This window comes from Antechinus flavipes, chromosome 3 (assembly GCF_016432865.1).
Source record: "Antechinus flavipes isolate AdamAnt ecotype Samford, QLD, Australia chromosome 3, AdamAnt_v2, whole genome shotgun sequence".
NCBI classification, from domain to species: Eukaryota; Metazoa; Chordata; class Mammalia; order Dasyuromorphia; family Dasyuridae; genus Antechinus; species Antechinus flavipes.
In genome coordinates, this window is record NC_067400.1 from 563,908,947 (window position 1) to 564,031,356 (window position 122,410).

A 122,410-nucleotide genomic window follows, 5' to 3' on the forward strand; every position below is an offset into this window, starting at 1 on the left:
CCACCCCCCCTCATCATCAGTAGCTGGAGCTGTTCCCATTCCCAGGCCACTGAATTCTCCCTTCTGTGTTGGAGGTACAAGCCCCTAGTCTAAGAGGTGGGGGACACTTACTATTCAGTCTCCAATCTGAAACAGCTTGGTTGTTAAGTGCTCCTGATGTCTCCCAGACAAAGGCAAGTTTTACTTCGCAGATACCTTTAAACTTTCAACAGTGTGACTGAGGTAGGATATGGAAGACAATATCACTTAAGTGAAAAAATGCCACTGACACTATCAAATTTAAATAAGCATTTAATTAGGATTTCATTAGTATTTAATATTGCTTTTTTTTTTCAGTTCCAAAAAGTTAAATTTCCACTTCTTAGCAGATTTGTAAAGTACAATATTAACTTTATACAAAATGAGCAATTAAGCAAACACCATTATTTCACATTCTTCAAAAATACAAATTCATATGTACTCGTTTTTTGGGTTTGGAGGGTTCTTCCTTTGGAAGTACTGAACCTGTAACTAACATTTTCACATTGCTCAGTGGAAGTCAGTTGTTCCCATGTTTCATATTTAAATAAATTCCTTTGATATAGACATTTACATAATCCTAATAAAACTGATATCCAGGATTTTAAAAACCATGATGGAAAGCTTGGGCCTATGATAAGTGTGTCAGAAGTGAAAACAATAGAGTGTCAGCGCCTGGTTAGATGATGTAGGCTTGATCACAGCAGGCCTCCTCCTGACTTCCTCCCAAACAGAGCTAGGAGTCCTCACCCCCCACCTCCAAGAACCTGCTACTCTTTCCAGGATACTACAACACTGGATGTGAGTGGTTGAGTCAGGCAGAAAGAGCTGCAGGCACAAGGACAGAAAAGGAAAGAGGTCAAGAGAAGGTGGTGACTTTGGACCACAGTTGGGGATAACAAGGATATTGAGAAAACAAAAAACATCCACATCATCCCACCTCCTGCCCCCAAGCCCAGTCTGATTCTGCCAAAAAATGTCCCATGAAAAAGTTCCTTGTAACAACAGCATAAGCTGCGTTGAGTTTAAAGGACTAGAAGTAGAATACGTCCAGCAGACTGCTGGGGAATACAACAGATCAGGCTTAGAAATCTGGAGACAAGAACAAGAGCTTAGACTTCATACATTCTGACATCAATATCCAGTTTAATTTGCATTTTCAGTGCAGACAGAATCCAACTGTAGAACAGGAGATACAGTGAGATAAAATACTAAAAATTAGGATTAGCCCAGCCCACAATCATCACCTTAAAAACTATGGATCACACTGGGAAAAATTTCCCTTCAAATATGTCAAAGGGAACATTCCAAAAGAAGACTTAACCAATCAGAAATATAGGTATCATTCCTCTTGCTCTCTCTCCCTCCCTTCCTCAAATCAAGGAAGGGTTAGCTCCTTAGCTTACTCATAGCAGAAGTCACTTGGATATTTGCTTTACAGGGAACAGTCCATTTTGTTTGGAATTTTACTTTAAAACTTTTCATTTGAGTGACTTTTCAATAAGATGAAATCGAGGGATTAAGGGCTATTCTCTATCTTGGACAAATCACCTTATAGGCCTGAGGTTAATACTACAGCTCAGTTTACTGGAGCCAATGAATGCTGAGGGAGTTTCTTTTTGTGGACTAAGAGGAGGGAAGAGGATAACTATACTTCCTAGAGCTGGGAATGGTTCCTTCTTCCTCAATACAAATATTTGTGATTGGAAGTCCAGTAAGACATTTAACAGTGCTGCTGCAGTTACAAAAACTCATTAATTCCCTGACTCGATAGGAGTCTTTATAACAAGACAATGGCCCTGACTGCCAGTATAAAAGTCTAGAAGGTGCAAAGTTTCTGCCCCAAGACCAACTTGTCCCTTCCCTTTAGGCTTTTCTCACTGCCCTTCCAGGGCAGGAGAAAGACAATGAACTGCAGCTGAAAAGAGGATGTGTCTGTGTAAGGGGATGATCTCCAAACAGGCCAAGGGAAAAGTGATGAGCAGCAGCTCTTCAGAGGAGAGCCCCTCTCCCCCCTTTCAGCCCAGGGAACAGGGAGAGGGTTTGCATAGATTTTGTAGTTAGTTGCTAGGAATGCATAATAGTGTTTCCTTACAGACAGGGCACCATGAATTGTGGAACTGAACAACACCGAGCTTGGGCCAGGCCAAGGCAAGGTCTGCATGGGGTAACATCCACCAAACAACAAGTATTGCACCAAGGTAAGTGCTTTTCTCTTCACGCCTCCATTTTCTCAGAGAAAAAAAAAAATAAAACTTTGTGGAAAATATATATACAAAAGAAATTGCAGCAATCGGGTTAAGGATAACATAACCTAAAGTGCTTTTTAATTTTTATTATTTCTTTACTATACCAGTATGAGGTTCTGCAAACTCATCTCTCTGGAAACATTCAGCATTGTACCAAGTCTCTCCAATGAAACCTTAGCCTCCGTTATTCCAAACCAGTCTGTAGGTCCTCACTCTGACCCTCCAAGCCATAGGCACACCTAGAGGTTCCTATGCTGGAGTCCTCTGACCCCTTGAGGATTCTACACTTCCTATTTCCTTTCTTATAGTACCATGAACTCCTTCTGGAAAAGGCAGAACTGAATAAATACCCCCAACCCTAGTGACCAAACCAGTGGTTTCCCAGGAGGTAAGTGGCTGTGAAGCTATACAGGGAGGAGCCAGGAAGCCTCTCCTCATCATATCCCCTCCCCCTCTTTTGCTTATTCCAGAAGGAGACTCTTCATGGATGGGCACAAGCACACAAGCTTGCACACATATGCGCGCGCTCACACACACACACACACACACACACACACACCCAGACACACACCCTCTGAGAACCAGCTGTCCTCTGGACTGGAATTTGGAGCACAGTCCAACTTGAGAACACAGTTTAAGGCAGCTTGGTGGTGCCCGCCAAGGCCAACTTTCCTTGCCAACCATCTCAGCCCATCAACTCTAATTTGTGGCATTAAACAATTACCAAAGAAGCAGTGAGATAAGGCATGCCTAAATTACCCTTGCAGGCCAGAAGACCCACAGTACCTCTGCAGTCTCCATAGGGACCCCAGTCTCACCAATTTAAGAAACCAAACCCCCAACAAAGGCTCTTTCTGGTCCCAATCCAACTCTGAGCTTGCTACCCTACCCTTGTTAGGAGCCTTGGAGAGGATGCCCAGCCCAGAGTTCATGTAGACAAGGAAGTAAGTTTCTTTTACATCCACAGGAAGCTGAAGAGACTGGAACGGAAGACCACCCTCCCAGAGGAATGGCCCTGCCTCATGATTCTGCTCATCCTCACTACCATTTTAAGGGAATTCCTGATTTATCAAAAGCTGAATGGATCTCAGAGCTCTGATCGCTGTAATCTGGACAATCTCTTGTTGTTTAATGATCATGAGGTTTCCATACATACTTGCTAGACCAAAACTTAAGGTGTCACCAAGAGACAAAATCCTTAATTTGTTCAACTAGAAAGGTCTGTTCATTGGAACCACAGCATGTGGCTTTTTTTACCCTCTTCCTCTGCTCAGATGGTCCCGTCTGACAGTTACAGGAGCTGGCATCTAGAAACCATCGATAGAATCATGCTGTGACTATCAAAAGAGGCAGTTCCAAATATGCCTCAACCTTCCTGGGTCCAAGCCTGAAACCTCAATGAGCCAGAGTCTTATTGGAAAAGGAGCTAGGTCTGTTCAGATGCAGAGGAGATGGGAAGGTGAGCCCAGTACATTGCAGCTCCTCCCCCACCCTTCTGGACCTGAACAGGATGTTTCCAATTGTAAAAGGAGTTTGTGTGTTTGTGTGTGTAGAGTGAGAGGATCTTTGAGCTGTCAATAAAACACCATGGACAGTTGCAAAGATAGCATAGGTTCAGCTCCTTCAAGGAAGCCTCTCTACTACAATCAAGTTATTGATCCTTCTATACACAAAATATTACTGAATGTACCACACTGCAATAAAAGGCAGCCCCTCTCTTCTAGAAGATAAGACTTCTTCTACCCCTTTCAACAACTTTTGAGCAGCCTTAGCTTCCTTGCTCAAGAAAGGCAAATAATTCCCACTGATTAAACCTATCTTGCTCCTCAGAACAGTAACAACCTTTTCTGGGGTGGAGTAGATAGGGGAAAGGGCAGGGAATCTCCCGAACATCCTGATAAAGATGCCTGAAGCTCAGAGATAAAACTGACAATCTCAGGCATCTGCATGACTGTCCCTGAATGCTGGCTTGGGAAATGAAAGAGGCAAATATGTTTTTGTGGTCATTGATGGCTAGGGATCAATGAGGAATTCGAGCCCTTGGAAGAAGGAAGAAGATAAAACTCTTAGCTATCCTTGGCTTAAATATGTGGGGTCTGCATCTGGCTCATGGGACATCCTATTCCCTTCAAATAGGAAACAGGAAGGAAAAGGACTACAGAGGAGGCAGAAGGTCCAGCCTGTTTCCTGGGTGGAACTACATTTCTGAATTCTATGGGCAAAGATGTTACTGCTCTTATGACTAAGTCATTAGAGCCCTTTGACATAAAACAACAAAAACTATAAGATACTGTTCTTAAATGAAATGACTTGGAGCCTTAGCCAGAGAGAAGTGAATAAAATTCTATAAAGATCAAATTTTTTTTTTCTTTTTTCTTTTTTTATATAATGCAACATAACAAAACATTCCAAATTGGGACGGGGGCGGGGGGAGAAACACCTTATTGCAACACTTCAGGCTTTTTGGTGGAAGGGGGATTTTTTTTTTTTTTTTTTTTTTTTTTTTTGCTTTACTTTACCCTGAGTAGGTTAGAAGATCATAGTTTTCATATCAAATTACTAAGCTATGTTGCACATGTCAACAGAGAAATTATACTCGCTTGCATTAGTAAGGACACAGGGCAAAACCAGACAGGAAGCAGCTGATTTGCTGAACTAGGATCCCAACTAGGGTAGCCTGTCCAGGCAACTTCACTCCTCTGAAGACTTCCTTCAATTTTCACCTCATTCTGACAAAGTCGACCCACCTTTGCTCTGCAAAGATGAAGTGGTCCGAGAGAGAGGGTGAAAAGTCAGCAAAGAGATTCTACACCAAACATAGTGGCCAGCTCAAAGGTACAAACAGGGATCCTTTCACTCCCTGAAAGGCACCACAACCTACAGCTCCCAATAGACAAAAGAGATCCTGGAAGAGCCAAGGAGACAAAGAAACTGTGACCACCTTGCTAATGTCCACCCTGAAAACACTACATCCTAGTGCTGGTCTTCCACTCAGCACAAACCAGTGTCCTGCCTGGGCTCCACCCCAAACAGCAGGTCCCTGTACTCTCTGCAGCCACTGGCCTCAGCCTTCCCTGAGGCTCCCTTGCTATACCAATCACTCTTGGGTCCTAACCAACACACATGGCTTCTTCCTCTACTACCACTTTTCCCCCTCTTAGGGATCACTGGCCTACATTTCAGTTTGTGGCTGAGTCTCAAATCTACCTCAGGAGCTGTAATGAGACTACATTGCCAAAACTGCAAATGCCCCAACACAAGTAATAATCTAAGATTGATGGAAACCACACCCCTTTCAATTTAGAAATTTTATGCGTACGAGTAACCTTAATTTCCATGTTCACATGACAATAAGCAAAAGTGACATACAGTGCAGCCAAAATAGTTCATTTATAACTTAGCTTTTTTTTTTGTTTGTTTTTTTTTGTTTTGTTTTTTGTTGTTGGGTTTTTTTTTTTTTTCTCCAAAGATAGGTTCCTTAAAATGGACATCCCTGGGATGGGAATAAAGAAATGATGTCTGAGAAGTATGACTTCCCAACAGCAAACCTCTTCATCCTTCAAATTCCTGGCCCCCAGATAAAGAGGCCATTTGTTCTTGTAGCCCTGCTCGTCATCCTTCTTAGAAGTGAGCGAGCCAAGGATGCTTCATTTAGCAAAGCTGCTGGTCAAGCCAATATCCTCCTCCCCCTGCAGTAGTGCTTCAATGGGAATCAGGTTGGATGGGGTGTCCGGACTCTGGAGGGACAGGAACTCTGATACGTCCATGGCACTTAATGACTCAGTCTGAGAGTCTGAGGGGTTCTCTGCCTGTCTGCTCCGGCTGCCAGAAGGGGAGGAGGATGAGGAGGATGAGGATGATGATGACAATGTGGCAGAAGAAGAGGAAAAAGTCTGGGGGGGTAAATGGAGAGATGGGCCATCAGGGACCCGAAGGCTGGGCTCTGGAGGAGGCGGTGAGGAGCAGCCCTTCCTCCTGCTGCTGCTGCTGCTGCTGCTGCTGCCAGCAACCCGGTCCTTGGCAGAGTCCCGGCACGCACACTGACACTGACAGGCCTCCTCCTGTTTGATGATGATCACAGGAACACTGAGGCCAATCTGCTGCACGGAGCTCCCTGGGAAAGAGCAAAGGGGAAGAATGGTCTCCGCTCTAGTGGGGAGGAGAGTGTGGAGCAGGGGATCTTAATCGGGGCTCCAGAAACCTCAAACATTGAAGGTCCATGAATTTGGATGGGAAAACCAAAAGGTAACCTTCTTTCTGAGAAGGGGCTATCCCAGAATTCATTAAGTTCTCAAAAAGACAAAAAGACTAAGAACTTTCTCAAGTGCTGGATTTGGAAACCTGATTTCAACCATAAGCCTGCTTCTGCTACTTGTTTTGGGGGATTTTTTTTTTTTTGACCTGTGATTTCACAGGTATTGGAAAGGAAAAACAAAGAAAACTGCCTCTATACATGTAAGACAGTCTTTTCTGCAACTAAAAAGTTAATCAGTCTCTCAAGGGGTGAGTGTTGTGGAAGCAGGTGTGGCTACGATCTTAGGATACAGCAGGGGAAGTGGGAAGAGCCCTGGCCAGGAAGAAGTCAAGAAACCCAGGTTTCAGTCAAGAATTCTACTCCTAATTCCAATATAACTTAGGCAAGCACTCCCCCTAGCTAGGGGAAATCAGGGAATGAGATGTGAATGTTACACATATCTGCTCAGACAGCTGTTAAAAGGATCAAAGGAGATAACATATAAAATGCATCTCATAATATATATAGCAAAATGCTCCATCTTTTAAGAACTAACAGTGATAATTAAGATCAAGGTCTGATGTGGGTACAATCCTTAACTAGGTTTGATGGGGAAGGGAGAACTGAGCACTAAGGTGTTAATTCCCAGGGAAACTAGAAGACAGGCAAAGGAGCTCATAGTTGCCCTTCTTTCAACAATAAAACAAGATTCATAACTTTTTTGGCTCCGACAAAGAAAGAACCTGGTTCTATCATAAACTCAAAATTACAAAGGTGAAGTCACAGACAGAAAAAGAAGTACATTTACCTTCTAATAAGCAAGAAGAATGTACTGTCAAGTTGAGTGATGCTAATAAAATATGATAAGGCTGCAAAGCTGGCTAAGCCAAGTCAACCACACATGTTCTCAAGGGTTCACTTTCTCTGGAAGGAAAGAGGCAATTCACTTACCTGCACTACCAGTGACAGGTACTGCAGTGGTAAAAAACACTTTCTCCACTTTTGAGGCCTGTTGCTGAAAAATAAAAGTAAAATCAAACTTGGGATGATTAAAACAAGGTAGATGTACAAAGAAGGCAGCCTTTTCCATACCAGCTCCTGCCACCCAGAACCTGAGCTAGCGGAATCCTCCTGACAGGAGGCCATGCTCACTTGTGTTTCTGGACTTTCATTGTGAGGGCACCAGCCTGCTAATAATACTGAAAGTCAAGCAGGATGGGGAAACCACTTATCAGGGATGTGGATTCAGGGAAAGATGGAACTAGGTGGCTTCAACAGGCCTCTCCACAGAAACATTTAATAAAAACACTTTCAGAATGGTTCTCAAAGGACCCAACAGATGCTGTTGTCTGGGTCCTTGGAATGAGTATAAGACTGGGCCTTTTCTAGCAGCCTGGCTTTGTCTCAGAGAGGAAACATTCCAGGAGAGCCATTTTGGGCTGTATGTAAAGGGAATAAACCAACGGCAGGATATTCCTTCCAATAACTAGAACCAAATTTAAAGTTGTTTGGCTTTGCAATTTTCTAATACAACATTCTCAGACATTTCCATCCTCCTAGCATAAAAACATTCGTAAGAACCAGGTAAGAAAACCTGGATTCATATCAGCTCTGATACTTATGAGTTGCAAACTAATCTGTGCCCTGCGACCTCGACTAAGTTATTTAAACCTCTCACCCCAAAATTAAATTGGACTAGCTGATCAAGCACGCAATCAATGAACACTGACCTACATACTAGGCATCATGCTAAGTTTTAAGGATACAACAACAACAGAATTTCAAGGAGCTTGTTACACAACTGGTGTAGAAGGTCTCTCTCCCCTGAGGGTTCAAGCACTCCACTGCTCCAAATACAAATCCCTCCACACGCTTTACATATCCATACAACTCAGTGTCTAGTACTCACAATTTGCTCTTGATTTTGGGGAGAGCCAGTTGCACCATTGAGTATCCACTGTAAATTCTGGTCTCCCATAACTATGCTGGACTGCAGAATAGCCGTGCTGGGAGTTGGGGTGATGGTGATGGTGGGGTTACTTGTCAGAACAGGGGTAGCCCCCAGAGGCAGAGTCTGAACCAGAGATGGCATGGCCTCAGTGGTGGTTGGGGGTGCCGCAGTTACTGGGGGAGCCCCAGATACGACAGAAAGTCCTGGCACAAGGGGCTGCGATGGCTGAGGATGCGGAAGAAACTCTTGGTGATTAGCAGCAAACTGTGTGCTGTGGGCAACTGGCCCTTCTGGAGGTTGTAAGATAGCAGGGGGGGTCCCAAATGCAGCTGGCTGGGAACCAGTTCCTATGGAGGGAGCAGTCAGAGGAGGAGGCGCAGGAGGCGCAGAGGCAGGTAGTGCAGACTGGGGAGGCTCGGAGATGCCAGGCTGCAGTACAAGTGGAAGAGATAAAGATCCTGAATCTCCCGTGGAGGGTGCAACAGCGGTGACTGACTCTGTATCACCATTAAAACTTTCAATCAAGGCAGCTGGCAAGAAAAAGAAATAGGAATGTATACACTGAGTTTCCCAAGCCTAGGCCAACCCCCAGACCCTACCCCCAACACACACAGAGCAGTCACTGATGCACCTCCAGTAGTCATGGCTCCTCAAAGCATCCCTGTCTGCAGGCAGCTTTTGTTTTTCACATCGGGAAAAGGTGACCAAAGCCACAAATTCCACTGGAACCTCAGAAATGAAATTTGAGGCTCTGTGCCACAGCAGGAAAATCTCAAGTCCTGAAGCTTTGCTTAGGAACCTCTCGGACTTCTACCTCTGGGCCTGCTCTTCTGGAGCAGGAGCAATAAGTTGACCTGCTGTCCCTGGAGAGGAGACTCTTTAAAGAACGTAGTCTAGGTCAGTAATATGGACCCATATGGGCCTCTAGTCTGTCTCTGCCTCAAAGATGAGCATGCTAAGCCCAAAGCAAATCTCCTTCATCCTTAAGTCAGTGGGACATCACAGCTACAGGGATGAAAATTTTAAAAATCCTTGGCTTTTAGAAAAAGATCAGTGAGGTCATGTGAACTGACAGACCCCCCCTTAGAGGGCCCATATTAAGCATTTGGACTACTCTCATGACAACTTCATGCTCAATTAGGGAACAAACCTGTCTGCTTGTTTTCCTGGATTATAGGATCATCGGAGTTCTGGAACATTGATTCAAAGATGATTGCTGGTGAAATTGTGCTAAGGTCTTGGCCATGTGTCTAGGAAAGGAAACATGTCAAAATGTGAGGGAGAATAAAAAGGAATGCCTCCTACTTACATGTGTCAGAGCCCCAGGAAGAACATGGCCCTCTGGAGCAAGATGGGACCTTTGCAAAAGGTAGGAAGGTACAGTGGAAAGAAAGCTGGGCTTGGAAATCTGCCTTTTAATTCTAATTTGGGACTTCTTCTTTCTCTTTCCTCCCCCTCCACTCCAAGCTGCTCTTCCTTTGTCTCTTACCACATCTCTGTGGCCTGAGGAAGTTACTCTTCCCCTGTGGGTCAGTTTCCTCCTCTGTATAATCAGCAAGTTGGACTAAATGATCTTTAATGTGCTTTCTAGCACTAAACCTATAATTCTAGGACTATAGTCATTACTGGGGAACTTGCCTATAGTTATAAAGATTAATGGCAAAGCACAGAGCAAAACAGGGTCAGCAAATTTCCAGTCCACTAGTCTTTCTCCATCTCATGAGCAAGAGTGTTTTGTCATCATGTTCTACACCTGGAGTAGGGTCCCAACTTTTCCACCATACATCCTACCCTAGGTTTCTGTAGCACTCTCATGTCTTCCAGATACATAGTGGAAATCAATCTCTCTCTTGTCTCTTTGTCAGGGATCTCCACGCACCAGGCTGGATTCATTGTTCCTATGACCTTCATTAATCAAGAAGGAGCTTATCAGTGTCAGGCGATCTAGCAGGGAAAGGTAGACCTTTTCTATCACATTATGGGAATTGTAGAAGAGGGGTGTTGCCAGTCCAGTGCCTCTTACATCCTTAAACCATAGCACCCTGCCTGGGGGCCTCAAGGCTCCAGAATATTCTTCAATAAGGCAAAGTCTTAGGGCCCCTTAAGATGATCTGAGAGATTATAAGCAGACATTGGAATCCAAGATATTCAGGTATCTCAGCATAAAGTCTAACCTCCTACCCAGTGCTGACTCCCTTTTATCACATCCCTGAGCCAAGGTCATCAAGACCATCAGTTTACTTGAATACCTTCAGTCATGTTGTTAATTCCTATTTATTCTGTACCACACCACATGTGGCAAAGCAGCACTCTGTTGGGGAACAGTGGGCTTTCCAGGATGTGCCAAGAAAGCACATATATTGACAGGTCTGACTAATAATAAGGTCTGACACAGAGGCTCACAAGTCTGGCAGCCAAAGGCAAGCCCAGCAGTGGGCTTCATCAGCAGAAGGCTCATCAATAGGAATTAATTATTTTTTGGCCCATTGTCATTCCATATGATTTCTTCAAATGGGGAAAAAAATTACCCAAAGAATCAGGTCTTCAAAAGGAAGAATGACATTGGTATAATTCTGAGAATCATACCAAACGGTCTATATAAGCAGTGACTGAAGGCATAGATTTGTCAAGCCATTCACTGGGATGGTGGGAACATTTCCTAATCCTAACAGAGTATATTAGAGCTATTAGACTGAGACAAAGAATGGTTTTCCTCTTGTGCGGTCAGGGCTTTGCTTCAACATAGCTTCACAAAAACCAACCACTGAAAAGCACCTAGTCATATAAAATACTCAGCACATAGTAAGTAGGCCCTCACAAATATCTGCTGAATAAATGTTCTAAATTATCTGGAGGAGGGTGAACCCCAAATCACAGGAGCCTCTCTTTGAAGAGACAATGCCTTGGCAACCCAAGAGCAGAACTGCATAGTAAGGCAAATAGGATGAAAGTAAGAAGATCAACCAAGTCCAGAGGAAGACCAAAACTATTGTTTTTGTTTGTTTGTTTGTTTTGTTTTTGACATTGATTTCAGTCCCACCTATCTCAATGGACACAAATTACACTTACTGTATTGGAATTTTCTCGTAGCTCAGAATCCTTGGATTTGAGGCTCAAGTCGCTCAGACAAAGGGAGTGGTTTGTGTCCTGCAGTATTAAAAAAAAAAAAAGAAATCCAAATCAGCATTTATAGATGTATTTCCCAGCAACCATCAGTCCAAAGCCTTAAGGGCTTCCTTCATTTACCAAAAAGCAAGTCACTTAATTATAAACCTGATTAACCCTTTATAAAAATAGGCTGCAGAGACAAGTTTCCAAAGCACAGCAAGAACAGCTATACTTTAGGCTAGCAGTTCTCAGATGTCTGGAGCTATGAACCACTTCAATACAGCCTATGATCCAGAAGACTCTAGCCATCACCACAAAAAACAATCTCCCGCTTTGGATGAGAGTAACTTCTCTGATTTCATCTGTGGTAACTCTGCTCTGTGGCAGGTCCTAACACTTCCACCCCTTATAAGATGCTTCCACCCTTTGTAAGACAACACACTTCATAAACTGCTGTGGTCAGAATGACTCATTACATGGAGCCAACCTTCTGGGGTTGAGCTTGATGGAACATTGAATATTAGAATTAGGAGGGACCTCTGAGGTCACCTAAACCCAGGACACAGGTCCTTTCTACAATCAAGGCTCTTCCTACTCTCCTCCACTTCTGAGAAACCCTGGCTTCCATTGGGACTTAATTCAAATACTACCTTTTGCAAGATAACTTTTTTGGTCCCCCCCAGCTTCTAGAACCTTCCACTAACTTACATTCCATCTACGCAAATGTATCTTGTGTAATTATGCAAATGTTGTCTCCTCTATAATCTTAGTCAATCAACAAATATTTAAGTTCCTGCTATGTACTAGGCACTGGGCTAAACATGGGCTAAACACTGGAGATACAAAGAAAGGGGAAAAAAAGTCCCTTCCCTCAGAGAGCTTATAAGCTCTTTGTATCTCGTAACACTTAAACCAATGCCAGGCATTTTTTAAAAAGTTTATTGATTGATAGTCATTCACTGTTGGAAAACTCCCAAAAATATGGCATTTACTTAACATTTCTGGAAACAGTCCATCTATGAATGGGTCTCTTCAGAAATCTACAGTTCCTTCTCCTGGCTCTGCCCTCTGGGAATGAACACAGCAAACTGGAGCCTTCTGAAGCTCCCTATAAATCCTTCCATATTAGAAACAGGAATATAACAAAAGAGATTCTATAGACAAGCAGGAAGACAACCAAAGACCAACAGATTTCTCTGGAAAAGCCAATGCTCAGTTGCATTCTGTATCACTGAAGGCTATAGAGGCCCTAAGAATAAGAACAGCAAAGTCCTTTTGCAGAGGGAGGAGATTACAAGCATAGAATCTACACACAATGGTGGAGGCAGCAGGAGTCCTAGTTTTGCTGAATTGTTTATTCCTCTCTTTCATTACTACAAACTCCTCTCCAGGGAGGGGAGAAATAAATTTGAAAATATATTATGACACATAAAAATAATTAAAAATATTTTTTAAAGTCAGTACATTGCAAATTGCAGAGTAAGATATGAAGGCAGCAAAGAATCAAGAGCTTCATTTTACAAAAGCCTAGAATGAGCCCCAGTCAGCCAGGGTAAGGGAGGAGTAGGGGGAATGGCAGTCCAAGATCTCTTTATTAGCAAGCAGGAATCAGGGTGAGTCAATTGACCTTTATATTATGATATAGATAGATAGATATAGATATGGTCTTAAATCTGTAAATATGTTCTTAAATCTGAAAAAGGGGATAATAATCCACTCCCTGCCTCACATGGCTATGTGACAGAGATGCTTTATAATCACAAAGCATCACACAAATGAGTCCTTGGAAACTGAATCTAGATGAATTTCAGGATTCTTTTTCCTGTCAAAAGACACATCCATCTAAATACAGTTTGCTACCTTCTAAACAATAAAAATTTAGTGAAAGAATAAACTTTAAAACATGCTTACCATATCATTACACAAAGCAGCCAAGCGGTTATCCTATATTACAGAGCTTAAAGCATAGAAATGGGAGACAGGAAAGGGAACAAAGAATCCCATACCTCAGACATGCTATTTGGAAGTACATTATATGAATGTCCTTTGTTATCATGTCCTTTCATATGACTTTTCAGACTGTATTGGGTGCTGAATGTCTTCTCACAGCCATTACTGGGGCAGAAAAAGGGTCTTTCACCTGGAGAAAGGACAAAGTTATTTTTACCCTAAGTTAGCTTTACCTTAAATGGACTTTGTTCGCTTCCCAGACCTATTTACCCAGGCACAGAGTGACAAAAGGAGAGCTTGTTACTACCTCACTCTGTCAATTCTGAATAGGCAAAACTCTGAACACAATCTGGTACTCCAAAGTTTAATTGGATGAACAATTCTTCTTGTGTTCTATGTTACAAGTACTCTTGCATTTTCCACCATTTCCTGGGGATAAGATTATTGATGAAACAGCAGGACAGAGTAGAAACAGGACTTCACCATGAAAATCAGGACTACTGTCTTCCTAGGTGAGATTGAGCAAGTGTTCTCCCTCGCTGAAATTCAGTTTCATCTTCTTTATAAATAAGGGTATCAAACAAAATGATCTCCAAGGTCTCTTTCAGTTCTAAGTTCTATGATCTGACCTTTGAAAGTCATGTATCCATGTGGGAAGCTAAGCACAATTCTGTAAACCATTAACAACTGAAAGCTTGGGATCATAAAGAGCCGGGTTCAGTCCTGACCCTGCTTCCTTTTTAGCTTTGGGACGCCAGGCAAGTCTTTGATCTTTATTTGTCGCATGGAAATAACAAAACAACTAATACACTGGGCTATTATGAGGAACAAACAAAAACACATATTTAAACAATTTGAATCATATTACCATTGCATTTATAGTAAAAGAAAACTCAAGATGGATTTAAAACAACAAACTCACCAGTGTGTGTTCGGACGTGTGTTTTAAGGTGATGGCTTGCTGCAAATGCCTTCCCACAGCCATCATGATCACACCTGAACCAGTCATTTAAAAACAAAGAAATAGCAACCATTAGCTAAGGGGGAATTCCACCACCAATGACTTATGTACACACCTACATTCAAACAACACTTCACAGAAGGCAACGGAATGAAGCCTCAGTGATCTATCAGAATTCAGAGGAATCAGGTACAGAGTTTAAAAAGAAAAAAAGCTAAACTAGCAGTGGGTAGCCCCAGTGCTGTACACTTTATGCCAGGGTGAGATCTTTCGCTCAGTACTTTTCAGAACAGCATTTTCGTCCACATAGCTGCCCAAGTGATTCTACTTATTTTGGATCTGACCATATCACTCCCCTTCTCAATAATTTCCAGTGGCTCCCTAGTATCCCTATAATAAATTAAAACTCTTCCATTTGGCTTTTACGGGTCCTTCACAGTTTAGCCTCAACCTTTTTCCAGCCTATCCCATGTTACTCCCCTCCCTTCAGACTTCCTTCTAGCTGAACCGGCCCTTCTTGCTCTTTTTCACATTCCACATTCCATATTTTTTCCCCAAACCTTTCCCCAGGGCAGGCATCCTGGGTCTGGAATACACCCCAGCCCTGAAGGAAAAATGTCAATCCATTCCAACCTAATCAAGTCAAGCTGATTAGGTTGGAATGGATTGACATTTTTCCTTCAGGGCTGGTTCTTGACTGATCATCTTGACCATAAGCTGTAGAACCGGGGACAGCTATGTGACTTCAGGCTGCAATAATACCTACTTCACAAGGTTCCTGGGAGGATTCACTGGATGTAACATATAAAGTATTTTGCAAAATCTTAAAATTACCAAGATACTGAATCATTATTGTTTCTTCAACTAGTAAATGAATAGAATTAAGTGAATACAACGCAAATGAACACTCTGACCTACTCCACAGGATTATTGTGATAGTCAAGTAAGATTATAAAAAGTGATAAATATAAAACTTGAGCTGTTTTCACAATCAGTTTGTATTTATGATCCATCCCCTGGCCTCAACAAGTACAATGTACCCTCGAGTCATTCATGGCCAGTATTGGAGGAGATGTTCTTACTGGGTAGAAAGACTAATAAGAAGTTTCCCCAACTGAAAAAAGGAGAAATATAACTATATATGAAGAAACCCAACAGAAACTTGGTTTGTGTTCAACAGCCCTGTGGATTTAAAGTGACTCAGTAACCTACCGAAATGGCTTCTCTCCTGTGTGGGTTCGAATGTGCTTTCTCAGATCACTGAGCGTGGTGAAGTACTTGCTGCAGCCTTCTGATTCACAGTTAAAGGTTTTCCCCGTATGCAACCGCTGGTGTGCTTTCAGTCTGCAAAACACCCAGGAAAATTCTCTTTAAAGTTATTTAATCTCTACTTTTCTGGGCCAGGTCAGGATATTTCCGGATTGTTTTTCAGGAATCCCAACACATCTTTATGCCTTTAATATTGTCAAGATATTAGGCGATACCCTGTTTTCTAGAGCTAAGAACTATTATTAAATCATTTTTGCTTCCTCAACTATTAAATGAACACTCTGACCTATTCCACAGGATTATTATGATAGTCAAATAAGATTATACAAAGTGATAAATAGAAAACTTGAGCTGTTTTCATAACCAGTCTGTATTTATGATCCATCTCCCCGGCCCCAGACAGTATTGTAGTACCCTTGAGTCATCATGGCCAGTATTGGAGGTGATGCAACAAGCAAATTATCCCTGACCCTGGCACAACAACAATCTTTTGCACACACCTTCTGGCTGATCTACTGCACTGCCCTGAGCAGCACCAGGTATTCTCTGAGCTTGCACAAGCACTGAACAAGAACCATGTTCTGGCTGTGAAGCTCTGCTATGTATGAAATCAAATTTGTCTCATTGTTACTGTTAGCCCTCATTGTCAGGACTCCAGTGATATACACACATATATAATTATTGAGATATCCCCACATTGCCTTGGGTCCCCCACCACAGGCTCCGGCACACACTTCCTTGCTTACAAACCATTCCCCTCACTTAAAAATTACTCCTGTTTGGTACCCAACCTCCTTGTCTCTAGCCTACTCTGCTTGGCTTTGGCCATCCACAGGTTACAGATCTGTTTGGTTCTGTTCAGTTGACAAGACACAGGACTGGAAGGGCAGCACATGCATAAAGGAGACTGGTTGTGGGCACTAACAGGGAACCAGTACCTAACTGCTTCCTGGATTCCCTTTCTTGCTGTTTTTTGATACTGACCTCCTGGGACATACTGGGTGTCTGGGTATGACACTCCTCTGCATCTGTATATTTCTATTAGTAGTTGTTTTTTTCTATTGTTCAGCCCCCTCCTTCTTTCCCCCATTTTACTTCTAACAGCAGCTGGTCCCTGATATGCTAAGCATGATCAGATTTGGAGAACAGACAAATGTGCAAACTGCTCAGGAGGGGGATGGGAAAGGAAAATAGCTCTACATTAGCAAGAAGAAAATTCAAAAGAAAGGTCATGATGTCTCACCTCCAGTCCCTTCCCCATACTATTCAGAACCAAAGCAGACAGCTCTCCGTGTGGCTGAGAGAAGCTCTCTATGCCCCACAGAGGAACAAAATTACTCAGTACAAGAAACTAAAATCTTCTGAAAAGAACTTTAGTCCATGAGACAAAAAAATTAAACATAGGTATATTCTCACCTGAAGCAAAAGACATCTGAAAATCTGGACTTACAAAAAGGATACTGGAGAAACTGCTAACTGCAGACATTTAAAATGATTAGCTAGCACTAGTACCAAACAGGCAAAATAAATGGCATAATCCTCCCTTCTAGTACCAACTGTTAAGTTTTCCAGGAAATATTTTCTATGAATTCTATAAGAAGGTTTATCTGGGAATTTGTAAGAAGTATCAACTGAGTCATAGCTAAAAGGATCAAGTTATCAAATGATTTGAGCTTATAAAGATTTCATTTACATACAATTCTAAAGTTTCATAAATGCCTCTTGTTTACTTTAGTCATTTCCCAGTATTATCTTCCACCCTGCTTCCCAACCCTCCCTTGAAACAAAGAAAATCTATTAAGCAAAATCAACCAAGGTGATCACTTTATCTGCCTCCCTCTCCCAGGAGGGAAGATGACACACAATGATTCAGAAACACATCCATCATACAAAGTGGGAGGAAGAAGGAACTGACCTGTACAATGTATTGAATGCCTTCTCGCAGCCCTGCACATCACACTCAAATGGCTTTTCCTTCGTGTGTACTCGCACATGGATCTTGAGACTGTATGAGGTGAGGAAGGCTTTGCCACAGCCCTCCTGGTTGCAGACAAAAGTATACTCGCCCCGGTGGGTCTTCTGATGGGTGCGCAGGTTGCCCGCCGTGCTGTAAGTGCGAGGGCAGCCCTCAAAGGTGCACTGGTACCGCTTCACCTAACACAAAAACTTGCCCAGTCAGTGGGGTAGAAGGGCTGATTGCAAACTAATTCCCCCCACATTCCCCACGTCCCATTCCAGAAGATGCCTAAAGGAAGCACCTACCTCCCTGCCACAGCTTACTCTGTCACTTCAAGGATCTACAATCTCTATCCACTGGCATAAATCACAGCTTATAACTGAACAGATGGCTTTTAAGAGACACCAAATAAAAAAATTCACAACCTTCAGCTAACCTAGCAATGACCCTCTCTAATCACTTAGGCTGGTTCTCACAGAACATACACATATCCCACCCAGTCTTTAGAGCTTGGCTAGAGATGATGCAGCTTTTGCTCCATTGCCATAATTCCCAAGAAATCCAAGTTACTTCCTTGCTATAAATCTGAAAATTTAGCGTTATTTCTGTGACACTTCTCCACCAAAGTCCTACTTATTGTGGTGGAGCTAGGTTCTTGAAGACTATGCCAAATAAGGTGCCAGTCCTGGAGAATGGACTTACCCAAGCTGGAAATGTTTGAGTATAGGGCTAGCAACAAACTCCTTGTGGGTCTCTTAAGGAACAGCTCAGTTCAGCTCAGAGACCCAGACACCAGAATGGCCACAGTCACTCACTCAGACCACCTAAGTAACAGCGAATATATCAACAAGCATTCCTCCTTTATAAAATGCACGTTCAAAGAAAAAAGAAAGCATGGCAATACATCAAGAATCTGTGACGCGGCTCTACAAACCACCCACACCAGTGCAGTTCAGAATCTGTCTATAATGTCAAATCAGAGACTTGAGTAGGGCTCAGATGAGCTCAATGATTTGCACATGGTCTATCTCATGGCTAAGTGTCACAGGCAGGATCTGAGCTGGTTTCCTCAATCTATTCTGTCTATCTACATCATGATATCTTAAAAATGACTTTTATATGTTTATTGTTCTTGGGAATGAGCAATGTAGGAAAACTAAGCTTTGAGCAACTGAATATTCTCAGGTAAATAAACCAAACACATATTTGTTGTCTAAGGTTGGTTATGAATCTAGTATATATTATTTTTATGATATTCTCTTCCATCAAAATTCTTATGTTATCACACCAGATTCTCCAAATATAACTTGTATCCTTCATCACAATTAGGTGACTCAAAAAACTTACAAGAACATTAACCTAAGAATAAGAAGACTTGGGTTCTAATTCCAGGTTTGACATTGATTATGTGATCGGAAACAAGCCATAATTTCTTTTGAGCTTCAGTATAATCATGCATAAAACAAGGGGATTAGGTTAGATACTCCCTGAGGTCCCTTCCTCAACATTAGTATTCTGTGATTCTAAGAATGCCTAAAAATAAATCCAAATTTATCCTGATAATTTGCTCTTTCAACAAAAATTAAAGCTTCAAATATATAAGTTCCAAATCTAAAAGAAAAGTTAATGAGCAATAAACTTAGTAGAATATTCTAAGGCAAAATATTTGCCAATCCCTGATATCTACTCCATTCCTAGCCTTGCCCTTGTCCTAGTCTCTTCTTCCTTTCTTTGGTTGCCTCAATTTCATCATCAACCATCAGCTCCTTAATTCTTTACAAACTAGCTTTCACCATGTTATTAAATTGGTATTCCTTAAAGTCCCCAAAAATGGCCTTATCGACAAATCCCATTTTCTATTTGTCAGCTTTTATTTTTCTTGACAAGTGCCAATCTTTGACTCACAGATGACAATCCCTATAGCTTTGTTCATTCAGTCGCCTTAATTAGGTTCCACTTTCTTCCCCCACCTACAGAAAAGCATGCTTTCAATCCTCTTGTTTTAGTCTTAAAAAGAGAATTTTCTTTTTAAAATTTTATTTCTGAATACTATTTTATTTTTCCAATTACATATAAAGATAGTTTTTAACATTCAATTCTGTAAGATCTTGTGTTCCAATTTTTTTTTTCTCTCTTCTCTTCCCCTTCTTCCTCCCCAAGACAGTATTCCGATATAGGCTATATATGTACAATCATTTTATACATATTTGCATATTAGTCATGTTTTGAAAGAAAAAAATCACACCAGAAAGAAAAAGGCAAACAAAAGAAGAATATTTCACCCATAGAGTCCTCCATCATATTTTGTGGCTTCAACTATTATAAGTTAGTTGCTTTCCAAATCTACATCTCTGGCCCTGACTTCTTTCTTAAACTACAGCCTCACAGTAATAGTAGACAACAAAAATTAATACTGATACAATCTCTACCATGTTTGAGATTCTAAGTACTTTGCAACTATTATTTCAACTGATCCTCACAACAACCCTGGGAAGTAGGTGCTATTATTAGTCACATTTTACAGAAGAGGAAACTGAACTTATACAAGGTCATATGACTGAGACAAGATTTGAACTCAGATCTCCCCGACTCCAGGCCTGATGTTCTAGGTGTACCATCTAGCTCCCAGATAGCTAATTATCTATTACCATCTCTACTTGAATGTCCTGGTATTTTAAACCTCTCTCACCTTTTCCTAAATTCTCCTATTCACACTTTCCTATTCCAGTCCATGGCACCATTTCCTCAATCACTCTTTATCACGTTCACTCTTTCCTGATTATGTCCTACATGTTCTTGCCTCTTCTCCTTTTCTCAGGCTTAAAATATCCTTCTCTCTCTTCTACTTATTTATAAACTACCTAACCTTAAAACACAACTCCTCTATGAAGTCTCAGTCAAGTATTCCAGATTTGGGCGATTATTTCCTTTTATGAACTTGAGTTCCAGCAAATACATTGCCACTCAATTGATGGTTAGCACACCAATTCTACTTTCTCCCTTCTTTTACCTCTCCTTTCCCCTCTCCATGTAATTACTTATGGGACAAGGACTGATGACAAACCCTTTGTGCTTCCAATAGGAAAGGGTACCTTAGATGACTGAGATTCCTTCCAATTCAAAAGGGTTTACGTTTCTTTGTACCCACAAATCTAAACACACATAGAAGGCACAATAAATATTTCTTAACTTTGACAATGTTATCACAGTTTCATTACATTATCTATTTTTGTTCTGTAATACCTAACTAGGATTTAGCATGTAGAATCACAATACCAATATGTTCACAAGTTACATATCCATCTGATGCTACTAAAGAAACCTAAAGAGTTTGAGTTTTTAAAGTCGAAAGAACTAGGCTTTGAATGGAACCAAAGTTTCCATGACCTAATGAAAAAGAGTTTATGACAAGAAAGAAGAGTATTGCCAGTCTTCAGTCTCCTCAAAAATCATATGATGAATGGGACTCTAGATCAACAAAGTATAAATTCCCCTTATTCTTTCTTTTGCTTGAATCAGTTAAGCCTAGAAGTTTAAATGGAGGGAGTGTGGCAGGGTCAGTTGCAGATTTTTCCTGCACTTCCATTTCAAAATGGAAGCTGTGATGTCTCTACTGGATCTGTAACCCAAAGAGATTGTAAAAAAGGGAAAACGATCCACACCTGCAAAAATGTTTATAGCAGCCCTTTTTGTAGTGAAAAGGAATTGGAAATGGAATGGATACCCATCAGATGGGGAATGGCTGAGTAAGTTGTGATATAGGAATGTGATGAAATATTATTGCTCTATAAGATAAGACAACAGACTGATATTAGAAAAGTCTGGAAAGACTCACACGAACAGATGTTAAGTGAAGTGAGCAGAACCAAGAAATCCTTGCACACAGCAACAAGATTATGTGAGCATCAACTATGATGGACTTTTCAACAATGAGGTGATTCAAGACAATTCCAATTGACTTATGATGGAATGAGCCATCTGCATCCATTTAATCCAGATGTGGATCAAAGCACAGTATCTTTACCTTTTTTATTTGCTTGTTTGTTTTTTTCTTTCTCATTTTCTTTTTTCCCCCTTTTTGATCTGTTTTTTTGTGCAGAATGACAAATCAAAATATGTTTAGAAGAATCACATATTTAACATATATCATTGCTTGCTATCTAGGGGAGGGAAGAGAAGGGGACGGAGGGAGAAAAATTTGGAACATAAGGTTTTGCAAAGTTGAATGCTGAAAATTATCTTTGCATATATTTGGAAATACAAGATACTATTTTTAAAAATTGGAAGCTGTTACACTACCTCATCCCAAAGAAAGCAGCTCTTTGCTATGTTTTTTAGATGCCCAAATTCTGGGGCAGGAGTTTAATACTGAAAACTCTTTCAGAACATAGATTTTACAACTGAGAGGGATCCTTAGAGAGAATTATCCAACCCCTTCATTTTATAGAGGAAATTGAGGCTAAGAGAATAGTAATTTTCCAGAGGCCAGACATACAGCCAGTTTGTGGTAAAGATGTTCAATTCTCAAAGCAACTATATCACCTTCCAAGTCTACTTAACAGATAATCTTCTTACCTCACTGCTGGGGAGAGAAAAAAATACCATACTCCTGAATTTGCAATGGTACCAAATTTTGTGGGAAGGGAAATCCATGCAATGTCCAACTACATTAAGAGTACAAAGGGCTTTTAACCCTTGAATCAGGTTGGGTGAATAAAGAATGGGTCTGTATGATCCATTTCAATAAAATCAGTCTTGTGGTATCAATTGTTATGATTATACCACCAAAAATAAACTGGTTTTAATGGATCTCGAATATTAATGTAACTAAATTAACGTTAATCTTGCACAATAAAGAGAACTGTTACTGTGAGAGGGTTGAAGAAGATGACTTTAGTTTCTATTTCAGGGAATGAGCAGAGTTGGGCCATGTTAGATTTATTTAGTATTTTTTAGATCTGAATTATCATGGAAAAATTCTAGCCTGGAAGAAGGAAACATACAAATATTCAACAAACTAATTTGGAGAAGTCCAGAATGCAATATGGATTTCTGTGTGTGTGTGTGTGTGTGTGTGTGTGTGTGTGTGTATACACGTATACATATTATAGTGAGAAATACTGAACAAAGGTGATCCACCCCAGTCAAAAGTCAGTCAGTAAATACTTTAGTACCTACTATGTACCTATGCTGTGCTAAGTGCTGGGGATACAGAAAAAGGTGAGCCAATTGAGGTCAGAGGAATTTAGAAGGAGTGATGGTCATCAGATGAGAAAAGTACTAGAAAAGCTGAAGAAAATTAGGCATTAAACACATATCAAAGAAGAAAATAGCCTTCAAAGTCTTGGGTAGAGCAAAAAAGGGTGCTAGAGCTGCACAGACAAATGAAAGATGAAAGAGAAATGAAAAGAGATCCACAGAGCAGGATATTGAGACCCATTTACAACCCCCTAGAAAGTTAAACTTGATGATCTTAGAGGTCTCCTCTAAATCTAAAATTCCACAACTCTTCTTTATTGTTTCTAATCCACAGGCTACTCAACTATTTCCACTAAGCAATCAATGAATAAAGGCATCCATGTCTATAAAGATAGTTGCCTCTACCAACTCACCCTCTTCTATCAGTATGGCTTCTGGAACTCCCCTCTTTTCCCTGTTTTTGGATTTCATCCTCACAACTTTCCCAATGCATGTGCTCCAACACCAGAGCTACTGATGCCCAAACTTTACCTACACCCTTTCTAACTACCAAAAGCTCCTGGAGTCCTGGAGCTTTCTCTCTCCTTTAACTTCTATAAAAGCTCTGCCCAAAGCTTTTCTCTCCTCCTTTTCTACAGTGAGACCCTCTCATCTACTACTCTGCCATGGATGGAATTCTTTTTTTTTTTTTTTAATTATTATTATTATTTTTTAAATAACTTTTTATTGACAGAACCCATACCAGGGTAATTTTTTACAGCATTATCCCTTGCATTTACTTCTGTTCCGATTTTTCCCCTCCTTCCCTCCACCCTCTCCCCCAGATGGCAAGCAATCCTATACATGTTAAATATGTTACAGTATATCCTAGATACAATATATGTGTGCAGGACTGAACAGTTCTCTTGTTGCACAGGGAAAATTGGATTCAGAAGGTATAAATAACCCGGGAGGAAAAACAAAAATGCAAGCAGTTTATATTCATTTCCCAGTGTTCTTTCTTTGGGTGTAGCTGCTTCTGTCCATCCTTGATCAATTGAAACTGAATTAGCTCTCTTTATCGAAGAGATCCACTTCCATCAGAAATATCCTCAAACAGTATCATTGTTGAGGTATATAATGATCTCTTGGTTCTGCTCATTTCATTCAGCATCAGTTCATGTAAGTCTCGCCAGTCCTCTCTGTATTCATCCTGCTGGTCATTCCTTACAGAACAATAATATTCCATAACATTCATATACCACAGTTTACCCAGCCATTCTCCAATTGATGGGCACATGGATGGAATTCTTGCTCCCAAACACAGGACAAGGGAACTGACAATTAGGAACCAAAGTAATATCAGACTGATGCCACAAACCTGGCAAGACATAGGAGTCTATGTCTTGTGCTACTGTAGGCCAAAACAGCAATAATCATGCCTATCTGTTTAGGACATTTTGTTTCATAAACATTTTCATTTGATCTCTGCAACTCTACTATCAGGTAGATACTGCAAGTATTTCCACTCCCATTTTACAGATGAGAAAAAAGGCTGAGAGATAAAGTGAGGAAAGTCACATGACTGGTAAAGAGGCAGGCAGGGAATCCAGGGCCTTTGGCTCCAGGTCTAGTACTCTTTCCAGATTCTATGCAGTTTTCATGTATTCCAAACTGTAGTCTTAAATACATTTTCCCACAAAAAAATAACAGATTATTTCTATAATACATAATATATATAATGTGCATGGATGCATATACATACTACATACTTGTGTATATGTAAATACATATGACCACTGTTGAGAATACAAACTCCTCAAGGCCACAAACAACCTCATTTTTAACTTTGAAATGTCAGTATTAGGCACAGGGCTTGGCACGGAAGAGTATTACCAACTTTTTCTCATTGCTTGCTAGAAATCTTGCTAGAATTCAAAAGTTTCATTCTAGTATGATCAAGTACTAGATATCAGTAACTTTGAAAGCAAAACAGATTTTTATGGAATACCTATTTATACATTATTTTTGCATAATCTTTATCAGGAAAAACTTAACAAATTCTAATAACCAACCCGTAAGTAAACTTTTGGGAGGATAGGGAGAAGGTGGAGAAAGGGTCAAGTCAATATTTTCATCAGTATAAGAAAATGCCCAAATCAACATATGTATGATTAAGTTCTATGTGCCAGGCACTTTCCTAAACACTCTGGATACAACAAAATGCAGAAATGCAGGCCCTGTTCATAAAGCACTTACACTGTAATGGGAGAGATAACACATAGATAACAAAACATACTCTCAGGGGGGAAGGCTGTAGAAGCTAGAAGGATCTACAAAGGCTTCATGTAGGTGATAGTTGAATTGAGTCTTGAAGGAAGGGAGGAAAATGAGGCAGAGAGAAGGGAGAATATTCCAGAGTAACAGCACAAAGTCAGAGATAGGAGATATGCAAGGAATAGAAAGTGAATGTGTCTGGATCAGTGCAGTTGTAAAGAGGAATAAGGCATATGAAAACTGGAGAGGTAGGAAAGGAACAAGTGGTAAGGAGCTTTAATTGCCAAAGGATTTTCATTGGATCCCGGGAGAAGTAAAAAGCCACTGGAGTTTACAACAGAGATGATATAATCCAACTTATGCTGTAGGAAAATCATATTGACAATTAAGTGGAAGAAAATCAATGAAATAGTCTAAATAAAGAGTTGGTGAAGGGCTGAAATAAGTGGCAAAGTGAATAAAATAGTTGATATATATGAGAGATTGTGAAGTTTAAAGTTCTCAAGATTAACAACAAAATGGATCTGTAGGATGAATAAGAATGAGTATTCCAAGGATATCACTGAGAGCTGAGTCACATGATAGTGCCATTGATAGGAAGAGGGGAGTTCTAGGTAAAGACAATGAGTTCTGATTTCAGAAGCATGACTTTTTGGCCACTGGAGACCTAGCTGAAGAAAGTGAGAATGTTTATAATAATTTAGTGGGAGATGGGATATTGGTCCTTAAAACTGAATGTCTATATGAAAGAGGATCCAACTTGCTCTGCTAGGCCCCAGGAAGCAGAACTAGGATCAATGGGGATTGGGAGGAGAGAGGAGGTTGATGTTTGTCCTTTCTTCTCTAAGAAGACCAAGATATCAGGGAGGTGATACTGTGACATGTGGGTGAATTGGATTTAATCTAGGTCCAGTGACCAGATATAAATCAGGACAACTGGAAATGGCCCTGGATGCAATGGCCTTTTTAAGGTCTTCAAGAGGTCTTAGTTTAACTGAGGCTATACCCATTTAGTGATTAAAGTTAAAGAATGAAATGGAACTAGGTTCTGTATAACTCAGTGAGAAAAAAAAAAAAAAAAAGCTTCCCAATAATCGAAGCAGTTCATAAATAGAACTACTATCCTGGGGAAGACCTGAGATGTTTTCATGGAAGCTGGATGAGCCCTATTTGGTGGGACTATTATACACAGCATAGATGGAAGCCGCACTAGATGCCCTGTTAAGGCTCTTTCCAATTCTAAAATTTCAGGGATTCTCAAACTTTCTTTGCTTAAGAGCACAATATTCTTTGTCATGAAGAACTGTGGCACACCAACTGTTTAAGGTGGTAACTCTATGTAGAGTCAAGAGACTAATGTATACTGCTTCCCTTCAATAAGGGCAGCCATTCTGCTGATGTTCTGAGATTAGTACATAGTGTAACAGTAATTCTGTGATAATTATACTTACCATAGGGCAAAATGCAGCCACCAACAGCTACAATGCATACCCCACTATGCATGTTGGGCCAATAAAATTTACATTAATCAAAATTATTTAAACTTTCTTTTATCTGCAATAACACTAGGTTCAAAAATTTGCAGCAAACATAACAAAATCTGTGTCACTCTAGCTTGTCACAGCACACGCTCTGAAAACAGCCATTCAATGTGGACAGCGTTCAGAAAACTCTTAACAAAATATAATGCTACCATCTCTAACAGATCTTTGTGAATAAAAATAAGACCACTATACTGGGATATTTTGTTGCATTATAATGGCATCTTTGGGTTCCCTCAACTATCAAACAAAGTCCCTTGACTTTTCCTTGCCAATTTTTGGGGTATCTGGCTTTGAACCATGGTAGATATAAGAAGAAAATGGTATGCATTTAAATACTGTTGGCAAAAATAGTTCACTTTCACAAAGCACTTTTCATATAGTTACAACATACTGTATATACATCAGCAATGATCCTATAAGGTAGGTAATACTGAATACCATTAGCTTTATTTCACAGATGTAGAAACTGAAGCTAGGAGAAGCAAAGTTCTTTGCCCAAAATCCAAAAATAGTGTGTTATAAAGTTGGAACCTGAACACATTCTCTAGAGTTTGGGCAGTGATCTTACAGGCAAACAAACAGATGTTTGGATGAGTTGGTAGATAAAGCCTCTTTATCCCTCAGTGTGCTCCAGCAAATCATAGGGAGGGCATGAACTTAAAGGATGAGAAATACTGAATGAGAACTTCAAATAGAAGGAGTAACTGAACCAAATCAAAGTTGACCTTCTAATCCAGATTTTACAATGTATTCAAGGAAGCAACCATCAACAGTACTGATAGTTTAAAAAAAAAAAAAAAGAACAAAATTATGATAGGAAAATTATTAAAGCTACAAGACCAATAAACATCAATAAAATGAATAATAAACATCAAAGAGAAAAATGCAAATACCAAAGGTAAGACAATGTGGCAAGTGGCATCTATTGTGCTATCTTTCTGCCCCAAAGTAAATATTTCCCAGAGGGATAGCTAACAGGAGCACACCATGAAGTAGTTCTACAGAAAAACTACTCACAGAGTTATTTCTATAGAATTGGCAAGAAGGAAAATCAGTCTGAAATTTTGTTATAGATAAGGAATACCCTAGAAAACAAGAGTAAACCAAGCAATCTTCACTTCAAAATGGACAATCACTGAGATAAAAGCCAGCCACAAGCCAAACTTTGCCAGAGGCCATCAGTGCCCCAAGCCTAAAACACTCTCTCTCCTCATCTGATCCTACTGGGGTCCTTAGCTCTCTTCAAAGCTCAGCTTCTCTATGGGAAGCCTCTCTAGATCCCTCCAGCTGTCAGTACTTTCTTCCTCCTCCTAGTTATAATGCATTTATTTTCTAGTTCACTCAGGTAGAAAATAAACTTTTATTTTTACATGCACAACACTCAGTAACTGCAAGGAGTATAGTCACTTAAGTGTTTGTTGCACAGAGTATAGAGCTACTTTAAAAATGTTTGTTGGGGGCAGCTAGGTGAGGCAGTGGATAGAGCACCAGCCCTGAAGTCAGGAGGACCTGATTTCAAATCTGACCTCAGACACTTAAAACTTCCTAGCAGTGCGACCCTGGGCAAGTCACTTAGCCCCCATTGCCTCAGCAGAAAAAAAAAATGCTTGTTGAATTGAGAACTTGCAGAGAGCACACAGAGACCCTGATACACTGGCCTGCTCAGTTTAGAATTCACCAATAATCCCATTTAAATTCAAAAGATAAGAAGGTGGCTCACAATGAGACCACGGCTATTAGTAAGGATTACCAGGGTTCCAATCAAGGTTTTACTTTCCCTCTCTCCTAGAAAAATACAGATTACTTCAAAAACTCTCAGGTAAAATCCAGCCTGACCTTATGGCAGTTTTCAGAACAGTGAATAAAACTTCTCAATAGACTTTACGGAGCATGAACACCATAGAGCTCGGTTCTTAAGAGCTTAAGATGAACACATCACAAAGATTGATTGACAATATAGATTGATCAATCTAGATTTGAAATTCAAAAATAGTGATTCAAATTCTAGTTCTACTACGAATTACCTGAGTGGTCTAAGTCATTTCCTCTCTGACTCTGTCTCTTCCCCCCATGCTCACCACCTAGGTCTAGCTTTCTTCAGTGGCAAAAACAGAGGGTTGGACTAAGTGATCTCTCAGGTCCTTTCCAGATTTAATCCTCTAAACCTATGAAAATAGATGTATCCACAGTCTTGTCCTTCACCCACATTTCTTCAATATGTCTGGGTGAAGATATGATAGGTTTTTCAGAGCGGCGGCTGACACCTAATATGTTGGTAAAATCAAAACTCGTAGTATTGTAGATTTAAGAGCTAGAAGGACCTTAAAGTCACCTTGCCCAATCCAGATGGCATCTTGAACCAACATAATGATGAAACAAATCAAATTTTGCATTTTGTTTTTTTAAAACTTAAATGCAGAACTCTAGGACAGCAGAAACCTGAGAGAGCTGATTGACCACAATTCTAAGGCTATGATGATCCTCTTCCTTAGTGAGTTTTTCCCAAGGGCAATAAATTCCCCAATTCTAATCCCAAATAGCAAGGAAGGAAAAAAAAAGATTTTGGCATTCTGTGCAACTGGCATCTGTCTAGTATGACTTTCTATTCAACCACAGATACTGCTGCTATTGCTAGCCCATTTTTACCTGACCTACAATAATATTTTCTAGAAAACACACATGACTATCTCCAATGCATACCCTTTTTGCTTCTAATCAAACTGTAAAGTAAAAATTTTTTCCCTCTCTTTTGGATAATTTATTTTGTCTATTATTTCCCTGATATTGTTATGAAAGATATCTAATTTTCAATTGTGAGGCATTAAAAATTTACCAATATAATTAAGTTTCAGCCAGGCTCTCAGCATTGTCCATCTTTAAAAGAAGCCATTAACATATATTCCTGGGAGGGGAAACTCTAATGTAGCCACTGTCCCTTTTCTTAGGCTTCTACACAGAAAGGAGCAATCATTTCAACAACAAGTCTGTGGAGTTAATAGTCAAGTTTCCATTTTAATACTCATGGGGAAGATGAAATGTAAAGTACTCATTTATTTATGCTTAGAATTTTTTTTTTTTTGGTGAGGCAATTGGGTTAAATGACTTGCCCAGCAGCTAAGGAGTGTTAAGTGTCTGAGGCTGGATTTGAACTCAGATTCTCCTGACTTTAAGGCTGTACTCTATCCACTATACCATTTAGCTGCCCCATGCTTAGAAACTTCAAAGTACTGACATACAAATCCAAAGAGTGTGTGTGTATGGATATGTGCATAAGCCAATAATCAAAACAAAATCACAAGACCAATATACACAAGACAATTCAGTATGAATATCTGACAAATAAAAACTTAGTAGAATACCATTCTAGGCCCTTTTCCCTGAAAGCTCTTATTTTTTTAAACTCTTCCCCCTGATAACCTTACAACATTGCATGTCCAAACAATAGATGGGTGCAGACTTTCCTTTGATGCCAAGTTAGGCTCCTGGTACAGGAGCTTACTTACTTCTTTGCGCTTCGTTTCAGGGCATTCAGACTGGAGGGTGAGAGTTGCACCTTCAATGTTTCTTGGCATTGGTGTCGAACCAGGATTTATGGTTAAATGGATCTGATCTGGAGAGATGATGTGTTGCACATAACCCTGGGACATTCCTTCATGATCTATTAAGTGATATCCCTCATCAGGACCCCCTACTAAAAAAGGCAGGTGTTCTCCACATTGCCCTTCATCATCCTCATCTTCCAGAGTGCCAGGATCCTGTTCAATGAGAACAGTTGTCCTGTCATAAATTGTTCCAGACGAAGAAGGCACCAGTCCGTTCTTATCCACAAACCTGAGTATTTTATCATGATGTGACAGTTCATCTTCCTCTGCCTCATAGCAAATGATATTGTCATCTGGACTGTTTTCCCCCATGGTTCAACAGAGCTCAGTGCAATTGTGTGATATGGGAAGATGAGGACCAGTCTGTAAAAGAGCAAAAAGAAAGTTAAAGGTCTACGACATGAAGTAAGCTGTCTTCAAAATCTAGGAGTCCTAGTAATATTATGAGGGTCCTCTTTAAAGTATTTTTAAAACCTCAAAAAGACCAAGACCAGGCAAATTACAGGTACCGTAGCCTTTGTGGCTTCAGTCGTTCTATTTTGTAAGGCTCAAGTCAATCAAAAAAAAAAAAAAAAATGAAGATACCACACAAAAATTTATGAATGTATTTTTTTAAATATCTAATGATCAAACAGTTGCCAAAAAAGAAAGTGAATGGGGTAGAGATGGTAAGCATAAGTTGATATAAATGAAAACCCTTCTTATATCCCTCAAATAAGAATAGGACTCTCCTACTATACAAGTTGCTAAACATGGGTTCTGGGACTACACCCTCAGGCAGCTCCAAAGGAGGTTGCTTCATAGTTCTCCTGGTACACCCAACCACAAGCTACTCTCTATGCAGATTTTATGTTGGGGATGGGGGGTGGAGCACGAATTAAACAGGAAGCTTTTCTTCTTTGAAACAGTGAACTGCAATTCCCCCCCCAAATCTGACGCATCAAGTTTTACAAGTGTGGGTGAGGCTAAGCAGAACACATAAACATAGGCCAATTTAGAAAGTTTCAACATGGTCATTTTTATTTTCTGCTTGAACTTTCTCTTCCAAGTTGGTGCTGGAAATCCTATCTCAGAATAGAATGGGAAAGCCAGCCTATCTCTAGACAGGGTCTTCACAAACTAGGGGGAGAAAGAGGAATGGAGGAACCAGATTAGGAAAGAACCTTTCTGACCCCTGACTCAGGCTTATGCAACTCCCAGGATGGATGCACTTCACTGCAGCTGGGAGGAGGAACAGAAAGATAAAGTACACTGGGCCCCAGCCAGCTGATACACACAACCTAGCCAGGGAAGTGGCTGGGGCGGGGGTAGAAGTGCGAAGCCCGGGCTGCCTAGGAAGGGCTGAAGCATGTCCCTGGGAAAGGAGAAAGGAAGAGAGGGAGTTCGGGCCCTCTTCCCGGCTGCTGGTGGTGTGGCACATGAACATGCTCCTTCCACGGGAGGAGCAGAATGAATGAATGAGTGAAGAGCACTCCGAAGGTAAATGCCCTCGGTAGGGCTAGTAGTAAAGATATAAGATAAGATAGGTAAAGAAGATCCTAAACTGTGGGTGGAGAAGAGGACAGTAGAACCAGAAATGTATCTGAAGCCAGGACAAGAGGAACGCAGATGATCTCTAGGAGAGAAGGAAAAACGCTGGGGTCCCTGTAGGGGGTAGTCTCAAGGTGCCCTTGAAGGGTCTAGGGCTGGAATGCTTCACACTTCGAGGAAGTGAGGGTGCCTGGGTCCCCCGCTGGAGGTAAGGCGAGAGAGGCTCTGCATCTCACCCACCTCGGCATGGTCTGAGCACCCCAGTGAGGAGAGAGCAGAGGGCTTCGGGGCCAGTCCCACGGGCAGAATAGAGGCTAGGGGATCAATCAGGGTCCCAGACCGGGAGTTGCCGTTTTACTCCTTATCCCAGGGAGGAAAAGAAGAGAAATGGGGGTCAAGTGAGGGTCCCTATCCCCGACAGGGTAAAAAAGGGACGGGCGGGCTGAGCCAGGGGTGGGGGGTAGGGGAGAAAGCAAGGAGGCCTCAGCCCCAGGCAGAATCCCGGAGGAAGCCGGGTGGGTCTCCCCGGGGGAGCAGGGAGGGGCCGGGGCATGGTCTCCATGGAGATGGGGGGAGGGGGATGGATCCCCGTCCCCATGGAGACAGAGGAGGGGGGTCCCCATGGAGACGAGAATGGGAATCTCTCCTCCAACCCCCGGAAAACGTTTCCTTTAGTCCCTAAGGGCCGCTCTCCCCGACCATACTTCCCACGTAGTCTCCACTCCCAGGTCGACGCCTGGCTCCAGCTCTTACCTTGGCGGTACCCGGCAACGACAGCGGCGGCAACAGCTCTTCCCCTCCCCAGCGGCACCATGATTGCCCCCCACCTTCCCCCCTTCCCTCAACGTCACTTCCGCTTCCGCTTTCCGGAGGAAGACGATATAGAGGGAGTTGCCACCGGGTCTCCTACGCGCGCCGCGTGCGGATTTAACCAACCACTCCCTCGAGAGCACAAACTCAGGGCGAGGGAGGGAGGAGGGTGTGAGTGCTGAGCGTCCAATAAATGATGGAGGGCGGGGCCAGTTGAGAAGGGGCGGGGCTGGCGACTGGCTACCCCCAACTGCTGGGGCTCGATCGCGGTTTTCGTCTCGATCTCCTTAGGTCGCGCTCACGTTCTCGGTCTCGGTCTAGAGTTCTCTTTCTCTCTATTTTCCTCGCTCGAGCTCTCGCGCTCTCTCTCGGTCACGGCTTCGGTCTCTTCCCTACAGCTTCTCCCAGTCTGGCCTCTGCCGGGAAAGAGAAGGAAGAGAGCCTTCCTGAGGCCGGGGCGCCCCTCCCCCTCTCGGCGGTCCTGCGCTCCTCTCCTAGCCTTGAAGCTGAAAGGACTAAGTTAGGCTTCTAAAAAAAACCGCCACGATCGCCGGGAGGGCGCTGGAAGGGGCCTCGAGGAAGGGTCAGAGAGCGCAGAGGACCCTGGACTCCCGCCCTTCGCTCCAGCTGCCCCGCCGAGTGTAATGACGTGACGCCCCTAGAGGAGCTGCACTCTTTAACCTGCGCCCTCCTTGCTGTGAGGACCGGGATAGTCCCAGGTCGCTGAACATCCATCCCGGCCGGAAAACCGGGGCGGATGATTAAACCAATGGTTCGTCAGCGCTTAGGGAATTGGCAAGCGTCCTCTGCAAACGAGACAGGCCAGGGTGTTGACTTTTTTTTGGGGGAGGGGCGGGGGAACCAGATTTTATTAACAGAGGAACTGTGGGTGAATGAATTCCCCCAAACAATTTGCAATCAATCCTTAAAGACTTAAAGATTTATGAGTTAATAGAGAGGCGTCATGATAGTGGATTTCGGGGTGGGGTGAATCTGGCTTCCATCCTGCCTCAGATTCATCGACCTTTTACTTATTTCGAACCTCAGTTCTCTTAAGAAGGGGGATGATAGTGCCCACTTCCCTGGGTTGTGGGGATTGCATGAGGTAGGTCGAGCATTTCTCTGACAAGATTATTAGGTTGATCAATAAGGCAAATTCTTGAGATGTTTTCAGATGCCTTAACTGAAATGTGTATGTTCAGAGGTATATACATATAAATACATTATGTTTAGTAGGAGTTTGGCGATTTCTCAGAATTCTCACTGAAATAAGAACCCATCTTTTAATAGCTGTGTTCTGATGTTTTATGGCATTGAGAACTGAACCACTAATCTCCAAAATATCCAATCCAAAATTGAAATAAAGTATCACTTAGAGGGAAATGAAGAAGCTTAGTGGGTGCAAATACACTGCAACACATAAGGTCTTAAAAAAACTGTAATAAAAGGTTCAATCAAAGAAATAAATGAAAGGGAAAGATACGCTGATAACATAATACCAAGAGTGAAGGATAAGCAAGAGATAACCTTTGTACTGCTTTGGTTTTCTTGACATCTCAAGATAGTGAGGAAGTTGACCTTTGACTCATTGGAGTATATGGGCCAGAATTGTACAAGATCAACTGGCAGGATGAATTGCAAAGAACTTCTGCACTGATAAGATTTCAGATCATTTTAGTGATGTGCATTAAAATCAATACTAATTCAATACTTATCAGATTTGCTTGAAGATAGCAAATAATAGAATTGTAGGCAGGAGCTAAAGAGTAAACTTTTTAACCACTGGTAGGTCCACATGCTTTCTGTATAGACCTTTATTTGGCATTTCTCTGGGAGTTAATAGAATAGCAAACCATATTGATTATTTGGCCTTTCTGAGGCCACATTGACTCTCTGGTACATGACCATCTTAAGATGAAGGTCAGTCAATTAAGGGAAGACTGACAAGAATCTTGCCAGAAATGACAGAGAGATCCTCCTCTCTTGTAATTGTCACAGGACACCCTGATTTCTTTTATTGAAATGAACAAGGTCAAAAGTACCTTTATCTAAAAGATTGTTAAATAAGTGCTCATATAGAAGTCAGAGGAAGCAGTACAAGGACACTCTCACGGTCCCTCTAAAGAACTTTAGAATTTATTTGAGACAGGATATCACAGGACCACCCAGAATGGAGTACCCACACCAAAGAAGGCCCTGAGCTTTCATGATCAAAGTACAATTTCAGTAGCATAAAGAGTTAAGGAATGTGACATTTGAAAATCTAGAATTATCTCCATCTCAAATGTTCAAATGAACTCTGTTTCCCAACCTTTCGTAGAGCCTTCCAAGCTCACATTGTATTGATCAGTCAAAGTTAAACATACTGTATCTTGACCTTATCTTCATATCAATGGTCCTCTTCAAGTATGAAGAATAACATGCCAGGTACTTATGCTAAGCACTAGGGATATAGAGAAAAGTATACATCTCTGGTGCAAAACAGCTATGTATCAACAACATAGAATTAATTGAAGCTAATTTCAGAGCTAACATTCAGATACTAGCATGAAGAGATAATTGGGCAAGTCACTCTGGTACAGAGTGATGTTAGTTCTAACTTGAAGGAAGTCAGGATTTTTGTATCATGGATCAAAGATTAGGTTGATGGAAGGGGTGGGAGATATAGGAAGAATGGGAAAGACTAGGTTATGAATGGCTCTTGAGTAATGGAGGATTTTATAATGGAGTTTCTTGAGGGGAGGCTGTGTATGAGAGAGAGAGAGAGACACAGGGTCTGTCCTGCTCTTTAGAAAAATCAACTTGATAAGTAGTGGTTCTACTACAGTGAAGAGAAATTTGAGGCAAAGGAAGAACAATCAGAAATCAACTTCAGTGGCCTACAGGCCTTCACCAGGTTGGTGGCAGTGTCAGAGGAGTGAATACATAATATTCAACAAATGTTACAAATGTAAAATTAATAGGACTTGGCAGCAGATGAGAGTGAAGAATCAAGATTGTGGCCATTCATATCTTTTGTCTTTAAAGCATAACTAAAAGCACTCTCCTTTACTTCATGTGGTTCCTCCTCCTTCTTCCCCCCCCCCCACCCCCCATCCTTTGAAAGCATCACCTCAAAATATCCCAAACTATTCCTTTATTCTTTGGCATAGCCAGCCAATCTAGATATAAGACTCTGGTCATCAGGACAACCTTTCAGAAAAACTCTCCTAGAGTATTCTGGTTAACCTTTCACCAAGGGATTTCTTGGGGAAAGAATGCCCCACAGGTCAGATTTCCTAGGCCCCCAGGTTGTATGCTGGGGAAAGCAATACTATCCTCCACACATATGCTTGCTGAGGAAGAATTTGGAAATATTGCTGGGAAAGGTTAACTCCCAAACTGTTGGGTAAATAGATGGCTCCAGGAAGTTCACTTTAAGGGTTTAGGTTAGGATAAGCCTCTTCAACATAAAACTTCTCTTGGGAAAATAAGCTAGGATAAATTCATAGTGTTTGGGAAGTTCCCTTGGGGAAATTATGGGATTTGGGAGGAGCATCCTGATGGAAAACCCCCAGATAAATTTGTTTTGGCATGAGTACAGAGAAAGAGAGTTGATGCCCCCCCCTTCAGAAAATTTTTATTGTCCTGGAAACAGGTGCAGATTCCCATATAAGAATGGAGGGAGTGACTAAAAGAACTCAAATTATGCTAAAATATAATAGAATCCAAATGGGGTTCCAAAATTGGCCTGAGGGGACTTTAAATTGCTGCAAATTTTGGGAAATTGTGCACACTAATGTTTTCTGTCATTTTGTCTGTTTTATGTCTTTATAAAGTGCTCAGAAAAATATTTTGTGTTTAGTGTTTATAGATTTTGCTACTTTGAAAGAGGTCTAAGAGGAAATGCCATAAAGACTACTGTAAAAAGTTATTTTTAAAAAGGAGGGTTATAAGGCTGTGGAAGATTAGGGAAATTTCATAGTTTCATTTTTGAAATGGTTATCCCAACTTTCTGTAATCTGATGGCAAACTGTTCCATTAATCAGAGACTCACTGCCACTTTAGGCTTTAAAAAAAAAAAAAAAGCACTTTGCAAGATATTTTCTGCTATTTCATCTGTTCAGGCTGGAATTATAGAGATAAAGTAAGATAATCAGAAAAAAAGAAAACTTTTTTCTGCTTTGTAGAAAATTGTGTCATTATAAATAAATAGGAAATTGAATTTGAAATTTGATATATCATTACTGTAAATTTCCAAGTTATGGTAATTGCTAAAAAAAAAGAAAAGTCTTAGATTTTAGAAGTTTGCAAATTAAGTTTAAGCACTTCTCTCTTTCTGGAAGGAAAGGATTTAGAATTGGGAAAGAGATCTGAAATGATTGAATTCATTGAGATAGTTTTGAGGCAAGCACTGCATATAAGAACTCAGCAGAGAACTCAGAAGCTTAACGTATATGAAATATCTTCGTTTTGAGATGCCATTCTGTAGAATTTGTTTTAAGAGTTAAATTTTGTGAAAGTTTCAGGGGTAAACAGCATTTAGGCCACTTCCCCTCCCCCTCCCCCCGAATAATGATAGAAATGTTTTAGTGTAATAAAGGAAGGCAACTAGTTTTAAAAAAAATTCCAGAGTGAAGGGGATAAGGGGGAGTATTCAGTTGCATTTTAAATTTAGCTAGAACTTTAGAGCTACCTCTTATGAAGCCTTTCTCCACCATGAAAAAAGAAAACTTGTTTAAATCAGGGAACAACTTTAAAAATGAGTAAAATTTAGACAAGGAATGGAAAAGATTATTTGAACTGAACAAATCCTTGAAAAGTATCACCTACCTCACTCCCATGTTGGCCTGGGCCTAATCCCTGGATAGAAATTGAAAATAAGGAGTATTGAGGATATGGGAATGGAGGGGGAAATACCAGGAACTAGGAATGTTCTTTTGGAAAGGTTAGTAGAACCTTTCCAAACTCTACTTTAATAGAAAGTAGAACTTTCAAAGCTTTAAATAATAGAATCAGTTATTTAGGTAAATTAGAGACAAGATCATCAAAAAAATTAGAAGTCAAATATTTATAAGCTCTTAGTAACAAAAGGGTAATCATATTACAATTAATCAGGGTTCTGTAAAAATTTGTGCAAAATTGCAAAGGAGACATTCTATGGAATAAAGATTAATTATTCTTATATAGTTTGGATATGATTAGGAAAGTGTTCTGTCCCTGAAAGATCATTCCAGGGGTATATTCCCAGTCGTTAGAATCCTGTGAGCTCCAAAGTAAGGGGATGGGAATTTGAGGCTATCATTTGGAATCTCTCTTCCTATGTTTTTACCCAGGTTAAAACTGAAACATGTCAGGGAAAAAGAGGATAAGCTTAGATTATAAACATGAAAGGAATTGATTTAGTTCTTTGGGTAAAATTTGAAAGAAAATAAATTTATGAAAATGATCTAATTGTTAACTCTGGGCTCTAAATTTCAAAGCACTAATAGCCCTGGGAAAATGAGATTTTGATTTTATAGTTGTAAATCTAAATTTGGTTTGTTTGTCCTGTAACTAAATTATGATGTGATGAAATGTGTTCTATTAATTGTGGCAACTAATGCCTTTTCCCCTCCAAACAAAAATTTAGAGAATTTAGAAGTTTACTGTATCAAAGAGTGTTTCATTTGAAAATTCTTGGCTATCACTTACTACTATTATGTATAAAATGGTTTAAAGGTGTAACTTCAGTACATTGTCAGTCAGCTTTCAAGTATTCATTGTATATCTGAAATCCCAGAATGTGATTAGTATTCATGTATAAATAAAGGATAAATGACAGCTAACTGTTAGGAAAACATAATATTAAAGGCCCAAGTTGTAGTTAGTGAAATTTTACCATTTGATGTAAATTCTCTTATTTACAAATGGGATTGTAGTCTGATATTATTTTTAGTTTAATTTCAGGAATGATTATTTGAAGTTTATAAAGCTAATAATCCACCAGTCAGGAAAAAATGGCATGTGCTGCAATCTGAGAACTGCTACAGTTCTGTCTCAAAGTTGAAGGAAGGACCTTGGTATGGCCCAAGATAAGATCCTTTGGACTTAGTTTCCCAATTGTAGTGTTTACTTTCTGAACAGGAAATTTTCCTACCTGATTAATTCTTAAAAACTCTGAATAATGTGGAGCTTTGCTACATGATTGGCTGTCAGATATGACTAATGGCTGGAATCATACAGTGTGAAAGCCAAGTTAGCACCCTGGATGCCTTGGAATCAGCTAGAGTCAGGATAAGCAAAAGTCCTTGGTCTTTAGGGATAGAAGTGAAAGGAATGGACACAAGCTCTCCGCAATCTCCCTTCTCCTCGTCTGCCACAAAAGTGACTCTGGCTTGTCCTACTCCACCCTCTAATCCCTCCTACAATTATCTGTATACACCAAAAGATCCAGCCAGCACAGAATAGTGGGAAGGGCCATTTTCCAAGCACAGGCTAATAAGAGTATTGTCCAATTGGTAATTAGCCTTAAGTGCTCAGTTGTCTGATTCCAGTATACATATTCAAAGTTTCAGATCTTTATATCCCTCACTTTCTTTTGTTTTAGAACACAGGTTGCCACACCATCCCTGACTTCTCAGGGAGGTGAGAACCAAAGGAGATGATCATGCCCTCCCTGACTTCTCAGTAAAGGAAGTGAAAACACCAAAAAGGAGATGATCACGTCCTCCCTGACTTCTCAGCAAGAAAGATGAAAAACACCAAAGGGAAGTGGGGAGTCAAGCCAGATATTGCTAGCAGATTTCTGGGCTGAAGGGTCTTACTAGAAACAGGTATACTCAAACCCATCAACATGGGAGGTATTACACAAGCCCATAGCAATAATGCACAGGCTATTAGTAATGACTCTCTCCACAGCCAGTGCAGGCTCAATGTGGTGTAACAAACATGAATTGTACATGCAAGTAGTGATATAACAAACTATATAAATCAACATGGTGTTGTAAAAGATTTCTAGAAGTCCTAAAAGGAGGGTATATAAACAATAATAAGACATATGCCTTCTTCAACAGCCAAGAGATAGTCCAAAACCAATCTATTGTCCATTGCTTCACATGTCTGGGAATCCAATGATCCTCACAAATTTTTGAAGGTCCTGCAACAGTCTTTTTATATGTTAGGGAATCTAATGATTCCTGAGGGTTTTCAAGTCCTACAACAGTCTTAATCATATCAAAGGGATTCCAATGGTTCCTGAGGGTTTTGAAGTCCAACAATTTTTGATGCCCATAAATCAAATGCTGTAACTGCCATGCTCTTTCAGTGGTGGGCACAGTCAGTGACGGAACCACCCGATGTTTCTTGGGTCTTCTTCATTTCAAGGGTCTGCTCCGTTTCTCTCCAATAGAAAAGGCGAATATGGTTCGTTGGCACCCATCTGATTCCTTTTCCATCTGTGGAGATACAAGCAAACCCTCTCCCCCAAGCAGTTAACCTATCTGGTCCCTTCCATTCACCACTTTCTGGGTCTCTCCACATCACCTGACGATTATCTAAAGATAGTGGAGCCCACACTGGGCCCTTCTGGTGGGTTATAAAACCTGTCTGCTGAAGCCAGTGTATCTTTGTCAAAAATCAAGAAGTTAATAGTATAAAGAGCTAGATTTAAAAGTTCTCTAGGGTTACCTGTGTCTCCCCCTTTCTTTTGTTTTTGGAGGAGCATCTTAATGTCTCTGTTTCTCCTCTCTACTATTGCCTGTCCTTGAGGATTAAAAGGTATGTCAGTAGTGTGTAAAATCTTATACTGTGCACAAAAGTGTGCAAACTGTTTAGAAGTATATGCAGGACCATTGTCTGTTTTTATGGATAAGGAATTCAGTGACCACTCGGGCTGTCTCTCTTGCTGCTGGTTTTGCAAAAGTGAATCCTGAAAAGATGTCTATCACAACATAGATAAAAGACAGGCAACCAAAAGAATTATAATGCGTCACATCCATTTGCCAAATTTCATTAGGTCTCAAACCACAAGGGTTCTTCCTTGGAAGGAGTGTAGGAGCATGGAAAGGAAGGCAAGCTGTACAGGCTTTTACTATACTCCTAGCTTCCTCTCTTGTTAATCCAAATTGTAAACATAAAGCTTGAGCAGCCTGATAATATTTAAAATGAGTTTCCTAGGATTCCTGAAATAAAGGAGTATTGGCCAACATGGTTAGAGGGCTATCTGCCTTTGAATTACCATAAAAAATAGGACCTGGAAGTCCACTATGAGAGCGGACATGCAAGATATAAATCTTACCTGGATGCTTTCTGATTTGCTCTTGAAGTTCCTTAAAGAGCTGATATATATTGGAAGCTACAAGTTTTATTTGGGCTGTGGTAATTCTTTGTACCACATCTACTGAATAGGCCAAATCAGATATTATATTTACATCTCCTGGATAATAAATAAGAGCTAGAATGATTACATATAATTCATTCTGCTGAGTGGACTGAAAAAGAGTTCTGACTACTCTCTTTATAGTCAAGTCATGAGAATATACAGCACAAATATTATGTTTGGATGCACCTGTAAAGACCTTAAAGGTCCTTTAAGAAGAACTTTAGAAACTTTTTCTTCAAGAATCCATCACTAATTATGTAATAGTCTGGTTATCTTTAATGGAGACCCGTGTGTAAAATTTGGAGCCATGGCTAATAAAATTTGCCACTCTGGGATGGTTTCACAGCATACATTAATTTGTGCATTAGTATAAAAGGTGTATATCTTGTCAGGTCTTGTCCCAGATAATTGTACTGCTCGCTTAATGGCCTTTAATAAAACTCTAGCCACAAGCACTGGGTAAGGAGTAAGGCTTTGTTGTGGTTGTGCTGGGAGGTTCACCCACTCTTTCACATTGTCTCCTTGATGGACTGTTGTGAGTACCTCTTGTATAGCAAAAACTGACATTTCCAAGGGTTTTTGAGTGACTCTTTCAACCACATTGGATAAAGCCAGTTCAACTTCTCTCAAAGCCTCTTGAGCTTCTTTTGTAAGCTGGTGTGGTGAGTTTAAAGCACTGTCTCTTCTTAAAATGTCATAGGATGGTTGTAACTGATAGGTAGTCAAGCCTAACACTGGACATATCCATTGGATATTTCCTATCAATTTCTGAAAGTCATTTAAGGTATTTAGCTTCTCTGTTCTCAAGGAAAGTTTTTGTACTGTAAGCACTTTAGGGTATATTTCATATCCTAAATAGAGAAAAGGAGTGTGTCTTTGAATTTTTTTTGGAGGTATGTGCAAATTGTAGTTCCTTAGTGTTTCTATGGTCTTTTGTAGACATGCTTCTAACATTTGTACCTCAGGTGCACATCCCAATATATCATCCATGTAATGTAATAACATTACTTTTGGAAATGCTTTTTTTTACTGGAGTAAGAGCAGCAGCAACATACATTTGACACATAGTAGGGCTGTTTTTCATTCCCTGTAGCAAAACTGTCCATTCATATCTTTTATAAAGCTCAGCTAAGTTAATGCTGGGCACTGAAAAGGCAAATCTTTTTATATCCTCTTTATCTAGAGGGATAAAATTGAAACAATCCTTAATGTCTATAAGCCAAAGAGGCCATTCTCTAGGCAACTGAGTAGGAGATAGAAATCCAGGCTGAAGAGTTCCCATAGTTTCCATCTGTTCATTTACCTTTCTTAAATCAGTCAACATTCTCCATTTTCCAGATTTCTTTCTTAGAACAAACACTGGGAAATTCCAACGTCTTAGAGAAGGTTGTAAGTGTCCTTGGTCAAGTTGCTCCTTTTTATATCTAATAAGGCCCGAATTTTATTGCTACCTAAGGGCCACTGTTCCATCCACACTGGTGTATCAGTTTTCCATTGGATAGGAACAGGTGAAAGTGTTGGCAGGTCTTCAACAGCAACCTTGCCTAAAAAATTGAAGTACTCATTTGTAATTCTAATTGTTGTAAAATGTCTCTTCCCCACAGATTGAGGGGGATTTTTTCAACTATAAAAGCAGTAAAAACTCTGTTTTGCCTTCAAAAGTCCATCTCAAAGGGGTAGCACTAACTTCAGTTGCTATTGATCCTCCTACGCCAGACGTGTAGGTGTCTGCCTTAATCTTTGGCCAGTGACTGGGCCAGTTGGCACCTCTAATGACTGTATGATCTGAATCAGTGTCTACCAATCCTTCAAATAGTATGCCATTTATATAGATGGTGAGCATAGGTTGGTCAGCTGTCACAGCTGCTGTCCAGTATATTCCTGCATTTTGTTGCATGGAGTCAGAATCTGAGCTTGTCTTACTCTAGGAGGGAGGAGTAGTGGGGGGGGGCGGGGAGGGGCAGAACCTGATGCTATTACTTCTGGTTGATAAGTCACACATTGTTTCCTGTATTAGTGACTGGGATATTATCTACACATTCCCCAGTTTCCCACATCAGTTATGAATGAATACTGTTTTTTAAGTACTCTCAGGAGGTAAAATGGTCAAGCCTACTATGCCTGGAGGCAAGGGATCCATAGGCTGGAGAGGAACAGACTTCACCTGTCCAGGGTGATATCACTGCCCCTCCCACTATTCTGCCTCCCTCCATCCTGGAAGGTGAAGTTGATGGGGGTGTGTCAATGACCTGCTCCATAGGCTCTGTAAGCTCTCCACAAAAGTCTGCTGCAAAAGTGACTCTGGCTTGTCTTACTCCACACCTTAATCCCTCCTACAATTATCTATATACACCAAAAGATCCAGCCAGCACAGAATAGTGGGAAGGGCCATTTTCCAAGCATATGCTAATAGAGTATTGTCCAATCAGTAATTAGCTTTAAGTGCTTGGTTGTCTGATTCCAGTGTAATATTCAGAGTTTCAGCCATTTACAATACAGAGCTAAAGTTTTTCCCCGATTATGGTATATGTCAGATTAGTCTGTGCCCTTGAGATGATGATTCTTGACATTGTTATAATTGTCTCTCCTTTTCCTTTCATAGTAAATTTCTATAATCAGGGCAGCTGAGAAGTAGAAATTTTATAAAAACAATAGTAAATCTATTAATAGATTAATACTGGAATATATCTAAGTTACTATAATAGGATGCAAGTATGAAAAATCTTACAATTTTAATCTATATTTGTAATCAAGTTATAATACAGGGATAATATCCTCCAGGGGAAGAGAAAGGAATTAGACAAAGTAATAAGACAAAGATGTAATATAAAATTTTCTAATTAAGTAGAATAGTAAATTTTGAGGAAGAGGATTAGTTTTTTTTCTGAAGTATATGTGCATGTGTGTATACACACATACATATATATGTATGTCTGTGTATGACTTTCAAATATATCTAGTATGGAAATTCAGGCTTTGATTATGTTTTAGTAATCAGTTCTCAAAATTGGATTAAGGATTTTACATAAAAAATTGCACTGGTAATTGTAAAGAAAGTGAAATTATTTCTCCATTTTAAAGAACTGTCTGATTTTAAAAGAGAGAACACTTCATTTTACAAATCAGATTTTTTTCGTTTTTGTTTTTTAAGATTCTTATACCAGGTATAAGGTTTAGGTAAAGAAAAATAATAACAAATGGTAAAAGAAATTCTCTAGTCTCAGGTGAATTAAAGGTTCCTAATTTGATGTTCATCTTACAGCTTTGTTGTTAATAGAATTTAGCTCCTTAAGGCTTGAACTGGTTTTCATCACATGAACGAATTATTGGAAAAACAAATTTAAGAAATTGTACTAAATTGTATTAAGTCAATATGAAGAGAAACAATGTAACAATTAGAATTATCCAGCAGTGTAATGGGCTGTCTTGAGAGGTACTAAGTCCCTCCTCATTTAAGGGTTGGAATCATATGAGGCAGTATACACTAATTTAAAGAGTGCTAGACTTGGAATAAGCAGAGACTAGGACACTACCCTTATCAAGAAATCTATCCCTGAAACTTACCAGCTGTGTGAACCTGAACAAATCACTTTACAAGTATAAGTCTCAATTTCTTCACATGTAAAATGGGGATATGTTATCCTGGAAAGGATTCTTGTATGGATCAGCTCAAAGTGTAAAGCAGATTGTTAATCTGAAGTTGCTATTTAAATGTTGGCTATTATTATCATCAGAGATTCCTTTATAAGACAGAAGTTTGGACTGGATTATCATCTCTAAGAATCAGACTCTAAAGGACCTTCTTCAGGAAGCAGAGACACTGAAGCAACAGAACTTGTGTGTCTTGTTCTTCCCACCTAGGACCAAGCAATCCCAAATTAAAGCAAGGTACAGCACATAGGAGGTTAGACCACAACTGTTCCCTTTCCTGCCATGAAAGGCGATTAATCATCAAACTGCTGTTCAAAATCCTTTAAAACTAATTTTTAAACCAGAATGCTTAAGACTCTCAAAACTCACATATCTAGGAGTATGCACAAAACAATCACACTGACCACTGTTAAAAATACATTTATCATCAAAATATATTACACTTATTAGAGAGGTGCAGTATCTACAGTGTGGGAGATGAGCAAGCTGAGAAAAATCCCACTTGCTTTCATCTTGCCACTTCATTTGAATCTTGAAGTCCTTATGTTGCTTGCAAAGGTTCTTTGCCCAGGCCCTTTTTGTATCCTCTTCCAAGGATGCCTGAGCTCATTCAAGAGAATAGATGCTCAAATTAAGCTCTGGAAGAAGCCCTGGTAGCTTGGCTAGCACCTTCAGACCTGATGATTTATCCATATGCTTGCTTTCCCAGGACTCCAGAGTGTCTGATGAAATAACACCTGATCATGGTGAGCCCAGTCCAAGCTACACATATAGCCTAGGTGAACACAAGAAACTAATATAGTATTTATTTGGGGTTTTCCTCTTTAAAAAAAAAAAAAGGAAATGGTAAGAACTATGTGTATTAAATAAATGCTTGAACATTGAATATCAGTTCTACTGGCTAATTGTTCTCAGACTGTGATACCCAATGTTTTTTTTAACTCAAAGCAGTGTGTGTGTGTGTATGTGTGTGTGTGTGTGTGTGTGTGTGTGTGTGTGTGTGTGTATGCGTGCGTGTTGACAATGAAGGCTAAAAATTGAAGCTGTGCTCAAACCAGCCAGGCATCCTAGCTCCCAAGACGACTCATGGCACACAGCCCAAGGCAGCCATTGAATTGAAACAAACTGGCTGCCAGCAGTGAGCAACAGGGAGAACAGCTGTAGGAAGGCTTCAGGATATGCTGAACTTCATACAAGGAACTGCTGGATGAAGTCCTGAGCCTTCTTCTTCTCTGCCACATCTGGCTTTTGGTGACCGGCTGGAGAACGGAGCAGCAAGCTGCCAAATGTGCTAGCTGCATAAAAACACAAAACTGATTCATCAGAAGGAGACTTTGCCTACTTGTCCTAAGTCCTCAAAAGGACACAAAAGCAACATTTTTCATTTTCAGAGTGCAAACTATGAGTAACGCTTCAAGAATAGTACATTTTGTTGAATACTGAGAAAATCTTAGAACTGCACTCTTCCCCTGAGCAAAAATGAGCCCCTTGATATGCATAGATATGACACTCACCTAAAATCTTCTCATCCAAATGGTTCTTCCCTGAATTGTTCAACAATTCTCTCAGAAATGCCATCAAATAATTAAAGACATTTTTGTGGCAAGTGGGAAGAGTAGAGATGATCTAGAAAAGAGAAAAGAATTTTGTTAGTTTTTTTTTTTTAAGGCAGCAGTATAAAATCCCTATACCTAACCCTTTCTATTGCCAATAGTATCAACACCTGAGTCAAATTCATAAATCAGATAGTCTAAAATTTTGGTTTCTGAAATGAACATGGCTTTAACCTCAAAAATTAGCCCAAAAGATTGAGGATGAACAGATAGCTCCTAATTAGTACAAAGAGTGACTTCCATGAAGTAGTTGCAGTATTCAAATTCACACTGAATGTTTCCATTGGACTGGAACCAATCACCACATTTTACATAACTTCAAAAAGTACAATTTTAAATATATGTGACCACTTCACAGAATTCACTAATAGCATTAATCAGGAAATGACTGTGCTCAGAAACTCTTGATCTGTTACAAATTTCTTAACCAGAACCACTGAATCTCAATAAGGGACCCTCAGAAACTATCTAGTCCAGTCCTACCTATGTGGGCACCACCTTTACAATACTCCTGACAAGTGGACCTATATTCTTTTTGAAGACTTTGAAGAAAGGGTCTTCTCCCAGGCCAACCATACCATCTTTGCATGGGTTTCTAGTTTCTAGTTTTGCCTGTCAGGATTTTAATTATAATTCTTCCCATGCCTGAACGTGGTTATATTAGTCTTAAACTTTGTCCTCTCTGAGTTTAATATCCCTAGTTCCTTCAGTGGGTGCTCTTAGGGAATGCTCTCAAGTCTCATCAAGCATTCCAGTATCCGTTCTCTGCATTCAGCTCTAGCTTGCAAAAGTGCTTCCTTAAACATGTTTCTCTCTTTTAGAATTAATTTTCATAAATTGAGAACTAGAATGGTTCTCAGAGGTCATTAATTCAACCCCTACATTTTCCAAAGGAAGATACTGAGACCAAGAGTGACTTCCCAAAGGACTCACAGATGATTTTCCAATGTACCATTTCTTGCGATGTTAACTTAAAAACTTGCCCTAATGTGTAGATAACTTCTTTTTATTTAGCCTAAACTTGAGTGTTTAAAAAAATCTAGTAGTACTCCCAGAGATTGAAAGGAGTGCTTTTATTAGCTCTTTTCCTTTAGACTTAAATCCTCTTTAGGATCTTATAGACTATTCCATTCTACCTCCTTCACAGCCTTTGGTTCTGTAAACCAAAATGTCCTGATTTGTTTTCTCAGACAAGTCTTTGTCTCATCATTTTAACTGCTCTTCTCTGGACTTACTCTAGGAAGCCCCATGTATTTCTGGAAGGGAGCCGGGAGAATTTGCCTGCAGTATCATAGATCAGATGCACTATGCTTTACTATGATAAAAAGAGAATGCTTTCTCTTTTCTAATCCCCTTCCTTATAAGGTCTCCAATATTATTGGCCTTTTAAATATAAGAAAAGAGTAGGAAAAAATAGGAGCTTAGGATTAGTCAAGCAATTTCCTTGTTTAAAAATAAAACAAAACAAAAAACTACATATTCTTACTAAATTCTTCAGTTACTGGTACCCTTCTGAAACATACAAATGTCTTCTACATAGTAACAGCTCAAAAAAAAAAATGTTGAATGGAGGAATAATTTGTATGGAGTACTCAAGGGAAAAAGCCAGTAGCCCCTAGTGGAATTCAAAGGAGCCAGCTTTTATACAACTTCATGTTCTTGAGGTCAAAGAAAGAAGTGACAGAGGGAGGTCTGCTCTATTCATGCATAGGAAGAGGCTGTATTAGCCTTTGTCTAGAATGTTGCAGTAGAAGGAATACTTATTCGGGTTGGATTACTTGACCTCAGAGGGCATTTTCAATCCAAATTATTATTGTTAGCTTTTGTTTTTACCTCACTACATTTCCTATCATACCCTTCTTCATACTTCCATCTAATATGATTACTTGATATGAAGAAAAAAAAATCTACAAAACTTAACTAATGTTATCCCAGAAGTCTGAAATTATATAACTATTGCACAACCATGGTCCCCCATTTCCATAATAAAGTAGTAAGAAAAGCTATCATATTTCTTTTTTTTTAAATATTTTTTTAGAGTTGAGCCTGGGGCCTATTTCATCTATCGAATTTAGTTTGCTAAAACCTTGTTAGTTATAGCCATCTTTTCTAACAGTAAGTCTGGTCTTCAGTTGTATCTATAAAAGGAAGGATTGGATTAGATTAATTCTAAAGTCCCTTCTAGCTCTGTATATATGTAGATCGAACAACCATCTCTTTCTGCTTTAAATCACCAGTGTCTGGTCTAAAATTATTTCTAGACCCTGCCCTTGGAGCCCAAATCCCTTAAGCATGCTATGATTTTTTTCTCTCCTGCACCTAATTTGTGTAGTTACTATTCCTTGTACATTTGGAAAAGTCCTATGGGTATAGAATTGATTCTTACCTGTTTACTTAATGGGTAGTTGCTTGAACACTCCAAGCAGGTATCATAGAAGTTGTAACAGATGACGGGCTCAGGCAAACTCTCCAGGAAAAGCAGCAGGGCCTCAGCCACAGAGTGATTGCTCCCAGCTAGGGCAACATGGTTAAGGAATAGACAAACCCTACTGTCCATGGTGACAAAAAGGACAAACTGGTGACAAGGTAACATCTTTCAAATATGCCCCTTTCCCTGACATTGCCACCATTCTGGTAACATTACCTCATACCTAAATTACTGCACTACCCTGGTGATAGGTCAGCCCCACTCAAGTCTCTCCCCACTTCAATCCATCTTCCCATTAAACTAATAAAGTGATTTTGCTAAAGCTCTGGTCTGATCATGTCACTCCCCTATTTAATAAACTCCAGTAGCTTCCTATTGTTTGCAGGATGAAAATAGAATGTTCTGTTTGGCATTCAAAGCCCTTTTTAGCCTTTCCAGTCTTCTTATGCCTTACTCTAACTCTTCAATCCACTGACACTGTGGTCTCTTGGCCATTCCACTAACAAGACAAATCCATCTCTCAAGTCTAAGAATTTTCTCTAGCTATTCCCTGTTTTCCTTAAAGAGCAGACTAAAATCCTACCCTCTTACATGAAGCTTTCCACAGCCTCGCTTAATTCTAGTATCTTTCTTCTCAATTTTTTTCTAGTTAGCCTGTATATAGCTTGCTTTGTATATATTCATTTGCTTATTGTTTACCCTATTAAATTGTAAGCTTCTTGAGGACAAGGACTTTTGGTCTCTTTTTGTTTCACCAGCATTTAGCACAGTGCCTGATATTTAGTCTTAGGAAATGTTTACAGATTGATTTTTGCTCCTCCTGGAAAGGGATGGTAATCAAAAGGACTCCTTCCTGGAGCCTGCTCCAAGCTCCAGCTGATCCTAGTCTCAGTCATCTGCCAGAGAGAAAGCTTGAGAAGATGTGTAAAGAGTCTCTTCCATGAAGAATACCCATGATGACTCCCAGTCCCTAGAGAAATGTTTTTTCTGAATTGCAATTGACTTAAATATGAGGATACAGAGAGTATCGAGCATTCCAGTGTCCAAACAGTCACGAATCTGTTCAAACTCTGACCTCAGGCCTGGCTGCTGAAACAGATCTTCCTTCAATGGGAAAGAAAATCAAAGTAAACAGTGTGTTTCAGAATGTTTCTTAATGTTTATGTTTCTAAAACTAGAAATAATCATAAGAACAGTGCAGAAAGGAGAACTTTGGTGAGTCCTCTGGTGGGAGTGGTGAATAGCTGGCCCTGTTTAATGAAACCAATTTAACTCCTAAGCATTTCCAGGTCCTTCCTCACTAGGGGCATCTTTATGATGACGTGGAATTTATTATTCAGTCCTGCCCCTTATCACAGAATAAGCATAACAGTAGTATAAGGGGAAAACTAAATGTTTAAGCTTCCTGCAGTTGCTATTAGCAGGATTCTTTTAATATATAAAAAAAAATTAACACAAAGGGAAAAACCAGCCAAATGCAAACAAGACCAAAATAACTATATTGCCACCTGATCTAAAATACTTTATATTTATTATTTTAGAAAACTTTTATATAAGTTAGTGATAAAAGTGGTATACACTACCCTAAAAATGCTATTGAAAGGAGTCCTTCCACAAATGAGAGGAAAGAGAATACAGCAAGAATTTTTTGTTGTCAAGTAAGAGACCTGTAGAATTGCTTCTATAAGTCTACCAGTAGTAATAATAAATAGTAATAGGTAGCATTTATGTAGGACTTTCCAAAGTTTACAAAGTGCTTTACAAATATTTCATTTGATCCTTACAACAATCCTATGAGTTATTGTAATCACCATTTTACAGATGAGGAAACTGAGACAGGTAGAGGCTGAATGATTTTCCCAGGGTCATATATCTAGGAAGTGTCTGATGCTTGACATGATCTCAAATTTTTCTGACTCCAGACCTGATGCCTTACTCATTTCACCCCCTAGATGCCAGGTCTAAGGTGTCCTGACTCAGACATTCTTCTTCATACCATCTTTTCCTAGGTTTCTGAATCAGTCCCTTCCATGCCCAGAAAGTATGAGTGTAAGATCACAGAACATACAGTCCTAAAGTGTTAGAATTGGAAGGAAGGGGCTTTGGAGAACTTTCAGTTCAAAACCTTCATTTAACAGATAAGAAAACTGAAGCCCAGAATTAAATGACTGGCCTGAGATGCACAGCCAGAACTAAAATCAAATGCCCCAATGACCAATCTACTACAGTGTGGCTATCTTCCTTTCCAAGGAAGGTACCAAAATTAGAGAAATGAGCTTTCCTACAAGATCTGATAACAGGAGGATGAGCAAGCTGCTGCCTCCTTCAACAACAACAAAAAAATGATGCAATGCAAGTCAGCACTTTGGAGCTAGCCTGAAGTTTTTAGAGAATATTTACTCTTATTTCCTTAAGGGAACAGTGATTGTTGATGGCAACAAAATGGCCTCTTGGGGCCTGAGCTTCCTTGGGGAAGGAGGACTGCTCTCTATAGGGCCACCTTTAAATCAAGGGTACCTTGATTTGGAAGCACTTTTTTCTTTTTTTCCCTCAAATTATTTTATTTGAAGAAACAGAATAAGAAAAAAGAAAAACAAAAGCAATATCAAACAAAATGAAACAAAAGAGAACATTATCATGTGCCCAGCAGAACACCAAGGAGGATTCAAGATATGTAACAACAAATACCAATTTAAGAAAAAAAATATACATATGTGTGTGTATGTATATATATAGTAGCAGAAGAAATTATATTCATGAGTATCTGAGTTTACTTTCTTGTAAACTACTCTTTTGTTCTCTGCTGCACACTTTTTTATTTTATTCTTTTTCCTCCTTTCATTCCCCCTATCACTGCCAAGCAGGCTATAATTTTAAAAGGATATATTTATATATGCCTATGTAGATATATACATACCTATACATATACACACACATCCCCTTTCATCCCCACCCTCCCAACCAAGTTAATTAAGAAAAGTTATATTTATGTATACATATGTAGATAAATACATACATACATACACACACACATACACATACCCCACATATACATGTCTTTCCTATCCCTGCTGATTCATTAAATTCTGTTCCATAACTTGGCTTACTATTACTTAATCTCCTCTCACCCAGAGATCCCTCCTTTGTCTTCTTCCCTCGTCCTTCCCCCCCCACCCCTCTTCCATGTATCCTTCTCCCCCTTCCCCTTATTTTTTTATAGATTTTGGAAGATGCTCTTCATGGTATATATATAGTGTTGCCTATTGAACACATTCCCATTGTGAGTAGATTTTCAGAATTATGAGCCCTCCTTCCCCCTCTAAGGCCTCTGTCTATTCAACCTATGTGTGGTGTTCTCTTCTTTAAAATATAATGGTTCTCTCTGGGAGCAGGTTTCTTGGGGAGGCTTCTGGAGGCAGCTTAATTTCGGTTCAGAGTAATAATCATTCCAAATGCAGCCAGGTGTTAAAAGTTCAGATCTTTTATTGCTTCCTCCAAAATAGCCCAGTTAGTTTTCTTGGTGGCCTATCTCTCTACTTGGTTCCAACAACTCCCTCCGAATGTCTCCAAATCCAAAGGTTTGTCCTTCAGCCTCCAGCCAGCACCAAGGTGAAAGTTGGAATGAATCTGTCTTGCCTCCCAGAGAGGGCTTCTGGCTCTCAATCTCCCAGAGTGCTCTGTGTCTGTCCCAGAGTGCTCCCCTCTCTGTCAATCTTCCAACTAACTCACCTGAAGCTCTAAGCGCTTCTTTATATATGATCTCCCAAAGGTTGACTCTTACTCTGAGGGAGGGATTAAGGGAGGTGTGAATTCACAAAGTTACAAAGTTAACTTTGTGAATCTCCCAAACTTGTGAACTCCAATGAGTACTTAAATACATTAGTGAGTTAGAGAATTTGCTAAGTACCATGCTAACTTAGGCAACTGACGGATCACTTTGTAAGGATTTGCTCTAAAGTGTGAACCAATAAGCATTGTATCAACTCCACTGAGTTAACACTAGGATTCTAACACCTATGCACCTCATTTGAATAATATGATTACAATTTTTACCTTTACTCTTCCAATGTTTCTTTTCAGCTTACCTTATTGTTGATGTAAATCTTAACATAAGATATACATTTCCCATATTAAAAAAACATAAACAATTTGTCCATGTTTAAACAGTTTGTCCATGTTGAGTTCCTTAAAATTGCTCTTTGGTACTGGCTCTTGTAAGTTAAATTTTCTGTTAAGTTTGGGTTTGGTTGATATAAAGTCCTAAAAACCTGAGAAGAGCTAAATCTTATAGTTGATCATCATGTAATCTTGCAGTTACTATGTACAATGGTTCTGGTTCTGCTCACTTCATTTAGTATCAGTTCATGTAAGTCTTTCCAGGCTTTTTTGAAATCAGCCTGCTCATCATTTCTTATAGAATAATAATAATCTACTACATTCATATATCATGACTTATTCAGCCATTCCCCAATTGATGGGCATCCACTCAATTTCCAATTCCTAGACAGTACAAATTAAAACTGCCACAAAGATTTTTCATTATGTGATCTTTTTCTCTCTTTTATGATCTCTTTGGGATATAGACGCAGTAGTGACACTGTTTGGGCATAGTTCCAAATTGCTTTCAAGAATGGTTAAATGAGTTCCTGATACTCTTTCTAAAGGTGACTTGGTGGTGCATAGAACCAAGCTCCTTGGCCATTACCTACCTGTTGAGAAGCGTTTCTATACAAGTGATCAACCATCATCCAGAGTTCTTTGGGGATTTCCAGAGGCTTCTCTTCCCGGGTGCCATCATCTTCTGTCTGCAGTGGCATTAAGGTCTGAAAAGGAAAAAATAATCATAAAAATATTCAGTTAACTAGCATAACTTCCTTCTTCAGCTTAGATGGCTCCAAGAAAGATATCTGCTAGACAAGGGAAGCTATAAAAGAAAGGAGGCAGTTCTATACAATCAACCAAACTTCCCATTCTCCAAGGGCAGAAAATGTAAATTAGATCAGATGAGTTCTTCCAGATTCTGGGAGATATAGAATAGTTTCAGTGAATTAGCTGAAATACAGGTTAAATTCTATCAGAATTCATCTAACATAATCACAAAAGGGATGGTGGAGTCTATTCCCTTATCTACAAAATGAAGGGGTTAAAACATATGATCTATAGTTTCCCTCCCAGTTTTATGATTCCATAAAACAGTTCCAAGCTAGAAATCTGGATTCCAGTTCTAACTTTACCACTTGCAAATCACAGCTTTTCCTAGTCTCTATTTTTTCATCTATCTAATAGACTCTACTTATAGGAATACCTTATAAATAGAATAATATCCCATATTGAAAATGCTTGGGCAAAATCCACACACAAGTCACACCACAGCTTGTTTCAAACTATTTGAGTCTTAATAGAAATAATAGAAATATCCTTGGACTTTTAAGTCTTAGTTTTCCCTTACTATGTTTTCTTTCTTTTTTTTCCTTATTTATTTAATATTTTTCCTTACTATGTTTTCAAGAGACACAATGTTTCATCAGTATGTGTACTAATGACTTCTACTGGGGCAGATTACAAGCTTCCTCACCCTGGTTACTAAGTGTCTAGGGAAGATATTTACAATCTATCATTGGGTATATTATTAAAGTCTTTCCAACATAGTAGCATATACCACTGTTTGCAGTCAACTGAAATAATCTTTCACAAACTCAGTTACTTCCCTGCCATGATGAGACATCAGAAGAAAATGTTAACAAGGGCCAGTAGATTTAATAAAAGAGTATAATAATAAGACTATAGGAAATAAAATGTTCCCATAAATTTAGCAAATCCCCTCTAGATGCAAGGACAAGAATATTTAGTTCCTAAGTCACAAAGAGAAAATTTTGATTTAAAATAAAAACTAATGATTGGAGCTAACAATGGAATAACATTCTTGAAATGATAGTAAAGACCTCAGGTCTTCAGGAAGAAGCTGGATAACCCTGTGGGAGTAGTGGGTAGCCCTCTTTTTAAGATGCATTCAATGCCCTCTCTGAGGTCCCTTCTAACCTTGGCAATGTAGTAATTTTGCCACTGATTATTTCATTTATGAGAAGGGCCCTTTAATCTCAAGTGTTAACTTACCAGTTCTTGAATGGTTTCAGGGGTCAAGTCCTGGATGGGCTCTCGCATGTAACATAGAGTATGGAGGGGAGAACCAAAACAGCTAGGCAGATAGTTCCCAGACACAGATAAAAAGTAATCCTTCCCCCGGTCCAAGTGCAAAACCAGAATGTCTTCAATTTGGTCCTCCCCTGAATTGAGCTTTGTAGCAGTGGTTTTATTAACAAACAGTTCCAATTCAATCTCAATAGCAGAATCTACAAAGAAAAGGTGATATAAGGCAATGGGGATCAAAAGACAATGTATGAAAGAAATCAACATAGTAGGAAGCATGCTTTCTATGGAAGATGATTCTTGCTTGGGAAGATCTTACAATCCAGTTGAGAAGGCACTTGTATTGTGACACATCAAATAATTCGACACTTTAGGTAGCAAGTACTAATTGATATAGTATAGATCAGGGCTTCTTAAACTTTTTTCATTCAGGACCCCCTTTTGCCTGGGAAATTTTATGCAATCCCATGCATATAGGCATATAAAATAGGTATAGAAATAAAAAATTTACTGATAATAAATCATAATATGTCACATTCCACCAATCCTCCCTGTATTCAATTCTACAACCCCATGTGGGGTTACAACCAATAGTTTAAGAAGCTTTGGCATAGATTATAAATATAAGGTAAATGTGTGGATCAGGCTCTTTTCTGAGTAGAATGGGGTCAATACCAAGATAGTAGTAAGGATAACCACCTCGCAATAATCTGAATTAAACATGGAAAATGTTCAATCCATCGACAACATTTCTCTGCCACACAGCTCTATAAATATGATATAAAAATAACATCCAGAGAAGAAAAATAATATTATGCACCCTATAACTACATATAAAGATTTATAGATAATTCACCTCATTTGATCACTATTTTGCTGCATAGGACTATAGATAATTAAGATTTGATTTTAGCAAACCACTGAAGACATTTCTCAGCAGTGGCAGTTCCACCAATTATCCTCAACTATCCTCTGCATGCCTCCTCCAAGTAACTGCTTTATCACATGTATATGGTACTTCCCAGCTATCCTCTGCTTGCCTCCCTCCTGTGACTGCTGTATCACATGTATGTGACACCCTCATGGAATGACACAAACTATACTACAGAGACAAATCACCACATCTTGGGGGGAAAGGCGTAGGAGGGAGCCTCATACCAGCTCTGTAATGTAGAACCTGTCACTAACTTCTCTCAATGAGTTTCTTCATCTATAAAATAGAGATACTTACCCTTCCTAATCTGAGGTTGTTCTGAGAATCCACTCAATTAATGCCCTAAACTGAAGCACTATCTAAATGTGAGACTAGGATGATATGTCTCTAAAACTATATTTCTCCTACTACTCTTGGAAATAATTATTTTTCTTCATTTGCATTGCAGATAAGGAAAAAGACTTACCAGGTAGAAGGAATCCTTTGCTGGGATTGGCATTCAGCCACTGCTTACAGTAGGAATTTTCATCAGGTTTGTTGATGAATTCAAACTGGCAGGGCACTTGCCCATTATAAATCATGAAAGACTCTACCTGCAACTGCATGTACTTCACATTCTGGAAGCAGAACTAGGAGAAGAGCAGGGGTCGTGAGCACCAGCATTTTTTCCTCGGCTATCCTGACAAATCAACCCCAAAGCCATAATTCTCATGTTTTGGGGAAAAAAAACAAGAGACCATCTTCTATGGGCCAATACCCTGGTTCTATTAATCATTTGCTAGTAGCAATAGCCTCTGGATTTCTGAGTTAAACCCAAGGTAGGAGAAAAGTGACGTTAAAGTTTAACCCTTCTGTACCCAGCTAACATCAGATTCTGTGCCTACAGAAAACTTATTCTAACAAGAAGCAAAGACTTCATATTAATCTGGTTTTCACCAAATAAAGTGATTGCAGGAGAAGGAGACAAGATGGCAGAGGGAAAGTCAGTCCAGTTCATTGAACACATCTTCTCCATAACAAACTTAAAAACAAGCTATTTTATGAAAATATGTTTAGAAAAATGGCCCATGTTTAACTTCTACTAGAGTTGCTTGCTATTTTAAGGAAGAAGAGAGGAGAGGAAGAAAAATTTAGAATACAAGGTTTTGCAAAGGTCAATGTTAAAAACTATCTTTGCATATATTTGGAAAACTAAAATACTATAAAAATTTTTAAAAACAAGCTATTCTGAATTTGATTGGGAAAACCAGAGAATCACATAAGTTTCTTTTGCTATTCTTTGATCAATTTAAATGGTCCATTTTGTGGATTATATATAGCAAACTGTTGATCTCAACAAGACTTTTCCCTCACCTCCTCCCATGGTATCTTTTTTTGGTTCCCTTCTTAATACCATCAATTTCATGATTAAAAAAAAAAAAAATGAGTGCATTTTCCTATTAGCCAAAGCCAAGCAGACAAATCTGCTATAAAATGAGCTATCAACTATTGCATTCCAGGAAATTGAGAATAAATTGTAATTATGTAGACTAATGCCTGTAGAAGATGAAATGCTGACCATAATCTAAAATCTTGTATTAGTTCTGCCAAGTCATCAACAACAACCCCATTTCATAAGGCAAATAATGATCCCAACTGCTTCACAAGGCTATTCTGGAGTCTGCTAGACTGAGGCTATAGCTCTGAACTATCCTAGAATTCTCTGCCCTAACAAGCTAAGAGAGTCAAAATTGCATTGTCGGAGGAGTTGGTTGTCAGAATTATGACCACCTCCTTCTTACCTCTCGTTTGGACAGGGTCACTGATGGGATGTTGGCATTCTCCATTTTATCCAGTGACCGAACAATCTCTTCCAGAGTCTTCCGGTATAACTCTTCATTTACTACTCTTACCTGGAAGAACAAAGCCAGAAGTTCAGTATTCTGCCAGGAATAGGTTTCTCCTAATTCAGTACAGAGAGGATCATAGCATGGGAATCAGGCAAATTTACATGCAACAGAGGATAAGAACAATGATTTTCTCTTTTAAAAAAATGAAGACCTGGACATTGTCAATTCACTAGCAAAGATTCCAACAAGAAATATAATTAATGGGTTCCCATAGAGGCAATATTTGTGGTTGTGAACCATTTCCCTCTTGGCAAGAGCTGAGATAACAGCAAAGGTTTGGCTGGCAGCTCTGCCAAGATGCAGGTCTAGCATAAAAAGGTGATTGGTGTCATGGAGCTTTTGCTCCTGACAGGCTGTGAGCAGACACTTCCTGAGGGCTTTGATTGAAAGAGATGGAAGCAAGGTGACTAGAAATTAATTAAAACTGAAAGACAGAAAAAAAAAAAGCTAAAAAATAATTTGTCACATACCCCAATGTCAAACACTGCACTAACTGGCTTGTGGTCACTTGTCTTTAGAGCCATGTGGTTTTGATAACTCAGCTGAGTAATGTTCTTTCCCTTCCACAGGATCCGGTCACACCAGGCAGGAGCTCGGCACTTTTCACTGCAATGAAAAGAAATGCACTGAATTCTGTTTCAGGGACAGAGCCCTGAGAGCTTATCCCATGGTCTAATCTACTTCCTGAATAAAGAAGAGCCCAGCTTATTAATGCAGTCTTGTAGATCATCTCTTGAGTGATGCCTTAATAACAATTCAGAAGTAATAATACAGATTGTTTCTACTGTGATTTGGTTTATGTTGATTTGAACTGAAGTGATTTGCCCATAGAGAAGAAAGAATAGTTTATGTTCTTGGTTTAAGCATATAGCCTGCAAAACTCCCAAACCATGAAAAACCTTTTGATCCAGTATAAATATAACTGATATTAGGAAAAGAATCCAAATTAAGCAGCTATTTCTGAAGGAATAAAAGACAGTTCCCATGGTTCTTAGGGGGCATTATATAAGTTCCAGCTAATGACCAAATTATAGCCTATCATTCTGGAATAGCAAGTCTCATTTTTTTTGGTTTCAAGATGCTTTTCACTCCTAAAAATTATTAAAGACCATCTCTAACTAACTTTTGCTTATGTGAATATTTATTGATAATGTCTTCATATTTGGAAAATAGTTTTAACTTCACGAATTTCCTAAAACAGTCTGATATCCCCTTCCCCTCAAGAGTCCTCGAACCACTATCCCAAAGAAATCCTATAGAAATCCCAGAGATATCCCATAGCTATCCCAGAGAAATGCTAAAACAAATAGAAGGCAAATTCAATATCGGGAGCTACCAGAGATCAAAAGGTAAATTACTGAAATCAAGCCAAGAACCGTGGTAAAAAATTCTGTACTCTACAATTTAGGCATAAGCCTACTAGCAACAATTTTTATTAGGTTAAACTAATTCTAAACATTTCTGCTTAGAGAGAGGACCAAAGGTGGGCTGAATTTTCCTCTGATTTAAAAAATCTTTTTCTCTCAAGCCATTCTGGAGCTACTATTTATAGCTTTTTTATACAATGGGCAAAATTCCATAGTAAGACCGAAGGGTTTAAAGAGCTCAGGTGAAACTCCAGTTAACATTTTGTTTCATCAGACAGAACAATAATTAATCACTTAGCTTTTGGTACACCATTGAGAATCATTTTCCTAAAGCCATCCAATTCTTTCACCACTCCTTTCAAGGATTCTCCTTCCCAGGTGGTCAAAGGTGAATTTAAGAGATAGTCCCATTAACTGAAGCAATCTAAGACATCTTTCTTTCTTAGGCTGACCATTACTCCCATCTGATCAAGGCATAGGGGAAAAGGGTATAGCTCTAAATACAACAAGGAAGGATCCCTAGACCTTGTTCAGTCATGGCCTTAATTCTATTAAAAGAGAAAATAAGAGCTTCTGTCTGAACTGTTCATACAATTTTCTCAAAGAATGTGGCTAGGCCACTAGTAAGGGGGAGAAAAGGACTCAGTGCAAATTACTGCTTTAGAACTGATAAAAACAAATAAGGATTTCTTATCCAGGTGAGATCAACAACTTTGAAATATTGTCCTAAAAGCATTTTGCAATCTCTAGTGTTTATGTATGTGGTCTAAAGGGAAGTCTCAGTATGCTTCCAGAAGACAGAGAACCAAGGAAAAGAAAACAGGTCCTAAGACAATTGGGACTCAGTTAAGAAGGATAAGAAGAACTAGGGTCTTTATGCCTCCCAGGTTTCTGGACTTTCACACCTGTTCAATCAACTGCAACCTACCTGGTATCCCAATCATCAGAGCCAGTGTCATACTTGTAGGTAGGCTGGAAAGATAACTCTCCCTCTGTGAAGCCTTGGAAGACAGCTTTTGCAGCTACTTGAATGTTTAGCTGTTGGAAGGGAGGAAAGCAAACCCTAATGTTAACAGATTAAATTTCCTATTAAAGGAGAATGGATAGCCAATGGGGGGGGGGGGGAGGGGGAGGGGGATGAGACCATTATATAATTTGTGATCAACTCCAATCCCTGAGAACAGGAGTTGGTTGGCTATTCTTTTATCAACAGTTAAGAAATCCAAATTCCCAGACCCAAAATTTGCAGAGTATGGAGCCACTAGAAAGCTTATTCCACCTTTTTAAGGATCTTCTACAAAAGAAGTAAATTGCTAAGTCCAAGGGAGACTGATTGAAGCATAAGCAATTATACTGCTCAACCCCTCCTCGTGGCATCTAGTCAGTTTGGTTTGACCTGCAGCGACCATGAATATCAGGTCTCTGACAACTACTTTCAGCAAAAAGTGAAGCATTTCTAGCAAAAGGTGAAGACATGAGGCATTCTTGGATTAGTCTCTGGAATCCCACACCTGACACTTTGGGGAATGCTACAGAAAGACTTAATTCTTGCAGCTGGGACTGGGTCCTAGATAAAATAACTTGTAAGGTCAGTTGAATTTTCATTTCCCAAAATGGCCTGAGGAGGAACAAGACAGAGATAATAAGCCAAGAAGCTTCCTGAGTCACAGTAACCAAGATCTTAAAAACCACTTAAAAAGAATAGCACAAGGCATGAGATGTATGTTACAGCTTCTGGAAAGACCACTAAAACAGGCTAATGAATAAAGATGAGACAAAACATGAAGTTAAGACTTTGATGCTTCAAAATAAGCTGTTAAGAAACAAAGATATGGGCAGCAAGAGAAAAGAATGCTTTATGTTAAAAACAAGGATTGGAGAAAAACACATAATGAAGAATATTAGAAGCAAAATGGGCCTGTTGAAAATGACTAATGATTAAAACACCAGAGTTGATTGTTTTGTTCTAAGTACTTTCTTCGTGCTGCAAAATGGGAATAGAAAGATTTGAACTCATGAGAATGATAAAGTTCTGGAAATAAAAAAAGATACCAAAGGTATTGAGACTAATAGGAAAGAAAGGAATCTTTTCCCCCTTCAAAACAGAACATGATAGATCATGTAACTGATTCATAAAAACATTCAAATGTATGTATCTCAGAAAAGCAAAAAGATACATAAAAGACTGATGCTTGAGCAAAGGATATTTAAGTTAAAAGGAGATGTAAACTGACATTAGAGGATCATGGAGGAAGTAAAGAAAGTCTTTTTTTCAATGACAGTTCTTAGAAAAGAATGACATTATGTAACACAAAGAGGAGAAAGTGAAGAAACATATTGCTCAAGAAATCAGTCTGAAAACACTGAGCACCATTCCTGCTAAGAAAATTTCATTTTCCAATGAAGCAATGAGAGAAGAAGCAAAGAAAACTCCAATAATTTGAGGAAGACCAGAAAAGAGAAATATTGGCTGAATATTAAGAAAAATGCTTGACAAGAAACAGTTGATTAGATGGGGGAAGGTTTCTCATGTGCTAGATTTGTGAATCTCAACATCAGAGACCCAATACTTCCAAGGGCATCACTGCTCATATTATGGCAGGAGGTAGGCAAGTGGGCTAACTGCCCAGTCTCTCAGTGGCTCTCTGTACCTGATCGTATGTGAACAGGGTTTGAAATGCCTTCTCCTCGATGAGTTTTTTCACTGTTTCCACATCCAGCTCTTCTATCCTGTAGTTGAGGTCCCCCAGCCACAGGATCACACTGTGAGGACAGAGGACAAGGGCGACAAGGTTTTTAGGCAGGACTATAACCTGTCCCAACCAGGGCTCTCCTCAGAAGAGACAAGTGAGACTCCAGGAAGCTGGTTGGGAAAGTGATTCAGATAGCCATAAAATGTCTTTGCCATATGCCGAGTTCAGAGTAAAAGAGCTTCCTTTTCCTCTTCTTCCTTCTCCTTCCCCTCCTCCTCCTCCCCACAGGGGAAGTTATTTACCCAACTCTTATCAAGCTGGAAACCAGCATGACAACTCTGAGGAATAAGATACATCTCACGATCCTTTAAACAAAATCCTTTAAATAAGGGCTTGTGCAGATCTCCAGGGGATTCCAAATAGCAGCATCCCTTTACCCCCATACACTTTGGTTCACCAAAGGCACTGAAATGCTTGGTTTCCAGGGCTCAGCTCCCAGAAAACATAACCATTGCTCATTTGGCACTGTTTAAACTCCTCTACGGTGTTTAATGACAAATATCATTTGGGTATGAAGAAGATGGAAAACCCCAGATGATCCCACACACTCTGTAAACACCATGTCTGCTCTATAAGAAGCCAACTAGCACATCACTAAGCAATTTAGCACAGCAGCACACACACACATACAAATACACCACAAATCAGATCAAAGCATCCACAAAGTAAAAAGCAGCCAAACTGACACTCAAGCTGCATCTTCAAATCTGGGCCTCTGCCTTTTCGACAGGAAGGAAGAGCACGGCTGGTAAGACACACTCCTGGCCAGGTTCCCTAGAGAACGAAAGCCAGCCTGTCAGTTTACGGAAGCCCAAGTTCCAATTCAAACACATACACAGGCAGAGAGCCGACAGGAGCAGGTTCGGGGCTCTGCACGCCCCCTGGTGGACGCCACCATGATCGCAGAAGCCTGTTACTTGCCAAGATCTAGTAGCATGGGCTTTACACATCTGCCAAAAGTTTATAATTTTAATGGAATTTTGTCATTTAATAAAAAAAAGTATTTTAAAAAGATAATACACTAGAGTTTTTAAAAAGGAAAGTGAGCTGGAAGGAAAGATTAAGAATCATAAGGAAGTTTTTAACCTAGAATGATCTAAGCAGCTGAAGCTGTGAACAAAAAGATAAACAGAACAGAAGAAAATACTCTCTCAATGATCAACACTAACGGGAGGGGGGAGGAGGAAGAATGACACAGATAATTCAAAATAACAAATGCTTTTAAAGCTGGGTTCAGGATGACTTGCTTTGGTTAGCTGATTAACTCTCTCAGGGAATGTTTTGATATCTCTGTATTTCTTAAGGACTTATCAAATTATAAAGAATTATAGATACCCAAAGTTGGCTAGATAGTGAGGAGAAATAAGTCCAGGATTGATGATTCGCAATAGAGGTTTCCTATGTGAATTGTGCAAGTTGATTATGCCCCTCTAGGAAGAAGCACCCCACTACCCTCCCCAATTTCAATAGCCTAGTATTGAATATGGACATCACTAGTACAGTAAGTGGGGAAAAAGTAGCCACTCACTCATGCTTGCCAATGGTGAGAGGCGGAAGATTTGGATCAATCTGACAGAACTGCATTCGGGAACAAATGTCTTTATAGTCTTGGTTCCTTCTCTCATACTCCTCAGTGTGAGCTGCCAGATGGGAATTCACAATGCAGATGCTTGTATTGTGAAATCTGAATCGGATTGCCACTCCTCCTTTATTACCCTAAAAAAGAGACAAAAAATATTATCTAAATCATAACTGATTTTATGAAAAACTTTTCTAAAAGTTTTCATGGATATTATTTGATTTTGTTGTTTACTTGTTTTAATCATGTCTGACTCTGTGGTCCATTTGGAGTTTTCTTGGCAAAGATACTGGAGTGGTTTGCCATTTCTTTCTCAAGCTCCTTTTACAGATGAGGAAACTGAGGCAAACAGGGTTCAGTGACTTAACACCAGGCATTCTTGAGTGAAAACTGAAATTACCATTTGATAACTAGATTTGAATTTATTATTTTTTTCAAAATCTCATATTTTATTTTGTGCATTTAAAAATATGATTCTGAGAAAGAAGTCAAACTCTTACCAAACTGCCAATAGGTCCATGAAAAACATAAAGTTTAAAAATTCCTGCACCCCAGCAAGATAATTGTATAAATATGTATGCATATATTGGATTTAACATATATTTTTACCATGTTTAATATATATTAGATTATTTGCCATCTAGAGGAAGGCGTGAGGGAAGGGGGGAATTGGAATACAAGGTTTTAGAAGGGTTAATGTTGAAAATTTATTCATGCTTATATTTTGAAAATAAAAAGCTTTAATAAAAAAATTACCTGCACCCCAGAATATTGGCGTAGAATGCTCACCCTATTTTTGGAATCCCTGATTTCCTTTAAGTCTCAGCTCAAGTACTACCTTCTTCAGAAGACTTTTCCTAATTTTTTAAGCCTCTGATGCCTTGCCGATCAAATTAATTTGTTTCTGCTTTGTGTATAGATAATGTACACGTTGTCTCTCCTGTAAGAGTGGAAGCTCCTTAAAGAGAAGAGCTATTTTGATTTTGGTTTTGTATTTCTAGTACATAGTACAGCACTTAGAAATATTAGGCGCTTATTAAATGCTTGCTGATTGACTGATTACAAATAAATCTCACTGGGGATAAATAAAAAGCTTCACTTTTAATTCAAAAAAACCTGAGGGCTTTAAAAGGCCTGGAGACTCAACATGAATTAGCAGAATGTTGTGCCAGATAAGAAAGTAACACCAGGCTACAGAAGTGGAAGTATAGGATCTAAATGGTATGTGAAAAGCCTAATTAATGCTGCTTTGGTTACACCATATCAAGAATATTCTGAACATGACTCTTTAGAATGAATATTTAAAAGTAAAAATAAGTAGGTCCAGAAAAGGGTGATGAACAGATTCAGAACTATGGTTCATTTGGTCGAAAAACCTAGGGAGATTTAGTCTGAAAGAAGGTAGCTAGATGGTGTAGTGAGTAAATAAAAGTGTGGGGCTTTAATTTAAAAAGGTGTGACTTCAAATCTGACTTCAGATCCTTCCTATTTGTGTGACCCTGAGCAAGTCACTTACCCCTGTTTGCCCCAGTTTCCTCAGGAAAATGAGTTGGAGAAGAAAATGGCAAACCATTCCAGTATTTCTGCCAAGAAAATTCCCAAATGGAGTCATGAAGAATCAGATGTGACTGAAATTACTGAACAATAACACTGAAGAAAAAAAGACATCACCAATCTTGTCAAACTATTCTGCCTGGCTCCACATGGCAGAACAACAACAAAAAAACAACTAGGGAGAAATTACAGTAAGGCAGAATTCAAGAAAAGGAAAAAATTCTCAACAATTAGAGCTATTCAAAAATGGATTCAACTTGATCAATTCTGATGGGCATGGCTCCTTTCAACAATGAGGTGATTTAGGCTAGTCCAATAGATTTGTTATGAAGAGGCCATTCGCACCCAGAAAGAGGACTATGGGGACTGCGTATGAATCACAACAATGTATTTTCACTCTTTTTATTGTTGTTTGTTTGCATTTTACTTTCTTTTTCATTTTTTTCCCTTTTTGATCTGATTTCTCTTGTCTAGCATGATAATTATAGAAGAAATATGGAAGAATTGTAGAACAAATATACACATGCTTAACATATATCAGATTATTAGCCATCTAGGGGAGGGGGTGGGAAGGGAGGGAAAAATTTTGGAACACAAGGTTTTACAAGGATGAATGTTGACAATTATCTGTGCATATGTTTTGAAAAGAAAAGGCTTTTGATCAGAGAAATACAAATTAAGACAACTCTGAGACACCATTACACACCTGTCAGATTAACTAAGATGACAGGAAAAAATAATGATGAATGTTAGAGGGGATGTGAGAAAACTGGGACACTGATGCATTGTTGGTGGAGTTGTGAACGGATCCAACCATTCTGGAGAGCAATCTGGAATTATGTCCAAAAAGTTATCAAATTGTGCATCCCCTTTGATCCAGCAGTGCTATTACTGAGCTTATATCCCAAAGAGATATTAAAGGAGGGAAAGTGACCCACATGTACAAAAATGTTTGTGGCAGCCCTTTTCATAGTGGCTAGAAACTGGAAAACGAATGGATGCCCATCAATTGGAGAATGGTTGGGTAAACTGTGGTACATGAATGTTATGGAATATTATTGTTCTGTAAGAAATGACCAGCAGGATGAATACAGAGAGGCTTGGAGAGACTTACATAAACTGATGCTAAGTGAAATGAGCAGAACCAAGAGATCATTATATACTTCAACAACAATACTGTATGATGATGTATTCTGATAGAAGTGGATTTCTTTGAAAAAGAGAAGATCTAACTCAGTTCTAATTGATCAATGATGGACAGAAGCAGCTACACCCAGAGAAGGAACACTGGGAAATGAGTGTGATCTGTTTGCATTTTTTGTTTTTCTTCCCAGGTTATTTTTACCTTCTGAATCCAATTCTTCCGGTGCAACAAGAGAACTGTTCAGTTCTGCACATATATATTGTATCTAGGATATACTATAAGATATTTAACATGTATAAGACTGCCTGCCATTTAGAGGAGGGGGTGGAGGGAGGGAAGGGAAAAGTCGGAACAGAAGTGAGTGCAAGGGATAATGTTGCAAAAAATTACCCATCCATATGTTCTGTCAATAAAAATTATAATAATAAAAAAGAAAAGAAAAGAAAAGGCTTTAATAATAAAAATGGATTTTACTGCCTCAGAGGGTAATGAGAATTTCCTGTCACTGAAGGTGATAGGCAGAAGCTTAATGATCAGTTAACTATGAGGCATCTTTTGGACAGGATTCATGCTTCAATTTAGGTAGATTTAAATTAGGCCCCTTTTAATTTTGCAACTCAATGTTGTTGTTTTTTCGCTCAATTAATATCTTATTTTTCCCAATTATATGTAAAGATAATTTTCAACATTCATTTTTGTAAGATTCTGAGTTATAAATTTTTTCCTTCCCCAAGTCAAAAAGTAATCTGACATAGGTTATATATATACAATGATTTTAATGAAGTAGAAGTTATTTTTTTAAAGGCTATTAAAATTAAGTGACTTGCCCAGGGTCTCATAGCTAGTAAATGCTAAGTGTCTGAGGTCAGATTTGAACTCAGGCCCTCCTCCTCAGGTTCTCCTGATTCCATAACTAGTGCTCTACCCATTGTACCATCTAGCTGCCCCTAGTTTTAGACATATTTCTACATTCAACTCAATATTTGTAAATGACATGTTCGCAAGAGAGGTAGATGATGCAGGGATAGAGCACCAGCCTTGAAGTCAGGAGGATTTGAGTTCAAATATGAACTCAGACACTTAACACTTCCTAGCTGTGTGATCTTGGGCAAGTCACTTAATTCCAATTGCCTCAGGGGGAAAAATGACATGTTTGCATTTGAGAAAATGTGGAATAACCATATGAGAAACAGCCTTAGAAGTAAGACTTAGAGCAAGGGTCCTCAAACTAAGGCCCACAGACCAGATGCAGCAGCTGAGGACGTTTATCCCCTTTATCCAGAGCTATGAAGTTTCTTTATTTAAAGGCCCACAAAACAAAGTTTTTGTTTTTAACTATAGTCCGGCCCTCCAACAGTCTGAGAGACAGTGAACTGGCCCCCTATTTAGAAAGTTTGAGGACCCCTGGCTTAGAGCTTCCAGTTTAGCCCCTGATAATCACTGGTTGCATGATATAACATGGCACCCTCACTGTGCTCCTGACAATCCTCTTACACTATAAGATAGCTGCTGATCTGTAGCTGTGAAGGAAGTTTTGAACACTAAGGTTCAATCTTAAAAGTCAGGGAAGTCCAACTCCTTCAATAAACAAGCTTCCTTTTCCCTATTTTTTTGTTCTAGTTTCTTCAAGGCAGTGTTCAAAACTCATTTGATGGGCTAAAAAGCAACAATCAGCTGAAGTTGGGGAAAGGATAAAAGTAGATCAAAACTTATATTATCATGAAAGGGACTGAATACTCAGAAGATTTGGGGAACTGAGGGGTACACAAAGTCATCAAAACACTGCAGTGAATCATGGTAACTCTTACCTTCCTGAAGAGCACAATTCATTCTGTTTTAAGACCTATACAATTAGCACGGGAGCCACCTTGGGAAAACACTTTGACTTGAAGTAAGATCTCTGTGAACCACTGCCCAAGGAAAGAGCCAGGACCATACCCACCTGTAGCATGGAGTCACTTACCATCCTGCCCATGATTCCTGTCCCCACTGTTTCAGCTTCAACTTCTGAGATATGCACTGCATGTTCTTGCTTGACATAAAGGAGCAGCATGATCCCAACTAATCGGATAAGCTTCACCTGAAATTGTGAAGTTTTTCTTCATTAGAATCTCTGCTATGCATTTTCACTCTTTTTGTTGTTGTTTGCTTGTATTTTATTTTGCTTTTTTTTTTTTTTACTAGTTTGATTTGATTTTTCTTGTGCATCACAATAATTGTATAAATATGTATGCATACATTCCATTTAACATATATTTCTACCATGTTTAACATATATTGGACATCTAGGGGAGAGCGTGGGGGAAGGAAGAGGAAATTGGAACACAGGGATTTGCAAAGGCTAATGTTGAAGAATTATCCACTGTTTAGAAAAATAAAAAGCTTTAATTAAAAAAGAAAGAAAGGAAAAAAATCTCTGCTATGGGGATGATGCTCCTAAGCCCCATGATGGTATAGATGTGACAAGAAGATCTTGATGCTATTCTGAATGAGCCAAAATTCTGGCAGTCCCACCCAGCTGGAAAGGTTTCAATCACAAATGGGACCAGTGCCTGATTGGTCTGCATCCAAGGACCATTGGCGCTGGAGAGGCTTGGCACGGCAAGGTGAGCTACCAGGCAATGAATTTTGGTCATGGCAGTCTCTTACATGCATTACTAAATATTCTCCCTCTCACTACTATAGTTATTCCAAATCTTTTTATTGTTCTTCAAATCTCCCAGAGCACCTCAATTCCCCACTGTTAGTGGAAGAATTTGGTTCATATTTTGCAGAAAAACTAAAATCATTTGCTAACAGCTCCCTCTTCTTTTCATCTCATAGACCTCAGAAGTCTTCTCCCACTCTCTTTTCTATTACCCCTTTCTCTCATGAAGTGGCCCTTCTCCTTAGCAAGGCACATCCTTTTAATTACATCTCACCTACCCCAGAAGACTGGAGTGGTCCAGACGACTTTCTATCTCTCTACTCTCATTCCAGGCAGCTAGTGATGCCATGGAAAATGTGTTGCATCTATAGTCAGGAAACTCTGTTCAAATCCAGCCTTAGACACTTAAAAGCTGAGTGATCCTGTGCAAATAATTAACTTCTGCCTGTTTCAATTTTCTCATATGTAAAATGAAGTTTACAACAGCACCTACAATAGAATAAAATGAGATAACTATAAAGCTCTTTGCAAACCTTAAAGTGCTACATAAATGCCAGATATCATTGTTATTATTTATCTTTCCCTACTTTTACCAATATTTTCTCTGCTGCCTACAAACACATATATTCACCATGATCTTCTATAACTGTTAGCTATCATCCTATATCTTTAATCTTATTCTTAGCTAAACACTTGGGGAAAGCGGTCTACAATTGCTGCCTCCACTTACGCTCTTCTCAATTCCTTGTTGTTCAGTCATTTTCAGTCATGTTCGACTCTTCATGATTCCATTTGGGATTTTCTTGGCAAACATATTTGAGCCATTTGTTGTTTCCTTTTTCAGCTCATTTTACAGATGACGAAATGGAAGCAAACAGGATTAAGTGACTTGTGCAGGGTCACACAGCTAGTTACTATCCGAGGTTGGATTTGAATTTAGAAGAAGTCTTGCTGATTCCTGACTGGGCTCTCTGTGCACTATGGTGCCACTTACATGTCATTTCTAAATCTTCCCTAATCTGGCTTCTGACCCCATCCCTCAAATGAAATTGCTCTCTCCAAGGTCACCAAAAATCTCTAAAGAAATAAATATGATGTTTTCTCAATCTTCATCTTTCCTGATCTCTTTCTATAGCTTTCAATTCCATTGATCACATTTCCCTCCTAGATACTCTCTAGGCTTTCGGGACACTGCTCTCTTTCCTGGCTCTCCCTCCCTCCTTCCCCCAGAGAACAAGTCTGACCATCTACTTCACAGGCTAGTGGTGACCTGGAGTCAGATCAGTCAGGAAATCATTCAACAAACATTTATCAAGTGCTTCCCATGTGCCAGGCACTGTGCTGAACAAAGCAGTCCTTGCTCTCAAGGAGCCCCAGGATAATGGGGGGCATGGATAGAACAATATGCAAACAACTATGTACAAACAAAATATATACAAGATTAATTGGAGATAATGAAGGAAAGGCTTTGGAACCAAGGGAGTTCAAGAAAGCTTCTTGGAAAAGGTGGGATTTTAGCTGAAATTTAGAAACTAGGGGGCAGCTAGTTGATGCAATGTTTAAAACACTAGCTCTAGAATTAGGAGGACCTGAGTTCAAATCTGACCTCAGACATTGGGCAAGTCACCAAAGCCTGACTGCCTGAAAAAGAAAGAAGGAAAGAAAGAAGACAGAAGATATAAATCAGTGGGATAGAATTCCAGGAGTGAGAGATAGTTATTGAAAATATCCAGTCAGGAGATAGAATAAGGAACAAAAAGAAAGCCAATGTCACAACATAAAGTGCAAAAAGACTAGAAATATATGAGGGAGCCAAGGTATGAAGGGCTTTGAACACTAGCAGAGGATTTTATATTTGATCTTGGAAGTAACAGGGAACCACTGAAGTGTATTGAATTGGAGTTGACAGGGAAGAGTGTGTGACATTATTAAATATGTGCTTTAAGAAGATCAATTTGAAATGGTTAAATGATATAAACAGACAATTTTCAAATTAAAGCTGTTTTTAGTCATATGAAAAATGCTCTAAGTCATTATTGATTAGAGAAATACACATTAAGACAACTTTGAACTATCACTTTACATCTCTCAGATTGGCTAAAATAACAGGAAAACATAATGATAAATGTTGGAGGAGATATGGGAAAATTGGGACCCTAACACATTGTTGGCGGAGTTGTAACTGATCCAACCATTCTGAAGAGTAATGTGGAAGTATTCCCAAAGGGTTATAAATCTATGCATACCCTTTGATCCAACAGCGTCTCTAATGGATCTGTATCTCAAAGAGATCATAAAAAATGGGAAAGAACCCACATGTGCAAAAGTGTTTATAGCAGCCCATTTTTGTAATGGCAAGGAATTAGAAATTGAATCTATACCCATCAGTTGGGGAATAATTGAACAAGTTATGGTACATGAATATAATGAAATATAATAATATTTCTACAAGAAATGATGAGCAGACTGATTTCAGAAAAGCCTGGAAAGACTTACATGAACTAATGCTAACTGAAGTGAACAGAACCAAGAGAACATTATATACAGCAACAAGATTATGTGATGATCAACTGTGATGGACTTGCCTCTTTTCAACAATGAGGTGATTTAATTCCAATAGACTTGTGATGGAAAGAGACAGCTTCATCCAGAGAGAGAACTACAGAGATTAAATGTGGATTGAAGCATAGCATTTTCACCTATTTCTTTGTTTGCATACTTTTTTTTTTTTGTGGTTTTTTTTCCCCCTCTTGGTCTGATTATTCTCTGCAGCCTGATGAATATGGAAATATGTTTAGAAGAATTGCACATGTTTAACCTATATTGGGTCCCTTGTTGTCTAGAGGAAGGGGGATGAAGGAGGGAGAAGGAAAAATTTGGAACACAAGATTTTGCAAAGGTGAATGTTGAAAGCTATCTTCACATGTATTTGAAAAAAAAAAAAAGCTATTACAAAAAAAATTTTTTTAAAGAAGTTCAACTTGACAAGTTAGTGGATGGATTGCAGTGGGAAAAGACTTGGGGCTGAGGAAGACCAATTAGAAGGCAACTGCTATAGTCCCAGTGTGAGGTGATGAGGGCCTGCATAGGGGTGTCAGAGGAGAGAAGGAAGCATACTGGAGAGATGTTATAGAAGAAGCAATTACAGGAACTGGCAACTGACTGAACAGGGAAGATGAGAGTTGGGATGTCAGAGCCACTGAGGATAAAAACTAGGCATCAAGCCTGGAACTAGGAAGATAATGGTGTCCTCAACAGTAACAGGGCAGTCACTAAGAGGGTTTGGGAAGGAAAGAAAATGGATTCAGTTTTGAACATGTGGAATTTAAGACATCTATAGGCATCCAATCTGAGATGTCCAGGAGACAAATGGAGTTGGAATTCTGAAGGTCAGGAAAGAAGTTAAGGTTAGATAAGTAGATATGAGACTCATCAGCATAGAATAACTGAAGTCATGGAGCTGATGAGATTGAAGATAAGAGTACCCATGACAAAGTCTAGGGGAACACCCATGGTTATCTAGCATGACAGGATGAAAATCCAGCAAGGAGAAGGAGCAGTCCAACAGGTCAAAAGAGAATCAGGAGAGAATGGTGTCATAAAAGTCAAGAGAGAAAAGTGTCAATGAGAAGGTAGACAATGTCAAAGGCTACACAGAAGGTTCAGGAGTAAGAAGAGGTCATTGAATGATTTGGTAATTAAGAGATCACTTTGAAGAAAACAATTTCAATGGACTAATAAAGTCAGAGATCATAGAGAGTTAAGAAAAAAGAAAGAGGAAAGGTTGGTTTTTGGCAACCTTCAAAGCTCCATCCTGGGTCTAATTCTTTCTCTATACTGCCAACACTTGGTAACCTCATCAGTTTCCATGGGTTCAAATATCACCTCTGCAGATGATTCCCAGATCTATAAATCTATCCCTAATCTCTCTCCTGAGCTCCAGTCTAGTGTCATCAACTGACTTTTGGACATCTTGAATTGAATATCTCATAGGCATCCCGAACTCAACATGTCCAAACGAGAGGTTGTTATCTTCCCCCCTACATCTCCCTACTTCCTAAACATTCTATTACTGTTGAAGAGCGTTGTAGTTCTCCCAGTTATCCAGGTATACATTGATATCACATTAAACTTCTTTTTTATACTCACTCCACATATCCAACATGTTAGCAAAACTCATCATTTCTACCTTCACAGCATCTCTTATACATGAGTCCTTCTCTCCACTAGAGTAGCTACTAACCTAGAGCAGGCTCTCATCACCTCACAGCTTTCTATTTGGTCTCCCTACCTCAAGCTGCTCCCCCTTCAATCCATCCTGTACTCAGTGCTAAAGTGAATATCCTAAAAGTGCAGGTCTTTTGGACTAGGAACAAAAGGGAATAGGACTGTTGGTCACTCGGTCAAGTTAAAAGATATAAAAAGCAGGAACAATGACTTTTCCTTTCTATGATACCAAGATAAAGCTTTAAGAAGCTAAAACTCTTTAGCCCAGACCCCATCTTACTTTTGCATATTTGGCATCAGGATGAAGACCCTCAGTTACAGCTTTAAACCACTCTTCCTCCTTTGGGGTATCATTGAAGAAAAAGGCTTCTTTACTCAGATCTAATTCTTGGAACCTGTCAGAAATGAGATGAAACAAGTCAGACTCTAGAAAAGAAGAAAACACCAGGCCTGTTCTAGAATTGTTTCAGAGGTATGAGTTCCATTCCCCACCCCGCCTAGAATGGAAGCCTCAGAACATATCAGCTCACTATTCTCGTCCCTCCTACAATACTTAGCCTGGTGCTTAATAAAGATTTGGCTAGGGCTTCTCTTAATTCTACCTTCTTCATGATAGTATTAGTTTTGGCATGCAAAGCATCCAACAGCTAAGGAAGAAAACTCTCTTAAGAACAATGATTCTGACAGTTGGTTAAAGGAAATATGAAGTATTAGCATTAAAATAACACACATGGTTCAATCTTAATAATAGGAAATGTGTTACATGACAGAACAGAAAAGAAACAGAAATCTTTAATGACCTAGTCATTTAAAAATTCCCTCTACTAGCTACAAAGTCTTAGCTTACAGACATATGGCTTGGAATCCAAAGTAAAGAATCAGAGAGACTTCTGAGATTAAAAAAAAATGCTTACCCTACGCAATATATATCTGGAGGCTGAACATCCTGGCTTAGCCAAGGCCGGAGGCATTCTTTGGGGGACTGGCCATTCACATTGTATGTTCCCACAAAGAACCTATCATGAAAATAAATCAATTTGAAAAAAACTTTGATTTGAAATAACACATAGAACTAACAAAGATATTATTTTACTGTCCATTCTCTTTAGCTCCACTCTCTTCAAGAAAAAAGTTTTAAAATGCAAGAATTATCAAAGAGAAGTCAGATTATGGTCCACTATGCTTAGTATTCTGTTGCTTACTATGTCAACCAAAGCGTGTTCAAGGTTAATAACCACAGTTACCTCTCATTTCTTTTCACTCAAGAAATTAGATTCCTAACTAAACATTTCTGACATTTCACTAATAATCCACTTTGGTTCTATAATTCCTGACTTGATCTTTAACCCACAACCCAACAGCCTCATCAAAAGAAATTGGAAGTCATGTCATCCAAAAGTCACTGAAGATAGTGGAGATGTTTAACCCAAAGAAGAAAACACTCTCAGGGGAAACAAGAGTGTCTTCAAACTTCTTAAAATATATCCACATTGAAGAGAGTTCAGAGAGGAAAGGAGCAGGCATAAAGGACTCTAAAAGACAAACAGATAGGATCCTCAAAAATAATCATGATTTATATTTCCAGAACTGATAATACACTTGTGGCTCAAAAAGTTTTAGTTGTTCTTTGTTATCTCCACTGAGTAGAGTATAACAAATTCCTTGGGCTGTAGTGCACAATTCCCCCAGAACCCAGCTACTCGCTGGACTTTTTCATGAGGCTACTCTCCATCCCTGGAATATATTCCAGGCATTTCCATTTCTGACTTGGGGCTATTCTTTATATCTGAAGTATTTTCCTTCCCCCTACCTTTTAACAGAGGCTTCAAAGTCTATCTCCCATGACACCTCTGGTAAGAATGAAACAACAGAGAATTCAGAAATAAAACCAAATGTATATGAGATTAATTTTGGCATGCAAAACCAAAATTATGAAATATTGGGAAAGTAAATTAAATCATTTTTGTTGACCAAAAAAATTGCTTACCAATATGGGGAAAAGATAAATTTAGAGTGATACTTTATATGTTATATAATAAATCCAACTAGATCAAATAGTAAGCATCAAAAGTCATTTAAAAGTATAATAAAATAAAAATTCCCTCAATTGTAGAGAATAGACAAAATTTATCAAATGGAAGAAATTATATGAAAAATATTCATTAGATTGTTAGAGCTAATATGTTAAAAATAACATCACTACCTGAATTTATTTTTTTTAGTGCCATCTTATTCAAACTACTGAAGGATTGCTTTTATCAAACTAGAAAAGATAACAAAATTCATCAGGAGAAATAGCCAAGAATCTCAAGGGAATTAATGGGGAGGAAGGAAGTTGAGAAGGAAAGAGGCCTACCAGATTTTATATAATACTACAAAAATAATAATCTTCAAAACCAATTTGGCACTGATTAAAAAAGAGATTAATCAGTGGAACAGTTTAGGTATATAACAAACAGAAGCAAATGAAATTACTAGCCTAGCGTCTGAAAAGGCCAAAGACTCCAACTAGTGGAGGAAGGATCCACTATTTAACAAAAACTGGTGGGAAAACTAGACAGTGATTTGGCAAAAAAAAAAAAAAAAAAAAAAAAGTTTAGATCAATTAATACTTAACACCATGCCATTGTAAGCTTCAAATGGATAGATGACTTAAATATAACACATCACATCATAAAACAAATCAGAGGAACAAAGAAGAAATTACCTTTCAGATCTATGGATAAAGAAAAAATTCGTGACCAAATAAGGGATAAAGAAGATCACAGAAGGCAAAGTAATCTTAATTATATGAATTTTTAAAACTTTTATATAAATCCAATTTGTCCAAGAATGGAAGGAAAACAGTTACCTGTAAAAATAAAAATCTTTGCAGAAAGTTTCTCTGTCAAGGATCACATTTCTAAGAAATGTAAGGAACCAATTCAAATTTAAAATAAAGGCAAAAGGTCATTATGCAATTGATGAAATTACTGGAAACAAATGTTCATCAGTTAGGTAATAGCTAAACAAATACAACAGAAATAGAATGGAATGGAATATTGCTATGCTATAATAAATGGAGAAAATTGTTTCAGAGAAACCGGGAAGATCTGTATAAACTAATCCACAACGAAATCAGCAGAACCCAGAGAACAAATTATACCATAACATTACTACTTTTAATAAAAGAACAATTTTTAAAGGTTTAAGAACTCTGAGCAAGACAATGATCAACATCGATTCCAGAGGACTGATGATGAAAAATGCTTCCTACCTCATGATGAGAGGTAATAGTCTAATACAAAACACATTTTTTTAGATGTGAGAATTTGTTTTGCTTGACTTTTATGTCACAATGGTTTTATTTTATTTTGTAAATGTTTTCACTGGTGGGGAGGTAGGAGGGAGGAAACATGCTTGATAATTGAAAAAAAATTAAATGTAACTATTGTCAAAAAGATACATAAAAATAGACTTGATTACACAAAAAAGACTTTTGCAAGAAAAAAACAACTCCCAAATAAAGAATGAAAAGAAAAGATTGGGAAAATATATTTTGGCTATAAATAATGCTACTTTAAGTCTGAAATATGAAATATATAATAAGAAACTATGGAAATTTATTAAAGTAATGGCTATTCCCAATGAAAAAGCAAGTTATCAAAATTATGTGAACAATTTTCAAGAGGCAACAAGAATTCTAATCACTTAAAAAACATTAAAATAACTTTGAAATAAATTAATATTCATCAAATTGATAAAAATTCAATTAACGGTGAATTTAATGAGACTGTTGAGAAAAAAAGAACTCTATGACACTGTTGACTGAATTAAATAAATGATACCTTTTTGAAGGTTAGTTTGGAGAAATACAATAAAATTTGTAAAAATCAACTATATACTCTGTTGTTATTCTTTTAATTCAATTTTATTTTGAGTCTTGAATTATCTTCCTTTCCCTTTCCTTCCTCCACTCACTGAGAAGGTTAGAAAACAAAACCCATTATAAATATATATAGCCATGCAAAATTAATACCCATACTATGCCCAAAAGAGAGGAGGGGGGAGGAGAAGAAGAGGAGGAGAAGGAGAAGGTAGAGAAATTGGAGAAGAAGAAGAAGAAGGAAGAGGAGGAGGAAGAGGAAGAATGGAGGAAGAGGAGGAAAGGAGAAGAAGGAAGAGGAAGAAAAAATGATTGAGGATGAAGATGATGATGAGATGACACAAAGACACCATCTCTATCTGAAGGTGGCTAGTTTCTGTCTCATAATGTAGTTCTATTTTGTACTTTGTACAAGTTCTTGTACTTTGTACAAGTGACTAAGTTACTAAGTGGAAAAAGTAATCATAGCCCTTTAATTTGTAAGAAAAAACTTAAAACAATATGTCCAGTGGCTCTCTTCAACAATGAGATGATTCAAACCAGTTCCAATTGTTCAGTGATGAAGAGAGCCATCTACACCAGAGAGAGGACTGTAGGAACTGAATGTGGTTCACAACATAGCAATTTCACTTTTTGTTGTTGCTTGCTTACATTTTATTCTGCTCTTCTTCTCTCTCTCTTTTTTTTTTTTTTTGCTGGTTTGATTTGATTTTTCTTGTGCAGCACAATAATTGTATAAATATGCGTGCATATATTGGATTTAACATATATTTCTACCATGTTTAACATATATTGGACTACTTGCCATCTAGGGGAGGGTGTGGGGGAAGGGAGGGAAAATTGGAACACACGGTTTTGCAAGGACTAATGTTAAAGAATTATCCATGCATATGCTTTGAAAAATAAAAAGCTTTAATAAAAAAAGAAAAAAGAAAAAAACAACAACAAAAACAATATGTCCAGTAATTAAATGAGAAATTATAGCACAATGATTACATAGTATGCTGGAGTTAAGAATTAATAAACCAAGATTTCAAATTTTGATTTGATCCCTTCCCAGTTTGAAAACAGCACTTAACTTATTTCATAAGGCTTTTTGTGAATCTCAACTGAGATAATATATATAAAGTACATGACAAACATTACTACTCCATAAAATGTCAATTGTAACAATTATGATGAAGAACAGTTGAAGTTATATTGATAAAAAAAGAATGTTACTGAGTCGATAAAAATTAGGAATATAAAGAAATATGGAAAGATATACCATGCTATAAAAGTAAGGGGAACAGAATTAGAATAACACCATATATATTATAATGAATATTATTATCACCTGGGGAATAGCTAAACAAATTGTGAAACATGAATGTAATGGAATATGCTGGGTTGTAAGAAACTTATGTAGAGAAATAAGAGGAACTACTGTAAAGTGAGCAAAACCAGGAAGACAATATTCATAGCAATTACAATAATGTAAACTAATCAATAAATAACAAGTGTCAACTATGTATTTAATGGGCAGCTACGTGATACAGTAGATAAAGTGCCCAGCCTAGGGTCCAAAAGACTCATCTTCCTGAGTTCAGATCTCATCTCGGACCCTTACTGTGGGACCTTAAGCAAGTTACTTAGCCCCGTTTGCCTCAGTTTCCTCAACTGTAAAAAGAGCTAGAGAAAGAAATGGCAAACCCATATACCTTTGCCAAGAAAACCCCAAATGAGGTGAAGAGTCAGATAAGACTGAAAACAACCAAACAATAAGAATATATGCCAGGCACATTGCTAAGCACTTAGGGATACCAAAAATAATGACAGTAATAAAAATTAAATTGAATACTTTGGAACCTTTGACAAAGATGACTACTTGAATGGAAAGCAGATGACCCAGATCCCATATGCCTTCTCCATCAAAATTCTAAAGCTATTACCAGACTAAATAATAATCAAGAAATACATTGAGAAACTACAGTGACTTTTTCCATCTCATAAATGTATGAAGAGTCAACCAGAAACCAGTGGGCAATAGGAAAGGAGGCTGCCAACACAACCAACATAGTGGGACCAGGAACAGGTCAGAGACACTGTAGCCTGTAAGGCTGTATGTCTACAGGTAATAGGAATGAAGGACATCCCCTCCCCCAAAGAAAGATCCAGTGTGATCAAGAAGATCCAGGATAGAGACCTCATAATCTCTATGGAATGCAAAAGCAGCACTCATACCAAGACATCCTAGACTTAAGGGTTCTGGGATCCCCAACATTCCTTACTGAGACAATACAGAGGGACCTCAAGACTTGCTCTGAATCTCAAAGAGTAGGAAGACAGAGGGGTGAGAGTAGATGGACTAGGACAGCTAACTCCAGAACAATGAAATCCAGGTAACCTCAATCAACTAAACAGAGCCAACCTCCCCACCCAAAAGGGCTCACAGGCATGTGCTGCCCTGGAACAAGGTTCCAATTTGAGAACTAAAACTGGAGAGACAGGAAGATCAAAAAATTTATCAAACAGTATCAAAAAATTTGTAGATCTTAGCTGTGTAACTCTAGGCAAATTATTTAACCCCAACTCCCTCACCCCCCCCCAAAAAAAAAAAACAAAACATTCTTTTTAAGAATCCAAAGATGGTTTATAAGCCAAAGAAGAGAAGAAATGAGAGAAAATAAAAAGGGAAAGGCTGGTTCTGTAGAGGGAACTTGTGCAAAGGAAAGAGATTCTGTAGCCTGACTGATCCCCAGGATGAAGGCACAAAAGGAAGGGCTTACATTTCAGAGATTTTGCTTCTGAGTGTGTTACCTGAAGTTCTGGATGTAAGTGTAAGTCTCTTCCTTCTGTACCAGCTGTGATTTCACAATCGTGTCTCGGAGCCCAAACTTCTGCATTGATAAGATATGAGCTTTGTCTGAAACAGTCACAGTGGAAGACCGCACCATGTCGCTGGTAATTTCAGGCTTGGATTTATTCAGCCTGGAATAAAAATAAGCCAGATGTTTGCATGTTGAGTCCTGCCCCAGGGGAAATGTATCAATATAAAGTTGATAGTTTTTATACTTGGGGATAAAAATCATAGGGATGAAAAAGAGAGAAAGCTCTTTGCCGAAGAAAACTATCTTTTTTGCCATGGCAAGTAATTCTCCTTCTGGTCAGAAGGTGGCAGAGAGCAACCTTGTTCCTTACTACAGAACCCTACAAAGGCACAGGAAGGAGCCTCTTCCAGAGAATGTTGTCCTATTTAGCACAGCAAACAAGACAAGAGAAAATGTCTCCATTTCCCAGGATGATAAACTCTGGGCACCTCTCCAAATACTCATCATTGATTCTCTAGGGCTACAAGGGCCATGGCTACCATTACTCAGGCTATGCTTTTTTCCTACTTGGAAAGCACAAAAATAATGTAGATTTTGGGAGAGAGAAAGGGAGGGGGGAGAGGAAGAATTTGAGACTAAGGCCAGACTATGGACACAGCACAATTTTCTTGAGATTTTTTAATGTCTTTTATCTGTGCTGCTGAATTTCCTCTAGCTTATCTATATATAAAGCTCCCCATTCTGAGACCTACAAAGTCCAAATGAAAGAAATCCTACCTGGTGGATGTAGTGTCAGGTTTCTCAAAAATCCAAGAGCTTTGCTCTCCCAGCACTCCTTTCCCATTTGGCTTCAGTTCGTCAGCCTCTGGAACGGGCAAGAGGGGAAGGAAAGTATCAAGACACAGATCTCTACTCACGGGGAGATCATTTGTCGCTGTAGTTCAGTTCTTTTGAGCTCTTTTCTCTGCAAAGATACTAAAGTAGTTTGCCTTTTGCTTTTCCAGCTCATTTTACCGATTAGAAAACTGAGGCAAACAGAGATAAGTGACTTACCCAGGGCCACACAACTAATAAGTATTTGAGGCTGGATTTGAACTCTGAAGATGAATCTTAATGACTCCAGGACTAGCACTCTGTGCACTATGATGCCACGTAGAAGCCCTATCATCTAGAGATCACTGATTCTCTAACTACAATTATCTTCTTATACACAGATCAATAGTTCTCAAACTATACTAGTATACACATTGATCCAAAAATGCGCAGAAAGGTTTGGCCACTATATAGGTGATGTTCACAGCCTATAGAAGTTTAATTCAACTCAACTCAATATGAACAAAGTCTACTATATACCAAAACATGATGCTAGACACTTAAAAAGATAAAAGACAGAATTTCTAGTCCCTGTACTCAAGAAGTTTATTGAAGGAAAAGGAGAGAGCAGGGAGAGAGGAAAAGAGGAAACTGCAGAAAGCAGCATGCAAATCATAAAGCAAAAATACATAAGAATATGTATCCAGAGAGAGGACTGTGGGGACTGAGTGTAGAGCACAAAATAGTAATTTCACTTTTTTTGTTGTTGTTTGCTTGCATTGTGTTTTCTTAATTTTTTTTTCCTTTTTGATCTAATTTTTCTTGTGCAGCATGATAATTGTGGAAATATGTATAGAATTGCACATATTTAACCCATATTAGATTACTTGCCATCTAGGGGAAGGGGTAGGAAAAGGGAGGGAGAAAAAAATTTGGAACACAAGATTTCGCAAGAGTGAATGTTGAAAACTATCTATACATATGTTTTGAAAATAAAAAGCTTTAAAAATAAAAAATAGACAAGAATAGCTTTTTAAAAATACTATAAGTATTCAGAGAAGAGATCAATAGCTGTTCACATATTGTTTCTCTTATTAGATTGGCAGCCCCTTTAAGGCAGGGACTATCCTTTGCTTCTTTTTGTATTTCTAATGTTTAGCACAGTGTCTGGCACACAATAGATGCTCAATATGTGTTTCTTGATTGATTGAGTCAGGGGGAAAATATGGAAAAAGTAACATTAGAAACAGACTTTGAAGGATAAATAAAGTCCTGCTAAGTCTGAGTTATTGTGAGGAGGCAAAGGAAATACTGTGGGTAGAAAGAGAACAGCAAAAGCAAAAGGAAGGAAGTATTTATTTTAAACAATTCTATTCTCAGCTACTAGTTTACTCCCTTATTCTCTATCAGTTGAGATGGTGTCATAGAGTAGAAAGGATTTGTAGTCAAAAGACATGGATTCTAATTCTATCTCTATCATTTACTATGTGATCTAGGTCTGAGCCCATAACATCCCTGAGACTAATTTTCTCATCTGTAAAATGGAGATAATATCTGCCATGATTAATTGACAGTTTTGCTACTAGGGTGTTATGAAGCAGTTTATGTTTAGAAAACTGTAAAATGTCATGCAAATATCATTTCTCACTTCCAAGAGTGCCTATCTTCTAAAAGGAATCCCCGAATAATAAGAGTCAGGAGAGGAACCTTGGAGATTTTCTTCCTTCCTTCACTCAAATCTTAAAATTCTGAACTTAACACTAAATAAAATGAGCTTTTCTATATACAGTAAAGAACAGAAGGAGAAGGATGTCCATGAAATGGAGAATATCTTATGTAGTGCTTCTTTTTCTTCTTGAGTACAGTATATAATAAACTCTACATGTCATTTCTAAAACTGTCCCACTTGTCCATGATACCTTCTGGCCTTTCTGTTTCCTTCTCACGGGGGAGAAACCCTGTTCCTTTCATCCTTTCACCTCCCTCAATAGAAAAAACAAAAACAAAAATCTCCTAACAAACACATATTGTCAAGCAAAATAAATTCTCACACTAATCGTGTCTGGAATGCTATTTTCTGATCCAACCTCCTTATTTTATGAAGGCTAGGGAAATGAACCCGGAGTAAGCTGTCAGAGGGCATACCCACCCTAATTGGTGCCTTTTGCTCTACCAAAAAGCTCTGAACATTGAAAAGTCTAAGAATTCCCAACAGCCATATTACACCAAAAATATTCAGGGAAAGTTTATACAACATGATTAAAATGAAGAGAAAAAAAATTTTTTTCTATGAATAGCATTCTTGCTTCCAGAAAGGTTAATCCCTTGTCAATAGAGAACATGAAGAGGTCATGTACTCTCTCTGCTCTGTTTCTCAAATTATGGTAGCATCACTGGAAGAATGAAACACCACAGAAGAATCTAATCTGAAGAGAATGACTAAAAACTACATTTTCAACCATGTTTGCTCCATAATATCCCTTCATTTGAAATAGAAGCATGAAAAATGCCTTATATGAATCAATAAGAATCCTTGCTATCCCCTTAGAGGGCATAAAAAAAGACAGGGAAGGGAAACATAGCAACGGACATTTACAAACTTCTTCCTACCTAATCCTCTTCTCCATCCTCAAATGGAATTTTGCCTCCCCAAATTCACTTTCCCCCCTTGAATAACAGAATTTTATTTTGAAGTCATCTTTCAGGTCTTATTTTCTCAAAAGTTATATTACTTATTTACTATTATTAAGTTTCAAAAGGGGAAGGAATGATTTATCTATTACCAAAGATAGCACCATAGAATAAAAGTGATAAACTTGGAATTCCAGAAGTTGAGCTTTTATGTGGTTTTAAGCAAGTTGTTTAACCTTTCTGTGCCTTGATTTTCTCAGCTGTAAAAATAAAGAAGTTGAACTAGAGGATTTCCAAATTCCTTTCAGCTCAAATCTATGAATTTATCTTCCCAAGGTAACACAAGAAATGAGCAAAATATTAGGGACTAAAAAAGAAGTCTCCTAACTTCTAGGACACATTCTCAAACCATAAGTTTGACCATGTCACTCTCTTATTCATCAAACTCCAATGACTCCCTAGTATCCCTAGTTATCATCTACAAACTTCTCTGTTTGGAATTTAAAGCCTTTTGTAAACCAACTCCATTTTCTACTTTTCTTGGTTTATCATACATTATCCCCTCCCTTAACACACTCAATAATCCAGCTAAACTGACCTTTGTGCTGTTCATTACACACTTGTAGTCACCAGTTTCCATGCCTTTGCATAGATTCTCCCCACCCACCCACCCCAATCTCTTAGAATCTCTTGAAATTTCAGCTGAAACGTCACTTCCAACATGGAGCTTTGCCTGATCTTCCAACTGCCAGTGCTTCTCCCACCAAAATTACCTGACATGTATTTATATATACACATACATATTTTGTTGTTTAGGCTTTTCAGTTCTGTCTGATTCTTTGTGACATTTTGTTTAGGGGGGGAGCAAGGACACTGGACTAGTTCACCATTTCCTTCTCCAATTCATTTTACAGATGAAGCAAACGGGGTTAAGTGACTTGCCCAGAGTCTTTGCTAGTTAGTGTCTAAGACCAGATTTGAATTCAGGAAGATGAGTCTTGGAAAATAGTGAATAAGATAAATAAAAATATGATAGGAAATTGATCATGTTAATATGTGGTTTTCTAAGTCAACAGGAAGCCTACATATATCCTTATTCCTATTTGAGTTTACATCACTAATCTACAGGACTCCTTGAATACTGCATTTCTTCCCTAAGACTTTTACTAAGAAGGGCCAAGTAGTAGAGAACTCTCCTGGGGAAAAGAGAGATCTCTCAAGGTTTACTAACCAACACTTACTCATGGAAAGCTTGCTAAAACAAATGCAAAGCAATTTTGCTTTTTAAAATGGGCCTTTTCTTTATGTAGAGAAAACTATTACTTGCTCTCAACTAAATACCAGAAGCTTACAGACATGCCAACTTGAAAACATTAGCCTTCTTTAGTTACCACAATAAATAAACAAAACTAGGAAATGTTAGAGAGAAATAAATAAAAGTTAGACCATGGTACCTAATTTGTACCTTGTCAGCTGCCTATGAATCCTGATTTCTTCATTCAAATTCTTCAGTCAAATATGATTTATTTGCTCTAGACTTTAGAATAAACTCTCCCAAGTCTTGATAAATTCCCCTTATAATCTTCTTGGAACATAACCTCCCCAGAACTTGCCACAATGGTTGGCTAATAGGTGCCCTTTAGCCAAATCTAATGCTAACTATGGGTCTTATCTTCAGAGATTAACCTGAATGCAATTTTCAGAACCTTTCATCAACCACCTTTTTGGTTCACTTCCATATTGGAATTATTTCCCATGTGAGGCGAATTCCTCATAGTGCAAACATACCAGTCAGAAGGGCAAATCCTACAGCTCTGACCAAGTATTGTGAAAGACACCAAAAGTACTCATTCTGAAAATACTATGCAGGAGCAAGGTAGCTAAACCAGTTTGGCATACATAAGTGGTATGAGTTCTCTCCTCAAAGGCAGCCTTCAGGATGTTCTCAGAATACTGAAGTCACTACTCCTTAGGCAACTCAAAATTAAGGTCTAGCTGAAACTTCTCTGCAAGTTCATCAGTGATGGGATGGGCAGCAGGTACAGGTTCCCCCCCCTCATCTTACCCTGGTTCCTTCTAGCTCTATGATCACTCTTTTTCCAGCTTTTTCTTCTTCTCTAGTTCCTAACTAAGGATATTGTTGCTTTCTTTCCTGCTCTCAGGAAAGGATCTACAAGAGACAGGTCAATTCCTCAGCCACTTTAATCCACAGTCTAGCCATCATACCCATTGCTAGTATGGTATGGAGTGAATGTGTAGGTGAAGTGTGTCTAGAGTCAGAAAGACTTGAATTCAAATATGAACTCAGAAATTAATCAGTCCTGAGACTCTGTGCAAAACACTTAACTTCAATTTTCTCAGCTATAAAATGAGGATAATAATTGCACCTACTTCACAAGATTGTTGTGAGGATCAAAGAAAAGAATATTTGTAAAGTGCTTAACACCGGGCCTGGCACACAGCAAGCACTTAATAAATGCTTCTTTCCTCTTTCTTTCTTTCCCAAATTACCTTCTTCTTGCCTTCAGTCTTTCTCCCTCATTGTACATGCTTTTGCTAGATTAATCTTGTTAAAAAATATCACTTTCAGACTATGCCATTAAAAAAATTAAAAAAGCATGAGAGATATTTCACAACTGTGTTTACGGAAAAAGTCATAAACAAACAAGGGATAGAAAAGAATAAAAGACAACCTAGAGCACTTCAATGACAAAATCAAAAAACTTTTATATGTATAGTATCAATGCAACTAGAATAAAAGATTAACTGGTAAGGGGGAGGGGAGAAATCTTTGCATCAAACATCTCTCTCCCATTGGCTGAGGAAACCACCACCCCTTCAGGAACATCACCATGCCTGCCCCTTCCAACAAGGGCAGTCTTCCCAGCCTCAGAAGGACAGAAATATACAAAAAATAGTACATCCCCAAGAGATAAGTAGTTAAAGAAAATTATCCACAAAAAATGAAAAATTGCTCCCAGTCATAAATAAAAGAGTACAAACTGAAATAACTCTGAGGTTTCAACTTATACCTATCAACTGTCAACAAAGGGAAAAATATGAAAATAGTGTTGGAAGAACTGCAGAAAGATAAACAAATTAATTCACTATTTGGAATTAAGTGAAAAGTTATGAAAACTGATCATACCTTTAGATCCAGCAGTTCCCCCATGGGGGTATATATGTATGTACACACACATACACACACACACACACATACACACACACTCTTAAGGAGGTGGAAGACAAAAAGCAATGAGTAGTTGTCATGGAAACAAAAAACTAGAAACAAAGTAAAGCCTTATTAATTATACCTGAGAATTCTTCATTGTGACACTGACCTGTCCCTCAGTAAGCTCAGGAAGGGAAAGTCAGAGAGTTCCCCCATTCAGGGAAAGAGAAGGCACACACACACACACACACACACCATATTGATTGGGGAATGGTGATATATTTTTCTCCTTTTTCATTTTTCAAAAAGAAAATTATTTTAATATATATGGCTTTATGAATCATGTTGGGAGAGGAAAATCAAAGCAAAAGGGAAAAACTATGGGAGAGGAAAAAAACAGAAAAAAGAAGTGACAATAGCATATGATGGTTTACATTCAATCTCCATAGTTCTTTTTCTGGATGCAGATGGCATTTTCTGTCCAAAGTCTTAGGACTGCTTTCAACCACTGAACCACTAAAAAAAAAACCAAGTTTTCATAGTTGATCATTGCACATTCTTGCTGTTATTTTGTACAATGTATTCCTAGCTCTGCTTATTTTGCTCAGCATTGATTTGTATAAATCTTTCCAGGCTTTTGTGAAATTAGTTTGTTTCTCATTTTTTATAGAGCAATAATACTACAATATCTTCAAATACCGTAAGTTATTCAGCTTCCCAATTGATGGACATCTACTCATTTTTCAATTCTTTGCTACCACAAGAAGATCTGCTACAAATATTTTGCACATGGAGATCCTTTTCCCTTCTTTATGATTTCCTTAAGACACAGACCCAGTAGTGGCAATGCTGAGTCAAAGGGTATGGACAGTTTGACAGCTCTTTGGGCAGTTCCAGATTGAGCTCCAGAATGGTTGGATCATTTTACAACTCCACCAACAATGCATTAGTGTCCCAGTTGGGAATGGTGACATATTAGTGTAATGGAAAAGTTGCTATGTGTGTTTACATGTATGTGTATTTATATATAAAGTTACTGTACTGTAAAAAAAAAAAAGATATTAGGAATTTAGAGGAACATGAAAAAATGTATGAGCTGGTAGAGAATGAAAAAAGCAGAACTAAGAGATTGTATAATATGACTATAATGATGTAAATGAAAAATGCAGGATGGCATCTGAACTCAGATTATAAACAATGACCAATCACAGTTCCAGAGGGCAGATAATAAACCATACTTCCCTGATTGCAACAGAAAATTAGGAGACTATAGGTATGGAAGGCTATCTCACTATTAGTCATGATCACCTTGTAAATTTTTCTATATGATGGGTACTATAAAAAAAGTGGGGGGAAATACTGAAAAGTGACTGTGGTGGTCTAAAAAAGGCATCAATATGTATATAAATATACAACAAAATATTCCTTTTGCCTCTTCTCCAAATCTCTTCTAAAATGCCCCTTTCATCTTTTTCCAAAAAGTTGATCAGATTTCCATTTTATTTGTAGGATAAAAAAGTCTTCATGCCTCTAATAAAATTGGGACTCAATTACCTCCAAGATTCCTTCAAACTCTGAGCTCCTAAGGTTCTCTTGTATAGTGTTCAGGCCCTTTGGCATCCATTTCAGAATCTGTTTTACCAAACTTTTCTTTTACTAGACCATAACAAATTCTCTAATCTTTCTCTTTATTTGGATTGCTCAAGAAGTATTCTATAACTGTAATTTCTAGTTCTATTCTTCTCTTTTTATGCAAATTCTACCTACCCATCAAAGCCTAGCTCATTTCTCAAATTCTCCTTTAGATCACTTAGAACTATTATAAAGTTTGTTTTATTCATCACTTAATACTGTCTTGTAGTGTTATTTTAACTTGCATCTATGAGTGTATTTTTCTAAATAATAAGACTGTAAACTCCTGGAGGGCAAGAACTATAAGTAAAGAGTTCACTCTATGTATTTAATTAATTTTCTTTCCTTATAAATGCATAGGCAAGGAAAAAGTCTAGACCAATAGTGTCTATTGTAGAGTATATAATGGCTTAGAAAATCACAAAATAATATTATGTTATATTGTAGTCTTATTTATTTTGTTAAATTTTCCAATAACATTTTAATCTGGTACCTCTTGCACTCAAGGAATTGGAAGGAAGAGGCCCCAAGCCACAAATTTGACACTTCTAGTTTGGACCATCATGATCTCATCAGACAGACAGTGTGTGAGTAGTATGTGTGAGACAGGGAGGGAAGGAACTTCTCTTGCAATGAGGCAAAGGAACCCCTTAACTTCCCCTTTCTGAGTTTCTTGAGGGACAGATCAATGTCACAGTGATACTTTCCACATCACTTCCACCTAGAGTTAATCCCCTTGCACTGAAGAATCTGCAAAAACATGTCAGCAGCAAACACTGTTTCAAAAACAAACCTGAAGTTAATCTTACACTCAATGAAATAAATGTTGATTACTTTTGCTAAAAAATGCATTCCCCTCTTTCAGTTATTGTAACCAGGGATTTCTCACTGGATAGTAGGGGAAAAGAATATATTTGAAAATGAAGATAATATAAAACAAAAAATAGTAATAAAATGGTGAATAAATTTGTATAATACTTATCTGTGACAGGTACACAGATATATCTTTTATAATGTTTTCCTAATGAACATTTCCCAATAATGTCATCAGTAGCTTATCACCAAACTAAACCATAACATTTAAAATGTCACTGAAATATAATTTAGTGAATTCAAGATGAAAATTGAAGGGTTGGCAGCAATTCATATTAGTACATAAACCCCAGCAGGGTTGACTTTACTGGGTATCAGTCATGTAATGTCCCATCCTCTTGCTAGTTGTGCATCTGCAGGACTTCAATAATATGTCTTAGCTATAGTCTCACCTAGAACCTCTCCCAGTTCCTTGGGCATCCATACACAGGAACATCCCCTTTGCCATGCCATCCCCACCTCCTCAATGATGAATTCCTCCAAGAGTTTCCATTGCAGGGAGGTGTCCTGGACAGCCAACTTATTCTAGATATCTTCATCCTTGTGTAACATACACACATACACATACACTTTTTCAACTCCTTTTTTATGTTCTATCTTTCCCTATTAAAATGTTAGCCCTTTAAGTGTAGGGACTGTCTTTTTTTTTTTTTTCCTCTTATATTTCTATTCTCAATTCTTAGTATAGTGCCTGGTACGTGTGTTGTTGTTAAGTAATTTCTCAGTCATGTCTTACTCTCCACGACCACATTAGGGGTTTTCTTGGCAAATACTAGAGTGGTCTGCCCTTTCCTTCTCCAGATCATTTTACGAATAAGGAACCTAGACAAACAGGTTAAGTGAGTTGTCCAGGATCACATGGCTAGTAAGTGTCTGAGGCCAGATTCGAACTCACAAAAAAGGAGTCCTGACTCCAATTCACTCAATTCACTGAGCCACATAGCTGTTCTTGTAATAAGTACTTAAGTGCCTCTTGTGTTGCCCATTTTTAACACTTCCTGTGGAATTAACTGTAATACTGTTCTACCAAACATTGTGTCTTTAAGTAAGCATTTATAAAAGCTATATTTATACTGTATGCATAAAAGAGAGCCCCCTATAAGACTTAACAGTTTATGACACCATAATACATTAGATTAAATCTGAGTATTTTTCAAATGGTAGTTAAGAGATTGTGGTTAATTTGTTACTATGAAATAACTGTCACCACCAATAAGATAAGATACAATGTTAATTCACTCATTCAATAAGTTTATTAAGTGTCTATCATGAGCAAAGCACTGTGCCAGGTACTAGCACATAAATGCATTCATTAATATTCAACTATTGCCTTCAATGGAGAATTTGTTTTTGTCCCAAATCAGAATGCCATCCAAAACTAGCTTTGCTTCTCCTTCAGACACCAAATAGCATAGTTTGTTTGTTTTTTTAAACACCCAACTTCTAAAACAGGAAGCTATTTAAGGTCAACAGGTTTCTAGACAAACTTTGTCATCACTAATCACACACTGCAAGCTCTCTCTTCTCATTTACATCTGTGAATGCATGATTCAAATAAGATTCTTCTATTCTGAGCAATAGACCTCTTAGGTCGTCAAGCAAGAAATCCTCTAAGATGAAGTAAACTGACAGTAAAATTAAATAAGTAAAAGCAGGAAAATAATATATTGAATGGCTATAATGATGTAAAAGAAGAGAAAAAAAAAAAAAACCTGTCCAAGTATAATGATCAAGCTTGACCCCAAAGAGAAGACGCTCCCTATATTCTCTGCAGAGATGGAAATCTATAAAGTTGGTTGTTTGTCTTTCATTTGAAGAGGACCAATAATATGAGGAAGGTAATGTTTTGCCTTGCAAGTAAATTGGATTTAAGTGAAGCAGAGCTGTGCAAAGTCACCAACCTCATTTTTCACCAGAGCCATCTAAGTCCAGAGGCAAGATATAGATCAGGACAACTGCAGGTGGACATGGAACACTGCATTTAAACTCAGAATTGATTGGTGTGTTGGCTGGTTTCACCGAACTGACTTTTATTTCACTTTTTAATTATTTGTTACATGAGATCTTAGGGAATGTGAAGGGGCAAAGAAGAAGGATATATTTGAAAATTAAGATGGCATAAAAAAAATCAACAAAAAAATTTAAGGAAAAAATCTTCCAAGGAAGACACAGATTGTAGGCAATAAAGAAATATGACATGTTGAATGTTAAGACATGACTTTATCCAATATTCCTATAGCAAGGCCTTAGTGTCCCACCCACTGGGCCAAAAGAGAAATGGATAAAAGAAGACCAGGGAGAAGTGAGAGTTGCCTATCCTTGCCTAATGAGGAAGAAAGGACTTTTTCTTTCAGAAGCTGAGGGCCCCAATTTATTTTCTGTGTATAAGAATTCTACCTTACAGGAGGAACAGAATAGCTACACATTAACTGTGTAGTACCAAATCCCTGTTTTTCCAGATCTGCAACCTATAACTATGCTCTCCACAGAGCAGATTCATAGATGGCAAGCTCACTGAATTTATTAGAGACACAAAGCTAAAAGGGATAGCTAACATTTTGGATGACATAATCAGAATCCCACAATTCCAGGAGGGATATAGTGCCATATCCATTTTATAGAAGGAAGGGAAACCAATCAAGAGACTTGTTGAATGCTGCAACATCAAGAGAGAATTAAACAAGTTAAAATTTCACCCTTTCAACTCTGCCTCATCTGAAACATCCTACTCCTTTTACAACAGACCATACACACCATTAACATCTATCTACCCTCTTAGACACTGGGCTGGTTTCTCTCCTCCAAAGATAAAATTCCTAAAATGAAAGGGAAAATCAACTTCAGGAAACCAGCTGACTAAGGAAACCTTGAAAAACCCACAACTTTATTCCAATCCTAAAATTATTAGCACTTTCAGAAATAAACATCTCATTCACATTTATTTGCAAGCTTCAAGTCACATAAGTTACATTGCATATAAAAATTATTACTACTATATGTTTCAAGAAAAAAAAGATATACAAGTTTCCTGTTTTTTTCTATTGACCAACATAATAATATCTTTCCTTAAATAAATATTTATTCGTCCCTTTGAGCTGTCCCTGAGGACTCTTCTTTTCAAAGTTTCCTTTGTAACTGAATATTTATGGTTTATTTGCCTTGCTCTAAACTGTCCTTCAAAGAATTCAAAAGCAAACTTTTTTTTAGGAGAAAGTCCCGGAAGAGAAAGTTTGTTGCTCTATCCAAATGATATTATGTCTAAAGTTACAAAGGGACACAGAAGGAAAACAGGTGGGGAAAAGAGGAAGAAAGTGAATACACAAGAACCCTTTGTGTAAGAACAGCAAGGTGACCTAAAATGATTTAATTTGCTTAGAAACCAGTATAACCTCAAACCCAGGTCAAGGTAATTGGGATGTCACTATATCTAAGTCAACAGAAACAAATTCATCCTTTAACATTACTTTCACATCAAATGAACTTGTTGACAAATGAAACTTTGTTTATTAATTCCAACAGAATAAAATCCCAGAACTTAGTTGCATTTTTTTAAGAGGCCCAAGAGCTATTTTTCCAACAATCTCTGGCTTCTACCATGGTAATCTGGGTTGTGCTTTGTTGGGATCTTGAGATATAAATAGCACTCATTTCCTTTCAAAGGCCAGTCAAGCTATAATGTTTGTTTTCTGGTTCCACCAAGAAGGGGTAAAACTTAAGACAATCCAACCTATATTTGAATTACAATCCTGCCTACTTTCAACTAAACAAAGAATTTTAGAACAGTTTTAAAAAGACAAGGGATAGTTTCTTGCTCTCACCACCTTATCAAGTTACTTAAAAGCCTGATTCCAACAGACCAATAGGATTTGGGGGTGGCTATTTCCTTCTACCACAATCCTAAGAATCCCATGGGAAACCTGTCATTTGGCTCTACGGGACCCTGGGATGCAGGTATATACACATATTTAACTGGGGGAAAGAGCAACTCATTAATCACTTAATTGAAGTTTAGTGGGCAAACCTATGTAAATTGTATTTCATGTATCATGCAATGGCAATGGATACACAAGCTCTACTAGCTAAGAAAATCTTTTTCTCTGTGACCACTTTAGGAAAGAACATACTGGGGGGAGGAGGGAGAGGGCATCTCTAGCCACATAACTGGTAATAAATGAGGCATCTCTTCTAAATCAAGCCACATCCATTTTAAAGGAGAAAAGAGAAACACACACACAACAAATAGAAGCATAGTAAAAGAAAACCATTTGCCCAAGAAAACTTGGCCAGACCAGTTGTTCATCCAAAATTAAGGCTTTTAGACTGAAAGAGCCAAAAAAATTTGGAAATGAACACAAGGCCTTTGGGTGAGTTTGGCATCCAGACAGATGCACATTTCCCATTTTGATACTGATTCAAAAGAATGAAGAATTGATGAGAATATCTTAACATTCTGGTCCGTGCTATAAGTGAGTGATCTACACTTTCCCCCTTCTCCTGCAGCCCTTTTTGCCTAGGATGTCCAAGCTGACGTCTCTAAAATGGAATCAAAGAAAGGTGCTGATCCCTTTGAAGAAGCATTAGGGTTATTCAGTGAACTTGTGAACTATAAGAGATTTGCTAAGGGGAAAAAAAAAAGCCCAAGTTTGATTTTTTTCTAGCAAGAGGAAAGAGGGGAAATAAAAGTCAGATTCACATTCCCTATTAGTTAAAAAAAAAAAAATCTCAACTGTGATGATCAGAACTGAACAAGGTCCAATGAGGGCAGAGTACAATGGCACGATCAACTCCATGTTTCTAGGAACAATGCCAATCTTCATGAATTTAATACTAAATGAAGCTTGCCATTTTTTTGTGTGCTATATCATACTGCTCACTCATGTTGGGTATGAAGATCGATTAAAAAAAAAAAAAAGATCTTTCTTTTGTTTTTTTTGTTTTTTTTTTTTTTTTTGCTAAGGCAATTGGAGTTAAGTGACTTGCCCAGAGTCACACAGCTAGGAAGTGTTAAGTGTCTAAAACTAGATTTGAACTCAGGTCCTCTGCACAGATAGTTTTCAAAACATTTATTGTCTAACCATACTTTTCTCATCTTACAATGGTTTAGTTGATTTTTTTGGTACCCAAGGATAAGACTTCACATTTATACTGAATTTTATCTTATTAGATTCAGCCCAATGCTATTATCCAGCCAGATTGTTTTTGGATCCTGACTCTTATTCAATGTAAAGTCTTCCATCCCAGTCTATTTATCTATGCTGTTATCATTAATGAATGCTAGGTGGTCCATTGGATAGAATCAAGAAGACTTGATTTCAAATGCAGCCTTAGATACTAGCTGTATGGCAAATGACTTAAACTCTGTCTATCTCACTTTCCTCATAGATAAAATGGGAATGATAACAGCCCCTCCTCACAGGGTATGGTGAGGATCAAATGAGCTATCTACAAAGAACTTTGAAACCTGAAAGCATCATACAAATGCTAGCTATTTTCATTATTCAAGACACTGATAAGAATGCCAAATAGCACAAGACCAAGCACAGTTACTCTAATAGAAATTCCCTACAACACTGTCATTGAATGTTAAGCAATGCTCTAGAACTCAGTCATCAATCAACTCTGAATGTATATAATACTATCATTGTTTAATCCAGAGGGCCATGAACTTTAAAAAAAAAAAAATGGTAAATGTATTTCATATATAATTAATTTCCTTTGTCATCTTTCATATTAAAAACATGATCTTAAGAAGGGGTCCATTTAAGGCAATTCTAATAGACTTGTGATGGAAAGAGCCATCCACATCTAGAGAGAACTATGGATACTGAATGTAGAACAAAGTATAATACTTTTTGTTGTTGTTATTGTTTGTTTGCTTGGTGTTTTTTTTTTTTTTTCTTTCTTGTGTGTGTGTTTTTTTTTTACTTTTGATCTGAATTTTCTTGCTCAGCAGGACAAATACAAAAATATGTTTAGAAGCACTATATATGTTCAACTTAATTGCTTCTAGGGGGAAGAATGAGGGAAAATTTTGGAACATAAGGTTTTGCAGAGGTGAATATTGAAAAGTATCTTTGCATGTATTTGGAAAAATAAAAAGCTATTATTTAAAAAGGGGGCTCCATAAGCTTTGCCTTGATGCCAAAGGGGTCCCCTGAGGTTAAGAATCCCTGGTAATCTATAACTCTCCACTTTCTCCAAAAAAATAGCATGAAATACTTTATCAAAAGTCTTCTTAAAATGTAGCTAATATATATTCACAGCATTCCCCTCACTTAGTAGTCTAGTAATCCCATTAAAGGTTAGCTTGGCACAAGCTGTTCTCAATGAAACCAGGATGGTCTTTCTAGATGTTCATCAATAATCTCTCTCTACTGAGCTTTTTTCTAGAATAAAGGGTTGTCATGTGGAAGAATGACTAATCTTGTTCTTTTTTGCCCCAGAGGGCAGAACCGGGGTGGGAGGGGGAAAGGATGGAAATTTCAAAGAGGCAAATTTGGTTCAATATCAGGTGATATTTCCCAACAATTAGATGTCCAGAAGTGTAATGGCCACCTCAAAATGTCATCCCAGATCTACTTCTTTGGCAGGTCTGGAAATAGAGGCTGAATGCCCACTTGTTGACATGTTATAGAAGAGATTACTTTGGTTTATGGGTTGGACTAGATGGTTGCAGAGTCCCTTCCCGATCTCAAATTCTGTGAACTATGAAGTTGTTAAGGTCACTTCTCTGTAAGTGGTTCAACATCTGTAAAAAGAGAGAGTTACACCAGAAAATCCCTAAAGCCCCATACCAACATTAGCCTTCTGGGATTCTAATGTTCCTTTTTTCCTAGCTCCTGTCCAGAGATAGATTTGTTAGTTCTCTTGTCCAGTAGACCCATTACATACAATTTCTCTTTTCTTTCACCCCTCCTTCCATTTAGAAGATTTTTGTCTTGGTTAGTGTTCTGGGCTAGCAAGACGTAGTTGGGGTTTTTTCCCCCTTTTTTATAATATACAGATCGTAGGGCCCAAGTCCAGGAGACCCTGCTTTTCTGGGGCTTCATATCTAATTTCTGAATGGCCTTAATCTTTAACAAAGTTCTTTCTACTAAGTTTTTTGTGTTCTACCTACACTCAGAGGTGAGGTCAGTCAAGTTTGGGAATGCTACATGTCTAGCCCTAAAGACCTAGTCTTCATATCTCCGTACTTTTAATGAAAACATTTAATAACATTGTCCCACATAGTCCAACAACAATCTTCAAAGAAGCAATTTTTTAAACTAAAAAACAAAGCTACAATGAAAGCAAAGCCCTCAACATTCAAGTAGCTATAGTTTTTGAATTTGGAAACAAATCATAGAGGCACCAGTTTATGTCTCTTAAGGGGCAGTTAATTGAGTTTAAACCTGGCCTGAGAAGAAGGGAAGGAAGCTGGGAAACAGTCAATGGAAGAGAAAGAATGTACTTTAATTATTATTTTAGTATGATTACTAAGTATTAGTGTACTAAGTATTATTATTACTTAAATTTATCAAACACCTACTATGTACCACGCACTGCTCTAAGCTCTGGGGCACCAGAAAAAAGCTACTCCCAGCCCTCAAGAAGCTCATAGTCTAATGGAGACAATATGCAAATGACCATATATGGAAAAGATAGAGGCAGAATAAGCTGGTGGCAATAAACAGAGGGAAACTACCAAAATGAAGGAGGAATGATGGCATTGTGCCTTTCTTCCATCAGATCCCTTGATCCTGGGCAGCTTCTTTCAGAGGGAAAACAAAGAGGATGTCCCTTTCATTGTTTTTAACTCACTTGTTAAGATACCACAGAAGAGAGCACAGTACTGAAAAAAGGAAAAAAGTAGAAAAATCAAGTAGATTGAGTTTTCCTTAGATAAGTCTAGAAAAGACACAAATAAACTTCCCTATCAAGCACCTGAGCTGCTACTTATGATGGCTGCAGTGAAAGAGAATACTATCCTCTCTTTAAACCCATGTGAAACCAGGTCTCTCCCAGTTCTCATGGCCTTGACAAAGCCTTCTAACATATCCTTCAATTCCTGTCAATGACTAAGAAAGAAAGGCAACTCATTATCTTGTTATTGTACCCAAATTCTACTTGATAAATTGAGCATTCATTACTACATCAAAAGAAAAATCCTAAACCTCTTGATGCCTTCCAGAAAAGGCTTGAAACTGGACTCAAAAGAGATCTGCACTGTTCCTTACATCAGGCTAATCTACATTACTGGCCTGCACTTAGTCAAGCAAAACCAAACAAGTGGCCGTTGGGACTACACAAAAATGCCCACCAGGCAGTAGTTGGTGATTGTCCAGTTATTTTCACCCTCCAAGCTCATCTTGGAAGCCAATGGTAACAATCAGTTCCTCAAACACCAAATTCACATAGGGGGACCATGATGAACTGACTCAGTGTCAGATCTTAAGCAAGTAATTTCATTTCTCTGGATTCAATTATCCATGCACAAAAGGAGAGCCTTAAACAAGATTAACTCTTAAGATCTCTTCCAATTCCAACATTCAAATGTTCTGAGGAGCTGTGTAAGGAAGGGTAACATCATAAAATTATAGGTCAATCCTAGAACTGATCTTAGAGATTATAAACCAGAAGGAAGAAATTGAGACACAGAGAACAGAATTGATTTATTCAAAGTAGCCACTGGTCTTATCACCTGACTGTCAGAACAAGGTTCTTTTCACTTAGTCAAGTCTCTAGTTCCTAGCAAGACTCTAAAAGAAGGATTTCTGATTCCCAGAAGTCTACAGTCATTCCCTTGAATCTACCAACAACCCAAGTTTAATGTTAATTACTGATACATACAGACTCACAGGAGGTTAGCTCCCTTTCAGCCCTTAAAGATCATCTAACTCAAGATTCTTAATTTTTAAAATTTCCTTTACTTTAATTCCCTTTTTCATTTCAGTGAAACCTATGGATCTCTTCTCAAAATAATGTGTTCGAAAGAATAAAATTAATAAGATTATAAAGGAAACAAGTTATATTGAAATAGTTATCAAAAATCAAGTTAACTCTTAACCTAACTGAACCCTTTCATTTTATAACTGAATTAAGATGTAAGAAATTGAAACAACTTGCAAAAAAAAAAAAAAAAAAAAAACCAAGGGATTTCATGGCAGAAGAGGAACTAGAACCCAAATTTCAATCCAGCCCAGTTGCTCTTGCCTCTCCAATAGACTGCCCTCACCATTATACACGGTATTTCACTCATTCACATGTATGTTTGGTATCTTCACTCAATAAGGATCCTCCCCTACAGAAACAATGTGTCTAATTAAGATGATTAATCTTCCTAACCTCCTTGCTCACAAATTGAGTCGATGAATCTTCCTCTATGACCTAGTTGATTCATTCACTATCCTACTACGCAAACCTGGCCTCCAGCCCTCCACACTGACCCTCCAAAATCAACAAACATGATTTAAACGCCTACTATTGAACGCCCTCCCTCGGGGAGGGGAGGGGAGGTTGACAGTCTACATAATTTTTAGGACCTCCTGAATTATCTCCATCTTCCACACAAACATCCCCTTTTAATAATCTACCCTTCTTCCACAGTGACCCTCCCGAATAAGCTTTCCTTCTTGCATACCGACCCTCCGGAATAATCCTCCCTACTTGCACACTGACCCTTCCTAATAATCTGCCTTTCCTTGCCCATTGACTCCCGAATAAACCCCCTTTTTTGCATCCTGACCCGTCAGAATAATCCGCCCTTGATGCACACTGAACCTCCCAAACAACCCGATTTGTTTGCACACTGACCAGCCCTCCTCCCCCTCCCCTGTCCCGAACAATCCAACCTCCCTCCAGTCCTGAGACACAGAAGGGAAGGGGAGACAGAGCAGCAAGAACCTCTTCTTCAACCCGCTAATCTACAGTCCCACTAAGGTGCCCCCGGTCCGGATCCCCAAAACAACCTGCAGCGTTCCGCTCCCGAGAGCCGGACATGTCATCTCCAGGCAGCTGCCTTTGCTTCCTCTCTGGGCTTCCTCACCCCCTGAGGAGGCCACCCGGGAGCACGCCCACTTTCCTAGACGTCATGCAACATTCACCAATAGAAGAAGAGCCCACCCTTTTGCTGGCGCCCTCCCTAATTTCCAGGGACCTCCCGCCAGGGCAGGATTCTCCCAGTCTCTACCAATCTCCTCTCGCCCTGCAAACGTACCTGCGTCTGCAAGCACAGGCTTCTGTGGCTGCTGCGGCTGCTTCGACTTCTGTTCTTCTTCCAAACTGGCGCTCCGGTATCGGGTCAGCCACTGAAACTGGGGATCTGGGACTCCAGAGCCTGGGAGGGAAGGCAGAACTTCAGCCCCGAGTTTAATAGGCGTCGAAGCGCTAGATCCGAGGCGCTGCTCACCCTCGGCGCCTTAATAAAAACTTGTTGATGGAGCGAATAACAGTGCTTTGGAACTGGGAAAACTCGTAACTAGATGGGCATAAAAAAGAAGCAACTGGACTTCAAGGATACAATTCCAGAGTGCAGTTAGGTACAAATCCCGATTCTGGTACTTGATTAACTGTAGGATCATAAGCAAATTACTCAACCTTTCTGAACCTCCATGTGCTCATCTGTAAAATGGGAACAATAAAATCCATAGAATCTAGTCCACAGAGTAGGGGTGAGGATTAAAATGGAATGTCTTGCATTCCTGAAGCTCTATATAAATACCAGTTACTATCATTATTGTAGATTTTAGCTGAAACATCTAAACTTACAAGTTTACAAGTAGAACTGATAAATAATTTTGAGGATAAATTAGCACAAGATCATCCAGCTGAGATTTTATCAAGATCTTCTGACTCCAAATTCAATGCTCTCTTTCTATTGAACCATGCTGAGTTTACAAATTTCTTTTTGACACTGATTGAATTCCAGATCCAGGTACTTGCAGTTGTATCCCTTAATACTAGTGCCCATCCTCTCTGTGATTATCTGCAACTTATCCATAGCTATATATAGACATATTTGGACATAGTTTATTTTATGTTGTCTCTCCTTTAGATTGTGAGCTCCCTGAGGGCAGAAACTAATTTTTTTTTTTTTTGCCTCTCTTTCGATCTTTAGTGCTTAGCACAATACTTGGCGTATAATAAGCAGCCAATAAATGCTTGTTGAATGACTATCTCCATCATCAAGCCACCTGCCTATTTAGCAACTAGTATTTATTAAATCCATATTTGATTAATTGATTGAATTCAATTTGACAAGCTTCTTTTTAAGTCTCTGCACTAGCTAGGGCTACAAAGACAACAGTGAACCAGCCTCTCCCCTAAGAATTTTATATTCTACTAGAGAGAAAGTTTATGTAGATGGATAAGTCAATATACAAATAAACATGAAAATGCTTTACAATGTAAAGCATTTGGGAAGAGAGCAAAAACAATTAGTAGAATCATTACATTTCAGTTCTAACAATAAAAGACCTCCTCACTCCCACCACAAGATTCCCCAAAACCCTAGAGTAGGACAGAAAAGGGAAATTGATCCAAGGAAAGAGCCCTGAGATGACTCAAGACCCTTGGATTCTGGTTCCAGCTCTGCTACTGATTCACTTTGTGACCTTGGGCCTCCTCCCTGGGCCTCTTTCCTCCTCTGCAAATGATAAGATTAGAGGAGCCTCTGAAGTCCCTTCTAATAGACATTCTCTGTGGCTCTCTTTGCTCTAATTCAGAAAGGCCTACTTCCCTCTGCTCCCCCAGTTCCAGATTGACTCCTGGTGGCCCCTTCTCCATGGCTTCTTGGCATAAGGGGTCCTGGAGAAATCGCCATGGCTCAATAGCTAGGATATGATGTCCCCAAACAGAGAAAAGATGAGCAATATGAGGAAAGGGTAGAAAGGAAAGCTGCAAGCTCTAGCTGATCACAGCTCAGTGCAAGACAGGAAGATCTTAAAGCCCTCACAAACAGGGCTTTCTTCTGGGGACACTGGATAAAAAGGACTGGTATCATTAAGTGCTCCCTGGACATCGGACTCACTTCCACAGTGCATTTGTGCATCTAGGGCTGCCATTTCTATCTATGCAATGTCTTATTACATACAGTTTTTCTTTACCCTTCCAGTTTTATTCAGGCACTCATCTTGTTTGTTATAAGCTTCCTCACTGGCTATGGGGGAATGAGAGAGAGTGAGGGGTCCAGTATAACACCAAGGTTTTTTTCAGTCCATCTTTCACATTTGACCAAGAAATCTTCCTAATGCATTGGGATCACATCACTCTTCTTTACCAAATTCTCTAGTGCCTCCCCATTGCCCACTGAACAAAAGTATGATTAATCTCTTACTATTCAAAGCCCTATCAGCACATCTTCAGTGTACTTCTCAGTCTTATCTCCAGCTTTGCAGTTGCTTTCACATCCTGTCCATTCCAGTACTCTTCAGACCCCTTTTATATCCTGTCCTTTCTTATCTCCATCCATTTGTTTATACAGGTGAAAATTCCCCTCAACAAAATACATTAAGCCCTTTTTATGTTTAGAGTACTGTGCTAGGTGTATAGATAAAAAAGACTCCCCCTTTCCCTTAAAAAAACCAAAACAAAAACAAAAAAATAGTCCCTGACCTCAAAGTGCTGACATTCTACTTGAAGGAGTGAAGATTGAGGTCAAAGAATAAACAGTAAAAATCCAGATGTAGAACTCAAAAAAAAAAAAAAGGGGGGGGGGCGGGGAGGAATCAAGGAAGGAACAAAGGAAAGAAGGAACAAAGGATGAAGGAAGGAAAAAAAGAGTAGAAAAACACCAGTAGGGGTTTTTAACTTTTTCAGTGTTGTGGGCCCCTTTAGTTGGCTGCCAAAACCTATTGTCTCTTCAGAATTATGTTTTTAAATACATAAAATAAAATATATAGGACTACAAAGGAAGCCAATTATATAGCTAATAGCTAACTTTTACTTAGTGTTTACTTTGTTCAAGACACTATGCTAAGAGCTTTACAAATTATTATTTCATTTGATACTCACTACAACCTTAGGAAGCAGGTATTATTATTATCCCCATTTTACAGATGAGGAAACAAGCAAATAGAGGTTAAGGGACTTTCCCAGAGTCACAAAACTAGTAAGTGTCAAGGCCTCTTTTGAACTCATGTCTTCCTGACTCCAGGCCTAGCACTGTACCACCTAGTTGCCCCTAATTAAAAATATTATGACATTTTCTGTGTTTAAGATTTCTATAAATATGATCTCAAATTGTATTAGAAAGGAGGCATGTCTGAGGGCAGGGAAAGATTGTGGCAGGTTAGATATTTCTCTCTCAAAGAAAGAAAATGCTTTGATTTTTAATAATTTAAATTTTAAAAATTGCTTCCTGCAGAAAGATGCTAAGTATGGTTACTTACTTAGTTCTGTCTTGGGTCCACTTCTCTTTTTCCTCTATTCTATTTCACTTGATCTCATCAGCTCACATGGTTTTAATTACCATCTCTACTGCTGATGATTCTCAAATATACTCATCCTGTCCCAACCTCTCTGCTAAATTGAATCTTGCATTTCCACCTAAGTTTCACACAGCTCAAACTGAATGTCTAATAGACATCTTAAACTCAACATGTCCAAAACTGAACTCATTGTCTTTCTGCTGAAATCCTCTCTCTAATCCCTTTTCCTATTACTATAGAGGGCAATACCATTCTCCTAATCCCTCAGGTTCAAAATCTTGATGTCATCCTGGACCCCTCACTTCCCCCCCCTATATTCAAACTGTTGCCAAGGTTTCTCAATTTCACCTTTGCAACATCTCTCCAATATGCCCCGCTTCTCTCCTCTGACACTGCTCCCACTCTAGTGGAGATCCTCATCCCCTCATACCTAGAATATAGAGATAGCCTGCTGGTGTGTCTGCCTGCCTCAAGGCCTCTCAAACTGTCCCTCCTTCCTACAATACTCCCTCTTCTGTTCCACCTGCTGGAAGACTTCCCCAAATCCTCCTAAAACTAGTGACTTCCTTCTGTTAATTATTTCCTATTTATCCTGTAAATAATTGCTTTGTAAATATTTGTATCTTGTCTCTTTCATTAGATTATAAACTTCTTGAAGAAAGGCACTATCTTTTGCTTCTTTTTGTATTCCCAACACAGCATAGTGTGCCAAGTATAGGGTGGGTACTGAATAAATGTTTATTGATTGATTCCTTGCATGTTTGTCCTTTCTGTCATTAATATAAAAATTCTTTGAGTGCTGGTCTGTGCTATACTTAATTATGTGTTCCTATATTGCAGGATCCTACATTAGGAGGTACTCTACAGTTTGCTGAATTGAATTGTTGAAGGGTAAATCCCCTAAAGGACCCTCGATATGAAATGCACAGAGAGTACGAGGTCAGTTCTCTCCATTCCTACAGAAGCTGTCAGAGAAAGCAAGTGGATCATGGAAGAAGGAACTTAACAGGAGATTCACTCACCTGGGTAGCATCTGATGACTTCCTGAAGGAACATTCTGGTATGAGAGCCAAAGGGGAGCCGAACAGTGAGGCTGATCTCTTCAGACTCTATCCAGACAGTCACGTCAGAGCCTGCATAAAGAGAGAAGCTGAAGCTACAGCTAAAGGACACCTCGAGCATCCATAAGGTCCTACCCTTCAGCACTCTAGGCCAATATCACCAGCCGGGGCTCTTAAGTTCACAACATTAAGTTGCTCTCTTAGACTTCCAAAATTACTCATCCAGCCTTGGAACTGATATCCTTAAAAGTATGGGGAAATGACGGTCTTTAATTCTCTTTCCATTCCTCCCTCTTAATCCCAGCTCCATTTCATTTTATGAATGGGGCAAACAGAGGCAGGAAAGTCACCAAGTCCATGAGTGGCAATATGATATCAGTCAAATAACCTTTCTGCCTCATTTTTCTCCATGGTGAAATGGGAATAATAATAGCATCTACAAATCAGTTTATATAAGTAATGTGCTTTGTTATTTTAAAGTGCTATATCAATGCTATCTATGGTGATGATGATGATGAAGATGATATGTTCTCTTATCCAGTTAGAATATAAGCTCCTTGAGAGTAAGCACTATCTTTTATCATTTATAAATGCTCAGTGCTTGGCATAGTGCCTGACACATTTGTTGTTCTACTGTGTCAGTTGTGGTCCGATTCTTCATTTTCTTGACAAAAACACTGGATTACTTTGCCATTTCCTTTTCTAACATTTGGCACATAGTAAGTACTTAATAAATGCTCTATTAACAGGGCAACTAGATGGTACAGTAAATATAGGTACCATTAAGTATAGGGCCTGTGGTCAAGAAGACTCATCTTTCTGAATTCAAATCTAGCTAAGAGAATAACTTTATTCTCTTAGTCTCCGTTTCCTCATCTGTAAAATGAGCTGAAGAAGGAAAGGCAAATCACTCCAGTGTCTTTGCTAAGAAAATTCCACATAGGATCACGAAGAGTTGGACCCAACTGAACAATAACAACTATTTATTAATTGAGCTATCTCTCCCTTTCATATCTAAATTCTTTGCAAAATGCTTTCCCAAAAGTCATCCTCTGATATTGTCAATCTTATTATCATGTATCATTTTATAGAAGAGGAAATTGAATCCTCAAATGGTAAAATGATTTACTGAAGATCATACAGGTCATAAATAAAATGAGGATTTTAACTCAGTACTTCTGACCCTAAGTCTAATATTTTTCCCACATCCAAAGCAACATAGAAATGTTAGATATCAAAGTGTTCATAGCTCTCACCATTACAGTACTTTTAGTGGGCCAGGAGAAACTGCTCAGATCTCCAGCCCCACTAAAAAAGGTTCTCAAAAGGAAGAGGAACTGGAATCTTTTTAAAAAATTCATTTCTTTCTCATCACTTCCTGAACCCTTTCCCAAATTAGGACAAAAAAAATAATCAATGGAGAACTTACCCAGGACGTGGAGGTCACAGTCAGGAGATACTGTCAGAAGGAAAAGAAATATCATTTCACAATCAGAAGATCTCAAAATCTGAGAGATGGAAAAAGAATCCCCATTATGACAATAATGATAAATGACCATTTAGCCATGCTTAAATACCTTCAATGGGAACAACTCCACCACCTCTCCAGGTAGCCTAATCCTCTCTAGACAGCTCAAATTGGTAGAAAGTTTTATTCCTGACATTAAACCTAAAAAATATTTTTTCAACTTTAACCCAGTGCTCCCAGTTCAGCCCTCTGATTTGAAACAGAATAAGTCTCTTTATGTATCATACTCCTTTAAATACTTAGAGTTAACTATCTCAACACCTTTCTCTTCACCCCTTTTCCAGGTCTTCTCTTCTTCAGGCTGAATATCTCCAGTTTCTTCAACTGATCCTCATGTGAGATAGACTCAACCCCTTTCACCGTCTTGGTGGCTTTCTTCTGGATGTTCTCTAACTTATCAATGTCTTTCCTAAACTGTGGCATCCAAAACAGAATATTCTAGATTTGGTCTGAGCAAAGAAGGCTACCACTTCCTTTATTCTGGTAGCTATACCTCTTAATGCAATCCAAGATTTAATTTTTGGTCTCCATATCACACATTTAACTCAGATTAATTTTGCAGCACAATAAAATCCCTGGATTGTTTTTTTAGACAAATGATGCTATCTAACCATCATGTCTAAACTTGGACTTATGAAGTTGATTTTTTTTGAAAGTGGATGTCTGTATTTATAATTCCATACTCCTAGCGCAATATTCAAGCCTGTTGAGATATTTTTGAATTCTAACTACTTGACCTTTCAAAGCCTTATTCATAGATTCAGGCTTCCAGAGTTTGCAGATGTCTGGCGAGGGCCAACTCAAGAACAAAATGAGAAAAAGTCCAAAGCGAAGAGATGTACCATTTAGTTTCTTAAGAGTAAGAACCTGTAACAGGATCAAATTTGTGTATTACACTCCCTCCCCACCTCATGCCTAAGATAGTACTAACACAGGTATTTAAATATCTGTTGCATTATCATCTCCTCCCCATCCCTACAAGGCACCTTCTTCCACTGTAAAATTCCTGGTGATGGGCACCACTTTGTCCAGGGACACATCCTCGCCAGTGATCGCCATCCTTCGATGACAGTACAGGAAGAGGCTGCAGACAGAAGGTTTGTGGCTCTTAGATATACAGGAACATTGATCTCCATAGGAGGGTGACCACAGGCTCTCACCAAAGCCATAAAACCTTGGAGAGCCTTCTGGGAATGAGTATGGGAAAGACACTGAGTGCATAGTTAATATACATCTATTATTCAATGGTTACATTAGCCATGACCAATAACTGGCCCAGAGGGGTACATAGAATGAACAAATCCGATAAATGTAATGAGGCTATAAATCACCAAATAAACTCCCTCCCTATCACTCCGAATCTTCTATAACCTGGGGGTTCTCTGGTTGTGGAATCAATGGCCCCAGTGGAACACTCTGGGACTATTGCTAGGGGGAAGGGTGAGGATGGGGAAGTGCTATTTCTATGTCACATCTTCTGGTAAACCTTTACCAACTGCCAGCCTCACAAATCAATCTCTTTCCTCTAACTTTGCCTGGCACTTTATTTGCATTTTTCTTATGTCCTCAAGTTCTCTTTTATATTTTAATGATTTTCATTCATGAATACTCTGAGTTTTTCCATTTTACCCTCCCCTCTCCTGGCAATGTACTGTCCCCTCCATCTGGAACAGACTCTGCCGGTCACCTCTCTTCTCTACCTGGATAAATCCTTCCTTCTCTATAAGACTTCCTGAATTTCTTTTCTTTCTTTTTTAAAAACCTCTTCAATTTAATTTGATTCAGCAAAAAACTGACCAAAGTCTTTCCAAATGCTAGGCACTGGTGACACAAAGACAAAACAAAAACAAAAATTAGTTCCTGCACTCAAAGAACTTATAATTTTCTGGGGATGAGGGAAGCAGAAAATACAGCTTAAAGATATAAATGACTATCAGATCCTAAATAAATAAGAAGTCAAAGGACATGAGCACTTTCCAATAGAAGAATGGCAAATTGTCAATGACCATATAATTCCATAGTCCAAATTACTCATAAGAAGGGAAAGCAAAACTGAAACAATGTTTGAGGTTTTGCCTCATACCCAGAAAATCGACAAAAATGACAAAAAATGGAAAAAGTAGGAGGATGTAGGAAGGCTGTGAGAAGATCGACTCACTACTAAATTATTGGCAGTCTAGAAAACTGGGGCAAATATTCAGGGAATAGATATTATGTGAGAAAGGTGAAAAGAACATTTATATTATTTGGCCCAGTTATACCATTACTAGAAATATACTCTCTGCATTTTGTTGTGCAACATGGCTAATATGGAAATGTTTTACATGATTTATACCTATAATCTCTGTAAAAATTGTTTGCCTTTCCGAAGTGGAATGTAAGGAGGATAATAATATGGAACTCAAATTTTGTTTTTAAAAAAGACTTAAAATTTTTGTTTACATATAATTGAGAAAAAAATTAAATAAAAAAGAAATAGATATGTACCATAAGAAGATCGACTATAGAAAGTAAGGCCTTATATATGCCAAAATACAAAGTTTTGTTTTGTTGTTTGTTTGTTTGTTTGTTTTTTGCTGAGGCAATTGGGGTTAGGTGACCTGCCCAGGGAGATGCAGCAAGGAAATATTAAGTGTCTGAGGTCATATTTGAACTCAGGTCCTCCTAACTTCAGGGCCAACACTCTATCCACTGCACCATCTAGCTGCCCCCACATAGTATTTTTTAATGATAGCAAAGAACTAGAAATAAAATGGATCCTTCTTGATTGGAAGGTGGTTAAAAAACTGTACCATATAATTATTGTGAAATATTATTGTAAAGTTACAAATAATAGAAATGAGGAATTTGTTTCTATCTCCTATGGGGAAAAAGTGAGGAAAATTAAAATTTTAAAATTTTAATTTGGAGAGAAGAAACTGGGAAAAAATTAGGAGAAAGTAAACTCTCCAGGTACAGATACCAGTCTAGATTCTACTTCTGAGTTCAAAGAGAAGCAAGATAAAAGATAATTGAGGAGGACATAAAAAGACCAAAAAAGATAACATCCTAAAGAAGACTCAAGAGAGAAAAAAAGAAAGTAGCTTGCCAAAACAAGGCAAAGTAAGTAACAGAAGGTAAGTGTAGCAATCGGTTGTTGTTGTTCAGTAGTTTTTCAGGTATGTCCGGCTCGTTATGACTTCATTCGAGATTTTCTCAACAAAGATGCTGGAGTGCTTTGCCATTTCCTTCTCCAGATCATTTTACAGATGAGGAAACTGAGACAAAGAGGGTTAAGTCAGAGGGTAAAGCAAATTGAGAGAATGGATGGGTGGGTAAGGAAACTGGTCCTGTAGAAAGGAGTTCACTGTTAGGCTGTAAAAGGAGAATGTATAGTTATAATGTTTTTAGTAAGCCTAATGAAAGAAAGTTGAGTTACCAGAGTATTAAGAAAAGATGTTAAAAGACCATAAGTCTTAACCAGGAACTTAAGGTTGAAGTATAAATACCTGTAAGTTACTTTAAAAAAAAGAAGACACAAACATCTCTAATGGGTCGTATCCCAAAGAGATCATAAAAAAGGGGAAAGGACCCAAATTGCAAAAATGTTTGTAGCAGCCCTTTTTGTAGTTAGTGGCAAGAAACTGGAAATTGAGTAAATGCCCACCAGTTGGGGAATGGCTGGATAACTTGTGGTCTATGAATGCAATGGAATATGATAGTTCTATAAGAAATGATCAATAGACTGATTTGAGAAAAGCCTGGAATGACTTATGTGACTGATGCTAAGTGAAGTGAGTAGAACCAAGACAATACTGTATGAAACAATAGCAAGATTGTGTAATGATCAACTGTGATGGACTTGGCTTTTGTCAACAATGAGGTGATTCAAAGCAATTCCAATAGACTTGCTGTGGAAAGAGCCATTCTCATCCAGAGAGAGAACTATGGAGTCTGTGGAGCAAAGCATAGTATTTTCATCTCTTTTTAAATTCTTGTTGTTTATTTGCTTTTTTTTTTCTTGTGTTATTTTTTGATCTGATTTTTTTTCCTGGGGCAGCATGATAAATATGGAAATATATTTAGAAGAATTGCACATATTTAACCTATATTGGATTCCTTACTTAAGGTGAGGAGAGGAGGGTGAGAGAAGGAGGGAGAAAAATTTGGAACACAAAATTTTGCAAAGGTGAATATTGAAAACTATCTTTGCATGTATTTGGAAAAAATAAAAAGCTACTTAAAAACACATTAACATTGAAAAAAGACACAAAAGAACTGAATATTTCAATCAATATGGAAAATAAGAAGAAAAAATTGTGTAGTGGCTTTGAGTGTGGAACATTCATATTTCTGTGAGTTGAGTGATTTATTTGTGTTCCAAGTATATATAGGCTTATCTTGATCCTGAAGTAGGAGGTAAAAGAGATGTGAAGAACACCTCTAAACACTCCAGGTTGTTAGAGAGAAAGAAGTGCTCTTAAAAGAACAAAATCAAGAATTCAAGGGGAAAAAAAACCCAGCAAAATGAAGTGGAGGAGTGGAGATTCATCTATTATCAGCATTTTGGAAAATAATGTTACATAGAGGAAGCCCTAGAGTAAAAGTAAAGTTGGAAAGAGGGAAGAGTTTGTTTTATGTAACATTACTCCATTTTCTATTTTCTATTTTATCATCTCAGACTTGGCCTGCCAAAAATGAACTCATGATCTTCCCAAACCCTCCTATTTTCCCAGCTTTCCTACTATTGCCAAGGTCACTACCATCCTCAGGCTTACAGCTTTGATATCAAACACCCTTAACTCCCCATTCACATTCACCTCACCTAGCCAGTCTATCATCCAATCTTGCTTCTATCTTCTCAGCATCTCCGGTATATACTGTATATGTGTATGCATCTGTGCTTCCCTCTCTCCATTTACATAACTATCACCCTCAGGCAAAAGCCCTTATCACCTATCACCTAGACTATTGCATTAGCTTCTTGAGGGGTGTCCCTGCCTCCCATCTCTCTCCACTACAAGCTATCTTCTGTTCAGCTGCCAGAATGATTTTCCTAGATTTGACAGTATCACACTCCTTGCCCCATCATACATACACATACTCCAAAAACTCTTATTGGTTCCCTATTACCTTCAGGATCAAATTTAGAAGCCTATCTTTGACTGTTAAAGACCTTCATAACCTGGTCTCCTCTAACTTTTCCTAACCTTCTTACATTTCAATCCTCTTTACATACTCTGTGTTCCAGTGACACTGACCTATGTTCTCTGCCTCCATCTGCCTACTTTGAGGAAAACTCTCCATTTCTCATCTCTGAAAATTCTCTATCTGCCATGCTTTTCTTCCTCACCTCTGCTACTTGGATTTGATGCCTTATGTCCTTAAAGATTTAACTCAAATCCCACCCTTTGCAACGTCTTTCCCAATCACACCTCACTCCTTAGCAAGTGCCTTCCCTCTGAGAGTATCTTAATTTACCCTGTATTTATTCTGTATGCACATAGTTATTCACAAATTGTCTCTCCCACTAAAATATGAGTCACTTAGGGCAGAAATCATGTTTTTACCACTTTTTCTATTCTCAATGTTTGGTGTTTAAATGTTGTAGATTGACTGAAAAGGGGAAGGGAGAGGAGTAAAATACAATTAGAGTTCAAAACTGGACTTGAAGTTCATCTTGGAACGGAGAGAGCTGGATACCCTGAGGAGGGAAAATATCAACTAATGTGGAGTCACAGAATTGGTTGAGGAAGGTCAGAAAAAGAAGAGAAGAGTAAGTAATTGGAGATTCCCAGCTCAACAGCTCCAAAGCAGCTATCTATTGAAAGAAGTGAAAAGATAACAACAATAGTCTGCTGTCTTCCCAGGGCATGGATCCAAGACATAACAGAGAATGTCCTGAAGCTTATCAAAATGGATAACGATTACTCACTTTTGGCGCTTCTAATGGACACAAATGAAAAAAGTATTGCTCATGCTTATAAAGTCTTGGGCAAGAAACGAAAGGTTTCTTGCAGGATCCCAGCATGCAAATTCTCACTGTAAACCATTTAAAGCAAGAAACAATGAAGAGAACAATTATTTAGGATGTGAATAGTGCCTAAGAAAGTGCTGTCCGAGAATGGTATTTTTACTTCTGGACTACAAATAAAAATATAAAGATGACAGATTCGTGGCCAGAAATGAAGTATATCTAACAGAAGTTGGCAAAAAATATATTTTCTGAATGTCTTGTAAATCTAAACAAAAGGGGGATTTAAACTAAAAAAAGATCGGAGAGGGAGAGAGGACTGCTTACATTTAAATATTCCCCAAGAGATTAGCAATGATGAATGAAGAACAGTTGAAATATACAGTTCACAGGAAATGAAATCCAAGAAAAGATCTAGTAGAAAAATCTCATGACTTCCCTTTTCTATACACAAATGCTCAGAGTTTATGCAACACACAAAAGAAACAAGAAGGCCTCATAAAAGGAAGCAAAGGTATCTCTGAGATCTTATGGAATAAGTTACATAGCTAGATCATGATTCAAAAATGGGTATATCATAGGCTAAAGAACCAGGAAAAAGAAAAGATGATGGAATAGAATAGCATTGAATTTTAAAGAGATACATACATGTAAGGAAATACAGTAACCAAAAAGAGATGCACACATGTAAGGAAACTTACAAGTTACAGGAACTTAAGTATGATAGAGAATATTTGTATGAATGTTAATGGAGGGAGAAACAAAAGTGATTTGTTATTGGAGTATACTACATATTTTCTGGACAAGAAGAGGAAGCAGAGAGTTTGGGCAATAGATCACAAGCCTGGAACAGTGGTATATAGAATGCTGATGAAGGATTATCCAGACATCTGCTGGAGATCTCTGTCTCTAGCCCTCTAGCATTCTGCCTCTCTCTTTCCCTCCCTTGTTCTTTTCTCTCTCTGCCTCTGTGTTTCTCTGGCAAAGCAGAACAAGAAACTTCTTGACTTGCCTTAGTCATAATTTCATCCTTCAACAGGTAAAGAAACAAACAAGGCAAAGTTATACACTCCATCATATTCTCATTAACATTGGGAAATTGGTTGCTGGGGGAAATTGTGGTCGAAATGAAGATTTGCTTAGGGAGAAGTAACCAATTTCTCCTAGCATTTGTGATAGAAGAAGGGAAATATATATCTTCTTACTTTACTAGTCTTCTTCCATATATTCCACAATCCTGCCTCGCTGCTCCTCAAATGCTACAATCCATCTCCTATTTCCTATCCCCATGGGATCTACCCCACACCTGGAATATTCTGCCTTTTCAACTCCATCTCTTAAAATTCTGAGTTTTCCTCAAGACTCAACTCAAATGCCACTTTCTGCAGAAGGCCTTTCTCAGTATCCCAGTAATGAGAGCCTTCTTCTCTAAGGTCACTTTTCATATACACCAAATTATTTACATATTGTCTCCCTCGCTAGAATGTAAGCTCCTTGAGGGAAAGGCCTGTTTTTGCCTTTCTTTGTATCCCTTGCATTTAGCACAGTACCCAGTACGTGGTAATCCTTGATTAATTGAGAATCTCAAATTCATATGAGATTTTGAGAAGGCAGATTTCAAAGAATTCAAGAGAAAACATAGGAAGGCACCCATGCACTAAATGTTACAGGGAAAGTCAGTCCAGGAAAGATGAAAGATATTCAGGAATGACATTCTTGACATAAAGGAAAGCAATTCCAACAATGAAGTAAAGTGGGATTTATTTGAAAAGACCAATGTTGACACACAGGGAACTCACCAACCAATTCAGATTTTTTAAAAGAAATGTGCAGAAGATGGAAGTAAGTCCAAGTAACAATGGACACATATAGAAGCATGGTATGGTCCTGTAAAAAACCTGACAGAATCTTAGAATTAGATGAATTAGGTAAAGGAAGTTAAGGACCAAAAAAAAAAAAAAAAAAAAAAAGGCAGTTGTCTTTTGAAGTTATATTGAAAGAAAAAAGAGAATCAAAAAAGGAATAGGACCTCAGCCTGGAGTGGATGGGACAATGATAATTGACAACAGAGAGAAGGTAAGGCTGTTTAATTTTCATTTTGCTTCTGTTTCTCTGCCAAAGAGAATGCTTTATTTTAATCATGTCACTAGAAATGAGCCAACAAAGAATGGTTTGATAGAGTTGATATGCATGATAAATAAACAGCAAAAAAGTACCTCTCTATCTTTGAAGAATTCAGGATACTTGGTCTTCCACTACTTAAAAAAAATGGCAGGTGTGACTGCTGGGCTATTTATTATCAGTTATAATACTTGAAAGGCCATAGAAAATGGGAGGGGCACCAAAAGACTGGAAAAAGACTCATTGTCCAATTTTTAAAAGAGGAAAATACTAGTCTGTAGTCAGTCAGGCACCCAACATTCATTAAGTGCCTATTATGTACCACAGACTATGCTAAGCACTCAATTGCTAACAAAAGCAAAAGATATTTATTGCTCTAGAAAAGCTCATAATCTAATGAGGGACCAATGAACTTAATGTCAATTCCTGAGAAAATCTTAGAATGGATCATTAAAGAGATGGTAGGTGATGGTGATTAAAAAGATCATGTCCTACTGAATTAAGCTCATTTCTGTTTTTGAAAGCCTTTTAAAAGGAAGAAATTTCCCTCTCCTCCATCCTGACCTCTTGGAGGTCCATAAAGGTTGGATGACCATTTTTGGGCAAGGGATTGTGAGCATTCCTTTAAACTCTGGGCTGTCCATCGAAGTCCTTTCCAATGCTCAAATTTTGGAATTCTATGACTCTCACCTTAGAACATCTAGATTATTATGGGGAAATCATTTAATTGTTCCCAGTCTGTTTCTTCATCTGTAAAAGAGGGATAATAAAACTTGCACAACATATCTCACAGGGTTATGAGGAAAGTGTGATGCAAACTCAGGGTGTTATACAAATGTGAATTGTCATTGTGATCATTTAAGTAAAAAGAAAGTGTAGGCAACTGAAAGAATCAGGGAAGGCTTCAATGAGGAAGTAGCTCCTAAGCTGAAGCACCTTCTGAAAGGTGGAGGTGAGTATGTGCCAAGACTTAGAAACATTGTCAGACTTCCCAAACATGGGAGATCCCCCTCCTTGAAGAGATCTCCCCCTCCTTGAAGTTCTCAAGTCATTCTCTTAGGACATTCTATCCTTTATTGGAGTCATCTGTGCCCTTGTCTATTCTTCCTAATAGACAGATAAGCTCTTTGAAAGGCAGGAATAGTGTCCTGTTCCATCTTTGTATCTCCAGGGCTCCCATATAATGGGTACTTGTTTACTTATTGAATTGAAATGTTTTATTCTATCTACAAATACATGTTACAGGCAGGATATGAACCCAAATCTTCTGAATTCCAACAATCTCTATGCTTTCTCCCCTGCTGGTTCTCCCTTGGAACCGACAGACAGACCCTTCTCAGATCATGCCCAGATTGAGTTAACCCATTAAGCTTTAGACCCATTGCCCTGTGGTCATGGTGTGCCTGAATTAGCTTTGCAAATGTAAGGGTTCACTATATATAGGCATCTCCAAGCCCCAGACTTTCTATCTCATGTGACAATCCATCCTAGCAGTTCCTTACCATCTGCCCTGCTGAGGCAAATATCCCTCCTCCCTTCCCCGCCTCGTCCCTTTCCGTCAATTGTTTCTGGTCAGCATATTGCCTTATGGTTCCACTTATTCCTATAACTTTCCAAATCAAAGCACCTTCCTTGGATACCTCTTCCTATATGAGTTATCTCCTCTTAAGAGAAAGTAAACTCCTAGAGAGCTTTTCAATTTGTATCACCAACACTAAATACATACAAAACACTTCATAAAGGCTATTTCTTCATTCATTCCTGGCACCAATTCAATTTAATCCAGCTGGCTCATTTCCCTTACACAGAAACACCCTGCTGTAATGGATACATGGCCAGACAGGAGTTGAAGTCCTTCCTATGACATGTATTTATTCTAGCTATAGTACCATATTCAAATTCCTTAAGCTATCAGTGCCCCAGGTAACTATAATACTATGTCAGAAAAGGGTTGAACTGCAACAGCTGGGGACATTTTCACATAGGAAATTCCACTTTTTCTTTTTCTACTTTTTCTTTTCTCTACAAGACTACAATCTCTTGAGGAGGGATGCATCTTCCTCCTGAAATCTCCCTCAACACTAAGCTTTACACATGTCATTGTTGTTCAGTTAGGTCTAACTAACTAAAGATACTGAAGTAGTTTGCCATTTCCTTCTCCTGCTCATTTTACAGATGAGGAACTGAGGCAGACAAGGTTAAGTGACTTGACTAAGGTCACATAACTAGTAAGTATCAAAGACAGGATTGGAATTCAGGAAGATGATTTCCTGATTTCAGGCCCTGCACCACCTAGCTTTGCCTTAGCTGGCATTTAACAAATGTTTGTTGAATTATACTGGATCACTCAACTTTGACCCAATTTGACACAATATCCAGTGTTGTGTTGGGGGGAATGGAAGCAAAGGAAAAATGAGATATAGTCCCAGCCCTTTACAAGTTCTGGGTACTACCCAAGAGGTACCAAATCAACACTAATATCCCACTTAGAGTTCCAAGTTAATTAAATGATGTGTCAAGGAAAAGCAGGAGGCAGCTGCTAAAACGCAAAAATCCTGGAAACAAAACACCCAAGCAAGATTTGGGTTTTGTTTCTAGCTCTTCCACTCACTAGCTCAGGAACCATTCCTTCCCCTCACTTGATCTCAGTTTCCTCATCTGCAAAATGAAAGGGCTGGAGGAGATGAACTTTAAGATCCCTTTGCTTCCATGTGATGTCATTCTCAGTTCACTTACGCATACTCCAGGCCACATTTGACCAAGCCCAAGAGGCGGCTTTGTAGACTATCCCCAGCACAGACTACACCCTGTACCGCCTGCAGTCCAAAGTCAAGGAAAATAGGAGGGGAAAATAGAAGGAAAGAAGGAAGGCAGGAAGGAAGAGAGGAAGGGAGGAGGGAAGGAAGGAAAGGAGGAAAGAAAGAAGGAGGGAAGGAAGAAAAGAAGGAGGGAAGCAGAGAGGGAAGAAAGGAAGGAAGGAGAGGGGGGTGTCGTTCAAATAAGCTCACCCCACCCTTATCTTCCCGGCTCTCCCTCATCTGCCCAGCTGGGGTACTGAGAGAAGGGGCCCAGGTTCTGCAGAAATGGGACCAGGGTAGGAAAAAAAAAATCTTTTTCTGTCTCCAAGAACCCCTCATCACATTGGGCACCACGCAGTGCTCCCTTCCTCATTTCCCCCTCCCCCGATCTCCAAAAGCCTGGCATGCAGGGAAAGGATACAATAATGCAGTGTTCACCCTGGGCCAGGGTCTCCTGAATGGCCCCAGACTGGTCCATCCTAGCAGCTGCGACTGGACCCAGAGACGCACAACTAGGGATCTGGGAACTGGCTCACGGATACATCCTTTCAGTTCAGGCCCGATAAGCGAGTGGACGTCGGAGGGGGTGAGTGATTGGAGTCCCGAGACCCCGAAGGGTTGGGAGAGGCGAGAGGAGGGAGATAGAGGAGAAGGAGAGATGAGGTTTTAGGAGACTGGAGTGGCGAGGGAGCATAGTCCAGCCCGGCTTCTAGTCCCAATTTCCACCACCAACGTGGGGCGGATATCCAGCCAGGTTGCATCAGCCAGAGGTGGGGGCAGGAGGGGACACAGTGTCCTGTAGAGAAAGACAAGTGAGTAGAGAAAAGGGTACCCCACCCAAGCTTCATAACCGTAGCCTCCGACCCCACCCTTGTTAGCCTGCACCGGGACTCCAGCCGGGTCTCTCACTGATTAGCGTGCTAGAGCAAGCAGCTGTCAGCCTGCCTGCCTACCTCTGGGGATGTCACTGCCTGCTGCGTGCTGGAGACAACGGAGAGCCCGGGGACAGCGGGACAGCGCCAGCTCACTACACCTCCCGGCAGGCTCCACGCAGCTGCCCGCGGGCCAGCGGGCCAGGGGGCCAGATGGCCTACAAGTCCCAGCTTGCACTGCGCCTGTCCCTACACCACTGGGCTATTTAACCCCTTATGTATCTCCGTAGCCTTGAAGGGTCCCTACCAGACTAGACCGACCCTGCCAGATTGTTGGAGACTCCTACAGGCTCCGAGCCATTTAGCACGTCTCCCCCAACATCTGCCCCTTCACCCTGAGTCCCCACTACCAACACACACACACACACACACACACACACACACACACACACACTCCAAGCCGGAGGCGTGAATCTGGCTTGCAAATAGTGTCATAGGACGGAGAATTCAGTTCAACGCTCATTTATTCAATCTCTCTAAGTGGATCGTTGGACTTAAAGTTGAGTAAAACATCATTGGAAGGATGGAGCTGGAAGGAATCTTAGAGGTCATCAAATTCACCCCTCCCCCTTACTTAACAGATGAGGCAACTGAGGACCAGAGAGTTTAAGTGACTTACAGACTATCTCCAAGGGAGTAAGTGAGAAATCCACATAGCTTCTCAAATCTAACACTGCCCATTACAACATATTATTAGGACACAGGGTCTGACATCTCTACAACTCAATTTTAGACAGGGCTTGGAGCAATAAGAGGAAAAATGACCTGGCCATGTTCACACAGTCAGTATTTGTATACACTGTCAGAACTGTATACATTTATTTCAGAGAGGCCTGGAGAGACTTAGATGGACTGATGCTAAGTGAAGTGAGTAGAACCTAGAGAATTTTGTACACAGCAGCAAGAAGATTATGCAATGATCAAATGTGATGGTCAAAGCTCTCTTCAACCATGAGGTGATTCACACCAGTTCCAAAGGTCTTGTGATGAAGAGAGCCATCTGCACCCAGAGAGAGGACTGTGGGAACTGAAGGTAGATCACAACATAGCATTTTCACTTTTTTGTGATTAGTTATTTGCATTTTGTTTTCTTTCTCATTTTTTAAATTTTTTGATCTGATTTTTCTTGTACAGCACAATAATTGTGAAAACACGTATTACAGAAGAACTGCACATGCTTAGCATATATTGGATTACTTGTCATCTAGGGGAGAGGGTGAGGGGAAGGAAGGAAGAAAAAAAATTTGCAACACAACCGTTTTCCAAGGGTGAATGTTGAAGACTATGCATGTCTTTTGAAAACCAAAATCTTTACATATTAAAAAAAAAGAAAAAACTATATCCACTAAGCCATGACTCTCAAGCCCACAAAGACAAAATGATGACAATTATCACCACCATTACTACTACTGCTGCTGCTGCTGCTGCTGTTTTATTATATTATTATATAAGTGAGCTCCTGCTCCTGCTATTGCTGCTCTACACTTCTAGCATTTATATGGTTTAAAAAGTTCTTTATAAATATTATCTGATTTGATTTCACAAAAAAATCTGGGAGGTAGGGGTTATTATTATTATTCCCTTTTTTACAAAGAAAGAAACTGAGTCAGAAAGAAGTTAAGTGACTTGCCCAGTATGATGCAGTTAGTAAAAGTCTGAGGCTGAATTTAACTAGATCTCTTTCTGATCCACCTTTCTTGGGGGATAGTGAGGAAAGGATATTTCTTCTCCATTTAGAAATAGGGAGAGGTAGACATACTTGCGCTGGCATTAAAAAGAAAAGGATGCCCTAGAGTAGACTTTCCTAGATCAAGAGACTTTAGGAGTTAAAACAAATGAGTGCTCCTGCAGGGGACCCTCAGCAGAACCAGAGATGTTGCTCAAAGAGGAGAATTCATGGATATTGTTACTGAACATAAATCTTGCTGGGTAGAGGAGGAGAATTCCTTGGGCAGAGAGATCCCAGAATCTAGCCTTTTAGTAGAGAAGGGAGATTTTTATGGGCAGTGCCAGACTTAGGATTTATCTTGTGGTTAACTGAGAGTTGGGAATTTTATCTCCACTCCTTCTAGAAAGGAAGTTTCACAAAAAGCATTGCCTTTTGGGAAGCTAAGAACAATGCCTATGTAATTCTTGAGCAGCATTCTTAGAAAGCAAAACAAGTGGGGAGAGGAAGCAAAGGAGACTGCCACCCCCTACTAAGAATTATTCAGATAATATAAGTGTGATGGGAAAAGATCGCTTCTTTAGTAATCTCCACAGTATGTTTACTTTCTGGAGTGGTACTGTGAGTTTTGAGGACACTGTAGTAGCTTGTGAGAGAGAAAAACTCATAAAATGTAATTTAAGAGGCAGCTAATGTCAAAATAGATGGAGCACTGGCTCTGGAATCAGGAAAATTTGATTTCAAATACTGCCTCAGACACTTACTACCGGTAGCTGTATAATTCTGGGCACCCGTGTTTGTCCCAGTTTCCTCAACTGTAAAAGAAGATAATACATATCTTGCAGTGATGTCACAAGGATCAAATGAGATCATATTTGTAGAAAAGCCTTAGCACAGTTCCTGGCTCTTAGTAGGTACTATATAAATGCTTAATTTCCATTTCTTTTCAAGGGGACCATATGAGCTACTTGAATATTTTTGTGTGTTTTTATATATGTTTTTAGACTCCTGTGAATCTTTTTTTCTTCTTCTGCATTTTCTTATGGGGTGAAATAAAGGCTGGCCTATGGCCACATTAGGTGGCACAGTGCATAGAGCACTGGACTTGAAAACAGGATGATTCATCTTCCAGAATTCAAATCCAGTCTCAGACACTAGTTATGTGACCCTGGACAAGTAACTTAACCCTGTCTGGCTTAGTTCCTCATCTGTAAAATGAGCTGTAGAAGAAAATGGCAAGTAACCCCAGTATCTTTGCCAAGAAAACCACAAATGGGGTCACAAAGAGTGAAGAGTTGGATAGAACTTAAAATGACTTAACAACAACATACCCAATACCCATATTATCACTTTGAATGCTTATATAGGAGCTGAGGATATTATTATCCATGTCTGGAGAAATCTAGATACGAACTATACTTAAGCTTTACTATAGAGATTTTCCTGGAGTAATTTCAGAGTTCCAGGGTGTCAGAATGATAATTCTAAGAGAGAAAAATACTCTGAGGGAGAAATCCTTGGGATTGGTCCTGGCCAATCAATGTAAGCCCAGCATTTTGGGGGGAGTGGCAGGAAATGTGACCCTAAGCTTATATTTAAATTTGAAAGTGAGGGGCAGCTAGGTGGTGCAGTGGATAGAGTCCAGAACTTGAAGTCAGGAGAACCTAAGTTCAACTATAGCCTCAAATACTTAGTATTTCCTAGCTGTATGACCCCGAACTAATCACCTCATTAAAAAAAGTTAGCAATTTTAATTTAGCTGATAATTTTGTTTTATCTTTGAAAGTATTAACAAGTTGTGAAGAGTAGATTTGATTTCATATATAATAATATTTTTATTGTACTATGTTATAGAAAATCTTGTTTTGTTCTATAAATTGAAAATAATTTTTTAAAAAAGAAAAAGAAAAAATAAATTTGACAATGGTTTATATAAGGTGATTAGACCATTGGCAGTGGACAAGGGAAAAAATATAAGGAAAGAAGAAAAGTGAGTATACTCAAGCTTAGGGGGAACTGGAAAGAAACTTAGAGACCATCTGGTTGACCTTAAGGAGCACTTAATAAGAGTCAGAGCTAGGACCCAAACCCAAGCCTTTTGAATGAGATAAGAAGAAAAAGAAGACCTGTTGCATAGGAGATAAAGAACAGGTTTTAGAATCAAAAAGATCCAGATTCTGTCTAGCTGGGTGTTTGACATATACTACCTTTGATTGTGGGGAAGTCATAGCCTTTCAGTGCCCCCTACAGAGTACTGAATTTGGAATCAAGATCTGGGTTCAAATTCTACTTCATTAACTTACGACCTGTATAATGTTAAATAAGTTATTTGACCATTTTTGGTCTCAATTTCCTCATCACTAAAATGAGGGGATTGAACTAGATTTTAAGATGTCTCCCATCTCTAAATATAGGATTCTAAGATCTTAAGTTAAAATGAGCTGCCAAAATATTGCTGACATGAGTTTCCACACCAAATGCTCCCTTGTACTGACAATCTCTATACCCATCACAAAGAAAATATGGACAGTAGTACTGGTCCAAGAGCTAAGAGAGCTGAGCACTAGTCTCTTCTCAGCTTCTAGCCTTAAACAAGTCTCTTGGGCTTCTATTTCCCCTTTTGTTATTGTTGTTTGTCCTTTGTTCTCCAAGAGGACCATAGCATCAGGGTAGTGAATTGATTTAAGTGAGGAAGGACTATGCAACCTCGCTTTCCCCTCTGGGTGTAGTGGCCAGATGCCTTGGATGCACTGGGAGATCTTGATCTTTTTAGCTAAGTTTCAGTGTAAGGTCACACGCATTCATTGATTAAGCCTAGATAGCAATCAAGGCAAAAAAAAAAAAAAAATGGTGTCTTTTGCCAGCTGGATAGAGCACCAGCTTTGGAATCAGGATGATCTGAGTTCAAATTTGACCCCAGAGCATTACTAGCTGTGTGACCTTGACTGATTCACTTAAGTCTAATTGCAAAAGCATGGCCCTTTTCACCTAGCCAGTAAACAAACAAATAAGTAAATAAAAGCAATTTATTTATTTTCCCTAATTGTAACAATGAGGAAACTAGCCTAGAAGAGGCAACATGATATTGTAGAGAAAAACTTTCAGAATTTGAAGTGCGAGGATCTGAGTTCAAATCCTTGCTGTACCATTGGCAGCCTGTGTGACTGGTCAAATTACTTAATCACTTAAGGCCTCATTATCTTTTCTGGTAAAAATGAGAGAGTTGGATCAAATGATTTCTGAGATCCCTTCCAACTGTAAATCACCTATGATCCTAAATACTTTCCTTCAGTTTCAAGGTTCTATGATTCTATTAGTACTCAGCAAATATTTGTTGTATGAAGAACTCTGAGCACTACACACACACACACACACACACACACACACACACACAAACACACACACATGCACACGCACACACACACAAGGGTAATGTGGTGATAAGACCATCAGCCTCATTGTTAGAAGATCTGGTGGATTTGTCATTTACTAGCTATGAAGCCCTGAAACAAATGCCTTCCTTTCCAGAGACCTCAGTATCCCAGCTTGTAAAATGAATGCTTCCAGGTCTTTAACCTAGACCCACATTTTAGACAATCCCCATTTTAAGGTCTTTTAGAGATTTGAAATTTTTTATCTAAAGTTCCCCTTCTGCTCTAACATGCTGTCTCTTCCATCTTGGATACCAAGCATTTCATTCACATTTTTAAGTGCCAGACGCTGTCCTAGGAGATATAAGAGAACAGAAAAAGTCACTGCTGTCAAAAAGTCTTTATTCTACCAGAGAAATATACAAAGTTATAATACACAAATATATAAATATGAGATAATTTTTGTGGGGGAAGGAAGCCAATCTATCTGCCTACCTGTTTATTTATCATCTATTTCTATCATCTATCTATCTATCTATTTTTGTTGTTCTTCAGTTGGATCTGACTTCATGATCCCATTTGGGGTTTTCTTGGCAAAGATACTGAAGGGGTTTGACGTTTTCTTCTCTGGCTCATTTTACAGATTAAGAAACTGAGGCAAATAGTTTTTTTACCTTTTTATATACAAAAAATATGCATGGGTAATTTTTCAACCCTTGCAAAAACTTCTGTTTCAATTTTTCCCCTCCTTTCCCCCACCCCCTTCCCCAGATGGCAGGTAATCCTATACATGTTAAATATGTTAAAGTATATATTAAATACAATATATGTATACATATTTATATAATTATCTTGTTGCACAAGAT

General features: G+C 38.7%; 2 protein-coding genes and 1 long non-coding RNA gene across 5 annotated transcripts; 1 reads left to right on the forward strand and 2 right to left on the reverse strand.

Moving 5' to 3' along the window:
• Positions 1-273: 273 nt before the first annotated feature.
• On the reverse strand, positions 274-32,802 carry MTF1 (metal regulatory transcription factor 1). 2 transcript variants are annotated; one of them, XM_051987731.1, is made up of 12 exons: positions 32,582-32,802; positions 30,200-30,661; positions 17,656-17,894; positions 15,684-15,815; positions 14,433-14,506; positions 13,567-13,700; positions 11,522-11,599; positions 10,244-10,357; positions 9,603-9,702; positions 8,411-8,982; positions 7,453-7,516; positions 274-6,381 (listed from the first exon to the last, which is right to left on the reverse strand). In XM_051987731.1, exons 2-12 carry the CDS (start codon positions 30,608-30,610, stop codon positions 5,915-5,917), a joined length of 2,385 nt encoding a protein of 794 aa, XP_051843691.1. In that variant the 5' UTR covers positions 30,611-30,661; positions 32,582-32,802; the 3' UTR covers positions 274-5,914. The 2 variants fall into 2 exon arrangements, with proteins under 2 accessions (XP_051843691.1, XP_051843692.1); XM_051987732.1 differs by lacking the exon at positions 10,244-10,357 and having other exon boundaries at positions 32,582-32,798.
• A 12,861-nt stretch (positions 32,803-45,663) lies between these two features.
• On the reverse strand, positions 45,664-116,872 carry INPP5B (inositol polyphosphate-5-phosphatase B). 2 transcript variants are annotated; one of them, XM_051987729.1, is made up of 24 exons: positions 116,529-116,872; positions 115,997-116,371; positions 115,514-115,593; positions 105,690-105,787; positions 104,605-104,634; positions 103,137-103,247; positions 98,904-99,023; positions 80,365-80,452; positions 79,577-79,747; positions 73,827-73,928; positions 73,193-73,307; positions 68,002-68,118; positions 63,290-63,477; positions 61,660-61,771; positions 59,937-60,046; positions 58,112-58,247; positions 57,534-57,644; positions 56,219-56,381; positions 54,786-55,021; positions 53,381-53,494; positions 49,691-49,775; positions 48,630-48,757; positions 46,145-46,256; positions 45,664-45,925 (listed from the first exon to the last, which is right to left on the reverse strand). In XM_051987729.1, exons 2-24 carry the CDS (start codon positions 116,051-116,053, stop codon positions 45,819-45,821), a joined length of 2,691 nt encoding a protein of 896 aa, XP_051843689.1. In that variant the 5' UTR covers positions 116,054-116,371; positions 116,529-116,872; the 3' UTR covers positions 45,664-45,818. The 2 variants fall into 2 exon arrangements, with proteins under 2 accessions (XP_051843689.1, XP_051843690.1); XM_051987730.1 differs by lacking the exons at positions 98,904-99,023; positions 103,137-103,247; positions 104,605-104,634; ... (2 more) ...; positions 115,997-116,371; positions 116,529-116,872 and adding an exon at positions 98,656-98,748.
• Positions 56,196-58,410, forward strand: LOC127555446 (uncharacterized). The gene is made up of 2 exons (XR_007952217.1): positions 56,196-56,284; positions 58,211-58,410. It is a non-coding gene; the product is annotated as an uncharacterized LOC127555446 (long non-coding RNA).
• Positions 116,873-122,410: the final 5,538 nt, after the last annotated feature.

Excerpts from the sequence above, each read along its gene's own strand:
- MTF1 (XM_051987731.1), bottom strand. The coding sequence starts at position 30,610 with ATGGGGGAAAACAGTCCAGATGACAATATCATTTGCTATGAGGCAGAG. Across the intron at positions 11,600-13,566 it reads TTCCAAATAGCATGTCTGAG|GACACAAACCACTCCCTTTG; the intron begins GTATGGGATTCT and ends TTAATACTGCAG. Across the intron at positions 9,703-10,243 it reads GAGTGCTACAGAAACCTAGG|ACACATGGCCAAGACCTTAG; the intron begins GTAGGATGTATG and ends TTCCTTTCCTAG.
- INPP5B (XM_051987729.1), bottom strand. The coding sequence starts at position 116,053 with ATGGACCAGTCTGGGGCCATTCAGGAGACCCTGGCCCAGGGTGAACAC. Across the intron at positions 104,635-105,689 it reads GAATTTTACAGTGGAAGAAG|TATCTCCTGACTGTGACCTC; the intron begins GTGCCTTGTAGG and ends TCCTTCTGACAG. Across the intron at positions 79,748-80,364 it reads CCTGACACTACATCCACCAG|GCTGAATAAATCCAAGCCTG; the intron begins GTAGGATTTCTT and ends TTTTTATTCCAG.